The 144,179-nt window shown below is 43.4% G+C and overlaps 1 protein-coding gene across 1 annotated transcript; it reads right to left on the bottom strand.

Moving 5' to 3' along the window:
- Positions 1-30,718: 30,718 nt before the first annotated feature.
- On the bottom strand, positions 30,719-94,181 carry CNGA2 (cyclic nucleotide gated channel subunit alpha 2). The gene is made up of 7 exons (XM_075186282.1): positions 94,066-94,181; positions 84,081-84,191; positions 82,561-82,740; positions 33,451-33,561; positions 32,726-32,832; positions 31,670-32,433; positions 30,719-31,339 (listed from the first exon to the last, which is right to left on the bottom strand). Exons 1-7 carry the CDS (start codon positions 94,179-94,181, stop codon positions 30,719-30,721), a joined length of 2,010 nt encoding a protein of 669 aa, XP_075042383.1.
- Positions 94,182-144,179: the final 49,998 nt, after the last annotated feature.

The following is a 144,179-nucleotide window of genomic DNA, read 5'->3' as shown; positions in this document are numbered from 1 at the left end:
GTCCCTTATAAAGGGCTGCAGATGATCCAATCACTGCGGAGCAGAGGTTTAGCAGGTTCCCAGGGAAACGCATGCGCAGACCACTAGGCAAGATGGAGTCCGATGATAGAGGGACGCCCGGCTGAACAGCAGATAGTGGTAACCAAGGGAAATCAAAGCACACAGTGAACCACGTGGAGCGAAACTGGTGAGATGCGTGATGCAAATATAGATTGCCAAATGGCATTTGAGACCCTGGGCGTATGTCTGCTTCGTCCAGTATGGCTGTATCTATGCATAATATCTTTTTAATAAAAATTTAAATATTATATTTTGGAAACCTGCGCATCTCATTTATTATTTAAAGAGAAGAATAGAGAAATCTTATACAGTGGATATGTGAATATGTATATATATTCATGTAATGACTCCTGTTTTTACAAGTGGCCAGCAAATGATTTAATGATACCAAATACATGACCATAAATCCATCTATGGATTATAGAAGAAACAGTATAACCAACACTGGCTGTTTAGATCCCTATTGGATCTTTGTCAAGGCTCTGTCCCGCTGTCCCGCCTGACTTACAATTTGTTCCGGTATCGCAGGGCACGCTTCGATACCGGGACATAGCAGCCAGTTTCCCCGGTGGTCTAGGAGGAAGTGGGGCAGGACGTGGCCAAAAGCCGCTTCTGCGCATGCGCAAACCAGAAGTTTGTGGGCGGTGACGGGGCGTGGCTTATTGTCTCTCTTTTGGACCTCCAAATGTTGGGAGGTATGCTCCCACGATCATGTTTTGTCGTACCAAAGCACATCGTATTGTTTTATTTAGTTTCATAAACTTCCTTAAAATCACGATCAACAATAGAACGATTTAGGGAAAATGTGGGAGTATATTACAGAAATCGCATCTCAAGTAATTTTCAATAGTGTGTGTCCAGCTTAACACTGGCATGAGTTGAAACAATCAGCCATGTTAGGTTCATGCTAAATAACACATCAACAAAAAAAAAATTAAATAACTAGACATACATAATGTATCATAAACATAAAATTGTACATAGCATTAAAAAGCTAAAGAAATATAAGAACAATACCATAAAAAGAAATTAACCAAACTGAATACCAGCAAGCCCTAACACATGTATTAATTACAGCAAATGCAAACGCACGTGTTAATAACCATAGTAACGATACACAAAACCAACAGTGTGGGAATACTTAAAACACAGTACCCCAAAGCCCTGTAGATCAAACAAAAAAATGATAAATGATAAATAATACAAGCAACATAAACTAATGCACTAAGACTATCAAAGAGTACCACTAACAACAGTGGAGCCAATCAGCTGCACATGCTGTAAATACTAGCTGTTTTTATTTTGCCACACATTGCCAGCATTCACATCCCAGCCTCAAATCGCCTTAAAGTGAGTGTGGCTGTTTGGAGTGCTAAACCGCCGGCAATGTATGATGATAGTTTAAAACTGCCACTGAGCGTGATTTTTAGTAAATCTGCCCCAAAGAGTCTTCAGTCTCCGAATATTAACGTGTTTAATGAAGTTTGAGAATACTGAAAAACACTGATAACTTCAAAATGATAGTAGATTTAATTGTAATTCCATGTTGGAATAACTTCTTTCTTTCTAGTCTACTATAAACACCTCCATTGTTCCAGTTTTGGAGCACAGCTGTGCTATATCTAATATTTAGCTTAGAGGTGATGGAGGATTTCATGCAGGGAGGATAGGAGGGAGCCGCATTGCATAAGAATGAATAGAAGTCACTAGAATGCTCTCTGTATTGTATATTAGACGCTAGGATGCTTTATTTTGTATATATGTCACTAGAATACTCACTGTACTATATGGCAGGTACTAGGGTACTCTTTGTTTTGTGTGGCAGTCACTAGGATGTTTGTCTTACTTGTAATAGATGCCTGTTATTTCTCCATGAAGATGCAATGCACATTCTCTTGTCTATATTGATATAATTTACTCCTGACTAATTTGATCATTTTTTTTGCAGCCTGCATATATTGGTTAATACCATTTATATGCAGTTTCTGTTCTGTCATAATCCTTATTAAAATAATATAACTTTACCTCTCAACTCTCCTGATTCCATCAGGATAGTCATTAATCTGGGGGAATGTCTTACTCAGCCACAGAACCGTAACTAGGCAGGTGCGGGCGGTGCCGTCGCCCAGGGCGCACCCACAAGGGGGCGCAACGGCCGCCCGCTACCTGCCTCTGTGAGACTGTTAAAAAAAGTGACAGTTACAGACCTCAGATTCAGACTACTAGTCGGCTGGTGCATCCAAAATGGCGTCCGGCACCCGGCTCTGACCTCTGTCCTCTGCAGCATCTGATACCATGATGCTGACCCTGTCAGAGGAGAGGAGCCAACAGCTGCCAGTTCAGTAAAGAAGGAAGAAGCAGTGGAGAAGCGGAAAGAAGACAGGGTAATTATGTATGAAATAATGGGGGAAGAGGTGGCTGGAGACAACAGGGGAGAAGGGGCTAAAAAGAAGTGGGGCTTTATAAATCACGCTGGAGAGGGGGCTGGGGGAAAGGGGGCTAAGAAGGGGTGAGGGGCTGTATAAATCATGTTGGAGAGGAGGCTGGGGGAAAGGGGACTAAGAAGGGGGTGAGGGGCTGTATAAATCATGTTGGAGAGGAGGCAGGGGGCTAAGAAAGGGGTGAGGGGCTGTATAAATTATGTTGGAGAGGAGGCTAGGGGAAAGGGGGCTAAGAAGGGGGTGAGGGGCTGTATAAATCATGTTGGAGAGGAGGTTGGGGGAAGGAGGGCTAAGAAGGGAGTGAGGGGACTGCATAAATCATACTGGATAGGGGGCTGGGGAAAGCGGGCCAAGAAGGGGGTTAGGGGCTGTATAAATCATGTTGGAGAGAAGGCAGGGGACTAAGAAGGGGATGAGGGGCTGTATAAAACATGTTGGAGAGGAGGCAGGGTGCTAAGAAGGGGTAAGGGTGTTAGGAACCCCACCAGCCAGCAACGCAAAACCCGGAGTCTACTCAGAAGTCTGGTTTTCGCTGGAGCCCCTAGTGGTGGGGACAGACTTGGCCGCAGACAGCTGAGGGTCGTGAGTTGCGCACTGACTGGGGAGAACCCAGCAATAGCGTACAGGAGCGATAGCAGGGTGAAATCCAGGCAAGGGTCGAGGGCCGGCAGCAGACAGAATATCCAGTACACAAAACCGAGGTAAGAGGTCACAGGCAATTCAGCAGTGTAGGAGTTCAGGCAAAAAGGTCTAGGGGCACAGGCAATCAAACGAAGTCAGGTATCAGGCAAAGATCGGCAACAAATAATCAAATCCACAGGAGCAAGAAATATAGCAGGCTAGTAGCAGCAAGGCAGGAACTATAACCGGCAGGAAGGCTTTGCCCCTTCCTGCCTTAAATACCTGCATGGTCCAATGGAAGAAAGGCAGCCCTATGATGAACAATCAGCCAGCTGACTTCTCTTGCATCTGCGCACGTGCCCGGCTGTCCTGAATGCCGGAGCGTGGCGCAGCACAGTGGATGCGTCCCGACCGTTGCCTTGGCAATGGCCGGGACAACCCGGAAGTGACGCGAGGGCAGAGAGTCGCGGCGGTGCCTGGAGCCGTCGCGGCTCATGAAAGAGGGGCTGTATAAATCATGTTGGAGAGGAGGCAGGGGGCTAAGAAGGGGGTGAGGGGCTATATAAATAATGTTGGAGAGGAGGCAGGGGGAAAGAGGGCTAAGAAGGGGGTGAGGGGCTGTAGAAATCATGTTGGAGAGGAGGCAGGGGGCTAAGAAAGGGGTGAGGGGCTGTATAAAACATGTTGGAGAGGAGGCAGGGGGCTAAGAAGGGGTGAGGGGCTGTATAAATCATGTTGCAGAGGAGGCAGGGGGCTAAGAAGGGGGTGAGGGGCTGTATAAATCATGTTGCAGAGGAGGCAGGGAGCTAAGAAGGGGGTGAGGGGCTATATAAATCATGTTGAAGAGGAGGCAGGGGGAAGGAGAGCTAAGAAGGGGGTGAGGGGGCTGTATAAATAACGCTGGAAAGGGGGTTAAAAAGAAGGGGGTAGAGGGGGCTAGAGAAAATGGGTAGAGAGGGCTAGAGAGAAGGAGGGTTAAGATGGAAAAAACATGGAGAGGGGGCTTGAGAGAAGGGGAGGATAAGTAAAACAGGGGTTGCAGGAGGCTCTAGAAAACAGGGTAGAGGGGGCTGGAAAGAAGGGGGAGGGGGATGGAGAAAATAGAAGGGAGAGGTAGTTGGAGAAAATAGGAGGTTAGAGGGGGCTGGAGAGAAGAAGGGGGCTATGGGGGGCTGCGGGTTGGAGAACATTTTTTGTATGCCACATAAATACCACAAAACATAAGTAATTAAGTATAACTATAAAAAAAATAAATCAGTTATATATTCAAAAGAAGATGATGTCTGTTTTAGCAATAATAGTCTCTATTAAATGTGTGGGGGGATTTGTAAGATATTAATTGATTTTGGGGCTTATGGGGAATTTGCATTAAATGCCTATCCCTTTAGAAGAACTGCTATTAATGTAATGCCGGGTATGGCGGAAGTGGGGAGGGGTAGGAGTTGGATTATGTCTTGTTTATTAAATGGGACTGCTATTAATGTTTTGTTTATGCTGCTGGTGGTGGGAGAATATGTGAACTTATTAAATAGGAATGCTATTAATTTAATGTTAGGGTGGTGGGGGTAATAGACCTACATAATAAATAGGAATGCTATTAATTTAATGTTAGGGTGGTGGGGGTAATAGATCTACATAATAAATAGGAATGCTGTTAATTTAATGTTGGGGCTGATTGAGAAGAAGGAGGTTTACTTTTTAAACGTAAACACTAATAATTTAATGTTGTACTGGGTAGGTTATTAAACATGGGTGTTATTGATTTAATGTCAAGACTGCATGGGGGGATAGGTATATTTATTAAATGGGAATGTTATCAATTAAATTCTGGGGCTGGTTGCGTGGAAGGAGGCCTGTTTGTTAAATAACAAAAAATAAGATTGTTCTCAGCTTTCCAGAAGGTAAATAATAACTATCACTTTTCCAAACAGGAACCCAACAATCCAGGATCTGGCCAAGCAGCAAGTGAGCTTAAGATACCAGCAGCAGCTCCATGTGGTCAAACTACAAGAACAGGTAAGAGAGAGCCGGCGATATAGAATTATCCATTATATATTACACAAGAGTATTAATGGTCTACCTGGTGCGGTGTAAAACAATCATCCTATTAACAGTTTTTACAGTGCCTCTTTCACTGCTTATACACCAGCACAGGTATTACTGATCTGTTTTCAAAAAGATATATTCTAATTACCGTATTTCCCCATGTATAAGATGCACCTTTTTCCCCAAAATTTTGGGTCCAAAAACTGGGTGCGTCTTATACAGGGGTAGCGATACAGGGGTAGCGTTACAGGGGCAGCGGAGGGGGGGGTGATCCAGTAGGAGGGGGACAGGCAGCGTGTCAGCGCGATCCAGCAGGCGGGACAGGCAGCGAGGATGCAGAAGGCAGAGTGTCAGCGCGATCCAGCAGGCGGGGACAGGCAGAGGGGATGCAGAAGGCAGAGTGTCAGCGCGATCCAGCAGGCGGGGACAGGCAGCGGGGATGCAGAAGGCAGAGTGTCAGCGCGATCCAGCAGGCGGGGACAGGCAGCGTGTCAGCGGGGATGCAGAAGGCAAGGACAGGCAGAGAGTGTCAGCGGGGATCCAGGAGGAGGGGGACAGAGGCACAGTGGCAGCGATTGCAGGGAGAGTGTGCTGCCCGGCTGCTCTGATCACTATCAGAGCAGCCGGCCATTACACTCTCCCTGCCTTTTTTGACAGCTACCGTAATATTTTTTTTCCAAATTTCGGGGCCAAAAGTAAGGTGCGTCTTATACATGGGAGCGCCTTATACATGGGGAAATACGGTATACGTTATACATGGCTACGTTTAGCATTGCTGGGGAATTATCTAAAAGACAAGAGAGATGGCGTCTAGATACTGACGACGAATTTCTCTCAGACATATCAATAGCTAATAGTTCCGAGGGAACTTGGGTTCAAAACCTCCTTGAACTTAAAAATATTATGTTTAAACAAACTAAAACTTATTGGAATCAAAAAATGTTTACCAACTATATCAAACAAGGAATGATCCCTAGGGGACTGAGACCAAAAATTTACCCCGCCTTCGAACTTGCAAATGATGCACTTAAGAAAGAATGGGAGACTATATTAACAAAGTGTTCCACTGAACTAATCAATGTACTAATTAAACACGATAATATATTATTGGAGGAATTTACCCAAGAAGTGAATAAACTAGGTGAAAAACTCAAACAATTTGAAGGATTAGAAGCGTTTCAAAGATCTTATGAGAAACTTCAAAGTGAATTGGATAAATTTGAAAAGATAATTGTGGATAAAAGAGGAATAAATTTATACGTGACCATAATGATTATTCAACCAATAGGGTATTTAAATGGGATACTAACAAACTTAAGAGATCCCAACCTATGTACAGTACATCTGAGGCTGACTCCTCAGAAGGGGAATTATCTGACCATTCTAGAAGAAATCAAACCAATACAACTAGTTTCAGAGATTTTTTAGGCATGGGCACCAGGAACAGAGGAGGTGGAGGCCCATTAAACATAAATCGACACGCAGAGGGGGGAGAAAATCCCTCAGACAAAAAAAGAAAATATATGGAAGGACAAAACAACCAACCACGGAGAAATTACAGACGAACCCGATATTAGAGGATACTCTGAGGATTATAAATCTCACCTTGAGAAAGATCCAGTGATTAGGATCGAAACTAGTTGGTGATTGCTGCTTTGTTCCTTCCGTGTATGCCGGCTAAGACGGGACTCGCTCAGACAGGGATTCCAGTGACTGTTCAGCGTGTAGACTTGCTCATTTAGAACTGTGCAGCTATTGGGATGTTACTGTTCACCTGTGGATAATTATCTGTGCACACGATCTACCCGCTGGGATGGCTTACATGTGAAATGCTGACCACTCATTACTCCGCAGTATGAACATGTATGTTTTTATTAAATAAATGTTTTTAACTACAACCTAAAAGGTATACCTCTTTCTTCCATATATTTACTGAGAAACTTTGGAGAAGAAAGGAGGAGCGGAGATTAATACTCTGAAGTGCCAATTTTAAAGAATCTACATTGTAAGTAGATTGGATTGTGGGATATCCCACATCATATATCAACTTGGAATCATAATTTTGTTACCTATGGTGAAATATTGATTGAAAGCAACAATAGGATCGGATATTTTTTTATATATCATTTGGACTCAGAGATACACATCATTGTATTTTACAGTGTTACACTATTGTATATTCTTTTTCTTTTCATATGGTCTGATTGTCAACGTGAAAACTTGTGTATGATCATCTGAAGGGAATCGAATTTCACATCAACAACAATAAGTATATTCATTACTGTTTTTTTCAATATCTACTCAATTTTGTCTTGTTTGGGAAACTACAGCGCAAAAAAGTGATTTATACATTTTTTCTCTCAGATAAAGTCCTTACTCCCATACAACAAGAACTTTTAGGTAGAGGACTATCATTTTCCCCTACAAAAAATTTTAATAGATTCGAATGGGAGAAGGACTTAATGCTGTTCTCACAAAAATTACTCCTAAAGAAATTCTTTTCAAATAAATCAAGAGAAAATTCATGCCCTATCAACCATGGGGATAGTATTGCATATGAAAATCAGAATACCCTCAATACAGAGGAAGAAATCCAAGCACTTTCAATACTTGAAGAACTATATCAGTCAAATCAAACAATAGATCCCCAGTGTCACGGGCACTAGGAGTCTTTACCCAGGGATCACCAGGTGATAGGCTTACCAGAGCAGTATAGGTGGTAATATGGTACTCTGGTAGCAGGGTGATCACGGAACAGGAAATAGCAGATGATGAGATGCTCAGGAAAGTCTATGACTAGCAGCACTGGCAATATGGAGGTAGTAATACACGAGGAACTGTATGGACAAAGGACACGTGAAGGTAGTCAGTGGTCTGCGGTAGCAAGTTGTACCACTGCTATAGTGAGGAGGAATGTCCAACAGAAACGAGGAGGTGATGAGAGTCAGCGGTCTGCGGATAGCAAGTTGTACCGCTGTCTGAGTGAAGGAATGGAATCCAAGTGGAGGTATCCGGGGAGTCAGTGGTCTGCGTTAGCAAGTTGTACCACTGCTATGTGAGAGGATACTGGAACAGGTGAAACTGTAAACAGGAGTCAGTGGTCTGCCACTAGCAAGTTGTACCACTGAATATATATGTGAGGAGGTGCACGGGGAGAGACTGCAACACAATATATACACGGGCACCTTGACTTTGATCCACAGTAATATGCACAATATAAATGTATAAATGACTGAACAACACTGCCAATATAGAAAGTCTCTTGAAGTAATCCAGCATGAGATAACACAGTCAATGATGGCAGTAGAGTCAGCAGATAGTACACTCCAGAGGAGAACCAACACAGTCCAGCAAGGTATGCAATACACAACACAGTCAATGGGAAGTATGCATACCGTGGTTCAGGAGAAGGCAGTCAGACAGGAGTGCAGAGATACCTGAAGGGCAGGAGGCCAGCAGGATACAAGTCCCTGGATGGGTGAAGCGGGGGTCTAGCAGGTGCAGCGCACAGGTAGGTAGACCAGCAGGGAGCACAGGAAGGCGTGGAGAGCGGATCAGCAGTAGATGGATGAGTAGCGCTGAGAAGTAACAGCAGCGGGTCTCTGCGGGAACACGGAGGTAACCAATAGCAACCAGCAGGTGCAGTAACGATGGGACCCCGGAGCAGAGTTGAACTGGAACAGATGATCACGGAGAGTAGCGGGTAGCAATAGTGGCAGCAGACTCAAGGAAACACGGTAGAGTTGACAAGGACTGAAGACTGAAGCGCACAGAGGCAGCGGATAGGAATCAGCTAGCAGTCACGATGATGAAACACAGACGAGTTGCAGGTTGAAGACTGTAGTGCACGGAGGCAGCGGATAGGAATCAGCCAAACAGTCACGATGATGAAACACAGACGAGTTGCAGGTTGGAGCCTGTAGTGCACGGAGGCAGCGGATAGGAATCAGCTGGCAGTCACAATCATGAACAGGTGAGTGGATGTGGTTGAAGCCTGTAGTGCACGGAGGCAGCGGATAGGCATCAGCTAACAGTCCCAATGATAAATGGTAGAGTTGAAGTGATTAGAAGACTGTAGTGCACGGAGGCAGCGGATAGGAATCAGCTCACAGTCACGATGATACAGTAGATGGTAGAAGTGGTATGGGAACCACAGTAGTAGAAGTGGTTTGGAAACCACAGAGGTAGAAGTGGTTTGGAAACCACAGGAATCAGCAGGGCTGAATAAACAAGGAAACACAGGAACACCTTCAGAGGCTCATGGGGAATGAGACTCCAAGATCAGGCAACGTGGTGTTGACCACAGGTGCTTAATATAGGGAGGTTGCCTGATCTGCCAATTAAGTTAAAGGAACATACACTGAAGGTTTGGAAAGGGCTGCGCATGCGCAGTCCCTCAGGATAGAGGACGTCCACGGTTCCTAATAGTCCGGGAAGAAGCACTCACAGTCCGGTGAGTGACAGTACCCCCCCTTTTAAAGGTGGGCACAGAACGCCTGGAACCGGGCTTGTCCGGATTTTTGGAATAAAACTTCTTCAGAAGGGCAGGAGCATTAAGATCTTCAGCTTTGATCCATGAACGCTCTTCAGGACCAAAGCCCTTCCAATGAACGAGGAAACGGAGGACTCCTCGCGAAATTTTTGCATCCAATACCTCAGTAATCTCAAAATCCTCCTCCTGATGAACTTGAACTGGCTGCGGTGCTGAGGAAGGAGTCGAGAAACGGTTGATGATGAGAGGTTTGAGCAAGGACACATGGAAGGCATTGGAAATCCGAAGATTCTTAGGAAGAAGAAGTTTAACACATACTGGATTGATAACTTGAATGATCCTATATGGACCAATAAAACGAGGGGCGAATTTCATAGATGGAACCTTCAAACGAATATTTTTGGTAGATAACCAGACACGATCTCCAATTTTTAGTGGTGGAATAGCCCGCCTCTTCTTATCTGCGAAAGACTTATATTTGTTAGATGTCTTCTTTAAACAGGTTTTGACCTGAGACCAGATATTTTTGAAGGTCTGACAAGCAGTCTCCACAGCAGGAACTTGGGTGGGCGGGAGGGCAGGAAATTCCGGAAAAGACGGATGGTGACCGTAGACCACAAAGAATGGAGTTTTGGATGATGACTCATGGTACATGTTGTTATGGGCGAATTCAGCCCAAGGGAGCAATTCTACCCAGTTGTCTTGGTTGGCTGAAGAGAACATCCTAATAAAAGTCTCAAGGTCTTGATTGACTCGTTCCGTTTGTCCGTTAGATTGCGGATGGTAAGACGATGAGAGTGCTAATCGTATGCCCAAGGTTTTACAAAGGGCCCGCCAGAATCTGGAAACGAATTGTACTCCTCTATCTGACACAATCTCAGACGGACATCCATGGATGCGGAAGATTTCTTTAATGAAATGTTCAGCCAGAGTAGACGAGGAAGGTAAACCGGACAGAGGGACGAAATGAGCCATCTTCGAAAATCTGTCTACCACTACCCAAATAGTATTGTGATTCTTACTTGGTGGCAAATCAGTAATGAAATCCATACTAATATGGGTCCAAGGCTTGGACGGAATGGGTAGTGGTCGCAGCAACCCTGCTGGAGTTCTGCGGGAGGATTTGAACTGAGAACATAAATCACAGGAAGCAATAAACTCTTTGACGTCTCTCCTCATTGAAGGCCACCAGTAACTACGAGAGAGAATCTCAAAGGTCTTATGTTCACCGGCGTGTCCAGAAAAACGAGAGGCATGGAACCACGAAAGGATTTTCCGCCTCAGAGTAGGAGGCACGAGGGTCTTCCCAAATGGTAGCATTTTGGTGGATGAAGCAGCCAGAGAAATACATTTGGGGTCTAGAATAGCATGGTTGGGAACCTCTTCTACATCAGAGGACGTCACAAAAGCTCGAGATAGAGCGTCCGCTTTCTTGTTCTTAGCAGCTGGTTTGAAGGTTATAATTAATTCAAAACGGGAAAAGAAAAGAGACCATCTTGCTTGACGAGGGTTCAAGCATTGAGCAGATTGCAAATATGACAAGTTCTTATGATCCGTGAAGATCGTCACCGGATGGCGAGCTCCTTCCAACAAGTATCTCCATTCCTCTAATGCAGCTTTGATGGCCAGCAACTCCTTGTCCCCGATAGTATAGTTTTTCTCTGCGGGCAGAAGACCCCGAGAGTAGAAGGCACAAGGATGTAATTTTTGTTGCTCCGAGCGTTGGGAGAGAATAGCTCCTAAGCCCACATTAGAGGCATCTACTTCTAGGAAGAAGGGGAGTGTCACATCAGGTTGTCGCAGAATGGGAGCAGACGAGAAGGACTCTTTGAGGATTTGAAAGGCTTGGAGAGCCTCAGATGACCATTGCTTAGTATTAGCCCCTTTCCGAGTTAAGGCCACAATGGGAGATGCAATGGATGAGAAGTCTTGAATGAAGCGTCTATAGTAATTGGCAAAACCTAAAAAACGCTGGATGGCACGAAGAGTAGTTGGCTGAGGCCAATGTAGTACAGCATTTACTTTGTCTGGATCCATCTTCAGGCCAACTCCGGAAACTATATACCCCAAGAATGGAATCTGGGGTAACTCGAATGAACATTTCTCCAATTTACAGAACAACGAGTTTTTCCGTAGTCTGGAGAGGACCTCTGCCACATGTTGGTGATGAGAAGGCAGGTCCTGTGAGAAGATCAATATGTCGTCCAGGTAGACAACGACACATACATATAATAAGTCCCGAAAGATCTCATTGATGAAACCCTGGAAAACCGCGGGGGCATTACACAGCCCGAAGGGCATTACTAAATATTCGTAATGCCCATCTCTGGTGTTAAACGCGGTCTTCCATTCGTCACCGGAACGGATTCTAATTAAATTGTAGGCACCACGAAGATCCAACTTAGTAAATATCCGAGCTCCCTTGATGCGATCAAATAGCTCAGTGATCAGCGGAATGGGATACCGATTCTTGATAGTAATGGCGTTGAGTCCACGAAAATCTATACAAGGGCGTAATGATCCATCCTTCTTTTTGACGAAGAAGAACCCAGCTCCAGCGGGAGAGGTGGAAGGTCGAATGAACCCACGCTGGAGATTCTCCTGTATGTACTCAGATGTGGCTTGAGTTTCAGGTAACGAGAGAGGATAGACCCGACCCCTGGGAGGAGTCTTGCCAGGTAGAAGGTCGATCGGACAATCCCAAGAACGATGAGGAGGAAGACGTTCAGACTGAGCTTTATCAAACACATCGGCAAATGAAGCATACTGAGGAGGGAGTCCCGGGGAGGAAGATGAGATGGAAGATTGCTGTACTTTAAGAGGAATAACTTGAGAGAGACAACGATGGTGACATTCAGACCCCCAAGACGTAACTTGAGGGGTGCGCCAGTCAATCTGGGGAGAGTGACATTGAAGCCATGGAAGGCCTAAGACAATCGGACTTGTCGTAACTGGAAGAATTAAAAACGAAATTTCTTCATGGTGTAGTACACCAATCTGAAGGGTTACTGGAGACGTACTCTGGGTGATGAGACCATTGATGAGACGTGATCCATCTATAGCCGTCACAGTAATGGGTGTTTTTAAAGTGATCACTGGTAGGGACCATTGATTCACTAGTGATTTAGAAATGAAATTTCCTGCTGCTCCGGAATCAATCAATGCCTGTGACTCAAAGGATTTGGTAGCAAAGGAAATCGTAACATCGAAAGCGCAGACTTTAGATTTCATAGACAATGGAGAGGACTCCAGGGACCCTAACTTCACCTCTCCAGAACTAGTTAGGGCCTGGCATTTCCCGATTTCTTAGGGCAAGAACTGAGCATATGTGTGGAATCAGCACAATAGATACAGAGTCTATTCTTTACTCTTCGTTTCCTCTCTTCTAAAGATAATTTGGAACGTCCTATCTCCATGGGAATCACAGAAGGTGAAACTGGACGAAATTGAGGGTTTAAACGAAGAGGTGCTTTAGCAGAAGTTGTTTTCTCAGATTCTCTTTCACGAAATCTCATGTCTACACGATGGCAAAGAGATATCAAATCTTCTAGTGACGAAGGAAGCTCTTGGGTAGTCAGTGCATCTTTAATTTTATCGGAGAGCCCCTGCCAGAAGGCGGCAACTAATGCTTCAGTATTCCACTGAAGTTCAGAGGCTAAGATCCTAAATTGAATGACATACTGTCCTACTGTATGGGAGCCTTGTCGCAAACGAAGAATGCTGGAAGCAGCGGAGGTCACACGACCTGGTTCATCGAACACACTTCGGAACGTGGAAATGAATTTGGCACTATCTTGTAGAATTGGATCGTTTCTTTCCCACAGAGGGGAGGCCCAAGCCAGGGCTTGTCCAGAAAACAATGAGATAAGATAGGCCACTCTGGAACGATGGGTAGAAAAATTTTGAGGTTGGAGTTCAAAATGGACTGAACATTGGTTAAGGAAACCTCTACAAGTTTTGGGGTCCCCGTCATATTTTGACGGAGTAGGCAGGTGAAGCGTAGGAGCTGTAGACACCTGGGATGGCACTGGGGAAACGGAGGAAAGCACAGGAGCTTCAATACTAGCTGTAACAGTCTGTCCAGATGTTCCTTGGGAGGTTAACGATTGGTAACATTGAAGTAACAGCTGTTGGCGAGCATCCTGTTGCTCCACACGGCTGACCAGATGCTGCAGCATCTCTTTAGCGGTAGGTTCCGTATCTGGGTCTGTCATGGCCTGATCTTACTGTCACGGGCACTAGGAGTCTTTACCCAGGGATCACCAGGTGATAGGCTTACCAGAGCAGTATAGGTGGTAATATGGTACTCTGGTAGCAGGGTGATCACGGAACAGGAAATAGCAGATGATGAGATGCTCAGGAAAGTCTATGACTAGCAGCACTGGCAATATGGAGGTAGTAATACACGAGGAACTGTATGGACAAAGGACACGTGAAGGTAGTCAGTGGTCTGCGGTAGCAAGTTGTACCACTGCTATAGTGAGGAGGAATGTCCAACAGAAACGAGGAGGTGATGAGAGTCAGCGGTCTGCGGATAGCAAGTTGTACCGCTGTCTGAGTGAAGGAATGGAATCCAAGTGGAGGTATCCGGGGAGTCAGTGGTCTGCGTTAGCAAGTTGTACCACTGCTATGTGAGAGGATACTGGAACAGGTGAAACTGTAAACAGGAGTCAGTGGTCTGCCACTAGCAAGTTGTACCACTGAATATATATGTGAGGAGGTGCACGGGGAGAGACTGCAACACAATATATACACGGGCACCTTGACTTTGATCCACAGTAATATGCACAATATAAATGTATAAATGACTGAACAACACTGCCAATATAGAAAGTCTCTTGAAGTAATCCAGCATGAGATAACACAGTCAATGATGGCAGTAGAGTCAGCAGATAGTACACTCCAGAGGAGAACCAACACAGTCCAGCAAGGTATGCAATACACAACACAGTCAATGGGAAGTATGCATACCGTGGTTCAGGAGAAGGCAGTCAGACAGGAGTGCAGAGATACCTGAAGGGCAGGAGGCCAGCAGGATACAAGTCCCTGGATGGGTGAAGCGGGGGTCTAGCAGGTGCAGCGCACAGGTAGGTAGACCAGCAGGGAGCACAGGAAGGCGTGGAGAGCGGATCAGCAGTAGATGGATGAGTAGCGCTGAGAAGTAACAGCAGCGGGTCTCTGCGGGAACACGGAGGTAACCAATAGCAACCAGCAGGTGCAGTAACGATGGGACCCCGGAGCAGAGTTGAACTGGAACAGATGATCACGGAGAGTAGCGGGTAGCAATAGTGGCAGCAGACTCAAGGAAACACGGTAGAGTTGACAAGGACTGAAGACTGAAGCGCACAGAGGCAGCGGATAGGAATCAGCTAGCAGTCACGATGATGAAACACAGACGAGTTGCAGGTTGAAGACTGTAGTGCACGGAGGCAGCGGATAGGAATCAGCCAAACAGTCACGATGATGAAACACAGACGAGTTGCAGGTTGGAGCCTGTAGTGCACGGAGGCAGCGGATAGGAATCAGCTGGCAGTCACAATCATGAACAGGTGAGTGGATGTGGTTGAAGCCTGTAGTGCACGGAGGCAGCGGATAGGCATCAGCTAACAGTCCCAATGATAAATGGTAGAGTTGAAGTGATTAGAAGACTGTAGTGCACGGAGGCAGCGGATAGGAATCAGCTCACAGTCACGATGATACAGTAGATGGTAGAAGTGGTATGGGAACCACAGTAGTAGAAGTGGTTTGGAAACCACAGAGGTAGAAGTGGTTTGGAAACCACAGGAATCAGCAGGGCTGAATAAACAAGGAAACACAGGAACACCTTCAGAGGCTCATGGGGAATGAGACTCCAAGATCAGGCAACGTGGTGTTGACCACAGGTGCTTAATATAGGGAGGTTGCCTGATCTGCCAATTAAGTTAAAGGAACATACACTGAAGGTTTGGAAAGGGCTGCGCATGCGCAGTCCCTCAGGATAGAGGACGTCCACGGTTCCTAATAGTCCGGGAAGAAGCACTCACAGTCCGGTGAGTGACACCCAGGGTGATATCCCTGATGTTCAGATTTCAATGAAACCGAAATCCACCTTCTTCCCAGATTTCTCTATATGCCCCCAAGTCAGAATCTATCGAGACTTGGTCTCTAGAGACTTAGATAAACTATCTCTAACAACTAAAAAACGAAATCCCCAAATTAACAATCTAAAGGAGAATGAAATCGAGGCCCTTAGGAAAATCTCTTCTTGGGAAGATATAATTATAAAACCCTCTGATAAAGGGGGCAACGTGGTCCTTTGGCCACGTCAATTATATTTTAAAGAAGTACACCGCCAATTAAACAGCAAGGATTGCGATAAGCAGATCATCTTCAATCCCACAGCAAATTATATGTCAAGATATAATAGTATTATTAATCAAGCATTACATACTAGGATAATAACTAAAACTATCCATGATTTCCTAAATGTCAAAAACCCAAAGATACCGACACTGTACATGCTCCCTAAGGTTCATAAAAAAGAATTTAACCCTCCCGGTAGACCGATAGTGTCAGGGATAAACAGTATGACTGAAAAGGCGAGCAGGTTTGTTGACTCTCAATTACAGAAACATGCTATAAGCCTAGATTCCTACATCAGAGACACCCTTGATATCTTGACAAAATTAAATAATATTACAGTTAGTACTAATACCAAACTAGCTTCATATGACGTGGAATCGTTGTATAGGAATATCTTGCATGAAGATGGCCTATCGGCGGTTAAATACTTTTTAAAAATGGAAAGAACAAATACCCTTAATGATTTCATTATTACATTACTACACTTTATATTAACCACCAATTACTTTGTGTTCGAAGAAAATTTTTTCCTCCAAGTGAGGGGAACAGCTATGGGAACAGTATGTGCCCCCACATACGCCAACCTCTTTTTGGGTTGGTGGGAAAAAGAAATAGTATTTAATTGTCAAAATGAGGAATATACCAGCCATATTTTATTATGACTCAGGTATATTGATGACATAATCATCTTATGGGATGGTGAGGATGCCTTATTTCATCAATTTACAACAGTCCTTAATGAAAATACTATAAACTTGAAATTAACATAAGAGATTAGCAATTCTGAAATTCATTTTTTAGATTTGACAATCTCAAAGGCTAATGATGGAAAATTACACACTGACATGTACCGCAAAAAAACTGCTACCAATAGTTTGTTGCACTCTTCAAGTTCGCATTATCCCCCGGTTATTAGGGGCATTCCCAAGGCTGAACTACTAAGAACAAAAAGGAACTGTTCGGATAATGAAACATATTTATTAAGATCCAAGGAACTGAAAGACGGACTAAGAGAAGAGGCTACAGTACCAATAACATCAGGAAATCAGAAAAAGCGGTCATGAAATTAAATAGGGAACAACTCATACACCCTCCTAATAAAAACAAAAATGAACTGCATGATTCCAAATTAAGAATGGTGGGCACATTCTGCTCAGAATGGCGGACTATTGAACAATCTTTTCAGAAACATCTACATGTATTAATGTTAGATGAGGATCTGAAACATACCTTAGGAGATAAAATCTCCTTTTCATGGCGACGATCACAAAATTTAAATGATCAATTAGTACATAGCTTTTTATCTCTATTAAAAAGACCTTCTAACATACCAATTGGTTTCTATAAGTTTGGAACGTGCAAGGCTTGTCAGTATATGACACAAGTCAAAGCGTATCAGGATAAATTTCACAAAACTTGGAAGATATTACATTTCTTAAACTGTAACTCCATTAATGTAATTTATTGTTTATCATGTTCATGTGGATTAAAATATGTGGGCATGACAACTCGGCCCTTAAAAAAACGAATCTTGGAACACGTAGGAAACATCAAAAGAGCCCCTACAGATACAGCAAACTTTAAACAAATAACGACAGTTGCTAGACATTTTTTAAAATGTCATAACAGTAATCCAAAAGACCTTACTGCATTTGCAATGGAACAGATAAATTTGGACTTAAGAAGCGGAGATGTTCAAAATGAGCTTCTAAAAAGGGAGACAAAGAGAATATTCCTGATGGGCAGCATGAGTCCACATGGACTCAATGATTATAACAACTATACCGCCTTTATATAAATAACAACTACTGTTTTTGTTCTTGTTTGGATTTAATGAGTATAAGTATAAGGGTATAAAAGCTATATTGCCTCTATATATACAATAATCATTGTTCCTGTTCTGCTTTTTTTGTTTTTTTGTCTTAATATAGAAGAATCATATTTAGCCAATAATATATGCGATGATGAAGTGTAGAATGACGTATTTCACCCATAGCCTAATAAACTATATTATTTTCAATTTAATTATGTACAAAAGGATAGCAAAGATACTTTATGTACAAGTACCATTGGTTTATATTTGGTAATTGAATTGATCCAACACATTATTATTCTATTCATCCAAACCACATCACTGTGCACAAGGCACTTTTATTGTGTCTAACACTACAGTGAAGGAAATTAGTCCTCTTTAAATGTTATGTAACTTTGATATATGTATCTTCTCACAACCAGTTTCACCCACATTCCTTTTTATATTTTGTATATGTTTCACTTCCAGGCCTAAACGGCCCCTAACCTTAACACTTTTAGTCTAGTCACTTCTATTGCGTAGAATGATATAACCTCAGGAATCACTACTGATTCTTTAGATTGTTCTGCATATATATTAATTATTGAGAGAAATCGATGGGTACTTAATATTACATTAAAAGTATAACTATATCCCTTACATTCCAGTAATGTATTATGATATCTCAATATCTTTATGATCAATTTTTGATCGATTAAGATTGTTATAAAAGTTATAGAACAGTTATATATCATATCATTGAAATGTACCAAAGATTGGGAGTCTTGGGCCACTATATGTAACCATCTTCAACATCCACGAATACATCTGATAGTAAACATCCTACATGAATGGTATATTCAATTAATGATTAATATATTAATAAAGAATACTGTCAAATGTAAATATCTTAAGTTATATATCACCCTTATCACAGTCTGGTAACCTTTGCAATCTTTGAGTATAATTTATATATTATTAACATATGAGATTATGATACCTGCAATATGTACCTATTACACACTTTAATGACACATTATTTATTCACATAATAAACATAAGGATCTATGATCCCACGCTAAAATTATGCAACAATTGAGTCTATATTTGACTATTTACCTATTACTCTCTATTCCTTACCCTTTATTATTTTCTACTTCCTTCGTCATCTTAGAACATAATAGTTCTTTTATTAGTTTAAATCATTGCAATTTCCCCTTGACAATACTTACAATTTATGGTCCTCCTTGTTAACAGTGCAGATCAATGGCAGAACTCAATCATGTGATTATCAGGGTTACTAACGTTAAGATTATTTAATAATTGAAATGGTTCATGATTGATCCTGTAATATTCATCCTAGAACATAATAGTCTATCTGTTTTCTTCCGTCAGCTTAAACCATTGCAACCACTTTTTGATAATACTTACAAGTCATGTTTTTTTTTTTTCCCTTGTGAACAATGCAGATTAATGGCAGACCCGATCATGTGACTAATAGGGTTGCCAACAACGTTGCTACATGACATCATTTTTAGTGGGAGGTCTCTCCCCTTTAAAAGACCAATCAAGACCCCAGCTCGGCTTGCCTTGAAAAAGCCTCACAGCGAAACGCGCGTGGGTGGACGCCGCGCTCGCTGCTTCTCTGACCTGTTATATTAAATCGATCAGTAATGATTCATACATACTTAGGCACATTATATACCTTCTATTTATATTTAGACTCGCCGTGAGTTAGATATTTGCTGAGTATAAGAAAAGATCCGAAGTTAGAGCTCAATGGTTATATTCAGAACATAGTGTGACTTAGTAATACCTCCCCTGTTTAAAACATCTCATATAGCAGGGGACGTTCGATATAAATCAAAGTTCCGGCACACCAACTTTGCTCTCATACTATTAAATACAGGGCAGAGATCAATCCATTTTGTGATCCAACTTTAGGGTCTGTTGTACGGAAAACCCTAGCTACATTATATCAGTTTTATATAAACATTAATTGCAGGTGATATGAGTCAATGTAATTATGCTCGTATTCAGAGCCTTATCAACGTGACGCTCAGAATATGACCTTGTTATAACGTTATAGTCCTATGTATGTATGAACAACTAAGTTATGAGCCAGCACACTTTCCCTCAATACATGATAATATAATAAATAAATACAGTCTAAAATTAGGAATACGTAGGGAATATTAAAATCCCTTAAACTATACAGGGATTCTCTTCATTACATATATTGGGAGACATTTGCTGACCCTCATTACTGACCCTTCTATATGGTCAGATCTATTTATATCAGTATCATTATATTCATAAATATTTTAGATATATAAAGAGTTATTTCAGCAGCAGTGCGGCTTGGTAGTTCCTTGTTACTACCTATTTTAACAATAATCTTTCTAGTCATTCAGTCCATTTCTCTTATTTTAATATTTTCGCTGAAGGTCCTTTATGGACTCAATACATTGAGTATTTTAATACATATTAATAAAATTTAGGTTTTAATTCTTGACCATTAGAGTGCCTCTATAGACACACTTTTTCTCTCTCCTTGTCTTTCATAACTGATCCTCATATTGTGTGTGAGTGCACCCTCTACTATAGGTGATATAGAATTATCCATTATATATTACACAAGAGTATTAATGGTCTACCTGGTGCGGTGTAAAACAACCATCCTATTAACAACATAGCATAAGACTGCACACTTTAAACAATAGGTCAACAGATCACCAGATCAACAGATCACCAGTGTCAATAGGAATCCACCTTATTCATATACTTCCAAATGTCCATGCTTGAAATCTCTTCTGTTCTTCGGCCAGGGGGGCCCCATATTTGTAAGATCCCCGAATCTTCTTGCTTGCAAGAGGGTGTTTACTGTCTTTGTTGTGGGTTTATTATTTTCAATAAATGCTAGTGGTTGTAATGAGGGTGTGATGATTTTGTAAACATTTTATATTGTGAAACTACAGGTCCCAGCCAGCCGTGGGTGTTAGGGCATGTTGGCACGTGTGGTTCTCCAAGTGCCAACATGCCCTGGCTGCCGTGGGTATGCTGGTGCTTGTAGTTATACAAGTAGCAGCATGCCCACACTATTTAGGGCAACCTGGCTGGCTGGGACTTGTAGTTCCACAAAACAAAATGGCGTCTGTTTGTTTTTTTCATACTTATATCGCCGTTATTACCCTACATCCACTGCCCAGGGGTGTAGGAAGAGCCCTAGTGCTATCAGCACTGGGCTGGGTGTCCCTAGGGGGGGGGGCCTGCTCGTTTTTTTCAGCGGACCCCACTCCCTAGGGAATCCAGCCCAGCACTGAACAGCCTAGGGTTGGTTAGTCATTATGGCAGGGGGACCCCTGCCACATGTTCCCCTGCTATAGTGCCTCCAACCCCGGCTGGTATGCCTAGTGCTGCTTCCGTGAAAATAGGGGGGACCACACGCAAAAATTTTCCCTGATTTTCACGGAACCAGCAGTAGGCTGGTAGCACTAGGGTTAAGACTAAATAGAGGGGGGACCGCACGCTTTTTAATTTTTAAACTTTTATCTATTCTTTACAATTTTTACAGCTGCCAGAGCTCCGGCAGCTGTATGGCAGACAATATGATAGGGATGATTTTTTAAACAAACCCGACATCATATGAAACTGCCGGGCTTTCTGATGAAACGGCATTCGCCGAGAAACGCGTCAAGCAGTTTACTATTGATACTTTGGAGAATATATGCTTTCCAAACTTTGGCATTTAACAACCCCGGGGTTTTTTGATCAGTAGCGCTTGGAGAAGGATGCAGCAGATTTACATGTGAGTTAATCTATTTGGGATCACATCGCTAAGGAGTATCAGCTAGACGCTGATTATGAAAGCCAGCAAATGTCTGTGCTGAACATCCAGTACAAGGTACTCCTCCTAACAGAGAGACAACGCTGCAAGGTACTGTGTTTATTTTATACAGTTTTTAAGGGACGCTACACTGTCATTTTCTACTGCATGGCAGACGGAGTTGTGCTCTGAAACAGGTGTGATTTGAATTTCATATGGATTCCCTAAATACAGCTATAAAGGCATGCATATGTATTGGTGCGAATATCTACATATGATTAGCGAAGCACGCTAACATATTAGCAAAGAAATTCTTTACACACAGTAAACTGTCATTATCTTGCAGCCGCAAAACTTTTGTTGAACTTTATGATATCATCTAATTGGCTGGACTGGAGCCGATAAAACATCAAAGGATCGTATATACATCGTGAGGCGTTTGCCCTCTTAAGCATTTATGCTGCAATTAACACATTACCTCCTCTACACACTATATTGAAAATATGGAGGTGTTTATAATGTGATAAGATTGTTTCTATTCACCAGCGCTTTCATTTCTATCGATACTCTACTTATATGCATCTGCTGCTATTAGATTTTATGCATTGAATGCTTATACATTTTGTGCCCTGTGGGGTTGTTTATGGCCATAAACTATTGTGTTTTTAATTGTGCATATTATTGTTAATAAATGTTCAATGTGTGTTATACCTAGCGCTTTATTACTCTGCTGTTTGTATATCTGTTTATGGGACTGGAGCCCATTCTAAAGCTGCTGGTATTCACTATATAGGTCGTATTAGCGCCCAGTTGTGTCTATTTATTTATTTAAGGGAAAAGCACCATGTTTCATTCAAAGCCGCCACCGGCTTTGAATGAAACATGCAAAACCGCTGGAAACATGCAAAACCGCTGGAAAAACGCAGCGATACATGGCAGATCAAACACGCCGAGCAACCCGCCCCTTAGTGAATCTAGCCTCAAGTGTTTTAATCACAACACATCATAAAATACACAATTTACAAAAGTGTTTATGTAAATCATTAGAATAAGCACTTTGGTTTTGCTGTTCTGAGTGGAGGACTCAATAAAATAGCAAATTAAAAATATTGAGTAGATTTGCTTTATTAAAATAAAAACAATTGACATAACAGTTTTTTATTTTAACAAATTTAGGTCAATACATAATATGCATTTCAGTTTCTTTTACCCTTGGCTGCACCTCTCATTGCTACAAGTGGAATTTTGCATGATGACTGAAATTGTACTTTTTATGTTTTAGGAGACTATATGAAGTTTAATAGACACATTTAGTACATTTTATATTTAATTTGCTATCTATCATAAGGACATAAACAGACACACACATAGCTTTTATAAACTATGGATTGAATTTGCATTATGTGGTAAAGTGGTTATAGTTTGAGATGGTATGAAATTATTCATATAAGCCATTTTTTTAATGTAAATGATAAAAAATAAAATGTTTGGGTATTGTAAAATGTTTTCTTTTATTAAGTATTCTTTAAATAATGTGCAAATAAAATGATTAGACAATTTTGTCACAATTCTACACACCACAATGTTTCTTAAACCTGTAAACAAGGTTGGAGTGTAGAACTTTTGAATGCAGCAGATATTGAGAGGGAAGACGAAGAAAGAGAATTAACTATTTTTATTTATCTAAAACTGCCCACAACCAATTAAAGTAAATGTTTCAATATCATCAGTTATTTAAATCAGAGCAGATTTAAGACCACTCAGGATGTCATTTATACAGTGCACAACAAAACACTATATTAACACATTCATTTTGCATTAGTGCATTTTGATGGTCCACCCAGCACACTTCAAGGTCCATGCCTACTGATCTCTTTTGGGATCTGCCTCTCCAAGCTTAAAGTGCAACTCGATGTGTAGAGAGGCTCCTAGTCCTATAATACCCTTGTTGTACCAACCATTTTAATCAAATACATTTTTCACTTATTCTCTTCAAACAATTCTCAGTTTAGCCTCATATTTGGCTTATATGTACAGCCACATGAGAGCATGGGGGCATAGGGATTACCTTTATTACATGTGGCAATTTTATGTCTGAAGAGTTGCATTGCATTGCTCAGAGGTGTGTTGAAATAAGTGCAGCATGAACGCACACAACGGATACAACATTATAGGAGGAGACCTGGTTTCCATAGTTGGTGCAAAATTCAAATCATTTTGTGAAGTGAAAATGGCTGTGCGGCCTCTGCATGGCAAGAAAAGCTCTTAAAAATATCACCCTTTCTATAGTGAAATTTCTAAACTGTTTTGGTGTGCCTATTCCAAACTCCACTTGGAATGCTTTTACACTGCACAGCTCTTATTTGCCTGTTCAAACTGCTGCTCCTCCATAAATGCGGCCATTTAGCTCTTCTTGATTTAGGTGCACTTGCTCAAAGGTACACAATGGGCCCAAAATGCTTTTGTGGGCTGAGAGGCTGTTATGGGCTTTTTTAAATCACCTATTACTAATTTTCAAAAGCAGTTTTAATACTTAAACTGTTCTTGAACACAATTCAAATTGAAGCTTTGCAAAAATTTCTACACACACATAAACTTCTCTGTTTCCTCCTTTGAGGTACACTCTATACGCCTATTCCACCCAGTCCGCCTCTGTGTTGCTGTTATCTACCATCCTCCTGGTCCTGTCTCCCAATTCCTTGATCACTTTGCCACCTGGCTCCTGGCTTTCTCTTCTATGACCTTCCCTCCTTCATCATGGGGGACTTTAATATCCCTATAGAAAATCCTTCAGACCCTGCTGCCTCCAAACTTCTTTCCCTCTCCTCCTCCCTTGGTCTCTCTTAATGGACCTCCTCTCCCTCCCACCGCTGTGGCCACTCCCTTGATCTGGTTTTTCACACCTCAGTACTGCCTCTGACCTCATTAATTTACCTTTTCCTATCAGACCACCATCTCCTCTCTTTTACCATCTCTCCACCCCTCTTGCCATCCCCATCCCCCAAGGTTACTCTCACCAGGTGTAATCTTGACACAATTGATCCTACCACTTTCTTCTCCTCCCTGGGCTCGCTCCTCTCCCCCATCACCACTCTTTCTTGCTTCGATGAGGCTGTCTACTTCTACAATCGCAGTCTTACCACTGCACTTGACTCTGTCGCCCCAGCTGTCACCATCAAGCTACGTCGGTCCCCGCCGCAACCGGGGCGCTCAAAACGTACCCGCTATCTTCAAAAATGCTCCCGCAGTGCAGAACGGCTCTGGAGAAAGTCAGCAACTCATGCTGACTTCCTCCATTTCAAGTTCATACTTGCCTCTTACAGCTCGGCCCTATCGCTCTCTTAACAATCCTTCTTTAAAGTTCTCATTTCTTCCCAATCCTCCAAACCCTGTTGGCTTTTTGCCACCTTCAACTCCCTTCACTCCCCACCTCCTCTCCCACACCCCCCAATGCTCTCTGCTGTCGATTTTGCTACCCACTTCACCTCCAAGATTGAGTCTATACGTCATGACATCTCCCAGCAGTCCCTTCTTACCCCACCCTCTCCCCCCTCCCTGCCGACTCTGTCCCCCTTCCCACCCTTCTCTGCAGCTGCTATGTCCTTTTGCCCCACCCCTCTTGTTAGCTCATCCTCCATCTCTTCCTTCACTCCGGTATCTGCATGTGAAATCCATAAACTTCTCTCTTCCTCAAACCCCTCCACTTGCCCACAGGACCCAATTTACCCCCCCACCCACATCCTCCGCTCCCTCTTGCTTGAAGCCTGCTCCCATCTTGCCCACCTCCTCAACCTATCCCTCTACTCTGGAATATTCCCCTCCTCTTTTAAACATGCTCTTGTCTACCCCATACTCAAGAAACTGTCCCTTGATCCTGCCTCTCTCTCTAATTACCGCCCTATTTCACTTCTTCCTTTTGCCTCCAAACTCCTTGAATGGGTTGTTTACAGCCATCTCACCTCCTTTCTATCTTCTCACTCACTCCTTGACCCGCTCCAATCCGGTTTCTGCCCCCTCCACTCCACTGAAACTGCTCTCACTAAGGTCACTAATGACCTTCTCCTTGCTAAATCCAAAAGACACTACTCCCTTCTTATCCTTCTTGACCTCTTTGCTGCCTTCGATACTGTTGACCACATACTCCTTTTGCAAACTGTCAAATCTATTGGCCTCTGTAACACTGTCCTCTCCTGGTTTTCCTCTTACCTCACCAACCACTCCTTCTCAGTCTCTACACATGACTCTACATCCCTCCATGTTACCTTACCTGTTGGAGTTTCTCAAGGTTGCATTCTTGGGCCCTGCTTTTCTCCCTTTACACCTCCTCCCTTGGTGTCCTCATCCGCTCCTTTGGTCTCCAGTACCACCTCTATGCTGATGATACCCAAGTTTATCTTTCATCCCTTGACCTCTTCCCTTACCTTCTGTCTCGTGTCTCGTGTCTCCTGCTGTCTTTTGGCCATCTCATCTTGGATGTCCCAACGCTTCCTTAAACTCAATATTTCCAAGAGAGAACTTATCGTCTTCCCCCCTTCCAGGACTCTCCCACCCCCCTCTCTATTTCTGTTAATAACACTACCCTCATTTCTGTCCCTCAAATCAGATGCCTTGGGGTCATCCTTGATTCCTCCCTCTCCTTAATGCCTCACATTCTGTTCCTCTCAAAATCCTGCTACTCCCACCTTCGGAATATATCCAAGATATGCCCCTTTTTCACGACAGAAGCTACGAAAACCCTTGTTCACTTGCTTGTAATCTCTCGCCTTGACTACTGTAACCTCCTTCTCTCTGGCCTACCTGACCTTGACCTTCTTAAATCTATCTTCAATGCTGCTGCCTGCCTCATTTTTCTCTCCCACCGCTCTATCTCTGCTGTCTTCCTCCAACATTGGCTCTCCATGGCCTACAGAATTAAATTTAAACTTCTCACCCTCTCCTTTAAAGCTCTTAATCAATCCTACTGTCACGGTTGGCTTATAGGAAACTGATCCCTAGGCTCTGCTGGACATGGCTTAGCCCACCCACAGGCGCGGAGTCTATCAGGCAGGTGGTTTTCACCAGGAACCCCCACAAGGAGGTATGGACTTAGCGGCACCAAACCTGCAGGTCTCGGTCCTGTGAGAGGGTGAACAGCAGAATGGTGTGGAGGAGCCAAGTAACACAGGTAGAGATTAATAAGGCACAAGGAGAATAGATGTCCTGTGGTACAACAAGGAAAAGTGGAGGCTGTCACAATGGTGTATCCAATGATGATAGGTTGAGATACTGTAACAGCTGGAGTACAGCACTAGAGTTTTGCTGAGCACACGGGAAGCAGAGGTAACTGGGGAGAACAGGCAATGAGTCACCAAGGCAGTTGCGGTTCACAGCAGTAGCGGTCAGAGAACTGGAGCTGTCACAATAAAGTACATCAGAGATAGTATAGTGATACTGGAGCAGTAATAGTTCAATACAGCAGGAGACTGACAGCAAACTGAAGTGGCAGAGGTAACTCGTAGCAACAACTGATGAGACACAGTAGTAGTAGCGGCTCTGAGTGATAGCGGTGAGAGAACTGAAGCTGTCACGATGTGGTACAGGTGAGATGGTATTAGCAGTACTGGAAGAGCAAAAGTTCAACACAGCCGGAGACTGAGAGCAGACTGGAGTAGCAGAGGTAACTCATGGTAACAGCTGATGAGTCACAATAGTAGTAGCAGCTCTGAGCGGTAGCAATGAGAGAACTGGGGCTGTCACGAAGAAGTACACTGAAAATGGTAATAATAGTACTGGAGCAGCGATAGTTCAACTCAGCCAGAGACTGAGAGCAGACTGAAGTAGCGGAGATAACTCGTGGTAACAGCTGATGAGTCACAGGTGAAGTAGCAGCTCTGAGTGGTAGCGATGAGAGAACCGGAGCTGTCACGATGAAGTACACTGGAGATGGTAATAGTAGTACTGGAGCAGCGATGGTTCAACTAAGCCAGAGACTGAGAGCAGACTGAAGTAGTGGAGGTAACTCGTAGTAACAGCTGATGAGTCACAGGTGTAGTAGCGGCTCTGTCACTCACCGGAGTGTGAGTGCCTCCTCTCTGGTACGTGGTTCTCCATCTTTCCCGCTCACACCTGTGTGGAACCGCGGCCGTCCGCCTTCCTGTCGCACTGGGCATGCGCAGGTCCCTTTAACAACTACACCTGACCACTAATGTGATTGATGGATCAATCACCCCTCCCTACTTAAGGCACCTGCAGCCTTAGGTAGTTGCCTGATCTTGAAGTCTCACTCCCAGTGATCTTCTATAGGTGTGTGCAGTTTCCAAACTGCTTCCAGCTCTACTCCTGTGTGCAGTTTCCAAACTGCTTCCAGCTCTACTCCTGTGTGCAGTTTCCAAACTGCTTCCAGCTCTACTCCTGTGTGCAGTTTCCAAACTGCTTCCAGCTCTACTCCTGTGTGCAGTTTCCAAACTGCTTCCAGCTCTACTCCTGTGTGCAGTTTCCAAACTGCTTTCAGCTCTACTCGTGTGTACAGTTTCAAAACTGCTTCCAGCTCTACTCGTGCTTCAGCTTCCACACTGCTCCCCGCTCAACTCAGCGGCGGTTCCCATACCGCTACAACGCTTCACTTCTCAGCTTATTCCGGATCTACATAACTGGGTATGCTCTACTGACTATTGACTATTGCCTATTGCTCTCATACCAGTTGTATCCATTGTTGTTTGCTGCACAGGGTACAAGTACCCATATAGACTGTGTTACTGCATTGCTTCATTTAGGACAAGCTTTCACTCAAGCTACGATATCTCCTCACGCTACTACTTAGCGTTATTGTGCATATCTGCTGTGACCAGCTTCTCCTCACTGCAAGGCATCTACTCCATACAGACTATTCATTGTGCCTTCCATCTCTGCCTCACAAGACATTGCTCTACTCACGCTGTTTCCATACAGCCACAGTTTGTCTTTCAACTTCACTCTCCTGCACCTGAACAAGTCCTCATTCCTTCTCACATCAGTGGTACAACTTGCTACACGCAGACCACTGACTTCCCTGCTACCTACCCGCACCTGGACAAGTCCTCCTATCACAGCGGTGGTACAACTTGCTATATGCAGACCACTGACTCTCCTATTACCTACCTACACCTGGACCAGACTCCTCACCATAGCGGTGGTACAACTTGCTGAACGCAGACCACCGACTACCCTGCTTCCTACCCGCACTAGTACTATTCTTCCCATCACTGCAGTGGTACAACTTGCTGTACACAGACCACTGACTCCTCCTCTACCTACCATCACCTATCCACGTCCACTCCTCGTATCTACATTATCTTCAGCCTCCAGTTTACTGCTCCAAGTCGCTGACTTTCCTCTAACCATAGCTGCAAGTCGCTGACTTCCTCAGACTATCTCTACTCTCCTGCTGTTGTGTCGTTCCAATCATTCACCTGCCTGCTTTGAGGTGCGTGCCATAACCCCGCCTCTCTAGCAGAGTTCCATCTGGTGAAACTCGGGTAAGCAACTCCTAGTGCCCGTGACAGGCTCTGAGTGGTAGTGATGAGAGAACCGGAGCTGTCACGATGAAGTACACTGGAGATGGTAATAGTAGTGCTGGAGCAGCGATGGTTCAACACAGGCCACAAACTGAGAGCAGGCTGCAGTAGCAGAGATCCGCAAGGAGGACAGGAACCAGAACCACAGGCTACAGGAAGTGAGCTTGAAGAACAGGCATCAGACAGGTGAATCCAGGAGGTTTAAATAGTGCTCCAGAACTTCTCAGCCAATGACAAGAGGAGGGAGGTCCAGAAGTGCAATAGACTTACACCTGTGCCGAACTGAGTATAGCTGAATGAATAAATGAAGTTAGTCTAATGCTGGAACATGGCAGTTTCCAGAAAAATGAAATGCGGGTAACGGGACAGTAACTACTTGCGGGACAGAAGCATTACACCTGCCCTCCCTACATCTCCAATCTCATGTCTACCTACACTCCTAGCCGCCCCCTCCGCTCTGCTTGTGACCGCCGCCTCACTACTTCACTGATCACCTCTTCTCACTCCCATCTCCAGGACTTTGCCAGGGCTGCTCCCCAGCTGCGGAATGATCTTCCACATTCCATCAGGGTAGCATCTACTCTCAAAGGCTTCAAGCGTGGCCTTAAGACTCATTTCTTTATTTAAGTCTATCATTCCTCCTCCTAACTCCCTTGTCCCGGCTCTCTCCCCCAGTTAGTACCACCCTATTTGTGTCTCCCCCTTTCCTTTAGGATGTAAGCCCGTCAGGAACAGGGCCCTCTTTCCTTGTGTGCTCCTTCTACTATTCCATCACACTCTGTACCTCTTGGCCTGCTTCCCTAGCCCTATTTTCTTAAGCTTCGGCCTACTTCTCGCTGAGTTCTACCAACACTTTCACTTATTGTCCCAGAAATAATTTGATTTGCATTACCATATTTCCTGTGTGTGTGTGTGTGTATATATTTTTGTTCTTAATATTTTGTTCTTTCTGTATCATGTTGTGTCATGGGTCACTGTTTTCTGTATATGTCATGTATACTGCGCTGTGGACCTTTTGTGGCGCATTATAAATTAAAGATAATAATAATAATAATATTAATAATAATAATAATTCTGACTTGGCTAGGCTAAAGTCCTATTCATTTTAATCTGATGAGAAAAGCTGAAAGTAATAAGCATCTATGAGCAAGTTTGTTTAAGCATAGCTTGTTCCTTAGTGATAAAGTAAGTCTGCATGGTTGCTATGGTAGTCCCCAAGAGATACAGCACTAGATAAACAACCATATGGTGAAAATCAAGTAATTAGTAATCTGTTTGTTCAAATCCCTGTGGGTACAATTATCTAACTATCAAGATCTGTGAGTTCCACCACAACTAGTATGCAGAAAAAAAAGTCAGGGATAGTAGATTTAAAGAATCTACCAATGTTAGAGCTGGAGTCCAATGGAAATATAATCAAAAGTCAATCAATATAATTGTAATTAAATTATTTATTCAGAACATTGACTACTAAAGGAGCATTTCAAAATATATTTGTGAAATATATAGGTAAGAAACTTTATATAGCAATTTTCTAATTGAGAAACATAAATTTGTTAGCAGCAGCTATTTTCCGTCCATTTCATCTAAGGAGATCTCATTATCCTGAATGTCATTTAATCTTCCCTCCAACAGGGTGACCCTTTGTTTGAGGCGCTGTTGGGCAATGCTATATTCTCGAAGCAAACGTGCAAATCGAGTATGCAACAGGTCTACATTGGATTCTAGAAGCTCCAGTTTCTCTTCAGCAGATTTACCTTTTAATGCATTTTTTTCTTTTGTCTCATCAAGCAGTCCTTCTTTTGTAAGTATTTCTTTTCCTCTCTCTTCTAGGATCTTTTTGGCATCTGGGTACTCTACTAAAGACTCCATCAGATCATCTTTTGAAAGGCAGAAAAGGTCAGCATAGCCAGTGCTACGAATGTTGGCTGTCCGACGGTTGCCCATTTTGCTCCCCTCAATGTTGAGAATACTAATCTCACCAAAGCAACTCCCTGAAGTCAGAACAGCATATTGAGTGATTCCATCCTCTCCAACAACAGCTAGTTTTCCTTCCTTGATTATGTACATCTCTTTGCCAATATCCCCTTTGCGACAGATGTAATCTCCAGGGCTGAAAACTTGAGGTCGTAGTTTAAGAACCAACTCCACTAAAAGACCTGCCTCACAGTTCTGAAAGATCCGTACCTGATAAGAAAAAACATAGTACATTAATCAAAGAAGACAGAGGAAAGATACATTAGAAAAAAAGGTGGAAAATAGCAAGTATTAAGAAAGGCAAAGCTACAGGACTTGGGTCAATGCTTTTGGCCCTGTTTACAAAGGTAGTAATTAGTAGTTATAAATTACACAGGAATTGTATAATGCAACCAAGAAAAGTCATAAATCATAAATTTGTTATAGAACGTTATTTTGTAAAACAGTCAATGGAAGTGATGCAACAGGTTCTGTAAGTGATGTATGAAAAGCTATAGAAAACAGATATTTAGAAATGATTATGCTACAGTAGCAACTGACCTTCTTTAGTGTCTCCAGATGAACATGTATGGCAATTTCAGCTCTCAATTTGTCAGGCAAGTTTTTCAACACTTCTTTTTCATCCACTGTCTTTTTGTTTGTCCAAAGGTAGTCAAACCATCTGATGACCTTGGCCTCCAAATCTTTACTTACCTTTCTGAACTGCATATAGTGCTTAATGGCATCTATTTTGGCCTGGAATTCAGCCCTGGTTGCATTCATGTTAGAGATCATGGAACCAACATTTCCCACAATGGTAGCAAAGATCAACACGCCAACCAGAAAATCAAAAATGACAAAAAGATACTCTGTATCTGTGACAGGAGGAGGAGTTTCCCCAATGGTAGTGAGTGTCAAAGTGGACCAGTACAGACAGTAGACATATTCACGGATAAGATAGCCATAGGTAGGATCTGTCACATTTGGGTAAACCCATGTGTCCATGCCAAAACCAATTGCCTTAGATATAGCAAAATAAATGCAGGCATTCCAATGAATAATGAGTAGGATGTATAGAACTAGATTTAATATTCTAAACATGTTAGGGTAACTAGTTCGAGTCTCAGTTTGGTCAAAGCATTCAAACATACGTGGAAAATGTAGAAGCCTGTTGAACCGCAGCTCTGGACGATTAAGTCCAAGTGCCAGATAGCATAGGTCTGTGGGAAGTATAGAGAGGATATCCAATTTAAATTGCAAAGTGCGGATGTAGTTGTCACTTAGCATCTTGGGATCTCTTACAAGTAGTCCCTGTTCCAAAAATCCTAAAAAAAAAGAAAAGAAAATAGAGTGCAGAGCTGTAATGTGCACCTGAATTTTTGTTTCTGACATAACATACATTTCCATATAAGCAGGATTCTGACATTGCTACAGAGCTGTCTTGGTAAATATGTTTTTAATGCATAAGACAACAGTTGTATAGCCACTTAAAAGATGATATTTTGATATGTCTTCTGCAAAAAAGCAAACATGATGTATTTTGAAATACTACTCTAAGTGCCACTATTACTGAAATTAGCTCATATAACAGCATTATTGATTAAATATTTAAATCACCTGTACGGAGTCGAACTATGATGTCAATAACATATATGATGTCACAGAAATAATCCAATGTGAGCCACACTATAATATAACTGGTTTGAAGGTCATTAAAGCATGCCCTATAAAACATAGATAAAGAAATAAAGAACATGAATAAATAATTAACAGACATGAAGGAAATAGCTTGGTGAAAACAAAATAATGATAAGTAGAGAATTAAATTTAAAGATTTAGCAATGTCAAAAGGAGGTTGATATACTGTCTCCTAAATGTATTATCCAGGCATCAGTGCATGGAAGACTGTAAAAAGGGACAGGATTGTGTTAATATGATGGCAGCATCTTATTGGATAACAAAAGCACTTTCAGATCAGGTGTTATCTTCATACTGAAATGTTCCTGCCTTTTCCCCCCAAATAATTCTCAAGCTTCAATACTTGTAGAATATAATGGGGGCTGTATATTGGTAATCAGTGAGGGGGGGTAAGGAAGTTGTGTAAAACATCCTCTACACTAGTGTTTCTCAAACCCAGTCCTCAGGACCCCTAACAGTGCATGCTTTCCACGTAACAAGGGAAATAATTATACTACCTGTGGATCTATTACAATGTGTCAGTTTGTAATTAATACACCTCTGCTAAAGCAAGGAGATATGGAAAACATGCACTGTTAGGGTTCCTGAGGACCAGATTTAAGAAACACTCCTCTACACCACCTTTAAGTTACATTCAGACTTACCTGACTACTAGTAAGAACCAATTATATAGTACAGGTAATGTAATTACAAGCAACCACCGATAGTACCATTTTCCAGAAGGGTCCACTACAAATCGCTCAGATATATTCCACCTGGAAGCACAAAGAAAAAATAATGCTGCCTGTTTTATGGGCAAAGAGAGGATTTATTTTGCATTTATAAAACACTACAAAATAAAGTAAATTATGAAACACTACATAAAGAACCTTAGAAATCAATTAGACATTTGATTTCATTATTTACACTAGACACATAAAACTAGTTATTCATTAGTTGCTTGCTATAATTGTGATGCTCAGTGAAACAATATATCTTGTTGTTCTGTCAAAGGAGCTTACAATTTAAAGGAATAGTGAACATGTGAAACATTATGCAGGGGTGGCCCACTCGTGGCTCCTGAGCCACATGCACCTCTTTTGACATGCGGCTCCGATGCTGGTAGGGGAGATCAATCCCCTGTCAATGCAGTTCCGATATTCCAGGCGCCGGCAGGGGCAGTTCGTTCCCCAGCCAGTGCCGACTCCCGGTCATGTGGCCTCCTCTGCACAGTGCAGGGAGATCGCAGTGTGTAAGCACTCCATTCAGGGAGGAGACAGTGCAGCATGCTCTCCCTCTTTCCTTTTTCGCGGGTCCAGCGGCTGTGTGAAAAGTAAGAGGCGTATTGTTAAATTTAATAAAATTTGGTTAGGCTCATGGGCATGTGGGGAGATCTGATGGAGTAGGTGGGGTGGTCTGATGGGCATCTGGTGAGGTCTGATAATATATAAGGCGCATCTGGAGTGATCTTGTGGCACATAAGGGGCATATGGTGAGGTCTAATAGCATATGTGGGGTAATCTGATGGGCATCTGGTGAGGTCTGATAGCATATATGGGCATGTGGAGTGCTTTTGTGGCATATAAGGGGCATCTGGTGAGGTCTGAGGGCATGTTGCAAGGTATGATGACATATAAGGAGCATCTGGAAAAGTCTGATGGCATATAAGGGGCATGTGGGGTAATCTTGTGGCACATTAGGAACATGTGGTGAGGTCTGATGGCATATGTGGGGTGGTCTGATGGGGTTCTGGTGATGTCTGATAGCATATAAGGGGCATGTGGAGTGATCTGAGGGCATCTGGCGAGGTTTTATCACATATAAGGTGAATCTAGCGAGGTCTGATTGCATATAAGGGGCATATAAGGGGCATGTGGCGAGGTCTGATGGCATTTGTGGGATGGTCTGATGGGCATCTGGTGAGGTCTGATGGTATATAAGGGCCATGTGTGGTGATCTTGTGGCATATAAAAGGCATGTTGCGAGGTCTGATGGCATTTGCGGGATCGTCTGATGGGCATCTGGTGAGGTCTGATAGTATGTAAGGGGCATGTGAGGAGGCTGACTGCCATGTATGGGGCATGTGGGAAGGCTGATTGGCATGTATGCAGCATGTGGAGAGACTGATTGTCATGTATGTGGCATGTGGAGAGGCTGATTAGTATGTATGTGGCATGTGGGGAGGCTGATGGCATGTACGGGGAATGTGGGTAGACTTCATGGCATGTGGAGAGACTGATGTGTATGTAAGGGGCTCGTGGTGAGGTCTGGTGGGAATGTGAAGAAGTCTGGGGGCATGTTGGCTATTTATGACTTTTTGTTATCCCCACTTCAACAGGTCACTCCACAGCGATTGTGGATATAGAAGCAGCGTGAGCTACTGTGGAGAGACTGTAAGTACCCTTTGAACCCTCCTCAGCTGGACACAGCAACGAGGCAAGAGCTGAGTTGATTATTATTCTAAATATTTTGGCAATGTTGGATATCTTCTTTTTCACTTAGAAGATATTGTAAATTATGTTATATTTTCAAAGTATATGTGCCCGGTACAGTGGTGGGATTCAGACGGTTCTCACCGGTTCGCCAGAAACGATACCTAATTTTAGGCTTGGTTCGGCGAACTGTTGAATACAGGCTGAGTCCTCCATCTCGTTGGTGGGTTGAGCAGGCTCCTTTAAAAAAAATACTCACTTGTCCATGTCGGCACTCCTCCTCTCTGCTCCGTCAGCATTGAATGTCAGGCGTGACGTCATTACGCCCGACGTTCAGTGAAGAGCGGCGCAGAGAGGAGTCTGCAATCAAGAAGCAAGAAGAGAATAAAAGAGAAGACAAGAGAAGAAAGAAGCCGATAGAAAAGGTAAGTGAAGGAACGGAAGCAAGGGGGAGCAAAGGCAGCATAGCAGAGTGAAGGGGGAGCAAAGGCAGAATGGCACTGTGTGAAGAGGGGGCAAAGGCAGCATGGCAGAGTGAAAGGGGAACACAGGCAGCATGGCAGAGTGAAAGGAGAACACAGTCAACATGGCAGATTGAAGGGGGAGCACAGGCAGCATGGCAGAGTGAAGGGGGAGCACAGGCAGCATGGCAGAGTGTGAAGGGGGAGAAAAGGCAGCATGGCAGTGTGTGAAGGAGGAGAAAAGGCAACATGGCAGAGTGAAGGGGGAGCACAGGCAACATGGCAAAGTGAAGGGGGAGCACAGGCAGCATGGCAGAGTGAAGGGGAAACACAGGCAGCATGGCAGAGTGAAGGAGGAGCAAAGTCAGCATGGCAAATTGAAGGGAGAACACAGGCAGCATGGGAGAGTGAAGGGGGAGCACAGTCAGCATGGCAGAGTGTAAAGGGGAGGAAAGGCAGCATGGCAGAGTGTGAAGGGGTAGCAAAGGCAGCATGGCAGAATGAAGGGGGGAGCACAGGCAGCATGGCAGTGTGTGAAGGGGGGAGTACAGGCAGCATGGCAGAGTGTTTTGAGGGGCAAAGGCAGCATTTTGAGGGGCAAAGGCAGCATGACAGATTGTTTTGAGGGGCAAAAGCAGCATGGCACAGTGTTTTGAAGGGCAAAGGAAGCATGGTGGAGTGTTTTGAGGGGCAAAGGAAGCATGGCAGAGTGTTTTGAGGGGCAAAGGCAGCATGGCAGAGTATTTTGTGGGGCAAAAGCAGCATGGCAGAGTGTTATGAGGGGCAAAAGCAGTATGGCAGAGAGTGATGAAGAGGGGCATTACAGTGGCACAATTTGAAATGGGGGCACTACTGCGTGGCATAACATGACTCATTACTATTATTATCTTGATATTAGCAGCATAAAATATTATTTGCGTATCAAATTATTTGAATATTAATATGCATTAAATGCATATTAATTTGCGTATTAAATGCATGAAATATTAAAATACCTTTCGGTATATGCTTTTGTATACTTAAAACGGTCATTAGGGCAGAGAACCAGTTGTTAATTTATTTGAATCCCACCACTGGTCTGGTATGTATGCGCATGTTTATACTATGTATATGTATATGCACACATATATAAAAGGTAAAGTTGGCTCTTTGCCACATCTATGGATATTTTTTGCCTCTGACTGGTTGGCCACCCCTGCATTATGTGTTATGGAAAATAATAAATTCAGTTAAGAGCTAACAAGGAGATGCTTGAAAATTCAAATCAGATGCAAGGGGAGAGGACATTGCACAGATACTAAGCTCAGACATGATACTCAGCTATTTTAGTTAAAGGAAGCAGAATGTAAACTACTTTGAAAAGTGATGCAGTAGAGTCCTGGAGCGGTGTTTAGAACCCCTCCATCCATCCGGAAGGGCACCTAAGTCCTGAGCCCCAGGATAAGGCAAGCTTAACAGCCGGGGCTTGGGCCACGGGCATAGGCCTGTGGGGGCACAGTGTCTCAGGACGCGAGAGTGGTCAGTCGGTGGTAAGAACTGTGTGGTGAGGTCCATAGCATTCCCTCGGGATTGGGTAAGTAACAGAGGTGTTGGGGAAGGGCTGTTGTTGTGTTGTCTTTCTTGTCTTGCAGGTGCTGATCGGAAGACAAGGTAGCAGGCAGGAGTCAAGGGGGCATCATTGGAGAGTCGCGTACGTGAGTATAGCCGCGGCGAGGACTGTTCCCTTGTTGCACTCACCTTGTGGAGCTGTCCCTCCCGTATTCTCCCCCTTTCCCTTACAGCAAAACGAGTGCCCTGCACACGAAGTCAGGGGCTTTTCCCCCCTGCGGCGTTTGGGCACTCGGACATCCCCCCACCCCTCCCCCTGTGGGCACCTCACAACATGTTGAGAAGTCAAGTAAAATATGTCAGTTTTGTAACTGTAAAGTCTCTCTAAGATTTGTGATCATTTACATTCACAAGCAGTAGCATACAACCAATATACACCTTAGTACTTATTATTGATTGATTTATAGAGAACTAGGTTTCTGGTTGTTTTCAAACCACTGACTATTCACCATTTGCATAATTGTTTCTCTGGCACTGTACTTGGACCGACAAGTGACATTCAAGGCTATTTGCAGTGGCACTTGTAGCATGCTAGTTCAGATAATTATGCTATGCACCACTGTACTACATGGATGTACATCGGCAATTGTATATTAATACTTAATATTTAACTCATTATCGTGAAAGACTATTACTGCCAAAGCCTGGATCCCTGCACTCTCATTTGGGCACCAGCTTGGGACACATAAGCACAGGGCCTGATTAAGGGTTCTGGCCGCCCTAGGCTAATACGGCCACAGCGCCCCCCCCCCCCCCCCCCCCAAATATATAGGTGTAAAGGAACACTCCTGAATATGAATGTTCAGGTGTATTCTCCAGCATTCAAATTTAGACAGATTGTGCCATTGTCTCTTACCTGTTCTTGCTCTTCTCACTTGCAACTTTGTTATCCTCTCGCTGGCTTCTGGAAAGTTGGCGTCCTGTTTTGAAAATGCAAAAAATTATTATAATGCAAAGTGTTAACAAACTCTGAATGGTTAGACCCTTTAGTTAAAACAAAACACTCCATTAAGGCCAGCTAAAAGTACCCCATTGTACAGGCATATATAAGCAACATCTGAATATTTGTGGCCAATCAAATACAAACCTCTACCAGCCCCATCTCACTAATATTTAGTGTTCTAGTGATTGCTGAGACCACAGAGAGCAGCCATGTAACCACCACACAATCATGAGATTATGCCCCACAAAGCTGCTCTATTTTTTAAATACCAACTGCAGCCATTTTCCTTGACCAGCCTCCAACTCCTCCCTCCACAGCCTTTGTCCTTAACCCCTGCTGCAGCCATTTTCTTTAACCCCCCCTGCAGCCATTTTCTTTACCTCCCACCCTGCATCCATCCCCCCTGCAGCTATTTTCCTTACCTACACTCTGTAGCTATCCCCCCCGTCCCATCAAAACTCCCCCAGTCACATATATCAGCCCCCCTCCTCTGTCCTCCTTCACACATATAAACCTCCCTCCCTCCCTCCCTATAGATTTTCATGGCAGCCCCCCTCTCCCTCCCTATAGATATACATGGCAGTCCCCCCTTTCCCTCCCTATAGATATGCATGGCAGTCCCCCCCCTTTCCCTCCCTATAGATATGCATGGCAGTTCCCCCCTCTCCTTCCCTATAGATATGCATGGCAGCCCCCCTCCATCCCTATAGACATACATGGCAGTCCTCCCGCTTTCCCTCCCTATAGATATACATGGCAGTCCCACCTCTCCCTCCCTATAGATATGCATGGCAGTTCCCCCCCCCCTCTCCTTCCCTATAGATATGCATGGCAGTCCCCCCTCCATCCCTGTAGATATACATGGCAGTTCTCCCCTTTCCCTCCCTATACATATGCATGGCAGTCCCCCCCTTTCCCTCCCTATAGATATACATGGCAGTCCCCCCCTTTCCCTCCCTATAGATATGCATGGCAGTCCCCCCCTCTCCCTCCCTATAGATATACATGGCAGTACCCCCTCTCCCTCCCTATAGATATACATGGCAGTCTCCCCCTTTCCCTCCCTATAGATATACATGGCAGTCCCTCCCTATAGATATACATGGCAGTCCCCCCTCTCCCTCCCTATAGATATACACGGCAGTCCCCTCCTCTACCTCCCTATAGATATACATGGCAGTCCCCCCTCTCCCTCCCTATAGATATACATGGCAGTCCCCCCTCTCCCTCCCTATAGATATACATGGCAGTCCCCCCTCTCCCTCCCTATAAATATACATGGCAGTCCCTCCCTATAGATATACATGGCAGTCCCACCGTCTCCCTCCCTATAGATATACATGGCAGTCCCCCCCTTCACTTACCTGTAGTTGACTTGTGCTGCCCAGCGTCGCTCCTCAGATCAGCAGACAGGAAGTGAAGACTTCCTGCTTCCTGTCTGCTGCACAGCATCAGGCAGCCTAGTGATTGGCTGCCTGTTGCTGACCACTGACCACCAATGCTTTTGATCGTCGCCACCTCCACCCTCCTGCGCCACCCGACCCCCCCCCCGTGGCGACCCCCCATGCGGCAAACCCCGTGGCGACCCCCACCTTCCCCCCCTCCCCCCACCGGAAAAAAATGAATGAACAAAAAAATGAATGAAAAAAAAATGAATGAAAAAATAAATAAATACCCACAGCACCGTGCCCCCCGGGACCCAGTGCCCCAGGCTGCAGCCTGGTCAGCCTAGTGGTTGATCAGGCACTGCATAAGCACCAGTCATACTGAGTCAGTTGCTCTGTGTGTGAATTATATGGGAATTTGTAAAAGTGTATATCATAATTTACAACTTCTGAAATCTCCCCTCCAGGAGAGGAGATCTCGCTGCAGTGTCATGGAAGCGTGGCCAAGTCAATTGTGTCATTGTCGCAGATGTTGCTGAATGACCTCAGACAGGATGAGCTCACTTCACTTTCTGTCTGTCTAAGGATCAATGCAGCAGAATGGCCACTGCAACTAAAGGTAAGTGAGGGGGCACAGACAGACTTCCTGTCTGTCTGAGGAGCAATGCAGCAGAACGGCCACTGCAACTAAAGGTAAGTGAGGTGATACAGAGAAAACTATAGGGAGAGGGGGTTCAGTTGCCTAGGGGTCCGGGACCTGCAGGGCCCCACTGACTAGATTTTCTAATCTAGTCAGCGGCTTGGGAGAGATGTGCAGCGGCGGCGGGTCACCTGCTGCTGGTTTTCACTCTCCACCGTCCTCTTCATTCCGATGCGCCCGGGCCGCCCGGCGCATCTCACACATGATCACTGATGTCAGTTGGTGATCATGTGACAGTCTTACTGTCCGGTGGCACCTCTGTGCAGTAAGTATCACACTGTCAATGACAGACAGTGTGAATAAAGTTCTTTCCCGACGTCCCCCTCCCCTTCCAGCATGCACCGCTCTGCTCGGCTGCTCCACCCCGCTCCTTTGTTGTGAAGAACTTTTTGCTACACAGACTAGTGTCTTGGCTATTATGCCTAAAAATCTCCTAATTATATATATATATATATATATATATATATATATATATATATATATATATATATATATATATATATATTTATTTATTTATTTATATATATTCCATAGACAAAAAACCTTACGGTTTAACATGTCCGATTAAGGTTCCTTACACACCATCTAAAATGTAAGATAAACTATTGAAACTCTTCCACTCCAACTCCAAAAAGCAATGAAATTACGACGTTTAAGGAAGAAGCCTTAATGGACGTGTTCCTTGAGCAATACAGACATGGTATGCCATCACATCCTGCGGTTAGCTGCAAATTCTGCACTATCATGGAGTGAGATTGCTGTCACTCACAAAATGGTGGAACTGCTAATTCACAGATTTGTGTGTTCACTGAAATACACACATACAGTACTATTACATTTTCTTAGTTTAGCTTTATCGTAGTTTAGGGCCTGGGTGTCTTAGAAAGAGACAGTAAAGCAACTTCTCCCTCCAAGACTGTACCTGCTTATTAAAGATAACTGAAGAGCATAGCTCATCACCAAACAGTATCTGCACCTAAAAGATCCCTGCAAAACATTCCTCCACCCAAAACACTTCCTGCAGCTGACAGACCCCTGCAAAACATCCTTACACTCAACATACTACCCCCTCCAGACAGATCCCTGCAGAGCATTCCTCTCACCAACACTGTACCTGCTCCCAGCAGATCTCTACAGAATATCCCTCCTCCTGAAACACAATACTTGCACCTGACATACCCCTGCAGAGCATTTCTCCCTGCACGACTGTGCCTGCTCCTAAAAGATACCTGCAGAACTTAGCTCATCACCAAACAGTATCTGCTCCCGGACGATCCCTGCAAAGCATCCCTCCACTCAACATACTATCGCTCCTGACAGATCCTTGTAGAGCATTCCTCCCTCCAATATTGTGCCTAATCCTAAAATATATCTGCAATACATTCCTCCTCACAAAATATGTTTCCCGTGGCTGATGGATTCCTGAAGAAAATCTCTCTATGCATTTGGATTACACTATTGTGCAATTTACTAAAATAGTCTTGATGGCTTTATGTATCCTTAAAAGTTAGCTTAGGGGTTGTGAAAGAAAGTAATGTCAGACATTGCTTGCTGAAAACCAAACTAAGTAGAGGCTGACACATCAATTTAATTTAACTCTATTGTTATTTTGTAGTTCTAATTTTTTATGAAGTTGCTTTACTGCCTCTTTCTAAGACACCCAGGCCCTAAACTGCGATAAAGCTAAACTAAGAAAATGTAATAGTACTGTATGTGTGTATTCCAGTGAACACACAAATCTGTGAAATAGCAGCTCCACCATTTTGTGAGTGACAGCAATCTCACTCCATGATAGTGCTGAATCTGCAGCTAACCGCAGGATGTGATGGCTTACCATGACTGTATTGCTCAAGGAACACGTCCATTAAGGCTTCTGCCTTAATCGTCGTAATTTCATTGCTTTTTGGAGTTTGAGTGGAAGAGTTTCAATAGTTTTTTTACATTTTAGATGATGTGTAAGGAACCTTAATCGGACATGTTAAACCGTAAGGTTTTTTGTCTATGGAATTTCATGGCTTTTCGTAAAGTAAAAATATTGATAATTTTCAAATTCTGTGTATCTAAATGTGAAATCACCCACCCTCTGCCCACCAACAATTCTCTATCACATGCCACCCTGCCCCCTAAATTATTACATGCCCCTCCCACTGCCAACCAGGTTCTCTCACATGACACCCACTTTTCTCACATGCCATCTCCTGCTCATCAGCCTTTCACAAATATGTTCCCTTGCTGACCAGCTACTTTTTATATGCCACCACCTATCAACTAGATTTTCTCTCACATGCCACTCCCTGACCATAAGCATCTGATATCAGTCTTGCAAACCAGCTATTCTATCACATACCACCTCATAAAAAACAGCTTTTCGCTCACGTTACCCCATGTCTACCAGCTTTTCCCTCACATGCCACCAAACTCAACAGCTATTCTCTCACATTCGAAACTCTGCTCTGCAAGGGACAACTTCACAACACAGAGAGCCATCCTCTGGTCCCTGCACAACACAGAGAGCCATCCTCTGGTCCCTGCACAACACAGAGAGCCATCCTCTGGTCCCTGCACAAAACAGAGAGCCATCCTCTGGTCCCTGCACAACACAGAGAGCCATCCTCTGGTCCCTGCACAACACAGAGAGCCATCCTCTGGTCCCTGCACAACACAGAGAGCCATCCGCTGGTCCCTGTACAACACAGTGAGCCATCCTCTGGTCTCTGCACAACACAGAGAGCCATCCTCTGGTCCCTGCACAACACAGTGAGCCATCCTCTGAACCCTGTACAACACAGAGAACCATCCTATGGTACCTGCACAACACAGAGAGCCATCCTCTGGTCCCTGCACAACACAGAGAGCCATCTTCTGACCCTTCACAACATAGAGAGCCATCCTCTGGTCCCTGCACAACACAGAGAGCCTTCTTCTGAACCCTCCACATTACATAGAGCTATCCTCTGACCCCTCCACATTACATAGAACCTTACTCTGACCCCTGCACAACACAGAGAACCATCCTCTAACGCCTGCACAATACATAGAGCCATCCTCTGACCCCTGCACAAGACAAAGAGCCATCCCCTGACCATGTACAACACAGAGGTCATCCTCTGACCCCTGCACAATACATAGAGCCATCCTCTGACCCTGCACAACATAGAGAGCCATCCTCTGACCCTGTACAACACATAGGTCATCCTCTGACCCCTGCACAATACATAGAGCCATCCTCTGACCCACTGCACAACACAAAGAACCATCCTCTGACCCTCTACAACACAGAGAGCCATCCTCTGACCCTGTACAACACAGAGGTCATCCTCTGACCCCTGCACAATACATAGAGCTATCCTCTGACCCCTCCACATTACATAGAGCCTTCCTCTGACCCCTGCACAACACAGAGAGCCATCCTCTGACCCCTGCACAACACAGACAGCCATCCTCTAACCATGTGCAACACTGAGGTCTTCCTCTGATCCCTGTACAACACAGAGAGCCATCCTTTGAGGCTGCACATCACAGAGAGCCTTCCTCTGACCCTGTACAACACAGAGGTCATCCTCTGACCCCTGCACAATACATAGAGATATTCTCTGACCCCTCCACATTACATAGAGCCTTCCTCTGACACTTGCACAATATATAGAGCCATCCTCTGACCCTGCACAATACATAGAGCCATCCTCTGACCCTGCACAATACATAGAGCCATCCTCTGACTCCTGCACAATACATAGAGCCATCCTCTGACCCCCTCCACATTACATAGAGCCTTCCTCTGACACTTGCACAATACATAGAGCCATCCTCTGACTCCTGCACAATACATAGAGCCATCCTCTGACCCCCTCCACATTACATAGAGCCTTCCTCTGACACTTGCACAATACATAGAGCCATCTTCTGACCCCTGCACAACACAGACAGCCATCCTCTGACCATGTGCAACACTGAGGTCTTCCTCTGATCCCTGTACAACACAGAGAGCCATCATTTGAGGCTGCACATCACAGAGAGCCTTCCTCTGACCCTGTACAACACAGAGGTCATCCTCTGACCCCTGCACAATACATAGAGCCTTCCTCTGACACTTGCACAACATATAGAGCCATCCTCTGACCCTGCACAATACATAGAGCCATCCTCTGACCCTGCACAATACATAGAGCCATCCCCAGACCCTGCACAATACATAGAGACATCATTTGACCCCTGCACAATTCATAGAGCCATCCTATGAACCCTGCACAACACAGAGAGCCTTCTTCTGAACCCTCCACATTACATAGAGCTATCCTCTGACCCCTCCACATTACATAGAACCTTACTCTGACCCCTGCACAACACAGAGAACCATCCTCTACCGCCTGCACAATACATAGAGCCATCCTCTGACCCCTGCACAAGACAAAGAGCTATCCCCTGACCATGTACAACACAGAGGTCATCCTCTGACCCCTGCACAATACATAGAGCCATCCTCTGACCCTGCACAACATAGAGAGTCATCCTCTGACCCTGTACAACACATAGGTCATCCTCTGACCCCTGCACAATACATAGAGCCATCCTCTGACCCACTGCACAACACAAAGAACCATCCTCTGACCCTCTACAACACAGAGAGCCATCCTCTGACCCTGTACAACACAGAGGTCATCCTCTGACCCCTGCACAATACATATAGCTATCCTCTGACCCCTCCACATTACATAGAGCCTTCCTCTGACCCCTGCACAACACAGAGAGCCATCCTCTGACCCCTGCACAATGCATAAAGCCTTCTTCTGACCCCTGCACATTACATAGAGCCATCATCTGAACCCTGCACAACACAGAGAGCCATCCACTGACACCTGTACAACAGAGTGAGACATCATTTGACCCCTGCACAATACATAGAGCCATCCTCTGACCCCTCCACATTACATAGAGCCTTCCTCTGACACTTGAACAATACATAGAGCCATCCTCTGACCCCTGCACAACACAGACAGCCATCCTCTGACCATGTGCAACACTGAGGTCTTCCTCTGATCCCTGTACAACACAGAGAGCCATCCTTTGAGGCTGCACATCACAGAGAGCCTTCCTCTGACCCTGTACAACACAGAGGTCATCCTCTGACCCCTGCACAATACATAGAGATATTCTCTGACCCCTCCACATTACATAGAGCCTTCCACTGACACTTGCACAATATATAGAGCCATCCTCTGACCCTGCACAATACATAGAGCCATCCTCTGACCCTGCACAATACATAGAGCCATCCTCTGACTCCTGCACAATACATAGAGCCATCCTCTGACTCCTGCACAATACATAGAGCCATCCTCTGACCCCCTCCACATTACATAGAGCCTTCCTCTGACACTTGCACAATACATAGAGCCATCCTCTGACTCCTGCACAATACATAGAGCCATCCTCTGACCCCCTCCACATTACATAGAGCCTTCCTCTGACACTTGCACAATACATAGAGCCATCTTCTGACCCCTGCACAACACAGACAGCCATCCTCTGACCATGTGCAACACTGAGGTCTTCCTCTGATCCCTGTACAACACAGAGAGCCATCATTTGAGGCTGCACATCACAGAGAGCCTTCCTCTGACCCTGTACAACACAGAGGTCATCCTCTGACCCCTGCACAATACATAGAGCCTTCCTCTGACACTTGCACAACATATAGAGCCATCCTCTGACCCTGCACAATACATAGAGCCATCCTCTGACCCTGCACAATACATAGAGCCATCCTCAGACCCTGCACAATACATAGAGACATCATTTGACCCCTGCACAATTCATAGAGCCATCCTATGACCCCTGCACAATACATAGAGCCATCCTCTGACCCCTTCACAATACATAGAGTCATCCTCTAAATCCCTGCGCAATACACATAGCCATCCTCTGACCCCTGCATAATATATGGAGCCATCCTCTGACCAATGCACAATACACAGAGCCATCCTCTGACCCTGCACAAAAAAGAGAGCAATCCTCTGACCCCTGCACAACACAGAGAGCCATCCTCTGACCCCTGCATAATACAGAAAGCCATCCTCAGACCCCTGCGCAATACATAGAGCCATCCTCTGACCCCTCCACATTACATAGAGCCTTCCTCTGACACTTGCACAACACAGAGAGCCATCCTCTGGTGTCTAAACAACACAGAAAGCCATCCACTGACACCTTCACAACAGGGAGAGAGCCAGCCTCTGACCCCTGCACAATATATAGAGCCATCCTCTGACCCGTGCACAATACATAGAGCCATCCTCTGACCCTGCACAATACATAGAGCCATCCTCTGACCCTGCACAATACATAGAGCCATCCTCTGACCCTGCACAATATATAGAGCCATCCTGTGACCCTGCACAATGCATAGAGCCATCCTGTGACCCTGCACAATGCATAGAGCCATCCTCTGACCCCTACACAATACAGAGCCATCCTCTGACACTTGCACAATACAAAGACCCATCCTCTGACCCCTGCACAATACATAAAGCCTTCTTCTGACCCCTGCACAGCACAGAGAGCCATCCTCTGACCCCTGCATAATACAGAAAGCCATCCTCTGACCCCAGCGCAATACATAGAGCCATCCTCTGACCCCTCCACATTACATAGAGCCTTCCTCTGACACTTGCACAACACAGAGAGCCATCCTCTGGTGTCTAAACAACACAGAAAGCCATCCACTGACACCTTCACAACAGGGAGAGAGCCAGCCTCTGACCCCTGCACAATATATAGAGCCATCCTCTGACCCATGCACAATACATAGAGCCATCCTCTGACCCTGCACAATACATAGAGCCATCCTCTGACCCTGCACAATACATAGAGCCATCCTCTGACCCTGCACAATATATAGAGCCATCCTGTGACCCCTGCACAATACATAAAGCCTTCTTCTGACCCCTGCACAGCACAGAGAGCCATCCTCTGAACCCTGCACAACAGAGAAAGCCATCCTCTGACCCCTGCACAACATAGAGAGCCATCCTTTGGTTCCTGCACAACACAGAGAGCCATCCACTGACACCTTCACAACAGAGAGAGCCATCCTCTGACCCCTGCACAATATATAGAGCCATCCTCTTACCCCGCACAATACAGAGCCATCCTCTGACACTTGCACAATACATAGACCCATCCTCTGACCCTGCACAATACATAAAGCCATCCTCTGACCCTGCACAATACATAGAGCCATTCTCTAAACCCCTGCGCAATACACATAGGCATCCTCTGATCCCTGCACAATATATGGAGCCATCCTCTGACCAATGCACAATACATAGAGCCATCTTTTGACCCTGCACAACACAGAGAGCAATCCTCTGACCCCTGCACAACACAGAGAGCCATCCTCTGACTCCTGCATAATACAGAAAGCCATCCTCTGACCCCTGCGCAATACATGAAGCCATCCTCTGACCCCTCCACATTATATAGAGCCTTCCTCTGACCCCTGCACAACACAGACAGCCATCCTCTGACCATGTACAACACTGAGGTGTTCCTCTGATCCCTGTACAACACAGAGAGCCATCCTTTGAGGCTGCACAACACAGAGAGCCATCCTCTGACCCTGCACAACACAGAGAGCCATCCTTTGGTCCCTGCACAACACAAAGAGCCATCCACTGACACCTTCACAACACAGAGAGCCATCTTCTGACCCCTGCACAATATATAGAGCCATCCTCTGACCCCTGCACAATACAGAGCAATCCTCTGATACTTGCACAATACATAGACCCATCCTCTGACCCTGCACAATACATAGAGCCATCCTCTGACCCTGCACAATATATAGAGCCTTCCTCTGACCCCTGCACAACACAGAGAGCCATCCACTGACCCATGCACAACACAGAGAGCCATCCACTGGTCCCTGCACAATACAGAGAGCCATCCTCTGACCAATGTGCAATATATAGAGCCATCCTCTAAACCTCTGCACAATACACAGAGCCATCCTCTGACCACTGTACAATACTTAAAGCCTTCTTCTGACTCCTGTACAGCACAGAGAGCCATCCTCTGACCCCTGCGCAATACATAGAGCCATCCTTTGACCCCTCCACATTACATAGAGCCTTCCTCTGACACTTGCACAACAGAGAGAGCCATCCTCTGACCCCTGCACAATATATAGAGCCATCCACTGACATCTTCACAACAGAGAGAGCCATCCTCTGACCCCTGCACAATACAGAGCCATCCTCTGACACTTGCACAATACATAGACCCATCCTCTGACCCTGCCCAATACATAGAGCCATTCTCTGACCCTGCACATGAATAGAGCCATCCTCTGACCCTGCACAATACATAGAGCCATTCTCTGACCCCTGCACAATTCATAGAGCCATCCTCTGACCCCTGCACAATACATAGAGCCATCCCCTAAACCCCTACGCAATACACATAGCCATCCTCTGACCCCTGCACAATATATGGAGCCATCCTCTGACCCCTGCACAATACATAGAGCCATCCTTTGACCCTGCACAACACAGAGAGCCATCTTCTGACCCCTGCACAATATATAGAGCCATCCTCTGACCCCTGCACAATACATAGAGCCATCCTTGGACCCTGCACAACACAGAGAGCCATCTTCTGACCCCTGCACAATACAGAGCAATCCTCTGACACTTGCTCAATACATAGACCCTTCCTCTGATCCTGCACAATACATAGAGCCATGCTCTGACCCTGCACAATACATAGAGCCTTCCTCTGACCCCTGCACAACACAGAGAGCCATCCACTGACCCACGCACAACACAGAGAGCCCTCCTCTGGTCCCTGCACAATACAGAGAGCCATCCTCTGACCAATGTGCAATATATAGAGCCATCATCTAAACCTCTGTGCAATACACAGAGCCATCCTCTGACCCCTGCACAATACTTAAAGCCTTCTTCTGACCCCTGTACAGCACAGAGACCCATCCTCTGACCCCTGCACAACACAGAGAGCCATCCTCTGGTCCCTGAACAACACAGAGAGCCATCCTCTGGTCCCTGAACAACACAGAGAGCCATCCACTAACACCTTCACAACAGGGAGAGAGCCATCCTCTGACCCTGCACAATATATAGTGCCATCCTTTTACCCCTGCACAATACAGAGCCATCCTCTGACACCTGCACAATACATAGACCCATCCTCTATCCCTGCACAATACATAGAGCCATCCTTTGACCCTGCACAATACAGAGAGCAATCCTTTGACCCTGCACAATACATAGAGCCATCCTCTGACCCTGCACAATACATAGAGCCATTCTCTGGTCCCTGAACATACATAGAGTCATCCTCTGACCCCTGTATATTGCATAGAGCCATCCTCTGACCCGTGCACAACAGAGAACCATCCTCTGACCCCTGCACAATACATAGAGATATCCTCTGACCCCTCCACATTACATAGAGCCTTCCTCTCTGACACTTGCACAATATATAGAGCCATTCTCTGACCCTGCACAATACATAGAGCCATCCTCTGACTCCTGCACAATACATAGAGCCATCCTCTGACTCCTGCACAATACATAGAGCCATCCTCTGACCCCTGCATAACACAGACAGCCATCCTCTGACCTAGTACAACACTGAGGTCTTCCTCTGATCCCTGTACAACACAGAGAGCCATCCTTTGAGGCTGCACAACACAGAGAGCCATCCTCTGACCCTGTACAAAACAGAGAGCCATCCTTTGGTCCCTGCACAACACAGAGAGCCATCCACTGACACCTTCACAACAGACAGAGACATCCTCTGACCCCTGCACAATACAGAGCAATCCTCTGACCCTGCACAATACATAGAGCCATCCTATGACCCTGCACAATACATAGAGCCAACCTCTGACCCTGCACAATACATAGAGCCATCCTCTGACCCCTGCAAAATTCATAGAGCCATCCTCTGACCCCTGCACAATACATAGAGCCATCATCTGACCCCTGCACAATACATAGAGCCATCCCCTAAACCCCTGCGCAATGCACATAGCCATCCTCTGAACCCTGCACAATTTTTGGAGCCATCCTCTGACCCCTGCACAATACATAGAGCCATCCTTTGACCCTGCACAACACAGAGAGCCATCCTCTGACCCCTGCACAATTCAAAGAGCCATCCTCTGACCCCTGCACAATACATAGAGCCATCCTCTGATTCCTGCACAATACATAGAGCCATCCCCTAAACCCCTGCGCAATACACATAGCCATCCTCTGAACCCTGCACAATTTTTGGAGCCATCCTCTGACCCCTGCACAATACATAGAGCCATCCTTTGACCCTGCACAACACAGAGAGCAATCCTCTGATCCCTGCACAACACAGAGAGCCATCCTCTGACTCCTGCATAATACAGAAAGCCATCCTCTGACCCCTGCACAATACATATAGCCATCCTCTGACCCTGCACATTACATAGAGCCATCCTCTGACCCCTGCACAATTCATAGAGCCATCCTCTGACCCCTGCACAATACATAGAGCCATCCTCTGACCCCTGCACAATACATATAGTCATCCTCTAAACCCCTTCGCAATACACATAGCCATCCTCTGACCCCTGCACAATACATAGAGCCATCCTCTTACCCCTGCACAATACATAGAGCCATCCTCTAAACCCCTGCGCAATACACATAGCCATCCTCTGACCCCTGCACAATATATGGAGCCATCCTCTGACCTCTGTACAATACATAGAGCCATCCTTTGACCCTGCACAACACAGAGAACAATCCTCTGACCCCTGCACAACACAGAGAGCCATCCTCTGACCCCTGCATAATACAGAAAGCCGTCCTCTGACCCCTGCGCAATACATAGAGCCATCTTCTGACCCCTGCACAATACATAGAGCCATCCTCTCACCCCTGCACAATACATAGAGCCATCCTCTGACTAGAAAACTATATATCAGAAACGAAAAAAATAAAAATATATATGGGGAAAAAATAAAATGAGAACCCTATGGGGTCAAAATAATGAAATAAGCATATCAAAAGTTTTGATATGCTTATCTCATTATTTTTAAATGAAAAGACTAAATATATATGTGCTCTTAGGGGAATTGAACCCACAATGCTATGTTATCAGAGCAGTACATATATCAGTTGAGCCACAGCTATTAAGGAATACTATAAATAGAACTATCGCAATGAGTTAAGCTCATTGCGTATCGGACCTCCTACCAGGTAGGAGGTGTTTGCGGCGGCTGCTCCATTTATTTATTTTTCTTCAATCAAGTCAAAGGTTCGTGGAACTTACAAATATGGGCCCCCCTAGGTGAAGAACTGAAGACTTCATGCAACATTGGGCCCCCCCTGGGCGGAAAATGTGAACAGATTTCAAGCAGGACTTTTGGAAATAAAAATTTATTTTGGACATTTTCAAGCATGGACATTTGGAAGTACAAATTACTTTGGGACAGGGGGCAAGCCGGACTTTGGATTCAAATTTATTTTGGACTGAGTTGACAGCCATTTTTGGATTGAAAGCTGCGGACAAGAGAAATCTTGATTGGTGAGTAAAAATAAAATAATTGTAATATAAATGCAGATAGCATTTAAATTTCTGAATGTGGGAAAGTGATCGGTCAATGAAGTGTCTGTGAGCACATATATATATATATATATATATATATATATATATATATATATATATATATATGTGTAGTTATCTATTAGCACTTTTGTGTAATACATTAGTTATTCACAATTGGAACCTTGTTAATTGGGTCTGTGATGAAGCGGTGGTTCTTTATGTAGCTGAGTAGCCCACAGGTTGGAGCTTGTGACGATAACCGATAGAGGTGTAGACATGAACATGTATTTTTTTTTATTTAAATCAGCCTCATTCATATGTAATTTGTGTTTTTTTTTGGCTGAGGTTGCTTTACACCACTGTAATATGAACAGCAGAGTTAACACTGGTCCGGCTCTACAGCCTTTAACCTTCATAATTTATTTATTAGCACAATTGAATATATTCAATATATTCAACATTAGTAGAGCAATTAGTAGGATATTAAATATCTATGGAACGTCGATGTATGGAGTGTTCAGAGCATAGTATTTATCTGTTATTTTATTCACTTATGGGTATGATTTTGATATTGGTATGTAATGATGAAAAATGTTAAATGTGTATAGAAATATTTTCTGACATATAAGTATAAGTACACCAGACTCTAATATATCGAATACACAGACCTTGTTAATTAGCTAAGTCATTTTACCTATTGATTCTTATACTGTATATGGTGAAATGTCACTGTTTTTCTACTTGCCCTGAATTCTATATCCCCTCCCCCTGGTGAGTAACACAGTGTAATTTAAGGAATGGAATGAGAACCATTAGCTGAGCAAACCAATGAGTTCAAATATCCAGGCTCTATTTATATACATTATTATCTCCCTATGCTTATCTATCTATTCCACATTTGTTCTTCAATTTAAACCCTATTAAAGTAACTGGTGTTTTCCTTCTGCAAAGTATTACATTATAAAAGAACTGCAGAAACCGGATCCTTTTCATTTCAGCTTAGCTGTAATTTGAGAAAATACAATTTTAGAGCAGGGCTGGACTAAAAGGGAGTTTTGGAAAGACTTGCATTGTAGTGGAGCACACGGCTCTTTCAGAAATATCCCGATGTCTAACAGCTGCCTTCGAAATCCGGGTAACTCTAGTTTCTTTGTAGTTACCATCTCATGTAAAAAAAAAAATCTTCATCTTTAGATATACAAAAAGTATACGATCATTAGAGAAAAGCCCAGATTGGGGGAGTTTTAGTAAGTTTTAGTAAGTTTTCTATCTTTATATGTTTATAATATAACCTGTCCTTTGCTACTGATCAAAGAGAATGTATTAATTCCGTGTTAACCCTTAGTGTACCAAACTCTCTTGTTTGTTGACTGTTTACCACTGAAAAAAGTCGATATTGGTATGTTGTCCATCACTACAGATATAATATGGAACTAAGGTTTGAATTATAATTGATTTATAGAATAAAGTATATATATACAGTTTAGTTGCCAGAATATATAAACGGGTTGCATCGTTTAACAGTATATTGTTGCTGTTTAAACCGGCAAATTTATAGGGAACAGAGTAGGTATGCATATGGCTTATATAGTGAGTGACAATTATAAGGTTCTGTGCAAATCAATAATATGGTGTCCACGGATGGCTGTAGTGTAAATATAATATGTATCTCCTCCTATATACAAATAATGCTATACAGGTCATTTCTGAGTACTGAAGAATATCATGTTCACTGTGAAAATAATGTTCATTGATGATTGAATGGCAGTAAGAAGCAACATACTTGATATGGGCTCACATGAGGGCTTTACATCCAGCTGAACAGCGTATGACAGCGGATTCACGGGAGAGAACTATAACTCGTATTGCCACTTTTTATTATAACATTCATGCTGTAATTATACACTACAGAGGGTGATATATGTTAGAATAGAGACTTATATCCAATCCAATAGCGCAGTAACAGCAGACCCATGGGAAAGAACCATAACCCATACAGCTGCTTTTTACTATATTATACACTGCAACTACACAGCATAGAGGGCTATATATATTAGTGAAGAGATATACTCTCGAATTTTGTATATTTATAACTATTGTCCCCAACGATCTGTGAGATAGAGACACCTGAGATGTTATCAGTTTTTATACATCATTTTCATTATCACATTTTTATTCCGGTCATATATTTTGCTGCTATTTTTAGAATTGACAATATTGGGTGTTTTACAGGCTATTTTCCTATGACATTGCCTTGCTTTTGACCATGATGGCTTGTGGATGTGACTCAGTCATCAAATGCTCCATCCGTGCCCTTTTATGAAACAAAGGACCATTCATTTAATTATTTTTTATAGAACATTAAATAATGTTAATAATAATAGTAGTGTGCAGTCCCATGTTCCCTTCTGCTAGGCTGAGGTTAAGACTCTGGTTTCTGCCTTTGTCTGCAGCACTATGGTGTCCTTAAACAATTGCTGTGCGCTCAGCTCCTGACCAAGCCAACCTTGTCACTGTAATCTGAGCTCACATCCTCAGTAACCCCACATATCTACTATGGAGCAGTAGCCCAAGCTTTGCATCCCCTTCTTACCTTGCTACCTATCACCATGTATTGGGTACAGCACACACCCAAACGTATCTTACCAGTAGTGAAATGAAAGATAAGTTATGGAAAAGTGTGTTGAGAGAGAACACATACATGTGTTGTATATGGAAGAAACATGTTTGTCCGTTTAAATCTGAAGTTAAAATCGGCGATCCTACATCTCCTTCCATGCACACCAGGTTTATTTCTGCTTTGTGAATACACATAAGCACTTTGGAAATATATGCTATATGCCATCACATACTTTGTTTTTACACTATGGTCTATTTACTACATACATCATCTGCATTATTCACGATTTATGGGATATCAAGCTACAGCATACTTACCAACTTTACAATGTTGGTATCCGGGAGGCTGCGGGGGAGGTGGACGTCATGGGAGGCGGGCCTCCAAAATCCGCGTCATTTTGGACCCGCCCCCGTGTTGTCATGACGCAAACATTTGACAGCAGGGGCGGGGCCAAACGCCGCGATTCACCAGGAATCGCGGCGTTCGTGACCTAATTCTGCCGACTTCACTAGGAAGTGGGCAGATCCGGGATTTTGCAACACTCGCCCGGGAGTCTCTCGCAAAATGCGGGAGTCTCCCGGACATTCCGGGAGAGTTGGCAAGTATGAGCTACAGTGCAGAATATAGTATTGGTTACATTACATCTAATTACCGTTGGCATTAATCATAAAGTCAGTACTATGCCAGTGCTAGCCTGTTTGTAGTGTCAGCTGTGCATGAAAGCCAGCGATTCACACAATGTTATTCACTTGAAGCAGGATGGCACAGAGCAATAACTGGCTCGGATTACAGCACTCTCAGCATTTTCAGCCATCATAACCACAGAATTGATAATATAATGTTTTATGATACAGTTTCACTGAAACTAATTAAGTTTGTAACAACAAAAAAAACCTCTTGTACTCACTCCAAACTCGCAACTAATCCCTTTATTCACTTTTATCGCATGCAAATCTAAAGTATTGGTAAATTAAACCTACAATACACCTACTGCACTAAGTAAATACATTCACTTATAGATGTATATAGTTGAAAAATTTGTGAAATTAGTTTGATTTTCGCTTTTATTGTTACCAGAGAACAACATAAAAATTTCTCATACAACGGCACGTCAGACATATTGTGTAGTGTATGCGGGGAGCATCTGTATGAGTAGGTGTCAGTGTGGGTTTACAAAAATGTATATTATATATGTATATTTCATCCAGGGGCGGATTGACCATTACCTTTACCGGGAAGCTCCCCGGGAGGCCGGTGGCCTAACGAAGCCGCCTTCTATTTTTTTTTTTTTTTGTGTCACCCGGCGCGGTCGGAAGGAGGGCAACAATCCAAAAATTGGTGGTCAGTGGTAAGCACCAGGCAGCCACACGCATCGCGAGGCTGCCTGGTGCTGCAGCATTGTGGGTCATACAGCACTGTGCACCGATCAGACAGGAAGCAGGAAGTATTCACTTCCTGTCTGTCTGATCATGTCTACGGAGCGCGCCGGCCCTGATACTTAAGGTAAGTGAGAGTACTTTTCTTTTTTTAGGTTACTTTTATGAACTTTTACACCTATTTTTCCAGTTTAATGTATATTTTTCTTAACTTAATAAAACATTTTTTTCTTTGAGCAGACCATGGAGGTGCGAGATAAAACAGCATATTTGCCTTTTTCACACTCGGCGTTAAAAATCAATTGAATAGCTTTTTCCGCTTAGGGTTCGCAGCCAGCCTATACTTTAACATTGACAAATGCTTGGAGCGCGATAACAAAGTTTTGGTAAAAAAAAAAAAAAGATTAGTATTGCGTGAGAACTTTTCGCGCTCGAAAATAAGGTAAAATAGCAAAAAAATGACTTTGCACGCTCGAACTTCCAAACTCGCTAACAACTGAATACCCCCCTTTGTGTCTAAGAAGGATGGAACACTACGGCATTAATTGGACTTCTGATGTTATTATTTCCTTCGAGGCTCTGAAGGCTGCATTCATTTCCACTCCTATCATGAGAAACCCTAATCCGGATCTACCTTTTGTGGTGGAGGTAGGTGCATCTGATGTTGGTGCAGGTGCCATAGTGTCTCAGAAGGACCCTCGTGACCACAAGTTGCATCCATGCGCCTGTTTCTCGCAGAAATTTTCTTCTGCTGAGACTAACTACAACGTGGGCAACCGAGAACTCTTAGCCATAAAATGAGCATTTGAAGAATGGCGACACTGGCTAGCAGGGGCAGTGCACACTATTTCTGTCATTACAGATTACAAGAATTTGTTATTTATTGAGTCTGCTAAACGTCTGAATTCCAGGCAGGTTCGTTGGGCTTTGTTTTTTACACGCTTCAGTTTCTTCATTTCCTATAGCTGTAAAAACCTCAAGGTCGATACGCTTTCACAGAGTTTCATCTCCTGCCAATCTCCACCAGCTGAACCTCTTCCCATTATCTCTCCTACTTCAATTCATTAATTCAAAACCTTGTCAACAACCTTCAACGTTTTAAAAAACTGGCACCTCCAGAGACCCCTAAAGACCGATTGTTCGTGTCAGTCCATCTCAGAAAAATGGTATTGTCTGAAGCCCATGAAAGTAAAACTTCTGGACATCCAGACATTTCAAAAACTATTGAAATTCTTTCTCGTACTGTCTGATGGCCTTCCTTGTCCTCCAATGTCAAATATTTTGTTCTGTCCTGTGAAGGTTGGGCCAGAAATAAATCCGTCAGAAGCTTTACTTCGGGTCAACTTATGCCTCTGCCTAGCCCAACACCTCTCGATGGACTTTATTGTAGCTCTACATTGGTCATCTGGACTGAACACCATCTGGGTGGTGGTGGGTAGGTTTAGCAAAATGGCTCACTTTGTCCCCTTGGCTAAACTGCCAATGCTTAAACCTTGGCTTCATTATCTGTCCGGCATATCTTCCGTCTCCATGGCCTGCCTGAAGACATTGTTTCCGACCGTGGCTAGCAATTTGTTGCTCAGTTTTGGAGATCTTCCTGTACACTCCTTGGCATCAACATCAGATTATCATCTGCATACCATCCTGTGACAGTATGGACCGCCTAGGCCACCCTGTCTGTTGCTGCTGGGAACCGTCTGGGCTTACTTTGCCACCGTTCCCTTTCTTTATCCCAAATGTGCCCTCTAACCACAGTAGGAGGGGCTTACAAATGCTGCCACCACTGGACTCCTTACCGGCATCCAGAATCGGGTTTCTTCTGGGTAACTGGTGCTGCAAGTGTACCCCGTTAATGGTGTACCTGGACTGGTACTCCTGACCTCTTACTATGGATCAGGGTTGCTGTGGATGGATCCCCCTTGGCCTATCACACTGGCCAGAGCTGCTGGGTAGCGGGCAGAGCGGCAGGGGCGGGCTGGCCCGGGGGGCAGGGGGGCATATGGCTCCCGGGCCGGATGATAGAATTCTAGTTTGGGCCGCCTGGTGGTCCAGTGGTAATGCGATGGAGACAGCCTTTGCGGTCTGTGCAGGGCTGTTACATCGCGTAGTACTCACTGCAGCCGGATCATTCATTCACAGAATATTGTACTACAGCTTGTAGGTACAATATTCTATGAATGGATGATTCCCCCGCAGTGAGTACTCTGCGATGTGACAGCCCCTGCACAGAACGCAAAGGCTGTCTCCATCGCATCTCAGTAGCAGGCAGCTTACTTCATCAGGTCATGTGACCACAGTGGTCACATGGTAGGCTGATGGAACTCTATGGTCAGTGTGTAGGAGCTGCAGCATTTCCCTCTGTCCCTGGAGCCACTCGTGTAGGAAAAAGATAAGAGGAAGGGGGGAGTTAGCGATTGATGTTGCAGGGTATAGCTAAAGGTGCTGGGGCAGAGGGGGGCATGTGTGGCTGAAGGTGCTGGAGGCAGGGGGGGGGAATGTGTGGCTGAAGCTGCTGGGGCAAAGGGGGGCATGTGTGGTTAAAGGTGCTGAGGGCAGGGGGGCATTTGTGGCTAAAGGTGCTGGGGGCAGAGGGGGACATGTGTGGATAATGGTGCTGGGGCAGAGGGGGGGAGCATTTGTGGCTAAAGGTGCTGGGGCAGAGGGGGGCATTTGTGGCTAAAGGTACTGGGGCAGAGGGGGGGCATGTGTGGCTGAAGGTGCTGGGGGCAGATGGGGATATGTGTGGCTAAAGGTGCTGATGCAGAGGGGGGCATGTGTGGCTGAAGGTGCTGGGGGCAGAGGGTGACATGTGTGGATAATGGTGCTGGAGGCAGAGGGGGGCATGTTTGGCTGAAGGTGCTGGAGGCAGAGGGGGGGGGGAATGTGTGGCTAAAGCTGCTGGGGCCGAGGGGGGCATGTGTGATGTCGAAGTCAGCAAATTGGATAAAGTCATTTCAATTAAAGTCGAGCAAACTTGGTTGTCTTTGTCTGAAAAGATGCGTACGGTACGCTATGACGTACATGGGCACGCTACGGCGTGAAAGGGCGTACGCATCCACTACACGTGGCAGCAACAATTATTGGTCTTTTACCATACATTCGCACAAACACGCATACTAATAATATAGTACACATTAATGGTAGTTGCAACACATAGTCAGTTATGTCGAAATATAGTAGTATTTATATGTTATATTAGAGTTACATGCATATTAGTGAAATACACGGAACAGGTTAAAGGAATCATATCATGAGTGGTATCACAATAAACCTCTTTACATATCCTACTGTTTGGTTCTCTCTGCGAAGGAATCGCAGAGTGCATACACAAGTTATGAATGATAGGGAATTATGAACTACTTAAGACTCAGGAATCTTGGCGGGAAGAACCGAGCATACCCCCTGGAGAGGTGACCCCCTCCTTTGGATTCCTTAGGATGAACTAGCCAATGATTGACAACCCCTTGGACCTTCCTGAGACCTGGACCAATAGATGCAAGCTATACCATCTTCATTGTATTACTGTATTTCATTGTGTATATAAGCAGCAGCTTTACATCCAGTGTTCAGACATCTTGTCCCCAGACTTCAGGATTGAATGACTGCACTGGATCCAGAGCACCTGCGATAAGTAACGGATGTATTTATTATTACTTCGCTTGAGCATATTATTCTACTATTTGCGAATAAATCTTTGTGCGTTGGAAATACAACTCGAGGTTCGACAATCATTATTGGTTAGAGACAATACGCACATAACAATTTGGGGGCTCGTGAGCTTTGGAGGTTTCGTTGCCGATGATACGCAAGACCAACGGATTTCGGTTCCGCAACAAAGGGTGGAGACGCGTCATATACGGGTAAGAACGCATTGTGTTCAAAACCTGAATTTTACTCTGTGTTGTGAAACCGAATGTCCGTTTTGCATTATCTAGGGCACGCTAACTAGAACCTAGGGACAAAAGAGAAAACTGTTTCTTTTTTCTGTCATTGTGCGTTTTAACTGTATTGCATTGCTTAGCGTATGTGTATTTCCTGCTGTGCGTACGCGAACTTCCGGTAGATTTGCCACGTGGTTAAACAATCGTTTTGATAGTTATACATGCATAGTATAAATCACTTGTGAAAACCTCTGGGACATTATTACTATTGTTGGGAATTCTTTTATTTTCTGCGCAGAAAAGGTGTATGTTGTGTGATTTGTTGACTTTAAATACACTAAGGTTTTATCTATTGTAAAATAGAGTGTCAGTTGCTGTTTGACGAGGCAGGTGCCCAACTGGTGTACGGTATACAAAGCAGGTATAACGGGGGGCGGAAACTGAATAAGTTTTCGCGACGTGCACCCAAGGGTAATCGTATCGCTTACAGACTAGCTTTAAGCGTTGCGATTGCACCGCACGGCAAGGAAAGCTGTGATTGCGACTTGGGGGTAACGGGGAGAAATTACGTTAGTAAGGCTGGTAATTGACTTTACCGGATGCTGCCAAACGTAATAAACTCAACAGATTTTGTTGGAGAGTCAGGGGTGATCAGGAAGCTGATAACCCTTTAGTCCGCATTGATATTTCTGTATTAGGGGTCCTTGTTTAATACAAGAGGAAGCGAGTGGATGCGGCTTGTAGCAAATACGTCCACAGGCCGGTAAAATATCTCTAGCGGTAGTGTTGAAAATTAGTGGCTGAATATTGTGTTATTTCTGGAACCCTATTTTGTGGCAGGATATTGTGATATTTCTGGGACCCTATTGTTCAATATGGGTGCTAAGCAAACGCTAGAGAAGGCCAAGGTACTGCCTAAGGAAGGTCCTATTGGTTCAGCGAGATTTCTCATGTGTAAGAAATATGGTGCATACGCAACTGCGTATTGCGACACGTGGGTCAAGATGACCAAAGGTTGTGATAGGCCTTTCCCAACAATAGGGAGTTTTAATGCAGAGGTACTAAATACTGTAAAAGATAAAGTATGGTTGATTAACTCAACGAAAGTGAGGAATAAACATAATGATTGTTTAAAATTGTGGCAAATGGAAGGTAACACGTGGCAGAGCAGCGAATGCACAGCGGAAGTAGGCGTGGCTAAAAGTGTGCGCACAACGGAAGTAACCGTTGAGAAGTGTGGGGAACTCAGCGCAAGCGCGCCCCCGCCACCTTATGTGGCGGGAGCGGTAAGTACAGCCGGTATTAAAACTGAAAAAAGAAAAATTGCTAAGTTGTATCCTGTTTTAAGCCAGTTTAAATCAAGTGTATCTGAAGATGAAGATGAACCCACTGTGATTTCGGCCATTGCCCATGCTGTTAGTGTACTTGAGGCTCAGCGCAACTATAAGAAAATGGCTGAGATAGGTGAGGGTAGCGTGATCACTAGGAGTGAAAGCGTTCTAAATCTTGAACCAGCAAATCCTGTAGTGTCCCCTGAAGTCAGTGAACCAGAGGGTGCGTACCCAGTCCGCACAATATCAGTTCCCAATGGGAAACCGGACAAGGATGGTGTAGTTCCTTTAAGAAATGTTACAATGCATTGTCCCTGGACTAGATCAGAATTACGTTCCATTATGACTGAATTCCCAGATCCTAGAAAGGAGTTAGCTAAATGTCAGAAATTTGTTAAAGACTTAGGAAATGCCCACGAACCAACCAATAAGTATTGGCGTGTAGTGTTGAGGGCGTGTCTTCCTCCCAATACTAACATACAAAAATTTATTGACGATTGTTTGTTGGAGGAAGATGACACCTTGACTGATGAGATTAACCAAAAGAATATAGAAATAATTGTCAAACACTTGGCCATATATTTTCCAGTAGTGGTAAATTAGAGTAAGATTTTCACCATAAAACAAAAAGACAGTGAAACTGCAGCGGATTATTTTGGTAGAGCTCTTGCATCAATGACACAGTTTACGGGGGTATCAGATATAAGGGAGAACCCACATCATAGGGAAGTAGCGGTAACAGTACTGATGGATGGTTTAAAGGAAAATCTAAAAACAAGAGTACAAACCTCAACCCCCGGTTGGAGAGGCAGCACGGTAGATTCTCTTAGAGAAGTTGCTGTGGAACATGACAAAAATATCTTTATGAAAAGGGAAGAAAAGAGTGACAAGTTGATGACGGTGAGTATACAGGCATCAGGGGGAATGCATACACGACCACCAGCATATAACCCACATAACGGGAAACGCAGAATGTTGAGATGTTATAATTGCAAAGAAGAATTACATATGAGAAGAGATTGTACAAAGGGAAGGTATAATCCTAATGAAGGGTCACATAGATATCCTCCAAGGAGGGATTCACATAGACTAGAAGACTCACATTTACCCATGCTTATTACAGCAGCAAATGCTGCGCGGGAAATTAATAGTCAGCGCTAGGGGTCAGGTCATACCTGTAGTCTACAGCCAGTGAGGTTAACTGAGAGTCAGAGTGAAGAACCAACAATGATAGTTGACATAGCTGGTAGGAAAGAAACTTTTCTTGTAGATACAGGGGCGGCCCGATCTGTGATAACCTCTACTTTCAATCTACAGGTGACCAGTAAAACAATTCCAGCCATCGGGGTAACGGGAAAAGTGTTACATTATCCTCTAACTAAACCCTCTGAAGTTACTATCGGGCCTCTGCATACTAAGCATTCGTTTCTCTTGGCTGCGGCGGCTCTACTAACTTACTAGGAAGAGACTTGTTATGTAAAATGGGATGTGTCATATACTGTACTTCTGATGGTGTGTTCTTAGATATACCGGAGAAGGTCGCACATGAGGTACAGGATATATTGGACACCCCTCAAAGGTTAATGTTACACTCTCCTGTTATAGAACAAAGTCCATCTCAAGTAAAGGGGATGTTGCTGGAAATACCAGGTTCCCTATGGACCAGAGATAGACAGGACACTGGACTGATGTCAAACGTAGCCCCTGTCATGGTCAATCTAAAAAGTGGTAGGATAGCTCCAAAAATCCCACAGTATCCATTAAAACCGGAGGTGGAACTAGGGGTATTTCCTGTTATTGAGAGGCTGTTACAACAAGGGATTTTAATTCGTACAGCCAGTACAGCAAATAGTCCCATTTTCCCTGTAAAGAAGAATGGGGAAGGGGCTATAGATTAGTCCAGGACTTAAGGGGAATTAACAAAGTTGTTGAGAGCCAATTCCCCGTAGTGCCGAATTCAGCTGTCATCCTCATGCAGATTCCACCGTCTGCCAGTCATTTTACTGTCATTGATCTATGTTCTGCTTTCTTCTCAGTCCCTCTTCACCCTGACTGCCAATACCTTTTTGCATTCTCCTACAGGGGAGTGCAATACACATGGACCAGACTACCCCAGGGGTTCATTGACAGCCCCAGTATTTTCTCCCAAGCCTTACATGACTGTTTGCAGTCCTTTCAACCCCACAATGGGTCTGTTCTAATTCAATATGTGGACGATTTGTTGCTGTGCTCTGATTCTTTTATGTCATGTATACATGATACTAAATTGTTGTTGCTTCATCTTTCACAAACAGGGCACAAGGTGGCAAAGGATAAATTACAGCCATGTCAGACTAAGGTCAAATACTTAGGACACTGCCTCACTAAGGGGCTAAGACACCTGACAACCGACAGAATTGAGGCCATACAACACATGACTCTGCCGCAGAGCCAGAAGCAAATTCGTACTTTCCTAGGGATGTGTGGATACTGTAGATCCTGGATCCCAGGTTTTTCTATTCTGGCATTACCATTGCAGGAGCTAGTCTCTTCCTTAAAACCAGAACGTGTTGTACACACAGAAGAGTCAGAGCAAGCGTTCTTTAATCTTAAAGATAGTCTGACTAGGGCACCTGCATTGGGAATACCTGATTATGAAAAGCCTTTTGAGCTATTCTGTACAGAAGCTGATTTTTGTGCAGCAGGCGTCCTCGCACAGAAACATGGTGACGCTAGCAGACCGGTAGCATACTACAGTGCACAATTAGACAATGTGGCAAGATCACTCCCAACATGTCTCTGCTCTTCTGGTAAGTAAGAGCGAAGATGTAGTATTAGGACATGATTCAACTGTTTATACACCCAATGCTGTATCAGCTCTGTTAAATTCAGCTCAAACCAGGCATGTCTCTTCAGCTAGATTCACAAAATGGGAACTAGCTCTGATGGCACCCTCAAACATCACCATCAAACAATGTAGCACCTTAAATCTAGCTACATACCTTCCATATGTGTCTCTAGAGACACAAAGGGTGGGAGGTGAGGAGACCCTGGTTGATGATGAGTTTGGCAAGAATACTGACACGCATGACTGTATGGAACACCTGAATCAGACCTTTACTGCCAGGCCCGACATACGTGACACCCCCTTAGAAAATGTAGATTTTATGTTTTATACAGATGGGAGTTGTCATAGACAGACAGAGACAGGAGAACTATGTACTGGTTATGCTGTTGTAGATGATCAGGATGTTGTAGAAGCTAGACCCCTTGGCCCACCTCACTCAGCCCAGGTGGCTGAACTAGTAGCATTAAAAAGAGAGTGTGAATTGGCAAAGGGCAAATCAGCTAATATATATACTGACTCTAGGTACGCCTTTGGGGTAGTGCACGATTTTGGGGCCCTTTGGCGTCTTAGAAACTTTACGACAGCAGCAGGCACGCCAGTGGCACACTCACAACACATAAAAGGACTTTTGACAGTGATACAGTTACCCAGGACAAAAGCCGTCATAAAAAGTAAAGCCCATACCTCTGAAGAAGACCCGGTGTCATTGGGCAACAACAGGGTGGACGAAGCTGCTAAATGGGCAGCAGGGCAACCTATGACTGTATCAAACGAGACTATGATGGTTTTTCAGACATTAGACATGCAGAAACTAATTGAAATGCAAGATTTGTGTTCCCTACAGGAAAAGGCGGTCTGGAAGGTGAAGGGATGTGGTCAAGAGTCCTCAGGACTCTGGAGAGATGGACAAGGTAGCTCCCAGAACATACTATCCAAGCCTGGCTGAAGCAGCACATGGTCTGACTCACCTGGGTAAAGAAGGTATGTGCAAACTGGTGAGAGCATACTGGTGTGCTCCTGGATTTTCCTCTTAGGCTGGTAAGAAGGCAATGTCATGTCTTACTTGTTTGAGGAAAAATGTCGGGAAAACTATTCCAACTGAGCCATCCCACATCCCTCCTACAGATGGGCCTTTTCAGGTAATACAAATTGGCTGTATCCAATTACCACCTTGCAGGAATCTAAAGTATGTGTTAGTGTGTATTGATGTGTTTTCCGGTTGGGTAGAAGCAGGGCCAGACTGGCCATCTGGCACTTCTGGCAAATGCCAGAAGGGCCGATGGCTGAATGGGCCGGTGCAGGATGAAGCCGAAGCAGGGGTAGATTGGCCACTACTTTCTTCCAGATCCTGACAGCTTCCAAGTTAGGGCACGCCTCTTCACAACAGACGTCAAACAGGAACAGGAAACTTTTTGTGCGTTCCACTGTGGAACACATGTCAGAGCTCTAATCGTTTCCACATTTCTCAGCTACAAGAAAATCAAACAAAAAAACCCAGAAGAAAGTGCTGTGTAAATAAATCTCCCCCTTAAGGATAACTGTATAACGGCAGGCTTCTACACTGGGCAAAAACGGTACCTAGTTCAGATGGAACCAAAATTTCCAACTACTGTTTCCCTCCAGACCGCAATTAAGGATACACCTGTTATACACAGCCGAAGAATGAGGGAAACTGCTGGAGCTGTTTGTCGGCAGTAATCTCAGTTACTACAGGAGTGAGTCTATGTGATTTTATCCCCTCCAGAGGGTGGAAATATTATTCCAGCAAGAAGAAATGTATTCCATCCTGGGACTGCTATGGGACATTCAGACTACTTAAGTACATGTGGCTTTATTTTTCATCAGGATTTGTTCCACCCAAATGGATTCTGAGTTTTTATCCTGTATATATTAACGTTAATGTTGCTGTATCATTTTGAAGCCTTCTGTTTATGATATAAAGATTTTGTACTTCAGTGAGCTGGTGTTTATGTTTTTATTTATATTAGCTTCATTTTATATTTTAATAGTTTATTGTGTTTAATACATTTTTATGTTATTATTATTCTTATGGTTACATCATTCAGCTATTTGGATGTTATCCTTAAGGGGGAATTTTATTTCCACAGTGCTTTCTTCTGCTTTTTGTTTGTGTTTGGTTTTCATGTATAGGGCCATGCAACAGGCCCGAGAAAAGCAGCAGTGTTAATATTTATCTGGGGTATTTATCAGATCCATGTTGGCTCTTATTTATAATATATATTTTTTATTATTTTTTGCTATATTGTGTATTATAGCCTTGTATAGTAGCGCAGAAGTGTGTCCTTTCTATACAGCTACAAGGACTCGTGTGGACCGCAAAAAAGCAAGTATCTGGTACCCAGCACTTGAATTATTTTTTGGCATTTTTTGGACGTTTGTTAATACAATATAGATGGACTAAGAGACTTTCTCACTTTGATTTTGGTTTAATATTGTACATACAGTCAAAATTATATGGATTTTAGAAAACTGATATATGGTTTTATTAGATTATTATTTTAGAAATAAATTGTTTATTAGCTTTTTAAAATAATTTTCCCTTTGAGCTATACATATCCAATTCTCTTATTATTTGAGAGAAAATGGTACTTGTTAATTATGTGTGTCTAACTACTCTGTTCTTGATATTTTGTGGGAGATTTGAAAAAAAGCAGAACATTGGTTCCCTACAGTGGTGACCGTATAATTGGTTGTAGTGCTGCAGTGTGGCGGTGGCATGGTGGTAATGTTGTAGTGTTTTTGGGGTTTAGTATTGTTAATAAGTGGGAGAGGGTATTGCTGTAATGTGGGGGTATTGCTGATTGCTGTAATGTGGGTGGGTATTGATGTAGTATAAGTGTGTGTGTGTCAGGGGGGGTATTTATTGCTGTAATTTGGGTACTAATAATGTATTGACATAGTATTTATTGTTGTAATGGAGGTGCTAACAATATAATGTTGGTGGTCATTAGTAGAAATAGTCCTATTTGTTACATGTGAATGCTATTGGTTTAATTTTGGAGCTGGTTGGGGGGAGTAGAGTGTTTATTAGTTTCGCAGTAACAGGGCCTATTTATTTAAGGTGAGGTGATGGGACCTTCAATTTAATGCTGGGTGGTTTAAGGATATTTAATGTCAGGGCTGATTTGAGGGAAATAGATCTATTTATCAAATTTGAATACTATTATTTTAATGTTGGGGCTGAAGAGAGGCCTAATTATATAACGTGGGTGCTATTGACTTAATGCCAGGGCTGATTGGAGTTTTCTACATTTCATGTACCCATTTTATTTTCAAATAGGGCCCCCAACATTCCAGGATACAGAAAAGCAGCAACTGAGCTAAAGAAACCAGCAGCCACAGGTGGTGACAAGAACAGGTAGGAGAGTGCAGAACAGTCTACCAACTGTCCTGAATCTGGTGGAGACTGTCCCGCTTAGTCAGGATTTGACTGCAAGGACAGTTGGGAGGTATGTCCTGCTTCACACTGTACTGCTTGTGAAGGCAGAGCTGCGTGCACCTAACAGTAGTGCACACAGTATTGCCTATGTATTTATCTAAAATTTGTCTAATAACTATATTACATCATAGGAGCACCCTGTCTTGAATGCCCTGAGTCCTAATCCAGCTCTGGTTAGCAGGAGGGAGCGGATAGTTGCTCCCGGTCCCTGGATAGGACACAGCCTGCAGAACAAGCCGAGGAGCTCTAAGTCTCATGAGATTTAGTAATCTCGTGAGACTAAGAGCTTCCCTGCTCACTCTACAGGAAGTTCCCACCCTGATGGATGTCAGCAGCATCAGAAACATAAATAAGTACAGTGGTTGTGTCATAATGTGTTTGGGGGGCGGAAGCGTGATGTGGATGGGGAGGGCGTGATAAATGTAATGTTTTATTATAATGTATGTATCAATGCCCCGTGTTGACCATGTACCCAACGCAATGTAGCTACGCCTCCTTGGCGGCACCCCTGCGCAGCGGCGGCACATGGTTTATTTCCTACTCATCAACAGAAGTGTCCCTGTATGCTGTAAATGCAGGGCTGATTTTTAGTCCCAGTCCGGCCCTGGGTAGAAGCATATCCGGCAGCCACTAATACTGCTGTGTTCACTGCAAAATAAATTGTACAAGAGTTTGTGTGTAGGTTCGGTATCCGTAGAATCATCGAAAGTGATAGGGGTACCCACTTTGCTGGTGATATCTTCCAAAACATGTGTAAGCTCATGGGAATCAGTAGCAGACTTCACACCCATTACTGACCACAAGCCAGTGGTAAGAGTAAATGGTACTATTAAGAACAAGCTTGGTAAGATTATGGCTGAAACTGGGTTGGCGTGGCCTGAAGCTTTGCCACTAGTCCTCCATAGCATCCGAACCACTCCTAGACCTCCTCTTAATCTGTCCCCCTTTGAGATACTGTTTGGCCGACAACCTCATTTGATCGTGAGTCCGCAAGTCGACTTAAAGTGTAATAATGAAGTGACTGTGCAATATCTTATAAAAATGAACAGACAGCTAAAGCAACAACAACAAAAACTAAAAATGCTGTCACCTGGTATGCCAGAAACGAACTGTCATGATGTTGAACCTGGGGACTATGTTATGATCCGCAATTTCTTACCCTCTGGTTGTTTAACAGACTGTTGAGAAGGCCCGTACCAAGTGCTGCTGACCAGTACCACATCACTGAAAGTTGCAGAGAGAGACACTTGGGTCCATTCCACCCACTGCAGAAAAGTTAGTAACCCAGAGAAAGTGCGAGATAAAGCTGAGACCGATGACACCGATCTGTCACTCGTAAACCTGTTCCGGGAGATCTAAAGCCTGCAGTCAAGACACCTGAGCCAGAGACGTTGCCTTAAAACTATCTTTCTAGCGATGGAGTGGCGGTTTTTGTTTTTCTTGTGTTTCAGGATTTTTCTTGTTTTTACTTTTTATAGGACGCCCTATTTTTGTGAAGGAGAATGGAGGACAGAGGAAGGTTCTGGTAGTGATACCGATGAGATGAATATTGAGGAAAAACTACTAGAATACCCAGAGCAGCCCATTATCAAGCTTGGTCCAGGGGCAATGAAAAGGTCTGCTAGCTCTGGAGCTCAGACAGTGTGAGGGGCTATTGTTTGATGAACTCCCTAGTTGAAGAGAAGTGCATCCAGCGATGCCAGTTCACTAGCAATCTGGACGTGGGCGGGCATCCTCTGGAGGACTATCACTCCTTAGTGGGTAAGGTTTTAAACCAAACTGAGTGCTGGGTATGCTCTCATGTGCCTCAGGGACAGCATAACATAGGACTACTGCCGTTCCCACTAAACATCTCTGAGGTACTCGAATTAAAGGGAGGGAGGCCCATAGAAGGGAAGTACAATAACACTAGGTCCCCTAGTCTGAAGCTTCGACAATACTCCTTAGACAGATCTTTACTGTGCCTAAACATCTCTCATGCAAAGCGACTGGAGAATTGGGAAGCTGACCTATCAGATCAGACAATGGCTCGCCACACTCAGTTTAGAGGGAGACTTGCAACGTCACCAAAAGGCAGGAATGTTGATGAACACCACAAATTAGGGCGTGTAACTTAACATAAGAAAGTATCCATTGGAAAGGTCTCTATAGGTAATTGTAAGAATGTCATCCATGCTGACACGTGTCTTGAACAAATGGAGACACTAGGCATGGGTAGTTTTGTCAAAACCTTATTTGATATAATTAATGGGCATACTGTTCCTTATGTTCTCCCTGATGATGTGTACTTTGTTTGTGGGAGAAAAGCTTATTCCTGGGTGACTCCGAGTTCCAAAGGCTTGTGTTTCTTAGGACAACTGGTTCCTGAAATCATGACTATTACTCATGAAGAAATGGTTGGTATTCACAAGACTACATCACCACCATACATGCACACACAGTATGAACACCGTGGCAAGAGAAATATGGTTCCTGGTGAGGAACCCATAGCTACAAAGTTGATTAGTGAAACAGCTGGATTTTAAGTTATGGTTGCTCTAGATCTCACCAGGACCGCTCAGGAAACGTTAAACTTTAAATATATTCAAGATCTAGCTAAATTAATAGACAATATCACCGCGATGTATGATAACACTTACAGGTATACAGGAAGGGAGCTACAAGCGTACAAGAAGGAGTTGGTACAACATAGGTTGGTACTGAATTATCTCACCTCTATTACTGGTGGATACTGTGTGACGTTGGCCACCCAGTTTGGTGTCAAATGTTGCACGAACATCACCAATAATACAGATGACCCCAAAGAGGATATAGACCGGAAGATGGATGAAATTCTGCAACTGAAATGGGAATTTCGAAGGAACAATAATTCTTCGTTATATGAGGTCGAGGAAAAGGTGGCAGGTTGGTTCTCGTTGTTGAACCCTGTAAAATGGTTCTCCGGTCTAGGGAAGTGGGTACAGGAAATGGTTGCTAGTGTAGGTAAGCTCCTTCTCCTTATACTTGGTGTTATCTTAGTTATTGGTTTATGTGTCAAATGTGTTCCTACTGTGTTGAAGTGTGGAAAACAATCTTCTGGGAGAAACGAGACTGAAAGGGTGGTGAGAGATACCGAGTTAATGGTCTGTGAAGAAGTGTTGTACAATCCTCGACTTGAAACAGTGATTTTGTGATAGTCTATTACACTATCAAAGGGTGGAGCTGTCGAAGTCAGCAAATTTGATAAAGTCATTTCAATTAATATCGAGCAAACTTGGTTGTCTTTGTCTGAAATTATGCGTAGAGCACGCTACGGCGTGGAAGGAAGTATCCAGCCGCAACACGTGGCAATGACAGTTTTTACACTTTTTATATACATTTGCAGAAACACACACATTTGTAATTAGTACGCATTAATTGTAGTTGCAACATATAGTTATTTATGTCGAAATATAGTAGTATTCATGTTTAATATTATAAGTTATATGCATAATTAGTAAAACCTATGGTTCAGGTTAAAGGAAATGTGTCATGTCTGATATCATTTTAATCCCCTATTTATCAGCAGCTGTCCGGTTCATTCGGCGAAGAGATCGCACACTGCATACTCGAATTATTGATGTTAGGGAATAAACCTTTAATGTGATACTAACTATGAAATGCTAATGGACTAGTTGAAACTGGAGTCTTGGTGGGAAGATCGGAGCACATCCCCTGGAGAGATGACCCCCACCTTTGGATTCTTTAGTTTGAACTAGCCTATGATCTGCAACCCCCTGGACCTTCCTGAAACCTGGACCAATAGAAGCAAGGCACACCATCTCCATTGTTTTACTGTATTTCTGTCTGCATATAAGCAGGAGCTATTCATCTAGTGTTCAGTCATCTTGACCACAGACTTCAGACCTGAATGACTGTTCACTGGATCCAGAGCGCCTGCGATAAGTAACGGCTGTACTTATTAATATTTTGCTTGAATTATTCTGCTACTTTTTGAGAATAAATATTTGTGTATTGGAAACACAAATCGAGATTCGACAATCATTATTGGATATTGACAAAACGTACATAAAACGCCCTGCTCCTTTCCTATACCCATCCTCTCCCCTAGCCCTTTTCTCTCGCCCAACTCTCACTGCCCCACCCCTCACCCTCCCCCTCGCTCCATCAACCCTGATAATCTCATCCGCATCTCCCCTCTTCCCTCCCTCCCTTTCTCTTGTGCCCTCTGGAACTCCAGGTCCATCTGCAACAATCTTTCCTCCATCCATGACCTCTTCATCTCCAATTCTCCTAATCTTCTTGCCATCACTGAAACCTGGCTTACTTCTTCTGATACCGTTTCAGCTGCCACTCTCTCCTACGGGGGCCTCTACTTCACCCACTCCACCAGACCAGACGAGCATCCAGGAGGCTGAGTGGGCCTCCTCCTATCCCCTAACTGCACTTTGTCACGTGTCATTCCTACTTTACCTTCCCTCTCCTTCTCCTCCTTTGAAGTACACTCCATCCGTCTCTTCTCCCCCATCCACCTCCGTGTCTCTGTCATCTACCGTCCCCCAGGCCCCTCCTCCCTTTTCCTTGACAACTTCGCTGCCTGGCTCCCCCACTACTTTTCCTCTCACCTTCCCTCCATCATACTTGGCGACTTTAATATCCCTATTGACAACTGTTCTGACCCTGCCAACATTAAACTTCTCGCCCTTTCCTCCTCCCTAGGCCTTACTCAGTGGACCTCTTCCCCCACCCACTGTCTTGGTCACTCCCTTGACCTTGTCTTCTCTCATCTCTGTGATCTCTCTGACTTCTCCAACTTTCCCTTTCCACTATCTGACCACCACCTCCTCTCCGTCACTCTGTCCTCCTCCCCTGCTCCTGCCTTGCCCAAAGCCACCCTCACTAGAAGTAACCTGGATGCTATTGACCCCACCTCCTTCTCCTCCTCTCTCGAAACTCTCCTTTCACCCCTTCCCTCCCTGGCCTGTCCCGACCAGGCCTCCTCTCACTACAATCACTCCCTCACCACTGCCCTGGATGCTGTTGCCCCGGCCTCTTCTATCTGCCGACGCCGCATTATTCCCCAACCCTGGTACTCAAAACTCACCCGCTTCCTTCACGAGAAAATCTCGCTCCCTAACTGACTTCCTCCACTTTAAATTCATACTCTCTTCTTTCTCCTCTGCCCTCTCCCTCGCTAAACAATCCTTCTTTAAGTCCCTCATTTCTTCTCAGTCCTCCAATCCCCGCCGCCTCTTTGCCACCTTCAGCTCCCTCCTCTCCCCCTCCCCCATGTCCCGCCTTCCCTCTCCGATTCTGACTTCACCGCTTTCTTCTCTTCCAAAATTGAGGCCATCAGACTGAACATATCCTCCTCCCCTTCTCTCGCCACCCTCATCGCTTCACCACCCCCCATCAACCAACTCTGGTGCTCCTTCAGCCCTACAACCGGTGAAGAAGTTTGCTCCCTTATTCTTTCCTCTCCACCCTCTACCTGTCCTCTCGATCCTATCCCCTCCCACCTCTTTCACTCTCTCTCTCCAACAGCCTGCTCTTACCTAGCACACCTTTTCAACCTATCACTCTCCTCTGGTGTAGTACCCTCTTCTTTTAAACACGCTCTTATCTCTCCTATTCTAAAAAAACCCAATCTTGACCCCACCTCTCTTGTTAATTATCGCCCTATCTCTCTTCTCCCCTATGCCTTCAAATTACTTGAGCGGATTTTCTGCAGCCACCTAACCAGGCACCTCGCGGACAATTCCCTCCTTGACCCTCTCCAATCTGGCTACCACCCCCTCCATTCTACTGAAACTGCCCTGGCCAAGGTTACTAATGATCCCCTATCAGCCAAATCCAAGAGTCACTTCTCCGTACTCATCCTCCTTGACCTCTCTGCAGCCTTTGACACCGTGGACCACCCCCTCCTGCTGCAAACTCTTCTCTCTCCGCCCCTCTTGTTCTGTCCATGCCTGGTTTGCCTCATACCTCGCTAATCACTCCTTCTCTGTATCCACGTCTGGTTCTTCCTCCTCCATCTACCCTCTCCCTGTAGGAGTCCTGCAGGGCTCTGTTCTTGGCCCTCTACTCTTTTCGCTCTACACTTCCTCCCTTGGTGCTCTCATCTCCTACTTCGGTCTTCAGTATCACCTTTATGCTGACGACATTCAACTCTATATCTCCTCTCCTGATCTTTCCTCTACCCTCCTCGCTCGGTTATCCAACTGCCTCTCCGCTATCTCCTCCTGGATGTCCGAGCGCTTTCTCAAAATCAATATCTCTAAAACTGAACTCATTGTCTTTCCTCCGCCCAGACTCCCATCCCACCATGACCTCTCTATTGTCGTCAATAAAACCACCATCTCCTCTGTCACCCAACTTCGCTGCCTGGGTGTCACCCTCGATTCCTCTCTCTCTTTTGCCCCCCACATTCATTCCCTTGCCCAAGCCTGTCGCTTCCAACTATGCAACATCGCCCGCATCCGTCCTTTCTCTCTCAGGATGCCACCAAAACTATCATCCACGCACTCATCATCTCCCGCCTCGATTATTTTAACCTCCTCCTCACTGTCCTCCCCCACTCCCGTCTCTCCTCCCTCTGCTCTATACTCAATGTGGCCGCAAGACTCATCTTCCTCTCACGCCGCTCCTCAACTCTTGTGCCTGGTCTGTTTACCCTCCCTTAGGATGTAAGCTCGTATGAGCAGGGCCCCCTCCCCTCCTGTCTCCATATGTGTTCTTCCGTTCCCTCTTTACTGCATATGACTGGCCGGATTTTCTGAAGTATTGGTACTTTTTGTTCATTGTTCTGTATGGTTTTACCCTGTATAGTCTACTGTTAGTACTGTGTGCGGCGCTGCGGATACCTTGTGGCGCCTAACAAATAAACGATAATAATAATAATAATAATAACACATGTTATATAGATTACACATAAAGAGGAGGGCTCCATTGCTAATTATCATAGCTGAAATAGAAATACTAGGGCTAGCAGGATTGGCCTAAACCTGCAGTTACATTTTACTGTACCATAGCTCACTCAGAAACAGGAGAGGTGGCAGGGTTCAGTGCTGAAACAGAAATTGTAATAATAGGGCTGTCAGTGTTCTTAAAAGTCTCCAGTGACATTCTACTGTAACATAGCTCATACAGAAACAGGAGGGGTGGCATTGTTCTTGTCACTCGCCAGTCTCAGTCATGATGATTCTAATCCCTCTACCTCATGTGTTAAAGTCTATGTTCAAGTTCATAGTGGTTTTAAGTGTGGGAAACAAAAATGTAAATAAAAAGCTTGTACCTTTGTAAAGAAAAAAACATCTCTCTAATAAAGGTGAAAGTTGGCTACAGAAAAACATAAAATAGCCAACATGCCATTCTACCCAAAATATTATCAAGCATACCAGCATTAGCTAGCTCCCTTCTCTCAGCTAGATCTCAGCACCTGCAATCTACACTGTCATCATATTCATCCTCATCAATGTGTACATCATCCTCAAACAATACTAATACATTCCCACTGGAATCCACCATCACAGAAGTCTGTGTACTTTGATGTTATTGCCGGTAATGGCCTTCCTCATGGAATTTGTAGTTCATTTTATGGTAGAGCTAGTTCCAGGGTTGGGTTTTCTTAACACTCAGGGCCTGATTTATGTTCAGACATATGTCCATCTGCATGATATAGCTCTGCTCATGGACATTATGCCAATAAATGCAATTAATGTCTGGACAACTGCTACGACTTGAGAGGCAGAACAAGGGAGGCATGGGGGTGGAATAAGAAGAACCATGAAAAGTAAGGGAGTTCTGACTGAGGTGCGGCTTTTTCAAGTACTGCGTTTCGAATAGGTGCACTAAATGCTGGCTGATAGTGATGATTGACAAGGCATAGGGCTAGATTTACTAAGCTGCGGGTTTGAAAAAGTGGGGATGTTCTAGCTTTCATTTACTTAGTACCTTCTACAAAATGACAGCTAGAATCTGATTGGTTGCTATAGGCAACATCACCCACTTTATCAAACCCGCAGCTTAGTAAATCTAGCCCATAGTCTTTGAATTAAAAAGCACATGTATGCGTGCCACTAGTTATCACAAAACAACACAGTGTAGTTCCAACCATATTCATATCCAAGTTTATCACAAAATTACACACATGAACTACACACAGGTTCTGTGCGCTCTTTTTTCGAAACGCAATTTATGGAAAGTTGCTTTCAGACTTAAGTGAGGTCCTCAGTGTTTAGAGATTTTAAAATTATGAACAATGAAGAGGTGTATGTTTTCCTAAAGAAACTACCAAAGAATAGCTGGCTATTGCAGCCTCAGTTAGGAAATTGCTTATGGCATCCTCCCATGTCATTGATCTTTCCCAATCTAGTTGACCATAAAAGAGCATTAACTCTTGGAACTGGGTGATTGTTGAGATGAAATCAATTCTCATAACTCCCCGCGTATATATTGAGGGTTCAAAATCAAGACAGTAAAAGGATGAAGGACTTCAGAGAAAAATTATTTTTTACACTATTTTTATGTTGAGAAACCAAATAGACATCAATCCCATAAAAAAGGAGAGTGAAGGAGTATAGATGTTTAGTATAATGCTTCATTGGCATAATTAAAGGAAGATACTGCTAATGACCAGGCAAGAAAATGATGAATAAGTCAGAATTTCTGCTGGGAAAACATTAACAAAGTAATATAGTTAGTCCCAAAACAATGTCATCAACATGTTTTTAAATACTATTGGGACATTGCCCATCACAGGGATTGATGGTGGTTGTATATTCATTTTGATGGGCTTTGTAAGAGCTCCTTAAGTCAAGGTAAGGTTTCTCAGCATGCTTATAATTCACTAACAGTGTTAGAGTTACAAAACCCATTTTCTAAGGAATGGATAGAGAAGTTGATATGTTGCTGGAGCCAAGGTAAGAGTATATGGTTTAATGCTTTAGAAATTTGGTGCTTGGGAATGATTCCAATATAAAAATTCAGAGAAGATGTTCTGAAGTAGATAAACCCTCCCGAAATCACAATGCCATCAATAGCTATAATATAGAAAGATTTTTTTAGAGGACAGATTGGAAATTTGAATTGTTGAACTAAGGATTGCTCAATTAAATTACCAACAGTCCCTGAGTCAAGGAAATTGTATTGGTAAAGGAGAGCATAAGACAAAGTAATAAATCTCAAACAGATCAAGTGGCTGCCTTAATACAGTGAACAAAAGTGACAATTACAATTGCAGGAGATATTGTACATACTGTGGACTTTTAACAGCTGTGCAACTGTAGGCCAGTTTAAATGGATTAGAGAAATGTTCCTATGCACCACGATTCATAAATACCCCATTCAATATGCACTCAAAGAACACTAGATCATGAAAAGGAATTACTGCCCATATGTAGAACAATGGCTGACTGACCCTAAAAATAATTGCTATACAAAAAGTAATTGCTATAAAAAACAAAATAATTACATAAACATGCACATCACGTGTGTTGCTCCTGACCTTCTTCTCTAAGTGGGAGGAGATGTCTTCCATCACTCCTATTCACAAGTGGGAGGAGATGTCTTCCATCTCTCCTATTCACAGCATAATTACTAAATGACTCCTCCTCTCCATGTTTTGTTGACCTTTATAGACTCTCTCCAGTGGGCTGTTCAGACACTCCCCTTGTCACACCTAGGTCCAGTACAAAGGAGAGCCCTATACGGAAAATCATATTCAGACACCCAGCAGCTTCCTGCTGCTCCAGATCTGATTGTAGCAATGAGCTTGCAGCATACTTGCCTAATCTCCCAAAAAATCAGGAAACTCCTAATTTTAGGGAGTCCTCCTTGGACAGTAGGCCACCTTCCTGGATTCTACTTCTCGTTCTTGTGATTCACATAATCACTCAGGCCTCACGTCCATTGCGCAAGGGCATAATTTGTGTATTTATGCAACAGTGGGCGGATCCTATTAATGCATATCACGTCCTCATGGCCCTTTTCCCAGCTGCACAACTGCATGAATTGTGTCTTTACGCAGCAGGGCCTAAACTGGTTCCTGAGGCAAAAGGCACAAGTAGAGGAAGGGGGCAATTCTAGATAAATGTTATAATCACAGATACGATATATTGCAATACAATATAACAGTATATTCAAATGTAAACAATTTATACAAATTCCTCCTCCATGAGAATTAAAGCCAGGGTTGCAAGCACAAGACCATTACCGCCCATATGATTTGGGCACCTGGGGTTTGAGAGCTACATCCCTAACTGGCAGGAGAGGGTTCCATGCAAATGGAATTGCACATAGTCCCTTTTTATATTACAATTGCCTTATATATACTGTATTTCTATGTTATAACGGTTTTATATATGTGCATGTACAGTACGTGTCTGCCTGAAAAGCAGGGGGGCTACCTTTCATATCATTGCACTGTGGCAGCAAGGTGATTAAAGACAGCAGAATTTGCAACAGGGATTGAAGATGCATCCCTACATAAATATGGTCTCTATCTTAATAGAGACAATTGGGCACACTGGAGTACAGAGTGGGAAATTGTTTACTCAGCTACTGAACTGTTATTTAGTGCAGCCTGCTTGTTAATGCCAATGTGGAAACGGTATTTGATAATTCTACCTGGAATGTTTATGGTGATGTATTTTAACCCGCTTTGAGACAATGTCATAGTCTTAAAATTAAGTGTTTTATAAATGGTATACGAGCTTAGGGGGTAAATTTAGCAAGCTGCGGTTTTGAAAAATTGCCTATAGCAACCAATCAGATTCTAGTTATCATTTATTTTAGTACATTCTACAAAATGACAGCTAGAATCTGATTGGTTGCTTTAGGCAACATCTCCACTTTTTCAAACCTGCAGCTTGATAAATTTACCCCTAAGTCATCTAGAAGCTCAGTAATGTGGATTTGCAACAGGTGTTGTCCTGGTGTTGTTAAAACAGATTAAGGTCAGGTTAAGACAGAATTCGCCTCTTGGTGTGTAAAATAAATATATTGGGCTTGATGCTGCACAGAATGTATAACTGTTTGCACATCGTAAGATCTGCTAATTTGTACTGCACATGCCCTCAAAAAATGCATGTATGCAGATTTGCTTGCATCTGACACCTGTGCTTGCTTTTGACTGGTGAGTTGGGACTGGGAGGGAATGGGCTGTCTAACATAAGTCAAGTACATTAAGGATTTGTTTGGCATAATTAAAAACAGACATGTTATTTTTGGATGCCTAAGGACTGGTATAAATAAATACAAGCTGGTGACGATGACAGTCGCCAACACTACCTAGCCGCTTTTGGTTGGCTGATTGTTAATTCACCTCTGAGCACCTCATTGATCTTGCATATATTATCTGATTTTATGGGAATAGCTTAAAATTTTTTTTTTTTGCTACTTTAATTCATAAGCAAAAAGTAATATTATATCTGTTGTATTACAGAGAGCTTTAGCTCAATCATAGCGAATGCCTTTTTCACTATCAAAATAAATGTTAAAAAAAAATATTTTCTTGTGCTTATGACTTGGAAACAAGCCCTCTCCACCAGTAGGTACTATCATACCATTGTCCCCATGCTTGTCTTCCATTGTTTGCAAGATCTCACTACCTGACTTGGAGGAGCTAGTCACATGTCACACATTGCACTAGCTAACCTGTGCACTTGGTCTTTTCAAAACTTACTGCATTCTCTTGATTGGCTAATTGCCTGTCAGCTCTGTCTATTTAAAGCACCTGCTTCTCTACTAAGTTTCCAGATCTTCAGGTCTCCTTACCTGTTAGGACGCTGTTCTCTCTGGTGTTGAAGTCGTATAATTGGATGAACAAAAGTATATTGGTTAATATTGTTTTACCGTGCGATTGCGATCAGTACGCCACATAACACGTGGCACGGAGCGATTGCACAATAAAATACGCACACATACACTCGCACTTTCTCATTCATTTATTTAATATTTCATATTTATAATGGTTCCATTCCACAGTGATTCATGAGCAGATGGTATTTAGTTTATAGTTATATATATTAAGGTTAAATATACACTTTAGTGATTTTTAAGGTTCAGGTTACAGGAAACATGTCATGTTTAGTATCATTTTAATCCCCTATGTGACCGCAGTTGTCCGGTTCATTCGCCGAAGGGATCGCACATTGCATACTCTAGTTAGCGATGTTAGGGAATAAATGTTTAAAATGTTACTGACTGTGTATTGTGAATAAACTAGCTTAAACTGGTTTCTGGGCGGGAGAATCATCTGGAATGTTGACCCTCACCCTTGGAGGGGGTTGTTTGAACTGGCCTATGACCTGCATTACACTGGACCCTCCTGAAGCCTGGACCTATAGAAGCAAGCCACATCATCTGTATTGTTTTCTCTGTAACACTGAGTGTATATAATACAGCTTTGCTGTGACCTGCTGCAGTCATCTCTGACCACAGTCTTCTTGAGTGAAGTACTGTAGCTGGTACCAACGGTATGTATGTATTTGGTATCGGCTGTACTGTATTATAATTATGTATTGCACTGCTAAAAGTTTTGTTTCTGCTAAATAAATTGTTTGTGCTTTGGAAACACAAGAAATTGCTTAGACAATGCTTATTGGAAAATGATAAAATTACTTTAATACTGGCTCCCGTCTGCACATCGGTATCCTGTGTTACCTGTTCCACGATCAAGACCTGTGGTATTGTTTCAAGAATCACGTGCCTCATCATCGGTCCCATCATTAAGCTATTCGCTTTCCAAGGTTCTCAGTGCATCAGTTCTCTGCAGTTCACCACCTCTCAGTTGGTATCCTGTATTAGCTGTTCCACGATTAAGACCTGTTGTATTGTTGCAGGAACCTTGTGCCTCATCATTGGTCCTGTCCTCAAGCTATTCGCTTTCCAGGGATCTCAGGGTATCAGTTCTCTGCAGTTCACCACCTCTCAGTTGGTATCCTGTATATTGTTCTATGATCAAGACCTCTGGTATTATTACAAGAACCTTGTGCCTCATAATCAGTCCCATCCTCTAGCTATTCGCTTTCCAGGGATCTCAGTGCATCAGTACTCTGCAGTTTACCAGCTCTAAGTTGGTATCCTGTGTTACCTGTTCCACAATCAAGACCTGTTGTATTGTTGCAGGAACCTCGTCTCTCATAATCAGTTCTGTTCTCAGCTATTCGCTTTCTAAAGACCTCTACACTTTGGTTCACTGCCATCCACCTGAACCTCTGCATTTATCGTCCAGCAGTCCTGCTCCACTCCACGGTTCCATCTCACCCTGCTCTAATTCCCCTTAGAGGACTGCGGCCTGCGGCAAGAGAGCAGCTAAGTCCATATTCCCTTGCGGGGATCCCTGGTGAATACCTCTCTACTGTTAGACTCCGCACTTCTCTGGGTCTATCTATCTAGAGTGGGGCTCCGAGGCCTATTCCAAACTCAGGCTCTGTGACATCACATCTAGCTATTGATAGATGGGCAGGTGGTCTCCATCTCCTATGAGAGGGCTCTCAAGTTAAGCACAAACAAAGGCACCACCTCCCCAGGGTATCCCATGCCCCAACAGAGATAGCATTAGCATGGTAGCATGGTAACTAGGGAGGGTATAAGAATCTGAGCCTGGGATGGAACAGTGTTTGAAACCATACTGAATCTCGATTTCTGTTCCTGGTAGACTGGATTCTCTAGGAAGGACTTTGAGAATGGACTGATCCAGTAACTGATGCAATTGGTGCTAGGCAGCATTTTTTTGTGCTACTGTGAGCCTGCTAAAAGCAGAGATACCTGGGCTGAACCACTGTCATATTGGCAATAAGGAAGAAACAATCAAGACATTACGGTCATGGGGCATCAGGCATATGTACCAATGACATTGGCAAGGGATTGCTCACTTTTCTAAGCATATCCTTTATTGATTGCAACTGAGACCAGCATGTGTGTTCTGTTTTATTTCAACAATTTGTAATGTGATGAACTAATGTGTTTTACCAAATGAAATATTGTTATATTTTACATAGTATACCTGCTTAGGTATCTGTTTATACCCATGCTACCTAGATGCCTGATCAGTTTATACTTATAACCCTATAACCTAGTGCCTTAAAGAATCCAGCAGAGAAGAGTACCCCTGTATTCACTGGGGACACTCTTGTCCAATGGGCACTGGGGTAGAGCATATATCCCTGGGTATTGTAAAAAAAGAATCAGTATTGTGCGGCCTTTTTTAGCTTCCTGCTTCAACACTCAATAAGAGAGCTAGGTTGGCAAAAGGAATGTCAACGTGATCCATGGCCTGATTAAACTGTCATAAATAGTAGTTGTGGACCTACTTGCTATTAGTACTAAATAGTGGTTTACCTGGGATGTTAAGTCTAAATGATTATGGTCCCTTAAATGTGGTGATAGATTTTGCTTTTAGATACCTAGCAGTCCCCAGGCTCATCCTATTAGACAGCTGTTGACACTGAATGAACACAATAATAGTTGGATGTAGTTTGAGAGAAGACAGTGCTCAGGAAAGGCAGAACAGATTTAGAGTTGTGTGCATTCACATACATGCCTAACATGATTGATGCCACTACACGTTACAAAACATGTATGCTACTCCAGAAGAGTACCACAATAGAGTTGTGCAATGGTTCAGATGCTGTTGGTGAAGGAGGCTTGAATTTTATGCAATATAACAACCCAATTTGTGCAATGAAAATGCATTATTAAATCACCACCAGTCTGCATAACTCTCAGTAGAAAAGATTCATAAACTAATGTTGATTTTCCATACCCTGTTATTTTTGTCAGCAGAAAATAGAAGAAACTAGTACTCAGACAATATTTTTCCAATGTTCCAGTGTTCAGTGTGATTCTTAATCCACCAAAAAAAACATTGTTTTCTGTTGCAAGGTGAATAACATGGTTGAATCATTGGTTGTGTCAAGATATTAAGAGTTGTGTGATTCTGTCACTGATTAATAAGTTAATTACATGGAATAAGAATGGGTATCAGATAAACATATCACTGTGTATAAACTACTCAACAGGCCTACCAGAGTTCATACCCTAGTTGTTTCACCAAATGTCTAAGTTTAGGTCTCACAAATTAAATTGCCTACCATACAGTCTATATTTGATATATAATCATTCTTTCTACAAAGTAATAGCAGCAAATGAGTTTATTCTTACTTATGGCTTGTCTTGTTTTGAGCTTTTGCTCCTCGATCTTGTGTATCCTTTGTAGCATGACCTTCTGTGTTTTGCAGTTCAGGCCCCCGGAACCGGTCTAGAAAGGAGTCTGGTCTTTGGTCTTGATCACGCAAGCTCTTGTGGGCCCATTCCCGGAGGACCACTACTAAGCGCACTATCCTGGAAGGGGTACATCCACAAAATTTAGCTATCAAAAAGATTGAGATATCTCACAAGATGTAGACAAAAAACAAACCATGTAACTTGTACACTTAAGAAATACAAAATGCATTGCAATCAATTGCAATGCCTGCTGCATACTTGCTTAGAAACCAGTGTACCATGATCATACCTTAAATAAAATAACAAAATAACTTTTTGCATAACAGTATTTTTTATTTCAAGATAATTCAAACAAGGACATGTTCAGCATGTAAATTTGTAAGCAAAATACAAAATAAAGAACACTATAAACAGCATGAACAAATATGTACTACTACTATGTTATCTTGATTTATGGAAGTTATAAAATGGTATAAAGGAACAGTGGAGGCGTGGGACAGAAAAAAAAAAGGAGGAGGATAACTTAAGAGGTGTGGCGAAAGGTAAGGAAGTGATGCATAGATTTATAGCCTTGATAACCTAGTGCCTTAAATAATCCAGCAGAGAAGAATATTACCTGTAATCACTGTGGACACTGATTCAATTCTAAGCGATTTGACACAGATTGCCCCTGGAATGGTCACACAAGACACTCCGTGGTGATGCAAACATCTCAGATTGTTCCCCATAGAGGTCTGTTGGAAAATCCGTGAGTACCATAGAACCTGAAAATGTGCTCAGCTGGACATCAAAATAGTGTCAATTCAATTCAATGAATGAATTGAATTGCCATATTCATGAGGTGACATTTTTTGAGAGAATAATGGTGTTAAGGTCTTTGGAAAGAATTAAGAAGTACTTGAATTTCTTGAATTGTGAGTAAACCATGGCTCTCATGTCTGACTAAATTTATTTCCTTTGTCATGTTATAGGTAATTTTGTGCATTGCAGCTATGAACCAGAACTTATTTTTAATATATGTATAGGAGGTGATAGAGGTTGCATCTAAAATTTCGCTACTGAACTCGTAGCAGCCTGGAGTACACAAAATGTTTAATTATCAGTGTTTTTTAGCAAGACGTGATATGGGGAGACCTAGGAAAGTTGTCCAAGGTCTAAGTGGGAAATTAGTTTGTAGTACCTCTTGTAATTATTTGTTTATATTAGACCAAAAAATAGATATTTTTAGGCAAGTCCAGCAGATGTGATAAAAGTCACCTATTTGACCACTAACAAACTTAATTTGTGTCTATAATCTACAAAAGGAAACATTGCATTTATTCCCAGCATTCTACTCGCTATGAATTGTGCTGTGTGACAACAGCTTTGAACAGCATTTCGACTGGTTTAAATGGCATCACTGAGAAAAACAGTAATGCTATATGAGATGTTTTTGCTACTGCATTTATCCTACTTACCTGGACAAAGCACCTCTACCCCGAAAAGATGTCTGTGATACAACATCTCCATTTTCTTGAAAAACAACTCTTTGTAGCTCCGAAGAGGTGTCATCGCACACAGACAAAGCCCTGTTGCACACCAGACAGAAAGTGGCAAGTTTACTAAAATTTAGATACTGCCTTTGAAATGATCATAAACATTTAAAGCAAAATATCGCACAGATACAGGCACATGGTATACATTACTTGGGCTGTTAACTTAAATGGAAAAATTGCCACTCTTTCTCAATCATGGAAAATATATGTTATTTTTATGGGTTTTTCATGCGTCATTCTGGACACCATTCAGTTGACTAAATGGAAACAGGTGTATTAATAGATGATACATGCCGCAAGATTGTAAAACAGTTTATAAAATGCAAATGCACAAGAGGGGGGCAGGGTGGGTACAAAATAGCCAGGCCCCCCTTGGTGGCTCTACTACTTATAGCTGTGGGGCCCTCGTCCAGCTCTACAGAACATGCATGGGGTCCAATTCATTCTTGGAACTGGAGACTAGGTTTGAGCTTCTATTTTTATTTTTAGCACAAAAAATATATATATATTAAACGTTTTCTCGACAGTGTTATTGATAAGTGCAAAAGTCCCCTTTTCTATATAAAATGTAATGAAATTCAAACAACCCACATTCATTATTTACCACTTTATAAATCCAATGTAATTGGATATTTTATTGTGATAGAAGAGGTGTTCCTCTTCACTTAAATGGTGGAAGGAACAGGAGCAGGGAGGAGCGAATGCTCCCACTAACACAATTGTAGTATAGATTGGTGCCTTGAGGGCCGGCTGTCTTGGGAGTTAGCATCAATACAGAGCGTAGCCTAATCAAACATCAATGGGGAGCCAGTCTTTTACAGATTGGCTTGGTCAAAGGATGCTACGTAGTGATGTGACCAGTGAGAGGAGAGCAGTATTGTCTAGCTCTGAGGTGAGGCACTGTAATGCTGATCCTCCTCATTGCCGCCTCTCTATTGTTGTGTGATGTACAGTGATGTGCACGTCGGAGCCTGAGGTTGTGGCGATCGAGAGATCCGCATCTGAGGAGTGTGGTCTGTGTTTGGGCAGAGCAAAATGGTAAACATGTGCTCTTGAGTTCCGATTGCTGTCCTTTATAAGAAAATCAAGTTATTTTTCTACTGCTGCATATTATGCATCAAAATTAATTTATGTGGTTGTTAGGAACCCCTCCAGCCGGCACAACACAACCCGGAGTCTACTCTGCCAGTCAGGTGATCACTGGAGCCCCAGATGGTGGGGACAGGCTGAGCAGACAGGAAGAATGGTAAACAGGCCAGAGGTCAGGGTCACGAGATACACAAGCAAAGTCCAAATCCAGGCAAAGGGTCATACACAGGTAATCAGTAGAAAGTTCAACAGGCAGGAACAAGGCACAGAGCAGGTCAGCAGACTGGATACAGAAGCTATAACCGGCAATGAGGCAGCAGACCTCATTGCCTTAAATACAGCCAGCAGCCAATCAGAGCCTGCCCCCAGACAGAGCACACTTGCAGGCTAATTGCTTGCTACCCAAAACAACAATCAGGGCTTTGCCCTGGAATCCACATTTGCAAGCTAATGCCTGCTAATTCAGCCACAGGCTGAACCTAATTACTTGCCCCCTATGCGCGTGCGCGCCCAGCTGCCGGGACGCGGCGCTGAAGAGGCGTCCGGCCTTGGCAACGGTCGGGAGTTGGGGGGAAGTGACGTCCCGGTCGTCATGGTGACGGCCGGGACGCTGGAGCAGACAGGAAGAGAGCCATGGTGGCTGTGAGTACCGCCGCGGCTCCTGACAGTACCCCCCCCCCCCTTGAGGAGGGGTTTCCTAGGAAATTCCTTCAAATGTCTTGAAGCGTATAGCCGTCTTCGCGGGACCCAGGACCGCTCCTCTAGCCCACGATTCTTCCACTGTACTAGGAAGTGCACCTGCCCCTGCACTCTTTTAGAGTCGAGAATCTTCTGGACCACAAATTTTTGTGGTATATTCCTATTTCTCACAGAAAGACCTGTAGGCTGGGATTGATTTGGGTATAATACTGGCTTAAATAACGAACAATGAGTGCCAGGAATCTTCAATCTGAAAGCTACCGGATTTATCTGCTTGGTAATCATGAATGGACCAATAAATTTAGGCCCCGGTTTCTTACAAGGCTGTCTGAGCCTAATATTTTGAGTTGAAAGCCATGCTTTCTGGCCCACTTTGAATGAGCGGGTGGTACGGTGGCGATTCAATTTTTTTTTAGCAGACAATGAGGACCTTTTTAAGGAGGACTGAACTTTCCTCCAAATTACTTTCAGATCAGCAGCTGTGGAACGAATCTCCGGGATACCAGCAGATTTGAGAGAATATAGAGAATTAGACCTGGGATGAAAACCGAAATTACAGTAGAACGGGGAAGTTTGAGTAGATGAGTGAGATGAGTTATTGTAGGCAAACTCTGCCCAGGGCAGCAAAGAGGACCAGTTGTCATGGAATTCTGAAGTATAACATCGTAGGAACTGTTCAAGAGACTGGTTAACCCTTTCAGTTTGCCCGTTAGACTGAGGGTGGTATGCAGATGACAGGCTGATCCTGATTCCGAGAAGGGTGCAGAAGGATTTCCAGAATTGTGCTATGAATTGTGAACCACGATCAGAAACGAGATCAGCAGGAAGTCCATGGAGACGGAAAATATGTTGAATGAGGAGAATGGCCAGATCTCGAGCGGTAGGAAGCATGGTTAGTGGAATGAAATGTGCCATTTTGCTGAAGCAGTCTACCACGACCCAAATAGTATTGTGATCCGCAGAGGGTGGCAAATCAACAATAAAGCCCAAGGTTTTGCAGGAATGGCCAATGGAACCAACTGACCTACCGGGCGAGTCCTGGGAATTTTGTTCCTGGCACAAACCTCACAAGAGAGGACATGACTCTTGATGTCAGCAGACAAAGATGGCCACCATACAGTGCGGGAAAGGATTTCCAATGTTTTGAAAACTCCAGGATGTCCAGCAGTCTGATTATCGTGTGCTTCAGCAAGGACCGCCTTCCTTAGATGAACTGGGACAAACAAGCATCCTACTGGAGTATTATCAGGAGCTAATCTTTGAAACCTTTGTAGGGTACAGCTCAGGTCTTGGGTTAACCCAGCATGGATCATAGACAAGGGAAAAATAGGCTCTGGACTAGTAACCGGAGCATGGTGTGCCAGGAAGCTTCTGGACAGAGCGTCTGCCCGGACATTTTTAGAACCTGGACGGTAGGTGATTACGAAGTTAAAATGGGTGAAAAACAGCAACCGACGAGCCTGCCGGGGGTTCAGTCGTTTGGCCGACTGTATATACTGCAGATTCTTATAATCCGTTATAACAGAGATGTGGTGTGCAGCGCCCTCTAACCAGTGTCGCCATTCCTCAAAGGCCCATTTGATTGCCAACAGCTCTCAGTTTCCCACATCATAGTTGGTTTCCGCTGAGGAGAACTGACGGGAAAAGTAGGCACATGGATGTAAGCGGTGAGTATGGAAATCTTTCTGTGACAAGATAGCACCAGCACCGACGCCAGAGGCATCAACTTCAAGAATAAACGCTGCCTTAGGATTCGGATGTCTAAGGACTTGAGCAGACACAAAGGCATTCTTCAGGGTTTCAAATGCAGTTATTGCCTGGGGTGACCAATTAGCTGGATCGCTTCCCTTGTGAGTCAAGGTGACAATAAGAGCCACAATATCAGCAAAGCTATAAATCTTCTGTAATAATTGGCGAATCCCAAGAATCTCTGGACCGCCTTGAGGTTATTCGGTTGTACCCAGTCCAGGATTGCTTGGACCTTGGTTGGGTCCATGGAGAATCCTTCCGAGGGGATTATATAACCTAGAAAGGATACCTTCTGAGCCTCAAATTCGCATTTTTCGAGTTTAGCATAGAGATGGTGTTCTCACAATTTTTGTAATACTTGTCTGACATGACCCTGGTGAACTGATAATGACTCCGAATATATGAGGATGTCGCCCAAGTAGACAACAACGAAATGTCCCAGGAACTCACGTAGCACCTCATTAATCAAATCCTGGAATACTGCAGGGGCGTTACTAAGACCAAACGGCATGACCAGATACTCGTAATGGCCAGAAAGCGTATTGAATGCCGTCTTCCACTCATCACCTGCTCTATTACGTATGAGGTTATATGCACCACGAAGATCGGATTTGGTCTCTGGACCAGAGAGGGAGTACAAGCGTCCCTTGGGTAACTTAGAACCAGGAATAAGCTCGATGGCACAGTCGAATTCACGGTGCAGTGGTAAAGTATCAGCAGCCTTTTTGGAGAAGACATCCCGGAACTTATGATATTGTGAGGGAAGCTGCTCCGGAATAGACTGAATCACACGCAGAGGCAGTATCAAGCAAGACTGTGTACAATAAGAGCTCCACTGGACAATTTCTCCTTTTACCCAATCCATGACAGGGTTATGACGGGAAAGCCAAGGGTGGCCCAGAATCAAAGGAACTGACGGACATTCGATAAGGAAGAAGATTATGGACTCTGAATGGAGAGCTCCAATGTTCAACTGTAGTAGCGGGTCTCCCATGTAATCAGGCAATGGACTCCCATTTAAGCCACATACAGTAATGGCAGATTTGAGCTTTACCATCGGAATTCCAGCAGAGCGGGCAAACCCGATGTCGAGGAAGTTGCCTGCAGCTCCACTGTCAATGAATGCCGACAGGTCCACGGAACCAGCACTGGATGTGAGCTGTGCAGGGATTATTAAAGCTGTTTTTTGGGAAACAATTTGCAGACCTAGATGAACTTTCCCCTCATTCACTAGGCATGCTCTTTTCCCGGCTTATTAGGGAAGGAACGGGAGAAGTGGCCCTTAGTGCCACAATAGAGATATAGGCCTTGTGATCGCCTCCTTTCTCTTTCCTCAGAGGAAAGACGATACGCTCCTAGTTGCATAGGCTCCTCACCATCCGGGATAACAGGAATCAAGGCAGGTGAAAAAGAAGATGCCTCCTTCTCAGACTTTCGTTCCTTAATTCTTCTGTCGATTTTAATGGCGAGGTGCATCAGATCCTCCAATGAGGTAGGAGCCGGGTGTTGCACCAAAGAGTCTTTAATCTGTTCCGACAGGCCTAGACGAAACTGACTGCGTAAGGCAGGGTCATTCCATCCACTGTCAGGTGACCATCTACAAAATTCATCGCAGTATTCCTCTGCCGACCGCCGGCCTTGTTTCAAGGCCCGTAGATAAGCTTCAGCGGAGGCCATTCGATCCGGGTCATCATATAGTAGACCTAATGCCTCGAAGAAAGCGTCTACTGACTGCATGGCAGGACTGGTCTGCGGCAAGGAAAAGGCCCAGGACTGGGGGTCACCCTGTAGGAGGGAAATGATAATCCTGACTCTTTGCTGTTCTGAACCGGAGGAGCGGGTCTCAACCGAAAATAGAGCTTGCAGCTCTCCCTGAAATTCCGGAACAGGGAACTATTTCCGGAGAACCGATCCGGCAAATTCATTTTAGGTTCACAGGTGGAACTCGGAGTGGGTTGTGAGGTTTTTGCAACTTCTTCCTGAATGGACAAACGCTCAAACAATCCCTGGTTCATTTGGTACAGGGACTCAACATGCCCTGCTAGGGCTTGCGCCGGAGACGTTGGAGTTCCGCTTCAAATCCATTTCAACCTCGTCTCCGGTACGTGTTTGGGCCAGTTATAAAGTTAGGAACACCTCCAGCCGGCACAACACAACCCAGAGTCTACTCTGCCAGTCAGGTGTTCACTGGAGCCCCTGATGGTGGGGACAGGCTGGGCTGCAGACTGACAGAGGGTCGTGAAGTGTGTACCGGCTGGGGAGAACCCAGGCAAGCGGAGTGAAGTCCAAGCAGAGGTCAAGGGCCGGCAGCAGATAGCAATTCCAGTTAACAAGCCGAGGTCAGGGGTCACGAGCAGACAGGAAGAATGGTAAACAGGCCAGAGGTCAGGGTCACGAGATACACAAGCAAAGTCCAAATCCAGGCAAAGGGTCATACACAGGTAATCAGTAGAAAGTTCAACAGGCAGGAACAAGGCACAGAGCAGATCAGCAGACTGGATACAGAAGCTATAACCGGCAATGAGGCAGCAGACCTCATTGCCTTAAATACAGCCAGCAGCCAATCAGAGCCTGCCCCCAGACAGAGCACACTTGCAGGCTAATTGCTTGCTACCCAAAACACCAATCAGGATTTAGCCCTGGAATCCACACTTGCAGGCTAATGCCTGCAAATTCAGCCACAGGCTGAACCTAATTACTTGCCCCCTATGCGCGTGCGCGCCCGGCTGCCGGGACGCGGCACTGAAGAGGCGTCCAGCCGTTGCCTTGGCAACGGTCGGGAGTTGGGGGGAAATGATGTCCCGGTCGTCATGGTGACGGCCGGGACGCTGGAGCGGACGGGAAGCGAGCCGCGGCGGCTGTGAGTACCGCCGCGGCTCGTGGCAGTGGTACACTTATTTGGTGCACAAATAAAACAATTTACTTTGACTGCAGCCCAGACCTCTGTCTTCAATAGTTATAGTTTCATGAAACAAAAGTCAGATAATATATTAAAGTTAATTTATCTAATATTCTGATGTTTTTTAGTTAATTGTTTTAATTACATGTAAACATGTAGAACTTGCTATTATAAGCTTTGTAAGTATATTGTGTTAATGCCTTCACTGCCTCAACATGATACATTTTTCGGAGGGGGTATCATTGTATGTATATTTCCATATGTAGAATGTTGAAAGGTATGTTTATATGCTAGTACTTTCACTTTTTGACAATACTTGGACAAAAGCCAAAACAAAGACACTTTGCCTGTCATTATGTAATCACTAACTCTACTCTCCAAAAATCCTAAATATTATACTTTCCCGTAAAGCAGAACGCCACTGGCGTAAAACTCGCACCTCTAATGACTTCTTCACATATACTTCTATCTACCGCTCCTATCGAAATGCTCTAGACCAGGCTTGTCCAACCCGCGGCCAGGGGGCCACATGCGGCCCAACACGCCTATAAATGTGGCCCAGCAGAGTTTTGGTTGTGGCAAGGGGGCAGGGCTGTTAATGGGAAAAAAAAATCATGCAAAAAAAAAAAAGAAAAGAAAATACTTACCTTGCGGTCACGTGGTCACGTCAGCTGGCGCTCCGGCTCCCTCCCTGGTCTCCTCCTCCGTGCAGCGCTCGCAATGCATGTCGTGCATGATGATGTCACGCCCGACATCCATTGCGGAGCATAGCACAGAGGAGTCATCCGCTCAAGAAGAACTATCAGCAGCAGAGAATCGGATAAAAGAAGAGAAGAGGATCGGAGAACAAGCCGATTATAAGGTACGTTTTTTTTATTTCAAGCGACGCTGACCAGTGCATAAAAATCATGTGGTCCTGGAGCATCACAGACCTTATCTCTCTGCTACATACTTCTACTTGTAATACTAACGGGGCATTATATATTATTCTCTTTGGATTTGCATTTTATTGATATTGCATGGAAACAATACAAAAAGTGATTATTGTATAATAACTAGAGAGGATTTGAACAGGGAGATTGAAAGGTCAGTAGTGGGGGATTTGAAAAAAAAAGTGATATATATATATATATATATATATATATATATATATACTATGTTTTCTATGTTTTTTTTGGATGAGCAGCTATCGTTAGTGTTAGTATATTTCATGTGCGGCCCACACCATCTCGTCGTCTTCCAATGTGGCCCGGGGGAGCTAAAAGGTTGGACACCCCTGCTCTAGACACTGCAAAACAGACATACTTCCAATCTCTAATCTATGCTCAGGCTTCTAACCCCAAACGCCTCTTTAAGACATTTAAAGCTCTTCTCAATCCTCCCACCCAAACCCTCCGTCTACTATCAGTGCCCAGGATCTTGCTTCCTATTTCAAGGATAAGATTGATAAGATCAGACTAGAATTGGTAATCTCTACCTCGATAAGTAATTGGCTCAATTCCTTCCCACCAACCTCTGACACCCTCTCTTCATTTGACCCCACAAATGAAGAGGAAATTTCTACTCTCTTCTTATCCTCCTACTCTACCTCCTGTCCTCTTGATCCTATTCCCTCTCAAATTGGTAGATCCCTGTCTCCTCTGTTCATTCCCCCTCTAACTAAAATCTGTAATCTCTTGCTCTCTACTGGCATCTTTCCGTCACTATACAAGCATGCAGTGATTACTCCTGTTCTAAAAAAAAAAGATTCCGACCCAAACTCTCTCTCAAATTACCGTCCTATCTTTCAGCTGCTGTGCACCTCCAAGCTTCTAGAGAGACTTGCCTACACTCGCCTCACACGCTTCCTTTCCACAAACAACCTTTTGGATCCTCTTTAGTCTGACTTTCGTTCTCAACACTCCACAGAGACTGCGTTGACTAAGGTTGTCAATGATCTGATCACTGCTAAAACTAAACGCCATTACTCTCTCCTAATTCTCCTGGATCTCTCGGCTGCATTTGACACCGTTGACCACTCTCTTCTCATACAAACGCTGCAAACCCTAGGTCTTCGAGACACTGTTCTATTCTGGTTCTCATCCTACCTTTCTAATCGCTCTTTCACTGTTAATTTCTCTGGGGCCACCTCTGCTCCGCTTCCTTTATCAGTTGGAGTACCGCAAGGCTCAGTGCTAGGTCCTCTGCTGTTCTCTATCTATACTGCTTCTCTTGGAAATCTAATAAGTTTCTTTGGATTTCAGTATCATCTCTATGCGGATGATAACCAAATTTATCTATCCTCTCCTGATCTCTCGACATCTGTGTTGTCCCGTGTAACTGACTGTCTTTCTGCCATTTCATCTTGGATGTCCTCTCGCCAACTCAAACGTAATCTTTCTAAAACAGATTTAATAATATTCCCACTTACCAACAAGAGCATACCTGACATTCCTATCTCTGTTGATAACATGACCATAAATCCCACCCTACAAGCTCGCTCCCTAGGTGTAATCCTTGACTCACACCTATCCTTTGTCCCCCACATTGACTCTATATCTAAATCATGTTACATACATCTAAAAAACATTTCCAGAATTCACACATATCTCACACAAGACCCTGCAAAAACCTTAATTCATGCACTTATCATCTCCCGCATTGACTATTGCAATTCCCTCCTTACTGGCCTTCCCAAAAACAGATTAAAACCCCTACAATCTATTTTGCACGCTGCCGCAAGATTGATTTTCCATGCAAATCGTTATTCCTCTGTTGAATCACTCTGTATGTCTCCACACTGGTTGCCTGTTTTCTACCGAATCCAATATAAAATACTCTTACTAACCTACAAGGCCATCAACAAAGCTGCACCAACATACATCTCCTCTCTTGTCAAAAAATATCTCCAAACTCGGCAACTCTGTTCTGCACAAGATCTGCGTCTCTCATCCACACTCATTACATCCTCCCATTCCCGATTACAGGACTTTTTCCGGGCTGCACCCATTCTATGGAATTCTCTCCCTCGCACAATAAGACTCTCCTCTAGTCTACAAGCTTTCAAGCGTTCTCTGCAAACCCACCTCTTCAGACAAGCTTATAATATTCCTCAACTACCCTCTTAACCTCACTACATTACCCTATTACCACCTGTTATACAACTACCCCTTGACCAACATTGTTGTGTGACAGGATCATTTAGCTTATGAGTCACTTTTACCTTTGCAGTCTGGCTGGTCCGACTGCAAATGTAGACTTAACCTCATGTGTCAAACTCCCATTGTCCAATAGATTGTAAGCATGCGAGCAGGGCCCTCTCACCTCTTTGTCTGTTTTACCCAGTTTGTTTGTTAGTTTACTATGTTTGTCCCCAATTGTAAAGCACTACGGAATATGTTGGCGCTATATAAATAAATGATGATGATGATGATACTGCACACTTACAACAAAATGTCAAATTGCAGATGATACTACCTACTAATTACTCACCTACTTCTGTAATTGTCTGCAGATTCCAGTTCATTTTCGCTTGGTGTCTTAAAAGCTGAAGTTTGATGTAAGTTGGGAGAGGACGAGTTCTTATGAGCGTTTGCCTGACCAGTCATCCTCCATGAGTGCACTCAGAGGCTAAGAAATTCAGCACTGTAGGCACAGGCAAGTGCAATAGTGGCAAGAATAAGGAGAAAGTGGAACTGCACAGAATAAATACAGTGACATTTAGTTAGTTATTTCATGACCAGCCTGCACTTTTTTTTTGATGTGTCTGTTTAAATGGAAATACCTTATTTCTTAGTTTTATATTGTCTTGTTGGGACAAGTATGGCTTTTTGGTAGCAATTTGAAACATAAATGTTTTAAATCTATGAGCATTTTAAAGGGGAAAGCAGCAAAAATCTGAAAATAAATATAATTTTCCATGACTATTCCAACAGTTACTTCAATGTAATTTGAGTAGCCCCTGAAATGTATTTTACAATTTAATCAGCTAGTTCTCCTGTGCACAGCAGTGTGATGTAACTATAGGGATCTTGACCAAAAGTACTTGTTTTAATTTTGAAACCTTGCTTTTCCATCTTAAAAAAAATAGTTGTATGCAAATATCTTTAATGGGAGGCTTGAGGAAAGACAAAACTTGATGGGTTTAAGTTAACATTTTAGCAGTCTTGATGGTCTTGATGGGCTGGGAAAGGAGTTGGTGGATGGCAAGCACTTTGCTTATGTTTTCCTTCATTTTTATTTCTTATGTTAATTATGCATATTGCTGTTATACTTATATTATTTGTTATGTATTGTTGTATCCTTGCTTTATGGTGCTGTGGAATCTGTGGTGCCTTACAAATAAACAATGATGATGATGACGACGATGAAGACATCATTGCAACGTCACAAGGCAGAGTGCTTGCCTACATAGAATGCAGTAGACTCCAACAAACTATAGCTAGTCTATTAACACTCAGAAACTAGTTAAAACTAGTCAACCTGGACCTCAACACACATAATAAAATACAGACAGGGACAGCAATATTTTTTGTCCAGTAATTTCTGCAAGCTCTGATAAACAAATAAAATCATATGTACATTGCTGCATATAGAATATATGCAATGGCCATATATATGCAAACGCACATAAATAAATATAAGTCCAGTTATTTCTTTCTGCAGGGATACTTTTAAAGAAAGTAGCACAATGCCTTCAATCAGCAACTGCCAGGAGCCAAGAACTACTTGGATCCAGTAAATTGCGCTGTACCTGAAATCAGCAACTGCACAAAGCAAGAAACTATCATGGTGCCTGTAATGAGTAACTACCTAGAGACAGGAATTGATACTGTACCTATAATCATGAACTGACTGGGGCAAGAAACCAGTACAGTGCCTTTATCACCAACTGCCCAGAACCAGGAACTAACACAGTGCCTATAATCATGAACCACTCAAAAGCCAGGAAATAGAACTGTACCTGTAATCACAAACTTCCTTTAGCTAGGAACTGGTACTGTACCTGTAATCTCCAACAGTCTGGAGTCATAAACTAGCAGTGTCCGTTATCATAAACTGCTCGTGTTAGGTAATGCAATGCAAGATAGAGGCAGGAGAGAAGTTCAAACAATTGTGAATTAATTTGAATATATTTAGTTACATAGTTGATGAGGTTGAAAAAAGACACCAGTCCATCAAGTTCAACCTATTTTGGATCTCCTGCGATCCTGCACTTATATTTGAAATTAATCCAGAGTAAGCAACCGCCAATCTGTTTCAATTTTGAAAATCCCCCCAGACTCAATATTGCAATCCAATTTTTACCCTATATCCACTACTATCCTTTATTTTAAATTAACGGTCGTATCCCTGGATACACCTTTCCGCTAAAAATTTGTCTAACCCTTTCTTAAACATATCTATTGAATCTGCCATCTCAACCTTCCCTGGCAATGAATTCCATATCTTGACTGCCCTTACTGTAAAGAACCCCTTCCTTTGCTGGTTGTGAAATTTCCTCTCCTCTAATCTTAGGGGATGACCACGTGTCCTGTGTATGGTCCTTGGGGTAAAAAGTTCCCATGAAAGCTCTCCGTATTGACCCCTAATGTATTTGTACATAGTAATCATATCTCCCCTTAGACGCCTCTTTTCTAAAATAAACATGCCTAAACTGGCTAACCTTTCCTCATAACTTAATGACACCATACCCTTTATCAATTTTGTCGCCCTTCTCTGAACCCTTTCTAGTTCCAAATTATCTTTTTTATAGAGTGGTGCCCAGAACTGTACTGCATATTCAAGATGAGGTCTTACCAACGATTTATACAGTGGAAAAATTACACTGTCTTCCCTTGCATCTATGCCCCTTTTTATGCATGCCAATACTTTGTTTGCCCTTGCAGCTGCCGCTTGACATTGAACACTATTGCTAAGTCTACTGTCTACGAGCACTCCCAAATCCTTTTCCATTATAGATTCTCCTAAATTAATTCCATTTAATTTATAGATTTCGTTCTTGTTTTTGATCCCTGAATGCATAACCTTACATTTATCTGTGTTAAACCTCATATTCCATTTAGCCGCCCAATCCTCCAGTTTATTTAAGTCCCTCTGTAGAGAAGCTACATCTTGCTCTGATTTTATTACCTTACAGAGTTTAGTGTCATCTACAAAAATAGAAACTTTACTCTCTAAACCATCACCAAGGTCATTAATAAATATATTAAAAAGGAGTGGTCCCAGCACGGAACCTTGAGGTACTCCACTTAAGACTTTTGACCAATTAGAAAATTTTCCATTTATCACAACTCTCTGTTCCCTATTCTCTAACCAGTTTTCGATCCAAGTACAAATTTTGATTCCTAGACCCAGTTCCCTTATTTTGTAAACCAACATCTTGTGTGGCACTGTATCAAAGGCCTTTGCAAAATCTAAGTAGACCACATCTACTGTCCTGCCCTGGTCTAAGTTCCCACTAACTTCCTCGTAGAAACTAATTAGATTAGTTTGACATGACCTATCCCTCACAAATCCATGTTGATTCCCACTAATAATTTTATTGCGTACCAAGTAATCCTGAATACTGTCCCTTAAAATACCTTCCAGTAGTTTCCCCACTATTGATGTCAGGCTTACAGGTCTATAATTCTCTGGTTGTGATCTCGTCCCCTTTTTAAACAACGGCACCACATCTGCTATTCGACAATCCCTTGGTACCGAGCCTGATGAGATTGAATCTCTGAAAATTAAGAATAGCGGTCTAGCTATTTCCGAGTTTAACTCCATAAGGACCCTTGGGTGTATGCCATCTGGACCTGGAGCTTTATTTATCTTAATATTCTTCAGTCGCCTTTGGACTTCTTCCTCTGACAACCAAGTATTAATTAATGGCATGGTTTAATTTCCGTTTTTATGTATTACTCCTGCCTCCTCTCTGTTCCTCTCTGGTAAATACTGAAGAAAAGAACGTGTTTAATACCTCTGCTTTTTCTTTAGTATCATTTATCAATTCACCCATCTCACTTCTTAGGGGTCCTATATTATCTTTTTTAATCCTTTTGCCATTTATATACTTAAAAAACTTTTTGGGGTTTGTCTTACTTTTATTTGCAACGTGCCTTTCATTTTCTAATTTAGCCAATCTAATTTCCTTTTTGCATTTTTATTACATTCTTTGTACCTATGGAAGGACTCCTCTGACCCTTCAGACTTAAACAATTTAAATGCACGCTTCTTCCTTTGCATTTCTTCCCTTACCTTTTTATTTAGCCACATTGGTTTAGACTTAATTCTTTTACATTTATTTCCCATAGGAATGAACTTATACGTGTATGTTTGCAACAACATTTTAAAGACAGCCCACATTTCTTCCGTATTTTTTCCTTCAAAGGCTTTGTCCCAGTCTATGCTCTTTATAGACTCCTTTAGCATATTAAAATTTGCCTTTTTAAAGTTTAAAGTCCTAGTTGATCCCTTATACTGTTGTTTCTGGAAACTAATTTCAAATGAGACCATATTATGATCACTGTTTCCCAAGTGCTCCTTTACTTGAATATTTGATATTACGTCTACATTGTTTGTTATTACTAGGTCCAGTATAGTCCGGTTGCTAGTTGGTTCCTCTACTAATTGGGACATGTAACGGTCTTTTAGCTTGCTCAGAAACCTATTTCCCCTAGCTGTACCGCAGGTCTCAGTACTCCAATCAATGTCCGGATAATTAAAATCCCCCATAATTAAAATTTGACCTAGTTGTGTAGCCTTTTCAATTTGCTATAGAAGTTGGGCTTCCTCAATCGTACTAATATCTGGCGGTTTATAGCATATCCCTATCAGAAACTTCTCTGAACTTTTTCCTCCACTGGATATTTCCACCCACAATGCCTCTATATTATCACCAATATTCTCGTATATAACTTCCTGAATACTTGGTTTTAATTCTGGCTTAATATAAAGACATACTCCTCCTCCCCTTTTATTTACCCTATCCCTCCTGAAGAGAGAATAGCCTTCCAAGTTGACTGCCCAGTCATGTGTATAATCCCACCAGGTCTCCGTAATACCGATAATATCATACTGCTCATTCATTGCTACTAGTTCTAACTCCCCCATTTTACCTGTCAGGCTTCTTGCATTTGCAAGCATACACTTAAGTCTATTGCCTCCCTTAGTTATTTCTTTTTGCTTTAAAAAGGGCTGCTCCTTATCGGCTATGCTTCCCTTTCCCCCCTCTCAACCCCCTTTACTCTTGTTAAATTCCTCCTTACTACTCTCAATGTCTATCCCATAAATACTTGCTTGCCCCTCCCCCCTGAGCCTAGTTTAAAATCTCCTCCAACCTTCTAACCATCCTCTCCCCTAGCACTGCAGCCCCCTCCTCATTCAGGTGCAATCCATTACAACAATAAAGATGGCAACTGACCGAGAAATCAGCCCAGTGCTCTAAGAATCCAAAACCCTCCTTCTTACACCAATCTTTTAGCCACGCATTAACCTCCCTAATCTCCCGCTGCCTCCCTGGACTAGCGCGTGGCACAGGTAGTATTTCCGAAAATACTACCTTGGGTGTCCTTGCCTTAAGTTTGTGACCTATGTCCCTGAAATCATTCTTTAGGACACCCCTTCTTCCTCTAACTCGGTCATTGGGGCCAACATGCACCAAAACCACTGGGTCATTCCCAGCCCCTCCCAACAATCTGTCCACCCGATCCGCAATATGCCGAGCCCGAGCACCCGGGAGACAACACACTGTTCGGCATGCACGGTCCCGGTAACAGATTGCCCTATCTACCTTCCTAATAATTGAATCCCCTACCACCACAATCTGCCTGGGTCCCTGAGTAACTTTGGTCTCCTCTGTGCTGTAGAGACCATTCCCCTGGTTGCTAGAGGAAGCAGTCTCATCCAACTCTACCAATTCTGAACTGCCTTCCACAGTATCTTCATCCAATCTGGCAAATCTGCTGGGATTGCCTAGCTCAGAACTGGCCTGCCTCTTCCTCCCTCTGCTACCCCTAGTAACTGTTACCCAGCTGCCTACCTGTGCATCCTCCTCTGTCTCTGCTCCACCCTGCTCAGTTAACGCATCAACGGTGAGCTGTAAACTCTGCTCCAGGTTGGCAATGTCTCTCAATGTTGCAACGGTCTGCTTTAGATCAGTTACCTAGGCTTCCAAAGAGACCAATTGCTCACATTTCTCACAGAGGTATAAACCTTGGAACAGTTGCTCCAAGTGTGCATACATATGACAAGATATGCATTGAGTGAGATCATCAAGCCTGCTACTACTCATCTTATTATGGCTAACCTAACTTCTTATAGCCTACAGTGAACTTTAGTACTAGCCTTTCCTAGCCACTTACCAGATTAAACCCCTTCCTGGATTCAACTCCTTACTGGAACTAACTCCACACTTTAAACAAAAACAGCACTTGAAATCAAAAAAGCAGTGAAAACATCCAGAGCAACTTATGGTCACATACAGAGAGAAAAGTGCTTGCTGCTGATTGAAAAGAACAAAACAAAGGGCCTGATTCATTAAGGATCTCAAATGAAGAGGATACTCATTTCAGTCTCCTGGACAAAACCATGTTACAATGGAAGGGGTGCAAATAAGTGTTCTGTTTTACACATAAGTTAAATACTGCCTGTTTTTTCATGTAACACACAAATATTTGATAGCTTATTTGTACACTGAAATTTAAAGTTGATATTTGTGTGTTACATGAAAAAACAGTCAGTATTTAACTTATGTGTAAAACAGAACACTTATTTGCACCCCTTCCATTGTAACATGGTTTTGTCCAGGAGACTGAAATGAGTATCCTCTTCATTTGAGATCCTTAATGAATCAGGCCCAAAGTCTCTAGTAATGGCAGTTTCTTACAGCTGTAATTAAGTAAAGATCTCCAGAGATACTGGTAGTCTATAGTACTTTACACAGAATAATAAAAGTTCAAATAGTAGAAGCAGATTATGCTCATACAATGCAATATTAATAATGTTGAGTATCCAATATTACTGATCAACTGAAGGCAGCAAAACCCCAAGTGCAACTGTAACAAGCTCAGTGCCCCTAAGTGGGGTTTCAGCAGGCAGAATGATATAGAAAGATATTAATAGCCTGCAGACAATTGTTTTATAACTGCAGTTCTATAATTGCAGTTCTATGGGGCATCACAATGGCTTAGTGGTTAGCATTTCTGCTCCTCAGCTCTAGGGTCATGAGTTTGTTTCCCAACCATGGCCTTATCTGTGTGAAGTTTTATATTTGCGTGGATTTTCTTCGGGTGCTCTGATTTCCTCCCACACTCCAAAAACATGCTAGTAGGTTAATTGGCTGCTATCAAAAATTGTCCATAGCCTGTATTTCTGTCTGTGTATGTTAGGAAATTTAGACTGTAATCTACAATGGGGCAGGGACTGATGTGAGTGACAAATATTCTCTGTACAGCACTGAAGTGGCGTTATATAAATAAATAAATGATGATGATGACGAATGCTACGGTGTCACGTTATATGGGTGTCACTGACTGGTATTGTGGTACAAGGAGGTGTGGAGTCTAATGTACCTCCGGTATTCGTCAGGGACCCCCGCAAGGAGGTATGGACTTGGCTGCGTGAGGAGCGCAGTTCGCGGTTCTCCAAGTTAGTTGCCAGTGCAGTGGATAGAGAACAGGAATGGTCGTGCAGTCTGGGTCGAATACCAAACATTAATGCGATACACAAGGAAGGTCCAGAAGAATGGTCAGAGGTGAGCCAGAGGTCAGAATCCAAATAAGCTAGTAGTACCAAATCGAAGGACAAGAGAATAGTCAAGGACAAGCCATGAGTCAGAACCGATACAACAATAACAGGAACAGGGAACAGGAGACAGAAATGCTGGAGCTGGTGAACCACTACTCTGGCACCAGAATCGGGTAAGGAGGAGATAAATATATGTAAGGGTGGCCCCTGATTGGTGTTGTGAGATTTCGGCGGCCTGATGCACCTGACCGCTGACATATAGAAGAGAGAAGTGTCCCGTTGCCTGCCTGCCATGCGCAGGCAGAGTCAGCCGAAATGCTGAAATGCGTCCCGTTGCTAGGGAACGGGACGCGCTCGTCATGGAGGGCAGCGTCTGTCCCTGGCACCTATGGACAGTGCGGGGACAGCGTCTGACATACGCTACAAAGAGAATTCAAAGTAAACTGGATGCTAGAATGCCGAGTTGTAGTGTTTATGGTGTTTTGCCAAGGTACAGAATCTGAAGTCTTTGTATGCAGTTTGAATGCCCACACCAATCAACTAACCGTACGGGCCAGGATCTCTTGGGAGTCCGGGAGGACTCCCAGAAATTCTGGAGTCTCCCAGACATTCCAGGAGAGTAGGCAAACACTAAAGACATACACACCTACATAAGTAAGAAACAATCAAGTTATTAAACTCTAAATTTGTTAATATACGTGTACTCAGGAAATACAGTATATATTTTTTTCTCGTGCAAGGTCCCAAAACTTGTAGCAGGAATAATGGGATGTGGCTAACCTGATCCATTATCTGATTTGTATTGGTGTAGCAAGCAATAACTTTTTACACTTATTACTAGAGATGCTCAGGCTTGGTTTCCTGAGAACCAAACACACCCGAACTCGGTACTTTCGCGCTTTTTTGGAATAAAAAACGAGGCAAAACGTCATCGTTACGTCATTGGATCTCGGATCTCACGAGTTTTGAAATATATAAGTACCGCCCTCCACGGCGATCTAGTGCCATTTCAAAGAGGGACACAGAAGGGGTAGCACAGTCTGTAGAGCAGTTGGACAGCAACATAGATAGAATTGAAAGAGGAGCTAGTAGCAGTGTTCAACAAAGTCTACAGTGACATTCAGGGGAGCTCCATTGCCCCATTACTAATTGTCATTGCTGAAATACAAATACTAGTACTGGCAGGCTTGGTGTAATTCTGCAGTCACATTCTACTGTGTTATATAGGTAACACACAAAGAAGAGAGCTCCATTGCTCCATTGCTAATTCTCATTGCTGAAAAATACAAATACTAGTGATGGCGGGCTTGGTGTAATTCTGCAGTCACATTCTACTGTGTTATATAGCTAACACACAAAGAGGACGGCTCCATTGCTCCATTACTAATTCTCATTGCTGAAATACAAATACTAGGGCTAGCAGGCTTGTCTTCTGAATTTGCATTCAAAGTGTACGGTGTTATATAGGTTACACACAAAGAGGAGTGCTCCATTGCTAAGTGTCATTGCTGAAATACAAATACTCGGCCTGGCAGACTTTTCTTCTGAATTTACAGTCAAATTGTACGGTGTTATATAAGTTACACACAAAGAGGAGTGCTCCATTGCTCCATTGCTAATTGTTATTGCTGAAATAGAAATTATAGGGCCGGCTGGCTTGGTCTAAATCTGCAGTTACATTTTACTGTACCATAGCTCATTCAGAAACAGGAGAGGAGGCAGGGTTCAGTGCTGAAACAAAAATTGTAATAATAGGGCTGTCAGTGTTTTTAAAAGTCTCCAGTGACATTCTACTGTGCCATACCTCATACAGAAACAGGAGGGGTGACATTGTTGTTGTCATTCTCCAGTCTCAGTCATGATGTTACTAATCCCTCTACCTCATGTGCTAAAGTCTATGTTCAAGTGCATAGTGGTTTAAAGTCAGGGAAACAAAAATGTAAATAAAAAGCTTGCACCTTTTTAAAGAAAAAACAAACGCTCTTATAAAGGTGAAAGTTTACTATAAAAAAAAACATAAAATTGGCAAGATGCCGTTCTACCCAAAATATTACCAAGCATACCAGCATCAGGTAGCTCCCTTTTCTTAGCTAGATTTCAGCACCTGCAATCTACACTGTCATCATATTCACCCTCATCATTGTGTACATGTTCCTCAAACAATACTAATTCATTCCCGCTGGAATCCACTGCCACAGAAGTCTGTGTACTTTGATGTAATTGCTGATAATAGCCTTCCTCATGGAATTAGTCATTTATTTTATGGCAGGGCTGTCACAATTTTTGGGCAATTTTTTAGACAAGACCAAATGTCAAAATATTGTGTTGACTCATCTGCATCACCACTGGGTGTCTTGGGAAAGCTTAGTTTTTTCCTAGAAGCAGTTGCCTGAGAAACTGAAGGAGGAGTCGTTGTTGTGTCATGTACCACTTGAGCTGTTAGCCTGCTGACCAGGAGCTCATTGCATCTATTGTGATCTGGGACAGTGGGAAGACTTAGCTCTTAAACCTAGGATCAAGCACAGTTGACAAAATGTAGTGATCCAATTTCAAGATGTTGATAACTTTTGGATCCTTACGAAGCGAATGAAGTACTTAATCTACAATTACAATACAGTTAGCGGATTTGCTTTGTTTCATTTCCTCCTTCAATTTCTCTAGCTTCTTCTCAAAAAGTCTAATTAGGGCAATCACTTGTCTCAAGCTAACAGTGTCTGCACTCTCTTCACAGGTGACTAATTCACTGGACTAAAGTACATTTCCCCTCAAATTCTATTCTTCTTGCAACTGCTGCATTCTCCTACATGCTGTTGCACAATCCCGAAAATTACTCTAAATGTTTCGGGACACAGTCAGCATCTCCTGCATGTCATTGTCATTTTTTAAAAAGTTCTGTACCACCAAGTTGATTGTGTGAGCAAAACAGGGAATATGATGGAATTCCCACCACTGAAACGCTCTAACAATATTGGTGGCATTATCAGAAATCACATATCCTCAGGAGAGTCCAAGCAGGATAAGCCATGTTGCAATGACATACCTTATTTCTTCAAACAGGTTGTCAGCGGTATTACCTCTGACCAACGCCTTGTCTCGTCTCTAATAATCAAATCTTTAGATGCTATTTGAAAACCCATCTCTTTTTTAGAGATGGGTTGCACCCTCACAACTATCCCAATCTCCACTTTGAGCCACACTCGCTCCTCTTGTTTCAGCTGTGCCCTCTTCCCTTTAGAATGTAAGCTCTCTAATGAGCAGGGTCCTCCATACCCTTTGTTTTTATTTTGTCTGCCTTGTTTGTGCTTGTTTTGCATATGTCTTGTTTTATGTATGTCCTTGTCTTCCCTGCTGTACGGCAATGTGGAGCACTGTGGTGCCTCACAAATCTACGATAATAATAATAATAATAATAATAATAATAATAATAGTTTGCCTCTTAGTGAAGCCGGTGATACACAGAGTAGCCTGCCTCAGAAAAATGTGACATACTTGGGTACATGCTGCTGCTGTTATTGCTGGTGAAGGCGAATCACCAACTCAGTGGGCTGTCACAGTTATATAATTTTTAGTTTGACAAGTTCCTCTTGTCCACATATCTGTGGTTAAGTATACAGTGGGTAGAATGGCATTTTGTAGCCCAATAATTACATTTTTACTAACCTTCTGGTAGAGGTGAGGAATAGCTTTTCTAGTAAAATGGTGTGATGGAATTTGGTAACGGGGACAGAAGACCTCAAGTAATTGTCCAACACCAGGGGGTAAATGTATGAATCTCGGATTCTTCATCTCCGGCATGTTCAGCCTCTTCAGCGCTTAAATTTAAAGCGGCGCTGCATTGTAAAGGGAAACTTCCCTTTACAATGCAGCGCCGCTTTAAATTTAAGCGCTGAAGAGGCTGAACACGCCGGAGATGAAGAATCCGGAGATTCATACATTTACCCCACAGGTACATTAATAGTGGATATTGGACGCAGATTTAATACTAGCATAGTCGCCATGGCATCTGTGATCCGCTTTGTGATTGGGTGACAGCTTTCAATCTTGCTAAGGATTGTTTAACAGTCAATTGTTGTAAACTAGAAGTAGTCTTCTTCTTGGTCTGCTTCTGGGTTGATGATCCACCCCCAGCAGCAGTAGCAGCAGCAATGGGCTTAATGCACAAAGATTCTTCTGAGGAGTCCTGGATAGGGGAGTAGTCATCTCGCATTAGCAACTTGGATGCGGACTAACTCCAATCACTTGTGAGGATATTGATGATGAAGGTGTTGGGGGTATAGATTGCAGGTGTTGGGATCTAGATGAGAGAACGGAGCTAGCTGATTCTGGACTGCTTGTTGTTATTTTTTAGCATAAGTTTCTGATTTCCCAAGAGCTTTCCATGAACTCGCTTCAAATGGCGTAACATGGGTGAAGATCCTAGATGGTTAAGGGTCCTACCTTGACTGACTGTGGCTTTACAAACACTACAAATGGCTAGCCAATTGTTGTCAGGATTTGGGTAAAAATAATTCCACCCTTAAGAGGCAGTACAATGGCCTTCTTCTTATCACTGGCAAGAACTGCTGCAGTCTTTGTTTGAAAGTGTATGAAAATAATATTGTGACCTGTGAGGTGTTCAATATTGACTGCAAATGACTTGAAATTAGTGTTATTGAGGTTAATAATAATGTAGGAATAACAAAAGAGGAAAATTATGTGATTTTAGCATATTTTAGCAATTTTTCTAAAAATATAGATCCAAAACAAAACCAAAACATACGAGGGTGGTTTTGTCAAAACCAAAACCAAAACATGAAGCTAATCCAGATCCAAAGCCAAAACCAGTTTACGGGGATCAGTGAGCATCTCTACTTATTACTGCTTAGCATATATTAGCACAACCTGTATTGTATAATTATCTTTTAAAAGGTTAACTTGGACTATTTGCTGATAATTTCTTTTTCATCTAGCTTTTTCCTCTTCGATTAACTGATTTATCTCATCAATGTTGCAGTGTAACTCCAAGGAGATATAGCTGACTAAAAACTACCAAATTTGGTTTGCTAGAGCTACTTTGTACTGGGTATGCGCACTGGACATAATTCATTTAAAACACTTCTGACAGCCTATGATTTTAATTGCGGAATGGGTGTATGCACATAGTCAATGTATAATAAGAGAGTGCCAAGATTGGGCACACGCACATCAGTCCGATTCAAGGTCTGGGCATTTCTGAGGTACATTGTTTTCAGCTGTATCACTTGCACCAGCTACAGGGCAGGTGTAAGTACCTAGTGATATTGATGACAGACGCGTATGTAAACTAGGGGTGTGCACCGGGCACTTTTAGTGTTTTGGGTTTTGGGTTCTGATTAGCTTGAGGTTTTGGGTTCTGATTTGTTTTGTCAAAACACCTGACAAAAGGTTTTGGTTCTGATTTAGGGTTTTGGGTTCTGATTTATTTTTAAAAAAGCATAAAAACCGCTAAAATACATTATTTTGGTTTTTTTACACTCCTGCGCTATTATTACCCTCAACAACATTCAATAACAATCATTTCCACTAATTTCCAGTCTATTCTGAACACCTCACACCTCACAATATTCTTTTTAGTCCAAAACGTTGCACCGCGGTAGCTTTCTGGACTGCGTAGTGGAGTGGCCCCGGTACCCAATTTGGTACCGGGGCCACAATACCTCCTCCAACTGGTCTCAATTCCACTGCACATATGGCTGCTCCTCCATCCTCTGCAGCATATAGAGGGTGGAGTTCTAGCGTGTCAATACCTCTTGTTTTCGATCATGACAGTGCATTTTAATTATTTTTGGATTTGCCCCCAACACTGAATGTAGTTTAATATCTAATACGCATCTATCTGGACTGCGTAGTGGAATGGCCCCGGTACCCAATTTGGTACCGGGGCCACAATATATCACCCTCAACAGGTCTGAATTCCACTGCACAGATGGCGGACACCGGATGGACGTCTAAAACCAACATAGATGTTAAGACCGCAGTTCCTCTTTTTTGGGACTGCACAAACAATTAACGTAGTAATATAAATGGAAGTTACTATTTTTTGGAACTACTGAAATAAAGAAAGTTTTAATAGAATCGGCAGTTACTCCTTTTTTGAACTACAGAAAGAAAGAACGTAGTAAATGTATTATAGATTGCAGTACCTATTCTCTTGCACTGCTTAAAGAATGAACGTAGTAAATGTAATATAGATTGCAGTACCTATTCTCTTGCACTGCTTAAAAATTGAACGTATTAAATGTAATATAGATTGCAGTACCTATTCTCTGGAACTGCTTAAAGAATGAACGTAGTAAATGTAATATAGATTGCAGTACCTATTCTCTTGCACTGCTTAAAGAATGAACGTAGTAAATGTAATATAGATTGCAGTACCTATTCTCTTGCACTGCTTAAAAATTGAACGTATTAAATGTAATATAGATTGCAGCACCTATTCTCTTGCACTGCTTAAAAATTGAACGTATTTAATGTAATATAGATTGTAAGGATGAGCGGGCTCGGATGTCTGGAATCCGAGCCCACCCGAACAGTGTGATTCCGAGTCAGATCCGAGCGATGTCCGGGTATTCCCGTCGATTCCGAAACTTAAAACGAGGCTCTGACTCATAATCCCGCTGTCGGATCTCGCGATACCCGGATCCTTTAAATTCCCCGCTTGCCGCCGCCATCTTCACTCGGGCATTGATCAGGAAAGAGGGAGAGTGTGTTAGGTGGTCCTCTGTCCTGTGATTTCTCGTGCTGTGCTGTGTTCTGGTCAGTCCAGTCCAGTGGTGCTGTGTCCTGTGCTCTGTCCTGCTGAGTCCAGTGGTGCTGTGTCCTGTGCTCTATCCTGCTGATTCCAGTGGTGCGGTGTCCTGTGCTCTGTTCTGCTAAGGGCATTGTTATTTCTAAATTATTCCAAAGTTATAAAAAAATTATTAAAAAGTTATAAAAAAATAAACATAAAAAAAATAAAAAAATGTGAAAAAAATTATACGGAAAAAAAAAAAATTAGGTTGAAAAAAATAGGTAGTACTATTTCAATTCAAAGTCACACTACGTTCACTCTTGCAGCTGTCACAAAAAATAGGTAGTACTATTTCAATTCAAAGTCACATTACGTTCACTCTTGCAGCTGTCACAAAAATTAGGTAGTCCTATTTCAATTCAAAGTCACATTACGTTCACTCTTCCAGCTGTCACAAAAATTAGGTACTGCTGTATAACTACAGTCCAGTGGTACTCTCCTGTGCTGCAGATAATTTGTAAAGGCTTTGCCGAGTGTGTGTGGTTTAGGGGTATGCTCTCTTGTGCTGCATATAATGGAGTACCAAAATTTTGAGGATAAAGTAGGGAAAGATCAAGAACCACTTCCTCCTAATGCTGAAGCTGCTGCCACTAGTCATGACATAGACGATGAAATACCATCAACGTCGTCTGCCAAGGCCGATGCCCAATCTCCTAGTACAGGGCATGTAAAATCAAAAAACCCAAAGTTGACTAAAATTAGCAAAAAAAGAAAATTGAAAACATCTGAGGACAAACGTAAACTTGCCAATATGCCATTTACGACACGGAGTGGCAAGGAACGGCTTAGGCCCTGGCCCGTGTTCAGGACTAGTGGTTCAGCTTCACCCAAGGATCTAAGCCCTCCTCCTCCCCTCTCAAAAAAATTGAAGAGAGTTATGCTGTCAGCAACAACAACAAAACAGTAAACAACTCTGTCTTCTAAACAGATGACATCACAAATCCCCAAGGCGAGTCCAAGGGTGTTGGTGGTTGCGAAGCCTGACCTTCCCATCACTGTACGGGAAGAGGTGACTCCATCCACCATTTGCAGCACACCCTCTGCATATGCTGGAAGGATGACCCACAGTGTAGATTCAGATTTGGATAATCAAGGTGTCAAGGAGGCTATTGATGTAGCTGGTGTTGTGGAGGAACTTGACGAGGAGGATGCTGATGTGGTTATCATAAATGAGCCACCAGGGGGGGAAACAGTTGTTGTCCATGGGATGAAAAAGCCCATCGTCATGCCCGGTCAAAAGACCCAAAAATCCACCTCTTCTGTCTGGAGTTATTTTTATCCGAATCCGGACAACAAATATATGGCCATATGTAGCTTATGTAAAGCTCAAATAAGCAGGGGTAAGGATCTTGGCCACCTAGGGACATCCTATCATTTCAGCCACAGTAGTTTGATAGGCCCTGTCGCTGAAATGATTGGTTTGTTAAAGTGTGCATGTCCTATTTCAACAACATCAGGGTGGGTGGGAGGGCCCAAGGACAATACCATCTTGCAACTCTTTTTTTGGCATTATGTGCTCTTTGGGGCCTAGTTCTATCTCCATCAGAGATATTCCTGCAGGCCATGTCACCGGCACAGCTATGTTGGTGTTAGACAAGCGCTGCATACTCTGTCTGATTTAGCAGAAGCTAGCCATTGGCCTTGATAATCAAATAGGCTTTCCGTGATATTACATTGTCAGGGATTAGGCTAAACAGAGTGTCATGGTATTTGAGATCCTTACCTTTCCTACACACAGCGTATACAGCGCTGCTATTTGATCTATCATATTAATGTTTAGATAGGGTCTCTACATATTAACACACTCCGCTTGCTCACATCACCCAGTGAAGCAATCGCTATATAAGTGCCAACTTTTATACACGTTTTAAGTTGTAAGATCTTAAAGCACTCACAATTATATAGATACTGTATTCTCGTTAAAGACGCTGCCTAAGATCTTACATGACCTTTAATCAGGCCACTTTAATCGCTGCTCTATTACAGATCTCTGTACAGTGATCATCATGCATATTTTTGCAGAACCAATTTAAATATATAAACAGGGTCTCCTAGAATACGTACTATTTTATTTAAAGGAGTTCTAAGGGGCATTACACTCTAATAGAGAGACTCATCATTTCTGAATAAAAAAAATGCTCTAATTCTTGTTAAGTTCCCAAAAAGAGGAACTGCCATTTCTATTACTACGTTCATTGTTTGTGTAGTTCAAAAAACGAGGAACTGCCATTTCTATTAATATTTTCATTCTATATGTAGTTCCCAAAAAGAGGAACTGCCATTTCTATTTATATTTTCATTCTATATGTAGTTCCCAAAAAGAGGAACTGCCATTTCTATTGATATTTTCATTCTATATGTAGTTCCCAAAAAGAGGAACTGCCATTTCTATTTATATTTTCATTCTATATGTAGTTCCCAAAAAGAGGAACTGCCATTTTTATTGATATTTTCATTCTATATGCAGTTCCCAAAAAGAGGAACTGCCATTTCTATTACTACTCTCTTTCTTTCTTTCTGTATTTCAAAAAAAGAGGAACTGCCATTTCTATTACTACTTTCTATCTTTCTTTCTGTATTTCCAAAAAAGACGAACTGCCATTTCTATTGCTACGTTGTTTTTTTTTGTAGTTCCAAAATAAAATAACTGCGGCATTAACTGCTATGTTGGTGTTAGACATGCATCTGGTGTCCGCCATCTGTGCAGTGGTATTCAGACCAGTTGAGGGTTTTATATTGTGGCCCCGGTACCAAATTGGGTACCGGGGCCACTCCACTACGCAGTCCAGATAGATGCGTATCAGATATTAAACTACATTCAATGTTGGGGCCAAATCCAAAATTAATTAAAATGACCTGTCATCGTCAAAAACAAGAGGTATTGACGCGTTAGAACTACACCCTGTATATGCTGCAGAGGATGTAGGATCAGCCATCTGTAGAGTGAAATTCAGACCAGTTAAGGTTTTTTTATTGTGGTCCCGATACCAAATTGGGTACCGGGGCCACCCCACTACGCAGTCCAGAAAGCTACCTCGGTCAACGTTTTGGACTAAAAATAATATTGTGAGGTGTGAGGTGTTCCAAATACACTGGAAATTAGTGGAAATGATTGTTATTGAATGTTATTGAGGTTAATAATAGCGTAGGAGTGAAAAACAAACAAAAAAACTAGATTTTAGCACTTTTTATGCTTTTTTAAAAATAAATCAGAACCCAAAACCCTAAATCAGAACCAAAACCTTTCCTCAGGTGTTTTGCCAAAACAAATCAGAACCCAAAACCCAAAACACTAAAAGTGCCCGGTGCACACCCTTAATAGATTGCAGTACCTATTCTCTGGAACTGCTTAAAGAATGAACGTAGTAAATGTAATATAGATTGCAGTACCTATTCTCTTGCACTGCTTAAAAATTGAACGTATTAAATGTAATATAGATTGCAGTACCTATTCTCTGGAACTGCTTAAAGAATGAACGTAGTAAATGTAATATAGATTGCAGTTCCTATTTTTTGGACTGCTGAAACAGTGAACGTAGTAATATAGATTGCAGTTCCTATTTTTTGCACTGCTTAAACAGTGAACGTAGAAATATAGATTGCAGTTCTTATTTTTTGGACTGCTGAAACAGTGAACGTAGTAATATAGATTGCAGTTCCTATTTTTTGGACTGCAGAAACAGTGAATGTAGGTATTGCAGTACTAATATTTCAGGACTGCAAAAATATATTGCTCTAGAATTTTTTTTATAGTTTTTAAATTATTTTTTAATATTTTTTTTAACTTTTTCTTGTATAATTTTTTTTTTTTTTTTGGAGTTTTTAATAATTAGACAATTACTATGGACTTAGCACAAAAATGCACAGGACTAAAGCACCACTGGACTCAGCAGGACAGACACTGGCCAAAGCACCACTGGATTCAGCAGAACAGAGCACAGGACAAAAGGACCACTGGACTCAGCAAGGACAGAGCACTGGACACAAGCATAAAGCACCACTGGACTCAGCAAGGACAGAGCACTGGACACAAGCATAAAGCACAACTGGACTGATCACACAGGAGTACCACTACCCTACAACCTCCCTCTACCCTGATCACAGCCCAAATGAAAATGGCGGCCGCTAGTGGGGAATTTATGCAATCCGAGTCTCGCGTGATCCGACGCGAGACTTGGACGTCAGAGCCCCAGTTTCATTTTTTTTTGGCGCCGGAAATACCCGAACAGTGCTCGGATCCCGTCGGAATCGCACTGTTCGGGTGGGCTCGGATTAGCGGAATCCGAGCCCGCTCATCCTTAATGTAAACAAGAACATGTGTTTGCAATCAAGTGCAACTGTAAAAGGTAATTTTATGTGCTGTAGACATTAAAAACATTCTGTTAATATAATCATTAATGAAAAAATATTTAACAGGTGTTAATGGATTTGTTAATGTATTTAATATATTTTTTCTGTGCATTCAGATGGGACTTTATATATACATATGCACTGTGTGTATCATGCAGTGTATTGTGTCTGTCTATATAAGGCAAGTGCCATAAAGGCAGAGCAGCATACTTACAATCGTATTCAACTAGCAACATTTCTTGAGATCTTGTATTATAGGTGCATCTGCTTGCATTTTCCATCCGATTAAAAATAAAATGCAAATTGCGTCCCTTAATGAATCAGGTCCTTTGGCTGGGAAACAACTATTTAAAAAAAGCAGTAACTAACCATGATAAATGTATCAAGCTCCGATTTTTTCATCGATTAAAAATCGAGGCAAATTGCGGCTGATAACCCGCAATTTTAGTCCCCAAGTTGCCAGATGTACTAAGCTGCGATTTTTACTCTGATCTTCAAAATCGCTTGTCATCTCTAGCGATTTGCTGGGATTTCAAACACGCCCATGTTTAGCCAACTCTCCTGTGTTTAGGTTAACATTGCCATAGACAGCATGCTGCATCCTAGCTGCGAGATTAGTAAATACAGTGCCGTAACTAGACATTTTAGTGCCCTGGGCGAGACAGGGCATCGGCGCCCCTCATCTTAATGGGAGTGACATTTGTTGGGTGGGTGTGGCCAACCCAATGTGGGGGTGTGTCTAGCATTTTTTCTTCTATGTGTGTAACTGATATTCTTAAAAGTTGTAAAGCAGACCAACAATGGTGAAAAAACTATATATATATATATATATATATATATATATATATATATCTATAATATAAATGTCTAGTGGCGTGTGTTAGTCTGTCTGTGTGTGGAAAAAATAAAACCAAGCTGCAGCGCCACCTGCTGGGCGGAGTTATACACTGACCTACTAAATTCTTAGTGTGTGTGGGAAAAAAAATTCAGAAAGGGCTGAAATTTGGTATACTAAGATGTTTTTAATTTGTTAATTTAATTTGTTAATTGTTAAAAGTGTTTATAAAGATTTTAAAAAAATATATATATATTTCTTGAAGGAGAAGTGACAGTTGGGAGTGGTTGGTGGTTGCCGGGGGTGACAGTGGGAGTGGTTGGTGGTTGAGGCCTGGGCTATGGCCCAAATGCATGACAAGAACCTTTTTAACACCTTAAGTAGCTTGATTTAACTAGAATGCATGAGTATCATGCACGGGTTAACTTGTATATATATATATATATATATATATATATATATACAAAAACTAGTAAACCCTCTCCCGGTGTAATTATGTGATATATATGAGAATTTGACTTACAGTCCCTCTCTCAGGGATGTGTTGCATATAAAAAGACTGGTCCATCCACTGTGCCCTGAGACAGGTCAAGTGTCGTGTTTCTCCATCTCTAGTTGTTGCACCTGGTCCTGGTCTGGGGCACGGGGTAAGTCGCTCTAGAGAGGCGTTCCCAAAAAATTGGCTTAAAACAAAAATACAAATAATATAGCAATCCCAGACAGTGTAGCCTTTTCATATACATATTACTCTCACAATCCCAAGCAAAATGTACAACCAACACTCTTGGCAGAGTGAAAGGTGTTGGTATATTTGTAACGATGCAACTGATTTGATGCCAATATCAGCTATATATTTTTCTGCATATGAAAAATGTGCAGTAAAATTGTCTTTTTTTCATGTGATAAAGGGGTAATAGACTCCACTTAAGCAGGTGGCCATGTTCTCATTTGGGTGTCTTGGCCATGTGAAGATGTGCGTCCTCTGATTTTAAAGATGTCCTGACAGAAATAAATAAAATAACTCCTTGTATTCTTTTTAAATGTTGAAATCTATAAATTGCAGAGGCGGAGAGATGCTTGGTAGTATAGGGAGAGGAAACAGTAGCAGAAAGAAAGAAGTAATAATACCACTGTATAGGTCTTTGGTACGGTCTCATCTAGAATACTGTGTTCAGTTCTGGAGGCCATATTTCCAAAAGAATATAAATACATTAGAGACTGTACAAAGAAGGGCAGCTAAAATTGTGCATGGTCTACAGCACAAAACTTACCTGGAAAGACTCAAAGATCTTAATATGTATAGTTTGGAGCAGAGAAGGGAAAGGGGGACATGATAGAAATGTTCAAATAAATCAAGGGTTTCAACAAGGTACAGGAGGGAAACCTTCAAAGGAAGAGAAGTACTAGAACATGAGGACATGTACTGATACTGGGGGGAAGTAGGTTCAGAGGAAATTTGAGGAAAATTTACATCACAGAACGGGTAGTGGATAAGTGGAATAGCCTCCCATCAGAGGTGGTAGAGGCTAATATAGAAGAGCAATTTCTACATGCTTGGGATAGACATAATGATATCCTTAAAAGGAAACGAGGATTAAATAGGTTTGGAGGTTACCATAGGATAAAAAATGGGCAGACTAGATGGGCAAAGTGGTTCTTATCTGCCGTCAAATTCTATGTTTCTATGGAGAGATGCTAGCACGGTTTAGGATAATAAATTATTTGGTTTGCCGGGAATATAAAAGAGGCATGTGGGGAAAAAGCACAGACTGTATTATTAAAGTGACTTTAATTTGTTTTGGTTTTTTTATTTTGCATATGTGACTGTGGACAATTTATTGCTTCATATTTAAATTTTCAGCTTCTCTTCTATACTGCTGTATTCTTCTTCATTATCCTTCTTCTTTGTTCTGCTGTCTGAAGACAGTCCTCTTCTACCTTCCCGGTCCAGTCGCCACTGTGCTATAGCTCCTGGCTCTTCTCGACTCCTCTAAATCCACTAGCAGCATTGTGAGGTCAGATGCTGCGGGGACAGAGGGCAGAGTTCACAAGCCAGGAGGAGCCGGGTGCTGAGCGCCCTTTTGGAAGCGCTGGGCCGCAAGGCGCCAAGCGCCAGTAATCTGTAGTCTGTGGTTACAGAGCCAGGGCACAGAGGCAAGTAGCAGGCAGCCGCTGCACCCACTTAGCACCGCCCTAGTTATGGCTCTGCTCCACAGTACTGAAATCAACAAAACCTCACCAACTCTCCACATTACAGCAACTGGCTATACCAACCTCACCTTGCACCAGTACAAACCATATCCCCACCATGCCCCAATGCCAGCCTTGTCCCCACACTACACCAATATCACCCCCCTACCCACGCTACACCAATATCACCCCCTACCCACACTACACCATTGCCACCCCCCTACCCTCACTAAAGAAATGTTACCCCCCTACCCATACTACACTATTGTCACCCCCTCTACCAACACTACACAAATAACAGCCCTGTCCCCACACTGCTACTGCCCATACTCAGGGCTGCCAAGAGGAATTCAGGGGGGGGGTCGGTGGTCACACAATTGGGGGCGTGGCAATGCAACATTGGGGAGTGGCTAGCACAACAAAATCACTAGGTCCTGAATTCACCGGTGGGTGACATTTGTCCAAGCACTCCTGACTTTCAGGACATCTAGCACCCTTGTGTAGTATAGGAAGAATGCAGTGTGTACAGAAAGAGTTTAGTCTTGGCCTGCGCCCAAACACTCACCAAAAATTGGCATTGTAGCTACTAGAATCACAACATTTCACACACTATGCTGCTCTGTCCTACCTGTTCTTCTCACTTTCTCCACCTGTGGCTGCTGGTTTCTTTAGTTGCGACTTGTCTGGATCCTGGAATGTTGGAGAACATATTTGGAAAAAAAAATGGCTACATTTAAAAAAATTACAGCCAGCCCTCGCGTTAAATCAATAGCATCCATGATTAATAATTAGGCCTTCCTCCAGCCCCAACATTAAAATAGTATTCCCATTACCCCGCAAACAAAATAGCAGCCATTAAATAGCCACCATCTACCTCACACACACTACATTGCCAAAAGCTCCGTGCCATCACACACACATTACTGTGCCCCTTTATCATCACCACTCTATGCCCCCTTATAATCAAACTGCGCCCTCCATGTTGCCTTTGCCCCTTCCTTCCATCATCCCCCTGTGCCATGCTGCTTGTCCCTCTTTTCTTTAACCCCCTGTGCCATGCTGCTTGTCCCTCCTTTCTTTAACCCCCTGTGCCATGCTGCTTGTCCCTCTTTTCTTTAACCCCCTGTGCCATGCTGCTTGTCCCTCCTTTCTTTAACCCCCTGTGCCATGCTGCTTGTCCCTCCTTTCTTTAACCCCCTGTGCCATGCTGCTTGTCCCTCCTTTCTTTAACCCCCTGTGCCATGCTGCTTGTCCTTCGTTTTTTAACCCCTCTGTGCCATGCTGCTTGTCCCTCCTTTCTTTAACCCCCTGTGCCATGCTTATTGTCCCTCCTTTCTTTAACCCCCTGTGCCATGCTGCTTGTCCCTCGTTTTTTAACCCACTGTGCCCCCCTCGTTTTTTAACCCATCTGAGCCCCCCTTGTTTTTTAACCCCTCTGAGCCCCCCCTCGTTTTTTAACCCATCTGAGCCCCCCTCATTTTTTAACCCATCTAAGCCCCCTAATTTTTTAACCCCTCTGAGCCCCACTCGTTTTTTAACCCATTTGAGCCCCGCCTCGTTTTTTAACCCCTCTGAGCCCCCCCTCATTTTTTAACCCATCTGAGCCCCCCCTCGTTTTTTAACCCTTCTACCCCCCCCCCCCCCGTTTTCCTCCCTTCCCTTACCTTTTGTTCTCTCTTCTTTCTTGGTCTTCTCCGCTGCTCTGTGCTCCATTGCTCTAGACTGACTGAATGCTGGGCTTGACATGATGATGTCACACAGAGAGCAGAGAGGAGGGATGCCGGCGCCGCGATCACGTGAGTATGTTTTTTTTTATTTTAACTACCCTGCTCCCCCCCCCCACCGCAAAAAAAAAAAAAGAGAAAAGAAAAGAAAAAAATGTTAAAAAAAAAGATTGTCGGTGCTAGGGCCCGGGCCCCTTGACATGCCCGGGCCCGGGTAATTAGTACCCCCCCCTCTCGGCAGCCATGGCCATACTGCGACATGCAGGGGGAGAGGAGGGGAGACAATGGCTTTCACTTGCATAGGGGTGAAGAAGGGAGGGAGGACAGAAACTTTCACGCACAAACAGAGGCTGATTGACACACAGAGAGAAAGGGGAAAGAGGCTCTCACAAGCAGAGAAGGAAATGGGAGGATACAGAAGCTGTCACACTCTGGGATTTGTTGAAAATACAGAAAATGTATGTTTCAGCATAGCTCCGCCCACTTTCACAAAGCTCCGCCCCTCTGAACGCCGTGAATGATAGGTATGCAGAAGCAGTCACACACAGAGGAGAGAGACTGTTCCAGATACAGGATAGCAGAGAGAGAGGCTGAAATGCTTAGTGCCGATGCGTGAGTCTCCAAAGTCCAGCCTTTATAGAGACCATGGGTTCCCCGGCAGCCTGCTGTCACAGAGCTAGGCACAGAGGTAAGTAACGGGCGGCTTGGGCGACGGCACCGCCCGCACCTGCCTAGTTACGGCTCTGAGTAAATACATCACTGTTACACTGCCTGTCTATAGAGCTGCAGGTCCCGTGGCTGTCAGGCTGTCAAAAGTTTAAAAACAGATAAATGATAAAAAAAAAAAATGCGCCCGAGCACTATTAACCCTAGTGCTGCCAGCCTACTGCTGGTTGCATGAAACCTTGAAAAAATTTGCGCGGGCTCTCCCCGACTTTCAAGCAACCAGCACTAGGCAAACAAGCTGGGGTGGTTGGCACTATAGCAGGGGGACACGCGGCAGGGGTCATAATGAAAAACCAACCCCAGGCTGTTCAGTGCTGGGCTGAATTCCCTAGGGAGTGGGGTCCTCAAAAAAAACATATGCCCCCCCCCTCTAGGAATAACCAGCCCAGTGCTGAAAGCTCTAGGACTCTTCCTACATCCCTAGGCGGTGGGTGTAGGGTTATAACTGGGATTATAAAGTTAAAAAAATAAGACTCCATTTTGTTTTGTGGAACTACAAGTCCCAGCCATGCCAGGGTGCCATAAACAGTCTGGGTATGCTGATGCTTGTATAACTGCAAGCACCAGTATGGCCATGGCAGCCAGGTCAAGTGCCAACATAGCCTGACACCCATGGCTGGCTGAGACCTGTAGTTCTAGCCTGCGGTTGGTTTTTCATTATGGCAGGGGGACCCTTGCCACTTGTTCCCCTGCAATAGTGCCAACCACCCTGGCTGATTTGCCTAGTGCTGGTGGCTTGAAAATCTAGGAAATTTTTCCTGATTTTCACGCAATCAGCAGTAGGCTGGCAGTACTAGGGTTAATAGTGCTCGGAAGGGGGTACCCCACGCATTTTTTTTTCAGCATTTATCTATTATTTTTACTATTGACAGCTGCCGGGACCAGCTAGGTTGCAGCGTGTTGTATCTAGCGATTTTTAAAGCAAGCTCGGGAGAGTTTGCTTAAATGCATCTTCAGACATTTGAGACTTGTATGGCTAGTAGGGATGTGCACCGGCGACTTTTGGTGTCTCGTGTTTTGTGTTTTGGATTCGGATTTTCGCGATGTTTTGGGTTCGGATTTGTTTCGCAAAACACCTGCCAAAAGGTTTTAGTTCTGATTTAAGGTTTTGGATTCGGATTTTTTTTTAAAAAAGCATAAAAAGTTAAAAAATCAAGTTTTTGGGCTTATTTTCACTCCTACGCTATTATTAACCTCAATAACATTCAATAACAAGCATTTCCACTAATTTACAGTGTATTCTGAACACCTCACAATATAGTTATTAGTCCAAAACGTTGCAACGAGGTATCTTTCTGGACTGCGTAGTGTAGTGGTCCCCACAATATAAATTAAAAACCCTGAACTTGTATGATTCGCACGCACCAATAAATGTACCTGGACTGCGTAGAGGAGTGGTCACCACAATATATATAATAAGAAAACCATCAACTGGTATGAATCGTACCAAAAAATGTACCTGGACTGCGTAGAGGAGTGGTCACTCACCACAATATAAATTAAAAACCCTGAACTTGTATGAATCGCACCAATAAATGTATCTGGACTGCGTAGAGGAGTGGTCACCACAATATATATAATAAGAAAACCATCAACTGGTATGAATCGCACCGAATAATGTACCTGGACTGCGTAGAGGAGTGGTCACCACAATATAAATTAAAAACCCTGAACTTGTATGATTCGCACCAATAAATGTATCTGGACTGCGTAGAGGAGTGGTCACCACAATATATATAATAAGAAAACCATCAACTGGTATGAATCGCACCGAATAATGTACCTGGACTGCGTAGAGGAGTGGTCACCACAATATAAATTAAAAACCCTGAACTTGTATGATTCGCACCAATAAATGTATCTGGACTGCATAGAGGAGTGGGTCACCACAATATAATAAGAAAACCATCAACTGGTATGAATCGCACAAAATAATGTACCTGGACTGCATAGAGGAGTGGTCACCACAATATAAATTAAAAACGCTGAACTTGTATGATTCGCACCAATAAATGTATCTGGACTGCGTAGAGGAGTGGTCACCACAATATATATAATAAGAAAACCATCAACTGGTATGAATCGCACCAAAAATGTACCTGGACTGCGTAGAGGAGTGGTCACTCACCACAATATAAATTAAAAACCCTGAAATTGTATGAATCGCACCAATAAATGTTTCTGGACTGCGTAGAGGAGTGGGTCACCACAATATATATAATAAGAAAACCATCAACTGGTATAAATCGCACCGAATAATGTACCTGGACTGCGTAGAGGAGTGGTCTGGTCACCACAATATAATTAATAAAAAACCCTCCACGGCTCTGAATTTCCCAAACAAAAATTCTGGACTGTGTAGTGGGGTGGCCCCGGTACTAACTTTGATACCGGGGCCACAATATAATAAATAGTTACACCCTCAACTGGTCTGAATTCCACCAAACAAGTATCTGGACTGCGTAGTGGGGTGGCCCCGGTACTAAATTGGATACCGGGGCCACAATACCTTCTCCAAGTTCCAAGTGTAGTGTTTATAACATATTAACACTACACTAATTCTAGCACGTCAAACCCTCTTGTTTAAAATAATGACAGGGCATTTTAGTTTTGATTACATTTTTTTAATTTGTTGACATTTTCTAATTTTCTTTTACTTTTTGAACATGGCAAACGACTGTTGAATGGTCACATAATGCCCAAAAAATTGTTGCAAGATGGAATTGTCCTTGGGCCCTCCCACCCACCCTTATGTTGTTGAAATAGGACATGCACACTTTAACAAACCAATCATTTCAGCGACAAGGCCTACCAAACAACTGTGGCTGAAATGATTGGTTTGTTTGGGCCCCCACAACAAAATAACAATTCATCTCTCCCTGTACAACTACAAACTAAACAGGCTCTACTGAAGAAAGATGTCATCCTCATCCTCAACCTCTGATTCCTCTCCCCCTACAGTGTGTACTTCCTCCTCCTCATACATTATCAATTCGTCCCCGCTGGACTCCACAACCACAGGTCCCTCTGTACTATCTGGAGGGCAGTGCTGTACTTCATTGAGGAATTGATTATTCATTTTTATAAACATCATTTTTTCAACGTTGTGAGGAAGCAACCTCCTTCGCCGCTCACTCACCAGGTTCCCCGCTGCACTAAAAACTCTTTCCGAGTACACACTGGAGGGGGAACAACTCAGTTAAAATAGAGCCAGTTTGTACAGGGGCTTCCAAACTGCCTTTTGGAGTTCTACCACATCACTACCTCTAGTTAATTTAGATTGCAAGGCTTGTAAATACTTTGAAGATAAAAAAGCAGGCTGCACAGACTGTGGAGCTAGAAAGTGAAATTAAATGGACCACGTTACTTTGGTGGCTATCTATGCCCGCCCCCCCCCCGCCCTACACTTGTAGTTGAATATAAATAAAGCAGCCTGCATAGACTGTAGAACTAGAAATTCAAATATACAAAGAAATGGACAAAGGCAGTTTGGTATCTGTCTGCATCAGATCCCCTCTCCACTAGGAGTAAAATAGAAAACTATTCAGCCGTTATATAATCTAGAATATAAATAGAAATTGAGAAAGGCAATTTGGTATTTGTCTGCATCATAATCATCAACATCCTCCTCAGCGCCAGCTACATCAATATCCTCCTCCCGATGTACAACATTCACACCTTCATTAGCCAAATCTGTAACTGGACTGTGGGTGATCCTTCCAGCATATGCAGAGGGCGTGCTGCAAATGCTGGATGGAGTCACCTCTTCCCGTACAGTAATGGGAAGGTCAGGGTTCACAACCAACAACACCCTTGGATTCGCCTTGGAGATTTGTGATGTCATCTGTTTAGAAGGCAGAGTTCTTTGCTGTTTTGTTGTTGTTGCTGACAGCATAACTCTCTTAATTTTTTTGTAGGGGGGGAGGAGGAGGGCTTAGATCCTTGGGTGAAGCTGGACCACTAGTCATGAACACGGGCCAGGGCCTAAGCCGTTCCTTGCCACTACGTGTCGTAAATGGCATATTGCCAACTTTACGTTTCTCCTCAGATGATTTTAAGTTTCTCTTTTTGCTATTTTTTGAGAACTTGGGCTTTTTGGATTTTACATGCCCTGTACTAGGAGATTGGGCATCAGGCTTGCCAGACGACGTTGATGGCATTTCATCGTCTATGTCATGACTAATGGCAGCAGCTTCAGCATTAGGTGGAAGTGGGTCTTGATCTTTCCCTACTTTATCCTCCAAATTTTGGTTTTCCATTATATGTAGCACAAGATAGCGTACCCCTAAGCCACACACACTCGGCAAAGCCTTTAAAAATTATATGCGGCACAGGAGAGTAGCACTGGACTTATACTGCTGAATCAGTGAACTTTGTAATATAGCAGTACCACTAGACTTATACTGCTGAATCAGTGAACTTTGTAATATATCAGTACCGCTGGACTTATACACTGCTGAATCAGTGAACTTTGTAATAGCAGTACCACTGGACTTATACACTGCTGAATCAGTGAACTTTGTAATAGCAGTACCACTGGACTTATACTGCTGAATCAGTGAACTTTGTAATAGCAGTACCACTGGACTTATACTGCTGAATCAGTGAACTTTGTAATAGCAGTACCACTGGACTTATACTGCTGAATCAGTGAACTTTGTAATAGCAGTACCACTGGACTTATACACTGCTGAATCAGTGAACTTTGTAATAGCAGTACCACTGGACTTATACACTGCTGAATCAGTGAACTTTGTAATAGCAGTGCCACTGGACTTATACTGCTGAATCAGTGAACTTTGTAATAGCAGTACCACTGGACTTATACTGCTGAATCAGTGAACTTTGTAATAGCAGTACCACTGGACTTATACTGCTGAATCAGTGAACTTTGTAATAGCAATACCACTGGACTTATACTGCTGAATCAGTGAACTTTGTAATAGCAGTACCACTGGACTTATACTGCTGAATCAGTGAACTTTGTAATATATCAGTACCACTGGACTTATACTGCTGAATCAGTAAACTTTGTAATATATCAGTACCACTGGACTTATACTGCTGAATCAGTGAACTTTGTAATAGCTGTACCACTGGACTGATACTGCTGAATCAGTGAACTTTGTAATAGCAGTACCACTGGACTTATACTGCTGAATCAGTGAACTTGGTAATATTGCAGTACCAATGGGCTTATACTGCAGGATTGGTTTTGCAAATTTTGTTGTAATTAATTTTTTTTTAAATTATTTTTTTGTATTTTTTTTTAATTTTTATAACTTTTTTTTAATTTTTTAAACACTTGGGAATAATGGGGAAATAATTATGCCCTTAGAAGGACAGAGCACAGGACACAGCACCACTGGACTGAACAGAACACAGCACAGGACCCAGCAGCACCACTGAACTCAAAATTGACAGAGCACAGCACACAGCACCACTGGACTGATACTGCAGAATGTGGTAACCTTGTAATATTGCAGCAGTACCACTGGACTTTTACTGCTGAATGTGTGAACTTGGTAATATTGCAGTACCAATGGGCTTATACTGCAGGATTGGTTTTTCAAATTTTGTTGTAATTAAATTTTTTTAAAATTAGTTTTTTGTATTTTTTTTTATAACTTTTTTTTAATTTTTTAAACACTTGGGAATATTGGGGAAATAACTATGCCCTTAGAAGCACAGAGCACAGGACACAGGACCACTGGACTAAAAAGGACACAGCACAGGACCCAGCAGCACCACTGAACTCAAAATTGACAGAGCATAGCACACAGCACCACTGGACTGATACTGCAGAACACAGCACAGCACAGCACAGCACAGCACAGCACAGAACTAAACAGCACAGCACAGAACTAAACAGCACAGCACGAGATCTACCAGGACAGAGGACCACCTAACACACCCTCCCTCTACCCTGATCAATGCCCGAGTGAAGATGACGGCGACTAGCGGGGAATTTATAGGTTCCGAGTATCGCGAGATCCGACAGCGGAATTATAACTCCGAGCCTCGGTTTCACGTTTTCATTTGGCGCCAATACCCGGATCTGTCTCGGATCCGACTCGGATCGGCAACGTTCGGGTGGGCTCGGATTCAGGAAATCCGAGTGCGCTCATATCTAATGGCTAGAGTGGCAAACAGTTGGGACTTTGATCTCTAGCGATTTTGACAGAAACACATCTCGATTTTACATCAAATCTCATGTTCATACATCAGTGAGTTTCAACTTTCCTGAGAAAATCGCTGGATTTTTTGCTGAAGCACACAGCAACACTGTTTGGTACCACTTTTGGCCTCATAGGGGTATATTTACTAAACTGCAGCATTGAAAAAGTGTAGTTGTTGCCTATAGCAACCAATCAGATTCTAGTTATGATTTATTTAGTACATTCTAAAACATGACAGCTAGAATCTAATTGGTTGCTATAGGCAACATCTCCACATTTTCAAACTCACAGTGTCACTCACCGGACCGAGAGTGCCTCTGCGCTGGTGCGAGGTTCTCTATCCTTCCTGCCGGCGTCTGTCCTGAGCCGCGGCCGTCCGCCATCTTGATGGACTGCGCATGCGCAGCATCCATGAGCTTTTATGACCTTGCTTTTAACCTAATTGGTGGATCAATCACCTCTCCCTATTTAAGGCACCTGTGGCCATGGTATCGTTGCCTGATCTTGAGTCTCATTCCCTGTGAGTCTCTGAAGGTGTCTCCTGTGTCCTGCTCATATCTTCAGTTTCCTGCTGGATTACCTGCTCTGCTCAATGGCGGTTCCCATACCCGCTACTGACTCCTGTGTCCTGCTCGTGTCTTCAGCTGTGTGCTGGATTACCTGCTCTGCTCATCGGCGGTTCCCATACCCGCTACTGACTCTTGTGTCCTGCTCGTGTCTTCAGCTGTCTGCTGGATTACCTGCTCTGCTCACCTGCGGTTCCCATACCCGCTACAGTCTCTCAGCTCTCCTGCTGTGCCTGCATATCCTCGTTGGACAAGCTTCTCTACTCAGCAGCGGTATCCATACCCGCTATAGACTATTAGCCATTACACTGCATATCTGTTTGAACAAGCTTCTCTACTCAGCAGCGATATACATACTTGTTATTGACTATCAGCTGTTATCCTGCATATCCGCTTTGGACACGTTTCTCTACTCAGCAGCGGTATCCATACCCGCTATAGACTATTAGCCGTTACGCTGCATATCTGTTTGAACAAGCTTCTCTACTCAGCAGCGATATGCATACTTGTTATTGACTATCAGTTGTTATCCTGCATATCCGCTTTGGACAAGCTTCTCTACTCAGCAGCGGTATACATACCCGCTATAGACTATTAGCTGTGATGCTGCATATCTGTTTGGGACTAGCTCCTCTGCTCTCCAATTGTATTTATACAGTTATAGACTCTTATCACTCCTCCACTTATCCGCACCTGAACAAGTCCCCACCTCATCACAGCAGTGGTACAACTTGCTATATGCAGACCACTGACTCTCCCGCTACCTACCTACACCTGGACAAGTCTTCCCTTCACAGCAGTGGTACAACTTGCTATATGCAGACCACTGACTCTCCCGCTACCTACCTGCACCTGGACAAGTCTTCCCTTCACAGCAGTGGTACAACTTGCTATACGCAGACCACTGACTCTCCCGCTACCTACCTACACCTGGACAAGTCTTTCCTTCACAGCAGTGGTACAACTTGCTATACGCAGACCACTGACTCTCCCGCTACCTACCTGCACCTGGACAAGTCTTCCTTTCACAGCAGTGGTACAACTTGCTATCTGCAGACCACTGACTCTCACGTTAACTTCCTTCACCTGTTCACGTCCACTCTACTCTCCTACCAGTACAGCTGCAAGTCGCTGACTCTCCTACCAGTATAGCTGCAAGTCACTGACTCTCATCTATTCCATTGGCATTCTCTCTCCATCTGCTGTTATATATGTTCCTACTATTCACCCTACTGCCAGAGGACCGCTGTGTAAACCCCATCCCTCTGGTAAGCATTATCAACTGGTGAATCCTGGGCAGAACTCCTAGTGCCCGTGACACACGGTTTGGTAAATATACCCCATAGTCTTTAATGTTTAAAGATAATTTTTAACTTTCTCCTTGCTTATGTCATAAGATTTTGAGTTCCACTTCCTTTTTATCTACAAATTAAGCACAGTCATTAAAACCCCAGTACAGCAAAATAACCCGTATTAGTTTATTTTTTTTATTTAAATGTCTGGCATTTATTTCAAGTTAACTAGGCATGAGTGAAATGTTTCAAAATTGTTCTGTGGAATATTGTTTCATTCTGCATTTCAGTGTGGACTTTCTCACATTTCTGAAGCATAATTTGGCCTTAAGTTTTGTGCGCAGAATTGCCCCCAATATTTTGTTCCACTGGGGAATCCCAGTGCCACCCAACCATATGAAAAAGCAGAATTAATTGATCTTTGACCTCTCAGTTCTATTTATTGTCACGAGCCACGGCGGTACTCACAGCCGCCGCAGCTCGCTTCTGGTTCCCCCTGGCATCCCGGCCATCACCTTGACCCCCAAATTGCCTTTCTCAATTTCTATTTATATTCTAGACTCTATAACAGCTGAATAGTTTTCTATTTTATTCCTAGTGGAGAGGGGGGCTGATGCAGACAGATACCAAACTGTCTTGGTCCATTTATTTTTATATTCTAGTTCTACAGTCTATGCAGGCTGCTTTTTTTCTATTCAACTACAAGTGGAGGGCGGGGGGGCATAGATAGCCACTAAACTACCTTGGTCCATTTATTTTTATATTCTAATTCTACAGTCTATGCAGGCAGCTTTTTTCCTATTCAACTACAATTGGAGGGCGGGGTGGTGGGGGGGCATAGATAGCCACCAAACTACCTTGGTCCATTTTATTTTATTTTCTAATTCTACAGTCTATGCAGGCTGCTTTTTTTCTATTCAACTACAAGTGGAGGGCGGGGGGGGGGGGGGAGACATAGATAGCCACCAAACTACCTTGGTCCATTTATTTTTTATATTGTTCAGTCTATGCAGGCCGATTTTTTTCTATTTAACTACAAGTGGAGGGTGTAATATATAGAGATGAGCAGGCTCGGATATCTGAAATCCGAGCCCACCCGAACGTTGCCGATCCGAGCCGGATCCGAGAGAGATCCTGGTATTCCCGCCAATTGCAAAACTGAAACCGAGGCTCTGAGTCATAATCCCGCTGTCGGATCTCGCGATACTTGGATCCTATAAATTCCCCGCTAGCCGCCGCCATCTTCACTCGGGCATTGATCAGGGTAGAGGGAGGTTGTGTTAGGTGGTCCTCTGTCCTGGCATATCTCGTGCTGTGCTGTGCTGTGCTGGGGAAATAACAATGCCCTTAGAAGGACACAGCACAGCACGAAAAATGTTAAAAAAAAAGTTATAAAAAAATAATTATAAAAAAAAGAAATTAAAAAGAAATATCCAAAAACAATCCTGCAGTATAAGTCCATTGGTACTGCAATATTACAAAGTTCACTGATTCTGCAGAATAGACTGGGAATTAGTGGAAATGATTGTTATTGAATGTTATTGAGGTTAATAATAGCGTAGGAGTGAAAATAAACCAAAAAACTTGATTTTAACACTTTTTATGTTTTTTTCAAAATAAATCTGAATCCAAAACCTTAAATCCGAACCAAAACCTTTCGTCAGGTGTTTTGCGAAACAAATCCGAACCCAAAACCTCAAGCAAATCCGAATCCAAAACACAAAACACGAGACACCAAAAGTGGCCGGTGCACATCCCTAGTAATATACACCCAAAGACGATGGCTACATTGACAATAATCAAAGATGGAGGGGGAAGACAACTAGGTTTGTCTATATAATTTGCAGGCAAGTGTTAGAATTAAGGACGGCCTACCACCATGACACTGGTGGAGCACTAAATTAGGTTATTTTAGACCAAAAAAAATGTATTTTTTCAAGAAAAGCAAAACAAAACCAAACAAAACCAAAACCAAAACACGCAAGGGCGGTTTGGCAAAACCAAAACCAAAACACAACGGTAATCCAGATCCAAAACCAAAGCCAAAACCAAAACACGGGAGTCAGTGAGCATCTCTAGTCTTAATCCACCTCTGGTTAGGGGAAGGGAATGGATAGCTGCTCCCAGTGCCTGGATAGGACACAGCCTGCAGAGCAAGCTGAGGAGCTCTAAGTATCACAAGATGTGGTAATCTCGTGAGACAAAGAGCTCTCTGCTCACTCTACAGGAAGTTCACACCCTTATGGATGTCAGTAGCACCAGAAGCATAGATAAGTACATTGGGCTGAGGGTGTCATAATGTGCCTGGGGGGATGGCGTGATGTGGCTGGGAGGGCGTGATAAATGTAATGTTTAATTATAATGTATGTACCAATGCTCCATGTTGGCCACACCCACAACACAATGTGGCCACGCCCTTTTCGGCGCCCACGCTGTGCGGCGGCATATAGTTTATTTCCTACTGCCTATATATCGATAACATAAATAAATATTTTATAAATCTGTTAGTATCATTATGTATGGTAGTACCCATGATTTAGTTAATGATAATTGTCCTACATCAAATATATTTTTAACATCTTAAAGACTCATAGATTTTTAGTCACTAGGATTATTTTATTTGGATATGGTTCATCTTGTCACCTGCTCACAATGGAAGCATTCATTATGTGGGCTGAACCAATACTCATTACATACTGAATTATAAGTGGGGCAACTGGGGCAATAGCCCCGTGGTTTCCACACAACAGGGGCCACCACAAACTAACATGGTCCCCAGCTCAAAATAGCAACATGGTGGGATATAAGGATTAAAAGGAAATCACAATCAGGAAGCTTGCATCTTTCTATTGAACTTTGTTAGGGACCATGAAAAACTGTGGCAGGGAGGCTTCACAAGTTACTTGCATTGGAGTCCCCATACATCTTAATCAGTATGTTCAACCAACGATGGTGTCAATGAAAAAAAAAACAACCTGACGATAAAGGAACCTAGTGAAAACTTTACACCTAACATGTAGGTACTAAAACATGATAGATGAAACTTTACCAGTACCACATCTGTGATATATTATACTTGCTTTGTTATTATTATCATCAATCAATTTTGTTTTTACTTTTACATATACACAATTAAGAGTAATCATGTAATCTGTTCTGAATGTTGTATGTATAACTCTAGAAAATTATTATAATCCAGAGTAGACACCAATTTGGAAGGAATTAACAGTTCTACTTTCAGAGTACAAAGATACAATTAAAAAATGAAATACATTGTCTAAGGAGTTTTAACCCCTTTTATTATGACCCTCGTTCATACCGTCATATTGTTTGCTGAGGTCCAGTCCAGAAGAATTTCCTTTTAAATGAAGCAGCAGCCTTGGAAGTGATCACTCGACTCCTGCAATGACTCCACAATAGATTTATGCAATTCTTAAAATAGTCTATAAACTACTGGTGATTTTGGTATTCCGAAAAATGTATATATTTCCGCACAGGCATTAAACATGATCAAAAACTAGTTTGGAAAAAAAAATATAAACATAATGTCTATTATACAGCCTTTGCTCAATGTAAATAGAATGTTATCAAGGCTTTTACTTTTTAATTAAGTTAGCCACCAGGGGCTCAGCCAAGGCTGTCGACTGTGCTATGAAGACGAGCTCTTCCAATTAACCTCTTCTGCCTGTGATCTGTATGTGGTTCTTGTTATTGATTGTTCTGTGGTGGTCATTGGCTTTGTCAGAGAACTCCTTTATCCCTTTGTCTCATCTATCCTTTTTTTCCACCGGCTCTTCTTTTTTCATAGCTGGCCTTTTTCCTTACTGTCATCCTTCCAACGCCTATCTCCTGTTTGTTTTCATGTTAATGGAAGATACTAATTATTCTCTCGGGTCTATAATGGCAAATAATCACAAACACAATGACACACACTTAAAGGTACAGGTACAAACTAGAACGGCATACAAAGATGATGATAACACACATATTACTGATGCAATTGTGATATAAAAAACTAAAGTTGAACTAAACATATAAAAATCTATACGAAACCTATGTGTTAGGCGCCGTCCATCCGCTCCTGCGGGATGGCCGCCTGTCACCAGACGTGATACTTCCGGCCGGACCGCCGGCCCTGTTGGCCGATGACATCACGCCGCCTGCATTTCATTGGCTTCCTGCGCTATTTAAAGCTGACTCTGCCACCATGCTGGTGCCAGAGTGGTGGGTCATTCCTGCTCCAGCGTTCCTGTGTATCATTTGGCTTATTCTGACTATTCTCCTGCTCCTCTGTGTTTCCTATTCACCCGGCTTGTCTGACACTCTATTGGATTCTCCCTGTACCTTTATCCACTGGAAGTTACTAACACGGCTTGTCTGACCATGCTATTGGATTCTCCCTGTGCCTTTATCCTCTGGAAGTTACTGACCTGGCTTGCCTTACCATTCTATTGGAATCCTCCCTGTGTACCTTTGTTGCTAGCACATTACCGAACCGGCTCACCTGACTACTCTTTCTAGTACCCCGCTATACGGCTCAGTAAGGGACCACGACCTGCACGTCTCCTGCAGCAAAACCCATACCTCCTTGCAGGGGTTCATGGAGAAGACCAGGGGGCACATTAGACTCCGCACCCTCTTCTTGAGCTGCGCCAATGTTAGCAGGTACCCCTCATATCAGAATTGTGACACTATGTGAGTGGTAAATGTCTAACACATAGCTTACATTAGTTCTATTACCTAGCCTTTGCTGGATGAGGCTTCCCAAATTGGGACTTGTGCATATAGTTTTTTTTTGTAAACTCAAAATATAAACTATTAAAGGAAGATTTTGCTCTAGCATGCTACATCCACTTACTTAAATCTTCTGGAATTTCAGTGCTGTGCATAACATATAAACCACCAAAATTTGATTTGTATTTAACAAGACATAGGGACTTCAGAGATGGTTACAAAATGGATGTTCACTCACATGCAGAGCTGTGCACATCTCAATATACATTCAGGGCCGGTGCTAGGGTCCTTGGCGCCCTAGGCACATTTTCAAAATCGGCGCCCCCCCCCGTCTTTTCTTACCTTAACTTGCCTCCTCTCTGCTCCGTCTGCTCCCCTCCACTCACTGACACTGTCGGGCCGTGATGATGATGTCACGCCCGACCGTCAGTGAGTGGAGGTGAGGAGACGGAGCAGAGAGGCGGCGATGGTGATCAATGGCCCTTCCCCCCCTCCCTGTGGATGTATCTGAAGCTGTGCGGCGGCTGTGAAAGGTATGGTCAGCGGTCACCGCACAGTTTTAAAGAAATGTTTAATCTGTGGCGCCCTCCAGAGCCCGGCCTGTATACATTCTACTTTTAGCAAATGCATCATATTCACGGCAAGTGTGATTTACACCCATATGTAGAACTCATGCATAGGGGTGGAAACCTGCATTAGTTAATAGTGCACCATTCTTATGGCAGGCATATTTACACTTAAGCTAAACCTGAATGCAAATATACATGTATTATAAAATAGCCTTATTACCAATGAAACACTCTAATTACACTAAATCAGCTATGTAGTATGAAAACAAGACATTGATGTTATGTTGCAATTCCCCATGAATAATTACACAATCCTTCTTCCATGTTATAAATTATATACAGCTCACCTAAATAAAAATAAATACATTTAAATCTAACATATAATATATAACGTCATATTAGGGAGTAGCAGCAGTAAAAAAATATTATTAATGCAATTATTATTATTATTATTATTATTATTATTATTATTATTATATAAAAACCCTCATATAAATGATTATCCCTAGTAGATAATAGTATACTGAATTATGTGTATGTGATAAAATGTTATTTCTCCAAAATTGGATAATGCTACAAAATATGTATGAGGTTTGAAGACTTACTACTATGAAAATGGCTAGAGAAGAGATACTCTTGAAAGCTGTTACCAGGCTTTTTTTTTTGGAGAGGGAGTGTGGTTGCAGAAAGCCAGATTTTAAAATAAGAGCAAATTCATTTTTAACTACCTCTTACTAGCCTGGAGTGGAAGGTGAGGGGCCGCTACGAGCGTATTAGCCTAGGGTGGCATGAACCTTTAATCAGGCCCTGGTCAATTAATTTGAAAAGGAAGAATAGCCAGGATACATTTCCATCCTCCTCTTCATCAGACCAAAAAGCCAGATGATGAGATTAACATAATAGGGACACATGTGAGAGTACAGGATAAAACCGCTTCCAACAACATGTTACAGAAGCCAGGCAAAACCATTCACAATCATATTTTAGCTCATCATCTAGCAAGTCTTTCTAAAAGTAACAAGTTTTGCACTGTGTAACAAGTAGGGATGTGCACCGGCGACTTTTGAGGTCTCGTGTTTTGTGTTTTGGATCCGGATTTTCGTTATTTTTGAGGTTCGGATTTGTCTCGCAAAACACTTGACGAAAGGTCTCGGTTCGGATTTAAGGTATTGGATTCGGATTTTTTTTGAAAAAAACATAAAAAGTTTAAAAATCAAGTTTTTGGGCTTATTTTCACTCCTAGGCTATTATTAACCTCAATAACATTCAATAACAAGCATTTCCACTAATTTACAGTGTATTCTGAACACCTCACAATATAGTTATTAGTCCAAAACGTTGCAACAAGGTATCTTTCTGGACTGCGTAGAGGAGTGGGTCACCACAATATATATTAAAAACCCTGAACTTTTATGAATCGCACCAATAAATGTACCTGGACTGCGTAGAGGAGTGGGTCACCACAATATCTTAAAAACCCTGAACTTTTATGATTCGCACCAATAAATGTACCTGGACTGCGTAGAGGAGTGGGTCACCACAATATCTTAAAAACCCTGAACTTTTCTGATTCGCACCAATAATTGTACCTGGACTGCGTAGAGGAGTGGGTCACCACAATATCTTAAAAACCCTGAACTTTTATGATTCGCACCAATAATTGTACCTGGACTGCGTAGAGGAGTGGGTCACCACAATATCTTAAAAACCCTGAACTTTTATGATTCGCACCAATAATTGTACCTGGACTGCGTAGAGGAGTGGGTCACCACAATATCTTAAAAACCCTGAACTTTTATGATTCGCACCAATAATTGTACCTGGACTGCGTAGAGGAGTGGGTCACCACAATATCTATTAAAAACCCTGAACTTTTATGAATCGCACCAATAAATGTACCTGGACTGCGTAGAGGAGTGGGTCACCACAATATATTAAAAACCCTGAACTTTTATGATTCGCACCAATAATTGTACCTGGACTGCGTAGAGGAGTGGGTCACCACAATATCTTAAAAACCCTGAACTTTTATGATTCGCACCAATAATTGTACCTGGACTGCGTAGAGGAGTGGGTCACCACAATATCTTAAAAACCCTGAACTTTTATGATTCGCACCAATAATTGTACCTGGACTGCGTAGAGGAGTGGGTCACCACAATATCTTAAAAACCCTGAACTTTTATGATTCGCACCAATAATTGTACCTGGACTGCGTAGAGGAGTGGGTCACCACAATATCTTAAAAACCCTGAACTTTTATGATTCGCACCAATAATTGTACCTGGACTGCGTAGAGGAGTGGGTCACCACAATATCTTAAAAACCCTGAACTTTTATGATTCGCACCAATAAATGTACCTGGACTGCGTAGAGGAGTGGGTCACCACAAGATATATTAAAAACCCTGAACTTTTATGATTCGCACCAATAAATGTACCTGGACTGCGTAGAGGAGTGGGTCACCACAATATCTATTAAAAACCCTGAACTTTTATGAATCGCACCAATAAATGTACCTGGACTGCGTATAGGAGTGGGTCACCACAAGATATCTTAAAAACCCTGAACTTTTATGAATCGCACCAATAAATGTACCTGGACTGCGTAGAGGAGTGGGTCACCACAATAATATATTAAAAACCCTGAACTTTTATGATTCGCACCAATAAATGTATCTGGACTGCGTAGAGGAGTGGGCACTGGGCACCACAATAAAATATATAAAAAACCTTCAACAGATCTGCATTACACTACACATACGGCTGCTCCTCCATCCTCTCCATCATATACATGTTGGAGTTTTAGCGTGTGACAACCTCTTGTTTTTGATAATGTCAGTGCATTTGGAATATTTTTCAATTTGCCCCACACCACTGAATGTACTTTATCTATGATACGCAATACGCATCTATCTATCTTGACTGCGTAGTGTGGTGGCCCCGGTACACAATTTGGTACCGAGGCCACAATATAATTAAAAAACCCTCCACGTGTCGGAATTCCACCAAACAAGTATCTGGACTGCATAGTGGGGTGGCCCCGGTACCCAATTTGATACCGGGGCCACAATACCTCCTCCAAACATGCTACAGACAATTCGTCATTGAGAGACCCCAGACAGACAGGGTCGAAGTGTTATTGTTTGACTTTGTAAACCCAAAAAAATGTCCCTGTTGCACATAGTCGTGCAATGAAGACTGACTTTTTCATTTAAAGGCACGATCTTTAAAGTGTAGTGTTTGTAAGTCTAAGTCATATTATACTTTTGGTAAAATTGGTTTATTTTGTTCCTCTTTATGGTAATTAATTAGTAATAGAATTAAAGTAGGAAATAGAATTAAATAGAATTAAAGTAGGAAATAGAGTGGTATAGAGTTGTAGTGTGGTATAGATAGAGTGGTCCACACAATATAATAATAAAACCCTCAACTGGTCTGAATTCCACCAAACAAGTATCTTGACTGCGTAGTGTGGTGGCCCCGGTACACAATTTGGTACCGGGGCCACAATACCTCCTCCAAACATGCTACAGACAATTCGTCATTGAGAGACCCCAGACAGACAGGGTCGAAGTGTTATTGTTTGACTTTGTAAACCCAAAAAAATGTCCCTGTTGCACATAGTCGTGCAATGAAGACTGACTTTTTCATTTAAAGGCACGATCTTTAAAGTGTAGTGTTTGTAAGTCTAAGTCATATTATACTTTTGGTAAAATTGGTTTATTTTGTTCCTCTTTATGGTAATTAATTAGTAATAGAATTAAAGTAGGAAATAGAATTAAATAGAATTAAAGTAGGAAATAGAGTGGTATAGAGTTGTAGTGTGGTATAGATAGAGTGGTCCACACAATATAATAATAAAACCCTCAACTGGTCTGAATTCCACCAAACAAGTATCTTGACTGCGTAGTGTGGTGGCCCCGGTACACAATTTGGTACCGGGGCCACAATACCTCCTCCAAACATGCTACAGACAATTCGTCATTGAGAGACCCCAGACAGACAGGGTCGAAGTGTTATTGTTTGACTTTGTAAACCCAAAAAAATGTCCCTGTTGCACATAGTCGTGCAATGAAGACTGACTTTTTCATTTAAAGGCACGATCTTTAAAGTGTCAGAAAGAGAGAGAAGACACAGGAGAGGAGAGTTGTAGCTGGGGACCTGGGGTGGAAGCTCCCAGGCTACCCCAGCATTGCCTGGAAGTCTGAGCGTGGTGACTGAGCCAGGGCAAGGAATGTGTGCCCTGGATGAGGGGGAGAACTCCATGCCACTATAGTGAACCCAAGAGAGAGGGGGACACTGCACATGGAAGAGGCCCTGGAGTGAGGGCTGCTACAAGAGGCATGGTAGCTGTAGTGTCAGATCCTGAGGCTGAGAGTACACAGAGTGACGTGTCAGAGCACAGGAGACATTATCCCCGCAGAGGAGGGATGAGCTGCAGTTGAGAGGTATGTTGTTGAAATAGGACATGCACACTTTAACAAACCAATCATTTCAGCGACAGGGCCTACCAAACAACTTTGACTGAAATGATTGGTTTGTTTGGGCCCCCACACCAAAAAAGCTATTCATCTCTCCCTGTACAGACTAAACAGGCTCTACTGAGGCAAGATGTCGTCCTCATCCTCAACCTCTGATTCCTCTCCCCCTACAGTGTGTACTTCCTCCTCATCACACATTATCAATTCGTCCCCGCTGGACTCCACAACCACAGGTCCCTCTGTAGTATCTGGAGGGCAGTGCTGTACTTCATTGAGGAATTGATTATTCATTTTTATAAACATCATTTTTTCAACGTTGTGAGGAAGCAACCTCCTTCGCCGCTCACTGACCAGGTTCCCCGCTGCACTAAAAACTCTTTCCGAGTACACACTGGAGGGGGGACAACTCAGGTAAAATAGAGCCAGTTTGTACAGGGGCTTCCAAACTGCCTTTTTTTCCTGCCAGTAACAATATGGACTGTCTGACATGTCTACTTGGATGGTGTCAGCAAAGTAATTATCCACAATTTTTTCTATTGTCACAGCATCCAATGCAGCGAGAGTAGACATGTCTGCAATGGTTGGCAGGTCCTTCAGTCCGGACCAGATGTTATCAGCATCCCCGCCAGTGCCTCTTTTGGGAAAACTGAGCTTTTTCCTCGCAGCCATAGATGTGGAAGAAAATGAGGGTGGAGCTGTTGGCATGTCACGGTCCTCTTCAGAGGACAATCTCCTGACCAGCAGGTCTTTGCACCGCTGTAGACTTGTGTCCGCCGGAAACAGAGACACAACATACGCTTTAAACCGAGGATCGAGCACGGTGGCCAGAATGTATTCCTCTGACTTTAAAAGAGTGACCACCCTCGGATCCTGGCAAAGCGTACGAAGGGCTACATCCACAAGAGCTACATGCTTGCTGTAATCGCAATGGCTTACCAGCTCCTCCCTCACTTTCTCCAGCTGCTTCTGCAACAGCCTGATCAGGGGAATGACCTGACTCAAGCTGGCAGTGTCGGAACTGACTTCTCGTGTGGCAAGTTCAAATGGCTGCAGAACCTTGCACAACACGGAAATCAGTCTCCACTGCGCTTGACTCAGGCGCATCCCCACTCCTTTGCCTATGTCGTAGGTGGCTGTGTAGGCCTGAATGGCCTTTTGCTGCTCCTCCATCCTCTGCAGCATATAGAGGGTGGAGTTCCAGCGCGTCACAACCTCTTGTTTGAGGTGATGGCAGGGCAGGTTCAAGCTTTTTTGATGTGCCTCTAGTCTGCGGTAGGCACTGGCTGAATGCCGAAAGTGTCCAGCAATTTTGCGGGCCACCGCAAGCATCTCCTGCACACCCCTGTCACTCTTGAGGTAATGCTGCACCACCAAATTAATGGTGTGGGCAAAACATGGGACGTGCTGGAAATTGCCCATATTTAATGCCCGCACAATGTTACTGGCATTGTCTGACACCACAAATCCCCATGAGAGTCTAAGTGGGGTAAGCCACTGGGAGATAATTTCCCTCATTTTCTCTAATACGTTGTCAGCGTTGTGCCTCTTATTAAAGCCTGTAATGCACAATGTTGCCTGCCTTTGCATGAGCAGCCATTTTGTAGATGCTGCTACTGATGCAGCTGTTGCTGTTGCTGCGGAAGGGGATGCATCTACCCAGTGGGCTGTCACAGTCATATAGTCCTTCGTTTGCCCAGAACCACTTGTCCACATGTCCGTGGTTAAGTGGACAGTGGGTACAACCGCATTTTTAAGAGCACTGAGGACACTTGATCGTACTTCTCTGTACATTTTTGGTATCGCCTGCCTAGTGAAGTGGAATCTCGAGGGGATTTGGTACCGGGGACACAATACCTCCATCAACCCTCTAAATCCCACTCCACTGATGGCGGACACCGGGCGCACGTCTAACACCAACATTGCAGTTACAGCCGCAGTTATACGCTTTGCAATAGGGTGACTACTATCGTATTTGGTGGTCATGGCAAACGACTGTTGGACGGTCAATTGTTTGGTGAAAGACTTAGCGGTCTTACGACTTCCCCTCTGGGAAGATGACCGACTAACAGCAGCAACAGCAGCAGTGGCAGTAGTAGGCGTACCGCTGCAGGATTCCTCGGATGAATCCCGTATTGAGGAGGACTCAGTCTGGCTGCTGACTTGGGCTGCAGGACTGAATCTGATGGAGATTGTGGAGGAAGTTGACGAGGAGGGTGTTGCTGGTGTGTATCCAACTGGACCACGGGATTTAGGTGTCCCTGTACCGATGAGGGTCCTAGCCCCAGTTCCTGAACTAACCACTGAACTATGAAGGTTATTCAGGTGACGTATAAGGGAGGATGTTCCTAGGTGGGCAAGATCCTTACCCCTGCTTATTTGAGCTTTACATAAGCTACATATTGCCATACATTGGTTGTCTGGATTTGGATAAAAATAACTCCAGACCGAAGAGGTGCATTTTTTGGTCTTCTGACCAGGCATGACGATGGGCTTTTTCATCCCATGGACATCAGCTGTTTCCCCCCCTGGTGCCTCATTTACAATAACCACATCACCATCCTCATCATCAAGTTCCTCCACAGCGCCAGCTACATCATCAATAGCCTCCTCCCGAGCCACCTCTTCCCGTACAGTGATGGGAAGGTCAGGCTTGACAACCACCAACACCCTTGGACTCGCCTTGGGGATTTGTGATAATTTCTCTTTAGAAGGCAGAGTTGTTTGCTGTTTTGTTGCTGACAGCATAACTCTCTTCAATTTTTTGTAGGGGGGGGGGAGGAGGAGGAGGGCTAAGATCCGTGGGTGAAGCTGAACCACTAGTCATGAACACGGGCCAGGGCCTAAGCCGTTCCTTGCCACTCCGTGTCGTAAATGGCATATTGGCGACTTTACGTTTCTCCTCAGATGATTTTAAGTTTCTCTTTTTGCTACTTTTTCTTAACTTGGGCTTTTTGGATTTTACATGCCCGGTACTACGAGATTGGGCATCGGGCTTGGAAGACGACGTTGATGGCATTTCATCGTCTATGTCATGACTAGTGGCAGCAGCTTCAGCATTAGGAGGAAGTGGGTCTTGATCTTTCCCTACTTTATCCTCCAAATTTTTGGTCTCCATTATATGTAGCACAAGATACTGCAGAATGTGTGAACTTGGTAATATTGCAGTACCAATGGACTTATACTGCTGGATTGGTTTTGCAAATTTGGTTATAATTATTATTTTTTATTTTTTTTTTAAATTTTTTATTTTTTTTTACTTTTTTCTTATTTTTAAAAAACTTGGGAATAGTGGGGAAATAACTATGCCCTTAGAAGCACAGAGCACAGGACACAGCACCACTGGACTGAACAGGACACGGCACAGGACCCAGCAGCACTACGGAACTCAGCAGGACAGAGCACAGGACACAGCACCACTGGACTGATACTGCAGAATGTGTGAACTTGGTAATATTGCAGTACCAATGGACTTATAATGCTGGATTGGTTTTGCAAATTTGGTTATAATTATTATATATTTTTTTTTTTTTAAAATTTTTTATTTTTTTTTACTTTTTTTTTATTTTTTAAAAACTTGGGAATAATGGTGAAATAACTATGCCCTTAGAAGCACAGAGCACAGGACACAGCACCACTGGACTGAACAGGACACGGCACAGGACCCAGCAGCACTACGGAACTCAGCAGGACAGAGCACAGGACACAGCACCACTGGACTGATACTGCAGAATGTGTGAACTTGGTAATATTGCAGTACCAATGGACTTATAATGCTGGATTGGTTTTGCAAATTTGGTTATAATTATTATATATTTTTTTTTTTTTTAAATTTTTTATTTTTTTTTACTTTTTTTTTATTTTTTAAAAACTTGGGAATAATGGGGAAATAACTATGCCCTTAGAAGCACAGAGCACAGGACACAGCACCACTGGACTGAACAGGACACGGCACAGGACCCAGCAGCACTACGGAACTCAGCAGGACAGAGCACAGGACACAGCACCACTGGACTGATACTGCAGAATGTGTAAACTTTGTAATATTGCAGTACCACTGGACTTTTACTGCTGAATGTGTGAACTTGGTAATATTGCAGTACCAATGGGCTTATACTGCAGGATTGGTTGTGAAAATTTTGTGGTAATTAAAAAATATTAAAGTAGTTTTTGGTATTTTTTAAAAAAACTTTTTTTTATTTTTTTAAACACAGGGGAATATTGGGGAAATAACTATGCCCTTAGAAGCACAGAGCACAGGACACAGCACCACTGGACTGAACAGGACACAGCACAGGACCCAGCAGCACCACTGACCTCAGAAGGACAGAGCACAGCACACAGCACCACTGGACTGATACTGCAGAACACAGCACAGCACAGCACAGCACAGCACAGCACAGCACAGAACTAAACAGCACAGAACTAAACAGCACAGAACTAAACAGCACAGAACTAAACAGCACAGAACTAAACAGCACAGAACTAAACAGCACAGAACTAAACAGCACAGAACTAAACAGCACAGAGGACCACCTAACACACCCTCCCTCTACCCTGATCAATGCCCGAGTGAAGATTGCGGCGACTAGCGGGGAATTTATAGGATCCGAGTATCGCGAGATCCGACAATGGGATTATGAGTCAGAGCCTCAGTTTCACTTTTGAATTTGGCGCCAATACCCGGATCTGTCTCGGATCCGACTCGGATCCGCAACGTTCGGGTGGGCTCGGATTTCATAAATCCGAGTGCGCTCATCCCTAGTAACAAGTACATTTATTTAATTAGAGATCAAGCACAAACAATGCAATGGTTTCAGAATACTAAGGGCATCATTACTGTGCAGTGAGAAATAAGCAGAGAACAAGCACTGCTACTGCAGAGTCTTATGATAATGGTCCAGCTAACAAGTAGATGCAGGTGTTGAACAGAACAGGGCAAAGCTTATGAGATGATACTCAAGCACAATATAAATTATAACTATCTAATCTATCCCCCGTTGCAATAAAGAGGCAATCCTGGAGCCTTTGCCTGCACTGGGGCAGTGTATATTCTGAGCTAATGGAGCAGCTTCAGAGGCAGTGGTGAGAAGAAGTGCCCGTATATAATACCAGCCCATACTGCTCCACTTTGAACACTTACCTGGTCCCCATTGCTGTCCTCTTCGGCGATGCGGTCGCCATCTTGGATTTGGGTCTGTGCATACGCAGACCCAATCATTAGTATTCCCCACTTCCTGATCTTTAAGTAATTTACTAGGAAGTACTTTGACCTGGCTTCCTGCGCTTCCTAGCGCTTTACCTGCCAGCAGACTATCCAGCCTTCAGTTCCATTGTCCGCAGCAGTTACGTACCTGTCCGCAGACTATCCTGCATTCTGTTCCATTATCCGCAGTGGTTACTTACCTGTCTGCAGACTATCCTGCATTCTGTTCAGGGTCGGACTGGGCCACCAGGGGGCCGGGCTATCCCCTGGTAGGCCCCGACCCTGATCGCTCCCCTCTTCATTGATGTGGGAGCATGTAACTTTAAAAAAAAAATTTGAATAAAAAACAACTAACGTGACCGTGGCGCTCCCCGACTCCTCTCTGCTCCATTCTCACTGAATGTCGGGGGTGACATCATCAAGTCCGACGTTCAGTGAGGAGCGGCGCAGAGAGGAGTCGGCAAGAAGAGAGAAGACAGAAGAAGAGAACAAGGAAGCCGATAGAAAAGGTAAGTGCAAGAACGGAAGCAAGGGGGAGTAAAGGCAGCATGGCAGAGAGTGAAGGGGGAGCACAGACAGCATGGCAGTGAGTGAAGGGGGAGTAAAGGCAGCATGGCAGAGAGTGAAGGGGGAGCACAGGCAGCATGGCAGCGAGTGAAGGGGCAAAGGCAGCATGGCAGAGAGTGAGAAGGGGCAAAGGCAGCATGGCAGAGAGTAAGAAGGGGAAAAGGCAGCATGGCAGAGTGTGAAGAGGGGCCAATGCAGCATGGCAGAGAGTGAAGGGGGGCCAATTCAGCATGGCAGAGTGTGAAGGGTGGCCAAAGCAGCATGGCAGAGTGTGAAAGGGGGCCAATGCCGCATGGCAGAGTGTGAAGGGGGGCCAAAGAAGTAAGAAGAGAAGAGAAGACAGACGAGAAACAAAGAAGCTAACAAACGGTAAGTAAAGGAACAGAGAGCCAAGGGGAGGAAAGTAGAAAGGTACAGTACGATAAAGAAGGGGTGGAGAGAGGCACAGAGTGATAAAGAAGGGGCGGAGAGAGAGGCACAGAGTGATAAAGAAGGGAGGGGGCAGAGGGGCACAGAGTGATAAAGAAGGGTGGGAGAGAGGAACAGAATGATAAAGAAAGGGGGGAGAGAGGCACAGAATGATAAAGAAGGGGGGGAGAGAGGCACAGACTGATGAAGTAGGGGGGAGAGAGAAAGGCACAGAGTGATAAAGAAGGGGGGGAGAAGCACTGAGTGATAAAGAAGGGGGAAGAGAGAGGCACAAAGTGATAAAGAAGGGAGGGAGAGAGGCACAGAGTAGGGGGGAGAGAGGCACAGTGTGAAAAAGAAGGGGGAGAGAGAGGCACAGTGTGATAAAGAAGGTGGGGAGGCACAGTGTGATAAAGAACAGGGGAAGAGAGGCACAGTGTGATAAAGAAGGAGGGAAAAGCAGCATGGAGGGCGCAGTGTGATCATAAGGGGGCACAGTGTAGTTGTGATGAAGGGGATTAGTGCAGACAAAACAGTAATGTGTGCGATGGCACAGGGGACTTGTGGCAATGTAGTGTGTGTGAGGTAGGTGGTGGCTAATTATTGGGTGCTATTTTGTTTGTGGGGTGATGGTGAGGCAATTTAATAGTGGGGACCATTAGTTTAAGATGGGGTGGTTTGGGGGCTATTGAACGTGGGGTTGAGTTTGGGGAGAATGAGGTCTATTTATTAAATGTGACTATGAATTATTTAATGGCAGCGATGGTTGCTGGAAATAGGTATATTTCTGAAATGTAAATACTATTAATTTATTGCTGGGGGTGTTTGTAGGGAGGAAAATAGGTTTATTTATTAAATGGGAATACTAAAATTTTAATGTTGGGGCTGGAGGAAGGCCTAATTATTACTCGTGGGTGCTATTAATTTAACATCGGGGCTGGTTGTAATTTTCTAAATGTAGCTATTTTTTTTTCCAACTAGGGTCCCCAACATTCCAGGATCCAGACAAGCCGCAACTAAAGAAAGCAACAGCCACAGGTGGTGAAAGTGAGAAGAACAGGTAGGAGAGAGTAGAAGAGTGTGTGAAATGTTGTGATTCTAGTGTGACAATCCCAATTTTTGGTGAGTGTTTATGTACACACTGCATTCTTGCTATACTACACTATGGTGCTAGATGTCCTGAAAGTCAGGAGTGCTGGGACATATGTCACGCTCTGGCAAGCGGGCACTGCACCTTTGTGTCAATAGTGTACACAACAATGCAGTTTTTTTTTGTGTTGGAGGGTGGCCTAGCACTTTTCACCTGCTAACCACGTCCCAATGATGCATAGCCATGCCCCAATAGTATGACCACACCCACATCAAATTTTGTGCCACCGCTCAGCGGCAGCGCAATTTTTTTTAGCACGCTCAACCATAAGGGGGGCCCCATGAAATTGTTGTACCAGGGTCCTGAATTCCTCTTGGCAGCCCTGGGTGCTAGCTGTCCTTCGTGGGCTGACCACTCCCCATCTAGTGTCTGGTCTTGCCTCTTTGATGGCTGGCCACACCCCATGTGGTGGGCCCCTAGCATTCCAGTCCCCCAGTGGGCCCTTTATGCCCTAGTCCAACAATGATATTGCTCCTTTGTCCGCAGTGTTTACATACCTGTCCGCAGAATATTCAGCATCCTGTTCCATTGTCCACAGTGGTTTACATACCTTTCGGCAGACTGTTCAGCATCCTGTTCCATTGCCCGAAACGGTTACTTGCCTGCTCCCACACTATCCAGCATCCTGTTCCATTGTCAGTAGCGGTTACATACCAGTCCACAGGCTATCCAGTAATCTGCTCAATTGCTCACTTAGGCCATCTGTCATGCCACAGACACTCTCCCAGGGGGCCGCAACCTGCAGAGCAGAGGCCGCAAAATCCATTCCTCCTTGCATAGGTTCCTGTGGTCATTACTGCTATTGATGGAACCCATCTCGCCAATGCAGTCATCCATCAGCAATCCGAACCTCTCACTCTTCGAGCAGGAGCTCTACACTCTGAGGAGATCTCTTTTCTTGTTCTGCCCTATAGAACTTGTCCTATTATCTTAGGTTTGCCTTGGCTCCAGCATTACTCTCCGCAGGTGGATTGGTCCTCGTCTCAAATTGTAGCCTGGGGAGCAATTGCAAGACACATTGTCTCACATTGGTCAAACCTCTCCATACTGTATCCACCTCTGTTGATCCTGGATCGCCCAAACTGCCTTCT

Source organism: Mixophyes fleayi, chromosome 9, assembly GCF_038048845.1.
Source record: "Mixophyes fleayi isolate aMixFle1 chromosome 9, aMixFle1.hap1, whole genome shotgun sequence".
Lineage (NCBI taxonomy): Eukaryota > Metazoa > Chordata > Amphibia > Anura > Limnodynastidae > Mixophyes > Mixophyes fleayi.
Note: the sequence above shows the minus strand (reverse complement) of the source record. Positions and strands in the feature narration are given on the sequence as shown.

Excerpts from the sequence above, each read along its gene's own strand:
- CNGA2 (XM_075186282.1), bottom strand. The coding sequence starts at position 94,181 with ATGACTGGTCAGGCAAACGCTCATAAGAACTCGTCCTCTCCCAACTTA. Across the intron at positions 84,192-94,065 it reads GCAGACAATTACAGAAGTAG|GGCTTTGTCTGTGTGCGATG; the intron begins GTGAGTAATTAG and ends GGTGTGCAACAG. Across the intron at positions 82,741-84,080 it reads GGTAGAGGTGCTTTGTCCAG|GATAGTGCGCTTAGTAGTGG; the intron begins GTAAGTAGGATA and ends TACCCCTTCCAG.